This window comes from Theropithecus gelada, chromosome 9 (genome assembly GCF_003255815.1).
Source record: "Theropithecus gelada isolate Dixy chromosome 9, Tgel_1.0, whole genome shotgun sequence".
NCBI classification, from domain to species: domain Eukaryota; kingdom Metazoa; phylum Chordata; class Mammalia; order Primates; family Cercopithecidae; genus Theropithecus; species Theropithecus gelada.
In genome coordinates, this window is record NC_037677.1 from 96,287,261 (window position 1) to 96,431,140 (window position 143,880).

General features: G+C 42.8%; 4 protein-coding genes across 9 annotated transcripts in view; 2 read left to right on the forward strand and 2 right to left on the reverse strand.

The window, feature by feature from the left end:
* The window catches only part of LOC112631238 (cytochrome c oxidase assembly protein COX15 homolog), a 39,375-nt gene extending 36,298 nt beyond the window's left edge, over positions 1-3,077 (reverse strand). For 2 of the 4 annotated variants that reach the window (XM_025396016.1, XM_025396015.1), the window contains exon 1: positions 2,157-3,077. In XM_025396016.1, the coding sequence (XP_025251801.1) occupies positions 2,157-2,546 (390 nt within the window). In that variant the 5' untranslated portion in view covers positions 2,547-3,077. The remainder of the gene's footprint in view (positions 1-2,156) is intronic. The other 2 variants (XM_025396014.1, XM_025396017.1) reach the window with 2 other exon arrangements.
* On the forward strand, positions 2,398-24,957 carry CUTC (cutC copper transporter). The gene is made up of 9 exons (XM_025396018.1): positions 2,398-2,605; positions 6,728-6,799; positions 7,922-7,981; positions 11,455-11,664; positions 12,334-12,369; positions 16,128-16,261; positions 19,228-19,255; positions 23,347-23,452; positions 24,445-24,957. The coding sequence occupies exons 1-9, from the start codon at positions 2,545-2,547 to the stop codon at positions 24,557-24,559; spliced, it is 822 nt and encodes a 273-aa protein (XP_025251803.1). The 5' UTR covers positions 2,398-2,544; the 3' UTR covers positions 24,560-24,957.
* A 24,983-nt stretch (positions 24,958-49,940) lies between these two features.
* Positions 49,941-111,218, forward strand: ABCC2 (ATP binding cassette subfamily C member 2). Its single transcript, XM_025396839.1, has 32 exons — positions 49,941-50,112; positions 51,855-52,028; positions 59,842-59,967; positions 61,166-61,300; positions 61,503-61,610; positions 62,007-62,062; positions 64,603-64,837; positions 66,706-66,869; positions 67,876-68,053; positions 73,582-73,836; positions 74,942-75,007; positions 76,933-77,070; positions 77,632-77,778; positions 79,660-79,744; positions 81,075-81,141; positions 82,656-82,782; positions 86,542-86,718; positions 87,895-88,062; positions 88,195-88,375; positions 92,575-92,701; positions 92,986-93,121; positions 93,876-94,095; positions 94,242-94,396; positions 97,137-97,292; positions 98,834-99,033; positions 101,180-101,306; positions 102,842-102,943; positions 103,363-103,506; positions 104,669-104,827; positions 106,033-106,199; positions 110,008-110,202; positions 110,907-111,218. The coding sequence occupies exons 1-32, from the start codon at positions 50,080-50,082 to the stop codon at positions 111,034-111,036; spliced, it is 4,638 nt and encodes a 1,545-aa protein (XP_025252624.1). The 5' UTR covers positions 49,941-50,079; the 3' UTR covers positions 111,037-111,218.
* Positions 111,219-137,040: 25,822 nt separating this feature from the next.
* The window catches only part of DNMBP (dynamin binding protein), a 124,964-nt gene continuing 118,124 nt past the window's right edge, over positions 137,041-143,880 (reverse strand). For 2 of the 3 annotated variants that reach the window (XM_025397447.1, XM_025397448.1), the window contains 2 exons: positions 141,249-141,799; positions 137,041-138,780 (listed from right to left, as the gene is read on the reverse strand). In XM_025397447.1, the coding sequence (XP_025253232.1) occupies positions 138,595-138,780; positions 141,249-141,799 (737 nt within the window). In that variant the 3' untranslated portion in view covers positions 137,041-138,594. The remainder of the gene's footprint in view (positions 138,781-141,248; positions 141,800-143,880) is intronic. The other variant, XM_025397449.1, reaches the window with a different exon arrangement.

The following is a 143,880-nucleotide window of genomic DNA, read 5'->3' on the forward strand; positions in this document are numbered from 1 at the left end:
CATTCTGATTAGGGTGAAGTACCGTAGCATCCCCACAGCTATGTCTTGGTAAGTCATCATCTCTTATCTGGATTACTGCATCAACCTTCCAGCTGGTTTTCCAATTGGTTTCAAATCTAGCCTCACTCAAACCTATCCCCAACTACATGAATTTTCTCATCTCTGAATACTTCCCTCAGACTTCACTCTACTTACAGATATGGAATATTTTCTTTCACCTCTAGGTCTTTAAACATTTCTTCCTGGCTTGTACATTTCCTTTCGCCTGATTAATAATACCTACTGCAGATCTCTGCTTACATGTCACCTCCTCTGGGATTGTTCCCAGGCTCTTTAAGGTCTGCAATAGGTCACTCCCACAGCACACTGGACAGCCCTTAATACACTGTAATGTATAGTCAAGCATCACTTAACAACAGGGGCACATGTTCTGCCAAATGCGTTCTTAAGCAATTTCATCATTGTGTGAACCTCACAGAATGTACTTACACAAATCTAAAGGCTGGGTGTGGTGACTCACACTTGTAATCTCAGCACTTTGGGAGGCCGAGGCAGGGAGATCACTTGGGTCAGGAGTTTAAGACCAGCCTGGCCAAAATGGTGATACCCCATCTCTACCAAAAATACAAAAATTAGCTGGGCGTGGTAGCGTACGCTTGTAATCCCAGCTACTTGAGAGGCTGAAATGGCAGAATCACTTGAACCTGGGAGGCGGAGGTTGCAGTGAGCCAGTCTCACCACTGCACTCCAGCCTATGCGTTGATGCGAGACTCCACCTCTCAAAAAAAAAAAAAAAAAAGAAGTACTTAGTGAAATCTAGATGATACAGCCTACTACACCCCTGAGGTATATGGTATGACTTATTGCTCTTAGGCTATAAATCTGTATGGCATGTTACGTACCAAATACTGTAATACAATGGTATTTGTTTATCTAAACATAGAACAATTACAGTAAAAATATGGTATAAAATATTTAAAAATGGGGCCACGTGCAAAGGCTCATGCCTACAATTCCAAGGCTTTGGGAGGCCAAGGTGAGAGGATCACTTGAGGCCAGTAGTTCAAGACCAGCCTGGGCAATATAGCAAGACCCCCCATCTCTATTTTTTTAAAAATTAGGCACAGTGTCACACACTTGTAGTCTTAGCTACTTAAGTGACTGAGGCAAGAGAATGCTTGAGCCCAGGATTTCCAAGTTGGAGGCTGCAGTGAGTTATAATCATGCTACTGCACTCCAGCCTAGGTGACAAAGTAAAACCCTGTCTCTAAAAAAGAAATTTAGAGAAAAAGATTTTTTTTTTAAAGGTACACTTGGAAAGGCAGCTCTGTTATAATCTTACGGAACCATGACTGTATCTGTGGCCTATTGTTGACCAAAATGTTGTTATGCAGCACATCGCTGTCCCTTCAGTTTCATCTGTTTGTATCTCCACTTGAGCTTTGGGGTAGCAGCGTCTGGTCAGTCTTGCTCTCTCCCTTCTGCTACCTTTGTTTCTAACACTGTTCCTTTATATAACGAAACCATGATAAAGATTTCACAAATGAATAAACTGACTTCCTCCAGGGCAGGACTCTTATAATATTTACCTTTCTTTTTCCAGTTCCTAATATATAATAATCACTCAATAATTACTAGTTAAGCAAATGCATGCCCTCTTCTGACTATACCCCTATGAGTCCAAAGATTCATGCTCAGTTTCCTACTTCTGATTAACTGAATCACTTTTAGAAAAGTAACTTTAAGCCTCAATTTCCTTCTCTGTAGAATGCAGTTATACTTCCTCACCTGACTACTTGGAACTTTTTAAGCAAAAATAAACTATAAGGGTAAAAATTACTAAGCTTTTACCATGTGCTAAAGGCCTGATGTATATTAAAGAATGTAATCCTCATAACAAACCTTAAAGTAGGTATTGTTATCCCCATTTTACAGATAAGGAAATCGATGAACAGAAAGTTTAATTAACTTGGCCAATACCACACAGCAGGTCAATGGTCCAGATCTGAACCTAGGGGCTCTGAACACAAGGAAATGCGTTGTGAGTAAACTGTAAGGAGCTCCGGAAACGTGATGTGGGGCTCTCCATCATCTTTATCCCGGCCCTTTCACTCCATCCCCGCTCACGCGACTCGGAGTCCGCTGCAGTGCGGTACCTGTACTCTAGGCGCTGCCCTAGGAGCCAGGAGCTGCAGACACTGCCTCCCCTTCAAGGCCCTAAAGGGCGGAAAGAGCAATCGCTGCATACTGATGACACTGCACGGCCACCTCTTCCACAACCCAGAGGTCTGAGGTCTCCTTTCTCCGCCACGGAAAAGAGAAGCACTTCCGGGTCGGGCAGCGGGAACCCCGCCTTCTCTGGGGACCGGAGTGAACAGAAGTGCGCCTGCGTTGCGACTTCGCTTTCGCGGGGGCTGCTGGGGCGTAGGCGTCGGGGATGCGCGCAGGGGCGCGCGCAGCTGTTGACTAGCTTGTTTGCTCGTGCGCGCAGGATCCCAAACTCCAAGTGGAAACTGCAGGCGCAAGAGGAAGAACGCGTGGAGCATGAAGAGGCAGGGGGCTTCCTCTGAGCGGAAACGGGCGCGGATACCGTCCGGGAAGGCCGGTGCGGAAGGTGGCGGGGGAGGGGACGGTCGGCCGACTCGGCTCCCCGGGGCGGGCCGGCGGGAGTCGTGGTCAGTGGTGATTTCTTCTGGAGTCGTTTCCTCAGCTCCTTCCAGCCACTTGGGCGGCACCTTCTATTTTTGAAGCGTTAAAGGTGTGGAAACGGAGGGCGTGACGAGGGGCAGGTAGCGAGATTGGCTCGACTGTGGAGCCAAAGTTCGAGTCCCGGGCTCCCCACATAACGGCCGGGCGACCCTGTGCAAGTTGGTTAACTTCAGCTTCACGTTTTATCCGTCGCCACACGAGGATGCCAGTACCCCCCGCACCAGCATCCAGTACTCCGCTGGGTTAGTTAATTGTCGAGCGCGGAGCCCGGTTCCTAACCTACAGTTACCTGTAGCTGCCACGGCGGGGACGGGGCATGGTCCCTAAAGCCACGCAGCTACGAAGTGGCCGAGCTTGTGGCTGCTCCAAGTCCCGAGTTCTTCCTGAGTGCCAGGGTAGGATGGCATGGCAGGTGTCAGAGAATTTGGCAAGTCCCTCTTCCTCTTCCTCCGTGAACTCTTGGTTCCTCCAAACGATGACCTCAGGACTCCTTTACCTTCCTAAAAGTTATCGAGATCCTCAAAGATCTTTATGTGGATTACATCTATCGATTTTGACTGTATTAGAAATTAAAACAAATTTTTCTTTGGGAGGCCAAGGCAGACAGATCACCTGAGGTCAGGAGTTCGAGACCAGCCTGGCCAACATGGCGAAACGCCATCTCTACTAAAAATACAAAAATTAGCCAGACGTGTTGGCAGGCGCCTGTAATCCCAGCTACTCGGGAGGCTGAGGCAGGAGAATCACTTGAACCCAGGAGGCGGAGGTTGCTGTGAGGTGAGATCACGCCATTGCACTCCAGCCTGGGCGACACAGCGAGACTCCGTCTCAAAAAATAAAAATAAATTAAAACAAAAATTTAAAATATTGATCGATTGATAGATTAGAAAATAACCATAGTAAGCCCATTACACGTTGACATATTTTGTGAAAAAGAAATGTTCCTAAACAAAAAAATCAAAAAAGAGTGGGAATATTTTATATTTTTGCAAGTTTCTTCAATATGTCTTAATGGAAGACAGCTGGATTCTCATACCCGCTGCTTCATTCAGTCTAACATGTCAAGTAGCCTCTTGCAGTGAGCCGAGATTGCGCCAATGCACTCCATCTTGGGTGACAGAGTAAGACTCTGTCTCAAAAAAGAAAATGCCTCTCACTTGTGAGAGAATTAAAGTGAAAAAGGCGAATAAAGTCTTAGTATTATGAAAATGGTTGTCACCCTACAGACGCTGAAAAGTCTCAGAGGCCCCCAAAGCTACCTGAAGTGTACTACACTTTGAGAGCTGCTGCTGCTTCTCCTTTGATCTCTATAACTTTGTTGCTTGGGAGAACTGCCTTGCTCTGCCTTCTGTCATAGCCTTTTTTAAACATCTCTTCATCTTCTCCTGCCTAGGGTCCTTTCTTATGTAAGGCAAATAGTTGCCCGGCAGCATCAGCATCGGCCAGTGCCACTGATCTGACAGCTGGTCTGGGAGCTATCAGGAAACTCATGGAGTTAATGCAGAGCTGTTGGTTAAGAGCATAGGTTGACACTTAACCCTTTTTGAGTTTGAGACCGATCATCTTTTTTGTTCTTGTTTTGTTTTGTTTTTTGAGACAGAGTCGCTCTTGTCGCCCAGGCTGGCGTGCAGTGGCCTGATCTCGGCTCACTGCAACCTCCGCCTCCCAGGTTCAAGCAGTTTTCCTGCCTCAGTCTCCTGAGTATCTGGGATTACAGGCGCCTGCCACCACGCCCAGCTAATTTGTGTACTTTTAGTAGAGATGGGGTTTTGCCATGTTGTCCAGGCTGGTCTCAAAATCCTGACCTCAGGTGGTCCGCCTGCCTCGGCCTCCCAAAGTACTGGGATTATGGGCGTGAGCCCCCGCGTCCGGCAGGGACTTAAGTAAGGCATAAGGCAGTTGCAGTCTGATGTTAGCAGATGATAGGTTTTTGTTTTATTTCTTTTTCAAAGTAAAAATTGCTTTTTTAAATTATAAAAGCAATATTGGGTAGAAAAAATAAAGCAATAAAGAAAAGTAAAAAGAAAATAAAAATAATTTCAAATCACGCCCCACCAGAAGTGGCCATTACCAGTATGTGAAGAACATTTATTAAATGTCATTGCGTGAAGTGTGCATTGTTTTGTTCATTTTTTAAAATTATGTGCTCCTGGAAAAAAACTCAAAACTCTGTTTACATCACACTTTGTAATATAAGTACATTAATTTTGTTGTAATTATTCAGCTTTTAGTAAATATTTGATTATTGTGTACCGTGGTAGATACTGTGCTTGGTGTGGGTGATGATAAAGATTTCTCACATGAAGACCTTACTTAGGCCAGACGTGGTGGCTCGTGCCTGTAATCCCAGCACTTTGGGAGGCCGAGGCTGGCAGATCGCTTGAGTGTAGGAGGTTGAGACCAGCATGGGCAACATGGCGAAACCCTGTCTCTACAAAAAATACAAAATTAACCGAGTATTGTGGCACATACTTGTAGTCCTAGCTACTGAGGAGGCTGAGGCACAAGAATTGCTTGAGCCCAGGAGGTGGAAGTTGCAGTGAGCCGAGATCATGCCACTGCACTCTAACTTGGGCGACAGAGCAAGACTATTAAAAAAAAAACAAAACAACAACTTAGGAACTCTAAGTCGAGTAAAAGTGATCAGATATTTATCTCCATAAATAATAAAAGGTAGAAAGTAATTCATATTTTAAGAAGGAACAATTAGGGTTTCATAACTCATGAAGAGTTAAATGAGTTCAAAAGAGAGACATAAAATTTTCTACTTTGGGAGAGAGAAAAAAATCATGGAAATGTTCCTTGGAAAATTTTATTCAAAGATGGAGCCAGAAGGAACTCTGGGTTGCGGAGAAGGCATTGAGGAGCCAGCGGTAGGGACTGGAGAGGTCTGAAAGCATAAGAAGGAATGAGACAGTATCGCTCTGTCACCCAGGCTGGAGTGCAGTGGCACAATCTTGGCTCACTGCAACCTCCACCTCCCGGATTCAAGCGATTCTCATGCTTCAGCCTCCCAAGTAGCCGGGATTACAGGCGGATGCCACAATGCCTGGCTAATTTTTCTATTTTTAGTAGAGATGGGGTTTTACCACGTTGGCCAGGCTGGTCTCCAATTCCTGACCTCATGTGATCCACCCGCCTTGGCCTCCCAAAATGCTGGGATTACAGGCATGAGCCACCACACCCAGCCAGATAAGTAATACTTTTTGATTCTTTTTTTTTGAGACAGAGTCTCGCTCTGTTGCCCAGGTTGGAATGCAGTGGTGCGATCTCGGCTCACTACAAGCTCCACCTCCCGGGTTCACGCCATTCTGCTGCCTCAGCCTCTGGAGTATGTGGGACTACAGGCACCCGCCACCGTGCCTGGCTAATTTTTTGTATTTTCTGTAGAGACGGGGTTTCACCATGTTAGCCAGGATGGTCTTGATCTTCTGACCTCGTGATCCACTGTCCTAGGCCTCCCAAAGTGCTGGGATTACAGGCGTGAGCCACCGTGCTTGGCTTACTTTTTGATTCTTGAGACTGCATACTTTACATGAATTATCTCATTTAATCCTCACTACTCTGAGGTAGGTTGTTTTATAGGAAACTTAAGTAACTTATCTAGGATCTCACAATAAATAGTTGGTGGGACGTGGATTTGAAGTCTGTCCTGCTTTTAAACCTATATTCCTTATAAAGAAGTTTAAATATATTTTGCAGACATTGAGAAACATTGTAAGAATCTTAGCTGGAATGTGATGATGAGGTCTATGTTTTAGGAAGATTAATTTGGTATTCAATATACATTTTCCTCAGTATAATTTTTTATACATCTGTCAGTGAGCCTATTTCAGTCTACAGGCATCAATTCAATAATTAATGTGATATTTTATTGCATTCATGGGCCCTAGTGTACTTACCTATTTGCCTATTATTGGACATTTGCATTTTGGCAGCAAAATGTAAACCCTTTGTGGTCAATTGGTCTGGATGGATAGAGCGTTTATGAACTCTTACCGTTCTCCATCTATTTTAGGAGCAGCAAATGGATTTCTCATGGAAGTTTGTGTTGATTCAGTGGAGTCAGCTGTGAATGCAGAAAGAGGAGGTAAGAGAAATTAGAGAATGAATGACAGTTGGCTACCTTTTTAAGAATCCTTATTTTTTAGAGACACACACTGAAATATTTAAAATGAAATAACATGATGTCTGGGATTTGCTTCAAAGTAATCTGAGGTTGAGAGAGGAAGGTAAGACTATAAAAAAATAGTTGCATCACATCAGGAGGACATAACGTGTTGGTTTTTTCTGTTTTTGTGATATTAAAGGGAGTTCAGGTATTGCCAGCCTAATCTATCCTTAAGGTTTTCTGTCAGCTTTTCACTAATAAATTTAGCAACCCATATTTTAGTAGTGGTTGCAAAATGGTGACATTATTTTTCACTTATGAACTAGAATACTTCTGTAAAGAACTTTCCCCTCATCATCTGTTTGGTTATGCTGAAGTATAGTTTGTATAAGAAAGGCAGAATAAATGCTTGCTTCTTTTCCCTTATTTATTATAATAATTCTTAGAATAATGAATTTGTTCTCTATCTTCCCTTGAATTGTTTTGTCATTATGCATCTAGATTTAAATATGTTTTATGTATTTTAATCCATTGTAGTTATTCTGCTTATTGATGAACAAAATGTTCTATCTGTGGCTAGTGAGAGCTTCTTCAAGCTGGTTCCTGAGATCTTTTGATGTGACCTTGGTAGCCTAATAATTCTTTTGGTTTCAGCATTTTCTTATTCTTGAAATTGTCTTGGTTTTGGCTACTCAAAAGTAGCTTTGTGTTTTTTAAAGCGTACAATAATAAAGACCCTTTTGGGAAAGATTATGTTATTTTCTTATCAACAAAGACTCAGTATTCCTCTGTAGTCAGTTTTAAGAAACATCTTTATTTTATGTTAGTTTCCTGTACCTAGAGAGGCAACCCTATAATACAAAATTTTAAGAGAACTAGCTTAATTGTAGTTAACTCTTCAGTTTGAGTATGAGTAACACAATGTGGCTGCAGAGTATAACTGAGTTAAAAACAGAGTTTTACTCTAGTTTTATAATCTGATTTCTCTAAGGTGATTTCTAAGACTGTTCTGTATTTGGGAAAAAAATGCATATCAACAGCTTGCTGTTTAATAAGAGCTTATTTTTTTTAAATGTGCTGAGCAATGCGTTTATATTACAGGTGCTGATCGGATTGAATTATGTTCTGGTTTATCAGAGGGGGGAACTACACCCAGCATGGGTAAGTGTCCATTTTTCCCAGATTTTCTGGTTGGAGTTCGTGGAACCTGGAAGCAACTGGTAATTAGTTTCGTTGGGTCCTCTACTAATGTCATGTAAACTATGCTATGGATGTTGTATCAGAAATGTTTATGGTAGTAAAAAACAAAATCAAAGATTTGATCACACATATTTCTTTCTCACATCAGAAAGTTGAAAAGTAGGTCAGTAATTGTTAATACCGGTTCAGCTGCTCTGCAGTAACATCAAGGATTAGGCTTTTATAAAATCTTTACATGCTGGCATCCTCAGTATATTGAAATCCCCTCCTGGTCTTTGTACTATTGTTGTCATACATTTTACTCATACACATATCAAAAACTCCATGCTATGTTGTAATTTTTGTTTGAAGAGTCAGTTATATTTTATTAAATAAGAGATGTAAATAATAAGAAAACAATCATATATTTACCCATATGAAATTACCATTTCTGGTATTCTTCATTCCTTTATGTAGATCCCGTATTTCTATCTGGTTTCTTTTTCTTTCTGCCTGAAGTACTTTCTTTAACTTTTTTTGTTAAAAAGTATGCTAGTAATGCATTCTTTCAACGTTTATATGTCTAAAATAGCTTTTTCCTTTATTTTTGAAAGGTATTTTTGCTGGGTATAGAATTCTAGATTGACAGTTTTTGTCTTTGAAGATGCTTTTCCATTGTTGTCTTGCTTGTATTGTTTCTGACAAAAAATCTATCATCCATATCTTTATTTTTCTCTATGTAATATGTCTCTTTTTAATACCTACTTTTCAGATTTTTTTTTTATTACTGGTTTTGAACAATTTTCTTATGATGTACCTGAGTATAGTTTTTTTCATGTTTCTTCAACCTGTGCATTTATACTTTTCATTACATTTGCAAAATTTTCAGCTTGCAGCTTTCAGCTTGTTCTCCACTGCCTCCTTCATAGACTTCAGCTATGCTTACATTAGACTACTTGAAATTGTCCCAAAAGTCACTGATGAACTTCTCTATTTTAAAAGGTCTTTCTGTGTCTCATTTTGCATGGTTCCTGTTGTTTTGTCCTTGAGCTTACTGACCTTTTCTTCTGCACTATCTAATCTGGTATCAGGCTTGCCTAGTATGTTTTCATCTCATACATTGTAGTTTTCATCTCTAGAAATTTGAGTCTTTTTATGTCTCTGATGTCTCTTAACTTTTTTGAACATGTGGAATAAAGTTACAATAGCTGTTATGATGACCTTGTCTGCCAGTTCTAACATCTGTATCAGTTTTGGGTTTGTTTCATTTGATTTATCATCTAATAATATATCTTATTTTCCTGCCTGGTAATTTTTTATTGGATGCAAGACATTGTGAATTTTACTTTATTGGTTACTAGACATTTTTGAATTCGCACAAATGTTCCAAAACAGTTTGGTCCTTTTGGGTCTTGCTTTTAAGATTTGCTGGGCAAGTCTGGAGCAGTGTTAATACAGAGCTAATTATTCCTTACTACCAAGTCAGGATTCTTCTGTGAATTCTACCCAGTACCTATGAATTTTGAAATTTTCCTCTGGCTGGTGGAATAGGCATTATTCACAGCTTGATATGAATGACAGGCACATCATCTCTAATCCTTTTTATTGGTTCTGTCCCAGGCCTTGAGTAGTTTCTTTGCATGCATGCACCAGTCAGTACTCAGCTGAATGTTAAAGGAGGTTCTCTGCAGACCTCCAGAGTTATCTATCTGTCTTCCTCCTTTCTTCTTTCATTCCTTCCTTTCTTTTCTTTCCTTCTCTCTTTCTCTTTTCTTTCCTTCTCTCTTTCTCTTTTCTTTCTTTGCTTCCTTTTGTTTTTTTCTTTCTTTTGACAGGGTCTCACCTGTTCTCCAGGCTTGACTGAAGTGGGGTGACCATAACTCCCTACAGCTTCAAACTCCTGGGCTCAAGCAATCATCCTGCCTCAGCCTCTCAAGTAGCTAGTATTACAGGCATGTGCCACCATGTCCAGCTAAATTTGTTTGTTTGTTTGTTTGGTAGAGATGGAGTCTCACCATTTTACCCAGACTGGTCTTCAACTCCTTACCTCAGGCAATCCTCCTGTCTCAGCCTCCCAAAGCACTGGGATTACAGGCATGAGCCACCATGCCAAGCCCATCTTTTTCTTAAAAAGTCCTTTTTTTAAATCACTGTGGTAGTCTTTGCTACTCCAATGTTATCTTTCTGTCCTCCTGGTACTTTCTCCTATAAACTCTAGCTACTTCAGTCTTCCTGAACTCTCAGCTTTGTCTCCTTAACTCAGGGAATTGTTTTGGCTCTGTGTGGGTCCCCCATCCCTGTGCTTTGTCCTAGAAACTCTCAAGGCAGTAAATTGGGTCAATCAGAATTGACTTACTAACTTCATAATTTACCATTTTCAAGGATCATTGCCCTTCACTGCTTAATGTCCATTGTCTTGCAAACCATTGTTTCATATATTCCATCTAGTTTTTTCTTTATTATTATTATAGGTGGGAGGGTAAAATCCAGTCACTGTTACCCTGTCTTGGCCAAAAGCAGAAGTCCCTATATGAATTGTGGTCTCCTAAGTTATGCTACTCTGAGGTTGATAATAGCATTATTTAATGTAAAAGATTTGTATATGCAACAGCCCTTTGGAATCTTCACACTAAAAGAGGGCATTCCTGGCCATTCTAAAATCCCTAGAGCATGTCTGTAAATTTGAGTACAGTCTGTTTTTGTAACACCAATTATGATTCCTTGCTTTGTATTGGACAACTGCTATCCTATGCAAAATTTGGGTTCTTCTAGCAAGAAGAAAGAAGGAAATTCATACTGGGTAAACAACTCATGGAGCCTGTCACAGCCGTATACTATTGATGGTTTATGAGCTAGCCACATATTATGGCATATTTAGGTACTTTTATGCATAGATCTCTGCATAAAATCACAAATAAGTAGAACTTTGCTCCCTTTCACATATCTCGTTTAAAAAAAAAAAAAAAAAGTTTTCTAAATGTCTTTGCCCATTAAAGGAATATGAACTTTGAAGCTGTTTAACCATCTCCCTAGTAGGTTTTAAATAGAGCTATAATGAATTAGAAAGAAGAAATTGGATCTTGGGGAATTGCGTACTGGCAGAACATTGAGCCTGGTAGTTATTACACTTTCAAATGTCACATACCAATAAAAGGGTTCTGAGTCATAAGGATTTTTGTTGAGTCAACTGATAAGTGTTTTTAAATTGTAGCATCTTCTGTTTTCTAAATTGGTCTGTTTAACCCGTTGCTATTACTTACCTTCTACCACATATACATTTTTGTTCTCAGTGTCCTCCTTCCTTTTAGAGCCGTCTTTCTCTGGTTTCCTTAAACTCCACCTTTTTCTTTTGGATGTAATATACAAGAGCAGATGTAAATGACCAATAATATATCATTGGCTTCCTTGAGCTTTTAGCTCACATTTAAATTTTAGTCTGCTTTCTTTTCTTGTAGGTGTCCTTCAAGTAGTGAAGCAGAGTGTTCAGATCCCAGTTTTTGTGATGATTCGGCCACGTGGAGGTGATTTTTTGTATTCAGATCGTGAAATTGAGGTGATGAAGGCTGACATTCGTCTTGCCAAGCTTTATGGTGCTGATGGTTTGGTATTTGGGGCATTGACTGAAGATGGACACATTGACGAAGAGCTGTGTATGTCCCTTATGGGTAAGAATTTGTATCTAAGACCTAAAAGCCTCTAATGATAATTGTATTTTTGCTCACAATATAAAAAAACATCCACAAAACCAACTTTGCAGTCATAGCTGCAGGCACTTATACTAACCTAAGTATTTCAAATAGTAGTTCCTTAGATGTTTGGGGTGGGATGTATGTGTGGCAAAGCCTTCTTAACTCTCCTCAATTGCTATAGATTAGGTTCTGCTACTGTTCCCATAGAATAGAAATTGAAGGGAAATTTACCATGGTTCCTTTAATCACTGCACCAAGAACTTCAAAAGCTATTATAGTTGGTGAGGATGGACCACCAAGTTGGAAAATGTGAAGAGGACAGAAGCAAACTACCTGTATTACTAGACCAAAGTATTTATCGAATGACCTCAGAGAGGCAAGTGATAGATGTAATGCTGCTCTTACAGTTGTCAGATTAAATGATTTCCATTTGGTGCTAAGGCATGACCATTTTTTATATAAAAATCAGAGGTTTGTGGAAAGATATGACTTTTGAATTTGTAAGGCTGACATTTTATTATGTTTGTTTACTGTTTTGTTAGGCGAAGAAAGTATTAAAAAGTTTCAGCTAACATGAAGAATTCTATATATAGTAATCAGTGATGACATCTTCATTCATGTTGTTGTATGACTCTCTTTTTATAGCGATTTGCCGCCCTCTGCCAGTCACTTTCCACCGAGGTGAGTCATTTTCATTTTAGAAGTTCTGTTGAACAGTGTTAGTTTTCTAATTTCAACAACTGCCACAACCTTTTTATGGAACACAATTCTGTGGTGTTCCAAGGTTACCAATTGTTTTTTAGATTCTGAGACTAAAAGTTATAAAAGTAGAGATGTGCAATTTCTAGAAAATTTGAAGCCTTAGTTATGAAAAGTTGTTAAAAGTGGGTGGTGGTGGGATATAATAGAGAGAAGGAGAGAGTAAGTATTGCCTTCAAGTGTGTATACCTATTACAGCATTCCAAGCAAGAATCCTGAGACTCATTTTAACTAAGATTGTATTAGGTCATGTGCAACCCCAAAAGAATAAATCGTTGTGGCTGGTGAAATGAAAAGTACTGTCTATCTTAAGCCGGGCAAAACCATCTCTGGGGCTAGCAGTGAGGTGAGGTTTCACAGATACAGACTTCCTAAGGGGAGAGAAAGTTGGGTATCTGGAGAAGAATTGGATCTTATTAGGAAGGGAGAAAGGAGAACAGATGCTGTCTAGTGTTGACTATCTAGTCAATGAACAGATGTCCACTATAGTGGACAAAATTATTTTTCATTATAGCTTGTCTGCACCACAATGATTTTTTAATGTGATGGTTTCTTATAAAGAAATATTTCCGGCCGGGCGCGGTGGCTCAAGCCTGTAATCCCAGCACTTTGGGAGGCTGAGAGGGGCGGATCACAAGGTCAGGAGATAGAGACCATGCTGGCTAACACGGTGAAACCCCGTCTCTACTAAAAAATACAGAAAAGTAGCTGGGCGAGGTGGCGGGCGCCTGTAGTCCCAGCTACTCGGGAGGCTGAGGCATGAGAATGGCATAAACCCGGGAGGCAGAGCTTGCAGTGAGCCGAGATCCAGCCCCTGCACTCCAGCCTGGGTGACAGAACGAGACTCTGTCTCAAAAAAAAAAAAAATCCTATAAAAAAATCAGGTAGTTTTTTTTTTTTGAGATGGAGTCTCGCTCTGTCGCCCAGGCTGGAGTGCAGTGGCCCCATCTGGGCTCACTGCAACCTCTGCCTCCCGGGTTCATGCAGTCTGCCTCGGCCTCCCAAGTTGCTGGGATTACAGGCATCTGCCACCGTGCCCAGCTAACTTTTGTATTTTTAGTAGAGACAGGGTTTCACCATCTTGGCCAGGCCACTCTTAAACTCCTGACCTTGTGATCCACCTGCCTTGGCCTCCCAAAGTGCTGGGGTTACAGGCATGAGCCACCACTCCTAGCCAAAAAATCAGGTAGTTATGCCGGGCGCGGTGGCTCACGCCTGTAATCCCAGCACTTTGGGAGGCCGAGGCGGGTGGATCACAAGGTCAGGAGATCAAGACCACGGTGAAACCCTGTCTCTACTAAAAATACAAAACACTAGCCAGGCGCGGTGGCGGGTGCCTGTAGTCCCAGCTACTCGGGAGGCTGAGGCAGGAGAATGGCGGGAACCCGGGAGGCGGAGCTTGCAGTGAGCCGAGATCGCGCCACTGCACTCCAGCCTGGGCGACAGAGCGAGACTCCGTCTCAAAAAAAAAAAAAAAAAAAATCAGGTAGTTATAATTTCTATACCCTTTGGCTACACCTTGGTAAAATGGAAGAACAAGTGTCTGTTTTGCCTTCAGAGAGCACTGCCATTGCACGTGAAAAGAAGTCTACAGTCATAAACAATTTTTTTACTTCAAATTTCTGTTCTTTTATTTATTCCAAAAGGTTTAACAAAAATATTTTCATATTTTCAAAGTTTGTAGAGTTTTGGGATTCCACATTTTTCTACTAATGTATTTAATGAGATAGCATAATATTATTATAGTGGTGAGAAGGTGCTGCCACCAAAACAAGGAAATCCTCTGTGGTAGATTTAGTTGCCTACATACACTAAAGGGTGAAATGAAGGGGCCTGTCCCAGAGGACCACTACCACCTAATCCACTGCAGGAGAACTTCAATATCATGTAACAGTGTGAGAACCAAAGCAGAAGGAGGTTTTCTGTTTTCAGTTTCCCGATACCACTTTACTCTTTGAGGGCTCTGAGGAGGGGAGAAGTTTCTTAGAAAGTAGGATGGGGCCAGGCACAGTGGCTCACCCCTATAATCCCAGCACTTTGGGAGGCTGGGGCGGGCAGATCACAAGGTTAGGAGATTGAGACCATCCCAGCCAACATGGTGAAACCCCATCTCTACTAAAAATACAAAAATTAGCTGGGCGTGGTGGTGTGTGCCTGTAATCCCAGCTACTCGGGAGGCTGAGGCAGGAGAATCACTTGAACCAGGGAGTCGGAGGTTGCAGTGAACTGAGACCACGCCACTGCAGTCCAGCCTGGGCAACAGAGCAAGACTCCATCTTAAAAAAAAAAAGTAGGATGGAAGTGAAACTTCATATAGTCTGTTGAAAACAACTATCCTTATGCTATGAACCTTGAGTATGTGGGGTTAATAGATTAGTCTAAAATATTACTCAGTAATGAGAATGTGAGCCAAAGCCTTTTCTAGAACTGGTGAGTATAGTGTTTCATTCTACCTAGTCCAATTTTTCTGACGCCTTAGAACAGTTTCCCAAATCTGACTCACCTGCCTATCACATTTAAAATTTTACCATATGTGAGTGCTACCTGTGCACATTTATTTAATGATTTTCTTTAAATAAAATCTTAAGTATGTACCCATAAAAAAGAACAAGATCATGTCCTTTGCAGAGCCTTGGATGGAGCTGGAGACCATTATCCTTAGCAAACTAACACAAGAACAGAAAACCAAATACCACGTGTTCTCACTTATACGTGGGAGCTAAATGATGAGAACACATAGACACATAGAGGGGAACAACACACACTGGGACCTTTTGGAGGGTGGGGGTGGGAGGACGGAGAGGATCAGGAAAAATAACTAATGAGTACTAGGCTTAATACCTTGGTGATGAAATCATCTGCACAACAAACTCCCAAGACACAGGTTTACCTGTATAACAAACCTGCACTTGTACCCCTGAACTTAAAAAAAAGTTTAAAAAAACTTAAGTAAATTTATTTTAAATAGAAACTTATAACTACTATAAATGGAAAATGTTTCATTTCTTATCTGCATTTAAGTAAATACACTATTTAAATGTGTACTATTATTAAAATGATTATGCACAGTGGTGGTATGTAGACTATGGTGTGCTGATGAACTGGCTCTTAGAAAAAACAGCTGATTTGTAACATTTTTAAATTTCTGTGGTTTAAATACTCTACCTTCACTAATTTTTTTTATTATCATTAATTAAATTTTTATTTTTCTTTTGAGACAAGGTCTTGGTCTGTCGTCCAGGCTGGGGCACAATGGTGCAATCAGCTCACTGCAACCTCGACCCCTTAGGCTCAGGTGATCCTCCCATCTCAGCCTTTCGAGTAGCTAGGACTGTAGGTGGACACCGCCATGCCCAGCTAATTTTTGTATTGTGCATATGGGGTCTTGCCCTGTTGCCCAGGCTGGTCTCAAACTCCTGGGCTCAAGTGATCTCCCCACCTCGGCCTCTCAAAATGCCAAGATTATAAGCATGAGCCATTGTACCTGGCCCTACCTTCACTGATTTCAGGCTGCCACTGGATTAACAATCTGACTTGCAGAGTTCTTGAGTATTTAATAATTGACCTTTGTAAGCCAGTATAAGCTAGGTCCAGCACGCCACTGCATGTATACTACATTTTGGGAAACGCTGCATTAAGAGATACCTGTTCAAAATTCACATCAATTTTATTTATTTCAGCCTTTGACATGGTTCATGATCCAATGGCAGCTCTGGAGACCCTCTTAACCTTGGGATTTGAACGAGTGTTGACCAGTGGATGTGACAGTTCAGCATTAGAAGGGCTACCCCTAATAAAGCGACTCATAGAGCAGGTATATGGACGTTATCTTTTTTTCGCCTAAGACTCTGTTGTGGTTACTCCTGACATTCTGCTGTGTAGCCAATTTGTGAGACTATATATTACTGACTTTGTGGTTACTCTGTAGGAAAGAGCAAGCAGGCAATAATGTATATAATTCTTATTTCTTTCACACAAGTCTTTTTAATAACCAAGGCTTTCAAGATCAAATTATATATAGATAGTGCCTAAAGATCTGATCTAACTTGGATAAACACAGCAAATTTTACCTTTTCTTTGCCATTGGCATTGCAGTTTTTTTTATTTTTTATTTTTATTTTTTAGTTTAGATACAAGGTCTTGCTTGTTGTCCAGGCTGGTCTCGAACTCTTGGGCTCAAGCCATCTGCCCTCCTTGCCCTCCCAGAGTGCTGGGATTACAGGCATGAGCCACTGCGCCCAGCCAGCATTGCAGTTTTAAGCCATATCTTTTCATTGTCAGCCCGTGTATATTCAGGGGATCCCATGTAAAATTATCATCTGGAGGTAAATTCCAAAACTAAAATTATAATCTTACTTCTTCTCATCTGCCAATATAGGAGGAAATATATTTTTCTAGTTTACGAGTTTTCCTGGCGAGCTAGCATCATTTGTAGAGCACTCAGAAGGTGACTTTGTAATTATAGTGTGTCTGTGTTTTTCTGACACCAGTCCAGAGGCATTATAAGTTACTGAGTACAGACTTTGGGATGAGAGAGTTGAGCATTTGAGAGTCAGGTTTGATACTTGCTATGTGATGTTGAGTAGGTTATTAGTCTTTAAGCCTCTCTTTCCCCCTGTGTGAAACTGAGATGAGTTTAATACTAATTTTAGAGTTTCTCAGAAGATTGCTAAAGATGAGATGTGTAAGAGGCTTAGTACAGTGGTTGGCATACAGTAGGTCTTAATAATGTTAGGTTCTATTATTACTGCTATTAATAATATTAATGTTCCTGTATAGACATCTGGTTATTTTCACTTTTCTATAGCCATGAAAATAATTTTCAGAAATTTCTCCTAAAGATCTGATGTGACTTTGCTGTTCTGGGATGTAATGGTTTAACAAACATTTATTAAATATATATTAGATGCAGGACATTTGTACTGTGGGTGTAACCAAAAGCTCAGTGTCTGTGTGTAGTCACTATCCTTACAATTTAGTGCAGAACAGGCACTTCTAATAGAGCAGGAAATTTTAATAGCACTCTGTTTTTAAAAGGTACTATAGGAGTACATTGGAGAGGAATTAACCCCAAATCTGGGGAAATGAAGGTTGGCAATAATTAGAGGAAGCTTCCCAAAAGAAGAGACATCCAGACTGCAGTGTTTTACTCATTTGAAGGATGTTTGGGAGTTATCTGTGTAAAAGTTGGGGGCAGTGGGAGTGAGGGTGAAGGGAGTGTTGGCGGAATTGTTCCATGCAAAAGAAATAGTGTAAGCAAGGGCTATAAACAAAAGCAAGCATAACTTAAAACACTGAGGAATGACCAGAATATTGAATGTGGACAGAATGATATCCAGAGCCTTGAAAACCTTATTAAAGTTTTTATTTTTATGGTACAGCGGGGAGGCCTGAAGTGTTTTAAAACAGAAGAGTTGATGAATCGGATTTCCAGTTTTAAAAGGTTACTCACTAAGGAGTAGAAAATAAGATATAATCGCCATAGTAATGTATTGCATTTCAAAGTGTGTGTGTGTGTGTGTGTGTGTGTGTGTGTGTGTGTGTATGTCTGTCATTTGTATGTTAATCATTGGTTGGTAGGAAGAGCTACTCAAATATTCTCATACATAAACTTTACTGAAGTAACTACCTAGTAGTGTAACATACTAGTTAAAGCATAGGCTTTGTGATTAGACAAGTCTGTGTTTAAACCCTGGCTTCGATGCTTGTTAATTGTGACCATGGATACATTACCTAGCCATCCTAAACCTCAGCTTGCTCTTCTGCAAAGTTAGGATAATAATAGCACCTACCTCCTAGAATAGTTGTAAGGGATTTCTTCAGGTTTTAGCACTTAGTAATTATTCTATGTTATTAAATCTGACACTCAGTGATTGCTCTGTATTATTAAACCACTTTGATAGCCTTAGATAAGCATATACTTCTAAATAATCATGTGGGGAAGGCAAAAAGAAGTGGTAGAATTCATTTCTTTAAAAATATTATTTCTCTATGTTTTGGAAAGCCTTGATTTGGAAGAAACAGGCAACTGTGACCTCCATTCTGAAGTGATTTCAGCTTTTTAGATAATCAATGTTTTGTCTTATGGATGCTTTATTCAGACCATTTGAGAATATGAAACATTCTTGTTCCATTTATTTCTCTAACAATTTTTAAATTATATGAAATAGCCACTCCCCTCTTTCAGTCTTTTTTGTTACCTTGCTTTATTTTTTCTTTGTTGTACTTATTGTTACCTGGAATTTTATTGTATAAATATCCCTGTGCATTGTCTCGTCTTCCTTGAATGTGTAAGCTCCATGAGAGCGGAACTTTCTCTTACTCACCATGTCAGGGAGGAAAAACTTTCCTTCTGTCCTCAGGGTTTGTTATTTGGGGGCCTGCAAATTAAACTGACTAAAGACAGATTAGCAGGAGTAAAAACAGATTTTATCACATACATAAGTACATATATATGTAAGTACATACAGAAGTTCACAAAGAAATACGACTCAGAATTGGGGGCTTATATACCATCTTAATAGGTGAAGGGGAGGGAGAAAATGGCACTTATTGGGGGGAAAAATGACTTTTTGGAAAGATAACTTTCTAGAGACAAATTTACTATGCTGGACATCTTATCCAAGATCCCGAAGAAATAGAGAAGATCTAGTAAAAATTAAACATTAATAGTAATTTTTAAAATTTAATATATTCTGACTTATGTTTCTATTCTCACTGCCTTATTATCCCATTCAAGAGAAAGATATTAAAATTTACTTTTTTTTTTTCTTTTTTCAGGCAAAAGGCAGGATTGTGGTAATGCCAGGTATTTATTTATCTATCAATTCACTAGCATAACACTGAACTGTAGTGGAGGAAGAGCAAAGGAGGCAGGAAAATGTGAGAGAGAGTATTAGTACATTGCATATTAGTATATGATCTTCAAAGAGAAGAATATATAGTTTGATTAAAATGTTTAAGACTGGGAGATCTGTGCTAGAATTTAAAAGTTTAGATAAGAAGGAAAATATTCTAATAGGGATTAGCTCAAAGAGGAGCGAATAAGGAAGTAGGTAGAGATTGAGGTTTCTCCATATTTGCTCTCTCATTATATAGAGTTTTATGAATTTGGATGTTCATCTCTGGTGAGGCACATCAAATTTGATGCTAATCAAATTTTGTTTAGGACAAATGTCCTAATGAACAGGGTTTAAGCAAAGGTTTAGGCAACATCCTTAGGTAAAATATAATACTCTCTCAGTTCCTGAAAATCTCTGATTGCCAAATTATTTCTTGTAACCAGAATTTAATCATATGATCCTGATGATAACCATGAGATCAGTTAAGTTCATAATGGCTAACTAGAAATGAACAGTTGGAGCAGTTTTTAAAGAATTAGATGTACAACCTAGAAGAGTAAGACAAATGTGAAAACAATCTTAATTTTTTTATTAAGTTTCTCAAACATATAAAAAAAAGTAGAAAATAGCATAATGAATACTCATATGCTCAGTCCCTAGATTTAACAGTTTGCCAAATTTGTCTCATCTTTCTTCTATCCTGAGGTATTTTATTAAAGTTAAATTGAAAGCATCATGACATTTAATCTTTACATATCTCTTAAAAGGGTGGGATGTTACCATAATGACAATTCCATTGTCACACCTATCACAATAAAGATTTAATACTCAACTTTCTCCAATTGTCCCCGCAATGGTTTTTATAGCTGATATGTTCAAACTAGGATCTAGTCAAGGAACAAGCATTACATTTTTGGTTATCTTTTGTTTGTTTGTTTGTTTTTAGAGATGAGGTCTTGCTATATTGGCCAGGCTGCACTTGAACTCTTAGCCTCAAGCGATCCTCCTGCCTCAGCCACCCAAGTAGCTGGAACTACAGTTGCACACTGCCATTCCCAGTTCTATTATCTTTTAAAATATCTTTAATATAGATGTTTTTCCTTTTACTTTTCTTGCTTTAAAAACTTTACAGAGTTTGGGCTGGGCCCGGTGGCTCACACCTATAATCTCAGCACTTTGGGAGTCTGAGGCAGTCAGATCACCTGAGGTCAAGAGTTTGAGACCAGCCTGGCCAACATGGTGAAATCCTGTCTCTACTAAAAATACAAAAATTAGCTGGGCATGGTGGCATGTGCCTGTAATCCCAGCTACTTGGGAGGCTGAGGCATGAGCATCACTTGAACCAAGGAGGCGGAGGTTGCAGTGAGCTGAGATTGTACCACTGCACTCCAGCCTGGGTGACACAGCAAGACTCCATCTCAAAATATAATAAAAAGTTAGGATCATTTACCCTGTAAAATGTACTACTTTCTGGATTTATCAGATTATTTCCTGTTGATATTGTTTAACTTGTTCCTCATGCCTTTGTATATCCTATAAACTAATAGTTAAATCATAAGGCTCGAATAGACTGCTTAAACATTTTTGGTAAGAATACTTTATGAGTGATTCTGCGTATTACATCATATGACATCACATCAGAAGGTATTCAGTCTCTCGTCATCTCGCTACTAGTGATATCAAGACTGACCTAGATAAAGAGTAACTTTTAAAAAGAGGCTGTGAACCTGGGCAATATAGTGAGACACCATCTTTACCAAAATGTAAAAAAATTAGTTGGGCATGGTGGCATGCTCCTGAAGTCCCAGCTAGTCTGGAGGCTGAGGTGGGAGGATTTCTTGAGCCCTGAGGTCAAGGCTGCAGTGAGCTATGATCGCACCACTGCACTCCAGCCTGGGTAACAGAGTGAGACTCTGTGTCCAAAAAAAAAAAAAAAAAAAAGGGCCATATAAGGGGTATTGTCAAATATTTAGGAAGGCTTTTGACCTGTAACAAGTCCTTGAAACATGAGCAAAGAGAAAGTATATATTATCTGTCAAATTGTGGTCCTTTTTGGTTAATCAAGGAATGTTAAAGAGACTTTCTGAGTGTGATGCTTTTCCATTTAGCACTAAATATATATAGTCTTGACAACTAATACTTAGACAATTGTTGACATTAAGAGTACCTTTGTTTAATATGCAATTGTTATCGGCTATGTGCAAGGCATTACTTGGGATGCAAAGCTACACAAGAAACCACTTTCTCAAGAAGCTGACTCAGGTCAAAAGATATTAAATACAAAAATATTTGTGATTTCTTTAACAAACCTTATCAGGCAAATGTTAATTATATGACAGTTATATATATTATATGCTAATTGTGTGATAGATATGAAAACAAAGTAATCCTACTTGAGGAGCTCACAGAATAGACTTATAAACAAATGTATTACAATTTCATGTGAATAAGTACCAGCAAGTAAAAACTCCTAGGTAAGTCATTCTGAATGCCTAATAAGTATTCATCATTGAGAAATACAAAGAGGTAGTTGCCCTCTAGGAACTTTCATAATGAAGCCTACAACATATTTAGACCCTGGTTTCTTCATCTATAAAGAGAAGAATATTAAACTAGTTCTGTGGGATCCTTTTTAACCATAGAGCTGTGTTAGTTTGAGTCTGGAAAGATGTATTACTTATGTACTCAAGTTGCTGATAACTGAGCAACATGTGTTTCAGTAGCCAAATGTTTTGTTATTTGTTAGAAGGAATAGAAGGAAATAATATATTTGTCTCTTAATCCTTACAATAAGCTTGTGAGGTAGGCAGTATTATCCCTCTTTTATTGGCGAAAAAGTTGAGGTCAGTGGATTTAAATAATTTGTCTAAGATCACGTAGCTGTGAAAACTACAGTGATAAAGCCAGTCTAAATCTACTCAGCCTGTATTTTTTCTATTTCTTTCTTTTTTTCTGAGACAAAGTCTCACTGTGTCACCCAGGCTGTGGTGCAGTGGTGCAGTCTCAGCTTACTGCAGCCTCCGCCTCCCAGGTTCAAGCGATCCTCCTACCTCAGCCTCTTGAATAGCGGGGTCTACAGGCACCTGCCACCATATCCAGCTAATTTTTGTATGTTTTTGTAGAGACGGGATTTCACCATGTTGCCCAGGCTGGTCTCAAACTCTTGAACTCAAGTGATCCTCCTGCCTCGGGCTCCCAAAGTGTTGGGATTACGGGTGTGAGCCACTACACCTAGCCTTTTCTCTGTTTCTTAAGGCTCAGTGATATTACTGTACCACTAAGGAAAAAAAGACAAGTTAATGAGTCTGAAAGAGTGTGTAAAGATAGGTTATTTCAGCATCTTTAATGGCTTGAGATACAAAGTACATAGTTTTAAAATTTGAGTACATCCTATAGGGAGATAAGGATATAAAGATGAATAAACTAATTTCATATTTATGATATACTGGTATCAATTCAGAATGTGATTCTTTATAAAGATTTAAAAGATTGTTCATCAAAACAAATGTCATAAAACATTTGGTGGTACAGTTTTAATAAAGTAGAATCAGATTCTTCTGTGATATGAAGTATAAAGCTGATATCATAACTAATAACCTGTATAATACTTTGCATTATTCCTGTTTCCGATGAAGTCAATGTAGTCTTTACATCCGGGGCTAGAGACAGAACCTTAGAGGTTCTCATTCAGGCACATCTCTGAGGTTGTGCTTTTGTAGATTTTTTTTCCTCAAACCTATCCTTACCTTTCTTTTTAATTTGATTTTGCTTTAATTGAGGGGCAAGCAGGGATAGGGATAGCATTGTTGTATTAGCCAATGGACAGATAAGATTCTATCATACATGTTCTATAACCTTAATGGTACTTCCCCAGAGTCTGTAGCCTATATATCTTTTATCACTTTTCTAATCTCATTCTAACTTGGTAGGGAGAGACTAATTTTTGAATCAATGAGAAATTTAGTTTGATGATTCCAAGTAAAGTAAGCAGTCATTATTCCTTAAATTTTATGCAAAATTCTATTTTACTTAATGTGTTACTTATTCTTTCCAACAGGAGGTGGTATAACAGACAGAAATCTACAAAGGATCCTTGAGGGTTCAGGTGCTACAGAATTCCACTGTTCTGCTCGGTCTACTAGAGACTCAGGGATGAAGTTTCGGTAAAAATGTTTTCTACGATTCAAATAAGAAGGATGAGATTAATTTTTACTTTCTCCCAAACAGAAAAACTTTAGATGGGGGCATGATTAACCAATGGAATGTTGTGACTACTACATAAGTATTATAGTTGTTTTTATAGTTGAAAAACATTTCTAAAATGGTTCGTGTCCTGTCTTAAATAAACAGGCTCTTTGAACATAGGTGAACCTTGCCTTGTGAAGGCATTGCTGAACTTTGACCAGTTAATAGCAAACAAATTCCACGGTTGAGCTTCAAATGAGTCAGATATGGACATGTGCCCACTCGCCTAGGATTTCCTGTAGCAAAGTTAATAACTATGGTGTAAGGATGGAAGAGTCATAGTCATTTTTCTACCTCCTGCTTTTAGTGCTTAGTCTTCCGTCACATTTATTCTCTGTTTTCAGTTATTTTGAAATTATATTACCATTAAGAAATTGTGACTATTATATGGGGTTTTTTAAATACTTAAGAGGACTCTTACAATTTAATAGTAGTTGAATGTTTCTGTTTATAAATTGGGAAAAACACAATGTAAAAGAAATAAGATGGCTGGGCAAGGTGGCTTAGGCCTGTAATCTCAGCACTTTGGGAGGCCAAGGCGGGCGGATCACTTGAGGTCAGGAGTTCGAGACCAGCCTGGCCAGCATGGCGAAACCCCATCTCTACTAAAAATACAAAAAAATTAGCTGGGCTTGGTGATACGCGCCTGTAATTAAAAAAAAAAAAAAAAAGAAGAAGAAGAAGCAAGAGCCTTAGAACTTAACAATTCCTGATATAAAATCAAGTATACTGTCTGGTGGATTCAGCTGCTGGATATTTCAAGTAATTAATTGATGAAAATTATGGAATATAGTAGTCTAGCATACTTGACTTACCCTTGTATCATGAAGTAGTCTATAAAATGAAGCGGCAGTAGGAGGGCTCATTTAATAACATATCATTATCTGTTCCTTTATTATTTCTATCACAGAAATTCATCTGTTGCCATGGGAGCCTCACTTTCTTGCTCGGAATATTCCCTAAAGGTAACGGATGTGACCAAAGTAAGGACTTTGAATGCTATTGCAAAGAATATCCTGGTTTAGCCAGACCTCTCTGAGAGACATGGATATCACAGGATGAAGGTAGAAGTATAATCTGCAATTCTCTGTGACACAGCTTTAACCACCTTCTCTGGCCAGGACAGTTGCAATCTTTGTTTTAAGTTTCACATGGCCATGGAGAACGTGCCCAAGAAGAAAAAGAATTTGAAACAGAGATACAGTCACTTCCTTTGCTTAGTCTTACCAGCAATTGTCATCGTGGTTAAAGCTGGTCTATGCTTCTTCCACAGACAGAAGCTTAGTCTTGTTTTCAGTGGAATTAATTGATGAACTGGAAAAATTTAACTGCATTGTATGAATTCAGAGTGTGACTTAAGAGTCAATTCAAAGCAGTATTTTGCTTTTTCATTTGTAAAATAAAAATGTCCACTCTTACAGTATAGTCTCTTATTCTTTCACTAAATACAGTTGGTAGCCTGCAAGTATGAAAGGAAAAATGTTGTCTCATTTTTTTCTTCACTTTCTCTTTTTATTATGTGCTGATTGGATATGCTGCTTTGGGCAAGATGTTAAGGGTACAGAGTAAAATGGTGCAGTGTGAAAATTCCCAGACTTGGGAAGCAGGATATCAAAGTTCCTAGACTTACAAAGACAGACGTGAACCCTGACATTCAACAGGTTACTTCTTCTGTAAACAGAGAGAAATGGCTTAATTCTAAGATCCATCTGACAATTTTCAAAGACCTATAGTAAAAACTAGAGTGGAGTTAGGAAAGTTATCAAAGCAGCAGTTTCTTTCTGCTGAAGTCACAGATGGGAGAGACAGATTCTAGTGATGAAATATTTTTCCTATGACCAGGTCCCAAATGGTGAAGTTCATCAGTACCTGTATCTGTCACTTTCATATTTATAATGTCATTTTACACAAACAACACACTGGTAATAGTACTGTTGTTCCTATCTTAGGAGAGTAACTGAAGCATAAAGAGCTTCCCCTTGGTCAGGAAGCCTTTGAATAACATGCACAGATTGTGTACTAATGAATGTTTATATGAAGAGTCTTGCCTTTATTTATTATTTATTTATTTTTGAGACAGAGTCTCACTCTGTCATCCAGGTTGGAGTGCACTGGCCCAATCTTGGCTCCCTGCAACCTCTGCCTCCCGGATTCAAGTGATTCTCCTACCTCAGCCTCCTGAGTAACTGGGATTACAGGTGTGCGCCACCACTCCCTACTAATTTTTTATATTTTTAGTAGAGATGGGGTTTCACCGTGTTGGCCAGGTTGGTCTGGAACTCCTGGCCTCGTGATCTACCTGGCTCAGCCTCCCAAAGTGCTGGGATTACAGGCTTGAACCACCACACCCAGCCTAGATTTTAGGGACTTTGATCTTTCAGGATTTCAACATTTAGGATTATGGCATTCAGGATTGTGTCTTTGGGGATTATGATCCAAACCCCTCTTTATGTGTAAAGCACAGATGTACATAGAGTCCGTAACAAATATATAGTGTATCTATGGTATTAAAATTTCAGGAGAGAGGAGTGTTTAGGGAAAAGGGGTGACCAAAAAATCTCCTTAGACATAATAGTCAAGAAACACTGAATTAGGATAAGGTACTGACAGGAGAGAAAGTCATGGTTAAAGGCATAGTCATAGTTAAAGCGAAAGCAGTAAAAATGTGATATAAAATGGATTTAATGTGAACTTATTTTGCTTAAAATGTGTCATATTAAGGAATACATCATATGAACATTATCCAGAAGTACAAAAATAATACAGGTGTTTTAAGAAATCCAAATATTGAAATAGGATGGTATTTACATATTTTCCTGCCTTACAAATATTTATGTTAAATGTATACTAATCTTTGGACGTTTTTTGGTATAATGAGGACAGTGGCTGGAGAGAGGAAAATGTGGAAGAAGCCTAGAGAGGAAATATATTCTTCTGTCTTTGGAGAAATACCAGTTAAGATTACAACATAGCACTGGCAAGTACAGCTAATCCCCAAAAAACAAAGGCATTAGGAGTATTGACCCCCCCATACAGTCTAAAACTTATATACAACTTTTGACTCCCCCAAAACTTAAGTTAAATCTTGTGAAGTCATGCACAACATCTGGACAGTTTTCTCTAGCAGGAATTTGTTTTGAGCCTGATGACTTTCATGGGTTTTTCTGTTAACAATAGTGTCGTCGTCAGTAATGTAATACCTTCGGATTTTCATGATGTTCTATCAGGGTTCTCTTCCATAGTGTTGACAGTCCTTTTCATAGAGGACCATATGTAAGGATCCTTAAAGGTCCTTATGACCCCTTGATCTCAAGGCTAAATTAGAGACATTGTGTTTGACGCTTTCAGGGTTGAACTCTTGTGGTTCTGCATGGCCAGGGGCATTGTTCAATATCAAAAGAACTTTAAAAGATAGTCCCTTATTGGCAAGGTACTTCTGACTTAAGGGACAAAGTGTCTCTCTTAGTCCATTTGTGTTGCTATAAAGGAATACCTGTGGCTGGGTAATTTATAAAGAAAAGAGGTTTTATTTGGTTCACAGTTCTGCAAGCTGCATGTTCGATGAAAGGGCCATATATTCAAAGCCAGAAGGAGTTGAGAAAACAAGGTAGACAAATCCAATTTGTCAGTATTGTGTGGTTTATTGAGGGAATTTACAGACGGAAGCATGGTCTTGGGTGGCTGCAAGACAGGTAGATCTCTGCCCCATAACCCCCCAGACCCAGGGATTATATCTTAGGAAAAAGTATAGGTGGTCTGATAAGAATGTATAGGTGGCTACAGGAATCACAGTGTACGATTTCTGCAGCAACAAGGATTGTTCTGGAGGAAATTTGTAACGAATAGGTGTTTCTACATAAAGAGTAATACATCAACTAAACATTTTGGAGGCATTCCTTGACTCAAGGTTAGCCAGGTGGATTAGCATTTAAAATAAAGTCACTTCTGTCTCCATACTGTACAAGACGCATGGCACCAGCATCTGCTTCTGATGAGGGCCTCAGGAAGCTTCCATTCATGGCAGAAAGCAAAGGGGAGCCAGAATGTACAGATTACATGGCATGAACACAAGCAAGAGAAGGGGGAAGAGGTGCCCCTTGATTGCTCTTTTTAGCAATCAGTCTGGGGAAACTAATAGGGTGAAAACTCGCTCAGTAGCAAGGACAGCACCAAGACATGCATGAAGAATATGCTGCCTTGACCCAAATATCTCCCATTAAGCCCCTACCTCTAACATTAGGGATCAGATTTCAACATGAGACTTGGTAGGGGTCGAGCAAACCATATCCAAACCATAGTATTCTGCCCCTGACCCCCAATCTCATGTCCTTCTCACATTGCAAAATATAATCATCCCATCCCCAAAGTCTGAACTTGTTCTAGCATCAATTCAAAAGTCCAAAGCCTCATCTGAGACTCAAGGTAAGTTCCTTACAGCTGTGAGTCCATGAAATCAAACCTTCTAAACTCTTCCAACTTTTGCCCATTACCCAGTTCCAAAGCCACTTCCACATTTTCAAGTATCTTTATAGCAACCACCCTCTCCTTGGTACCAGTTGTCTTTCTTAGTTCATTCATGTTGCTATAAAGAAATGCCTGAGGCCGGGTAACTTGAAAATAAATTTTTATTTGGCTCACATTTCTGCAGCCTGTACAAGAAGCCTGGTGCCAGTATATCCTAACCACAACATCATTGGTTGGACCAATCCAGAAAAAGGGTTCTGATTGTTCAGGCGCTCTTGTACAGTCGAAAGACTGGCAGCTGGTATTTATCTTTTCCCTTCAAGGCTCAGGGGTTAGCTGCTATATAGATAAGGGCTGTCCTGATAATAAACCTGACTGCATTTGCACAAAACAGTAGAGTTAGCTTTTCCCTTTCTGCCTTAAATCTTGATGCACGATTCTCTTCCTGACTAATAAATGTATTTTGTGGCATTTTTTTCCTTACTAATAAATGTGTTTTGTGGCTTTTTTTTTTTTTTTTTTTTTTTTTTTTGGTGGCAGACTGATGCAGACACAGAAAACCAAATACCACATGTTCTCACTTATAAGTGGGAGTGAAACTTTGGCTACATGTGGACATAAAGATGGGAGCAATAGACACTGAGGACTACTAGAGTGAGTAGAGAAGGAAAAAGGGAAGGGCTGAAAAACTACCTATTGGGTACTATGCTAACTACCTAGCTGATGTGTTTAGTCATACCCCAAACCTCAGCATCTTGCAATATACCTTTGTAACAAACCTGCACATATATCCCGTGATTCTAAAATAAAAGTTGAAAAGGAAAAAAAAAAAGCCCCTTGTAGGCTGGGCACAGTAGCTTATGCCTGTAATCCCAGCACTTTCGGAGGCCGAGGCGGGTGGATCACTTGAGGTCAGGAGTTCAATACCAGCCTGGCTAATATGGCAAAACCCCATCTCTAGTAAAAATGCAAAAAAAAAAAAAAAAAAATTAGCCAAGCATGGTGTTGCACACCTATAATCACAGCCACTCAGGAGGCTGAGGCAGGAGAATAGTTTGAACCTGGGAAGTGGAGGTTGCAGAAGGCTGAGATCACGCCACTGCACTCCAGCCTGGGTAACGGAGTGACTCTGTCTCCAAAAAAAAAAAAAAAAAAAAAAAAAAGCTATAATAAACGTTTATTATATTAAACATGTTTCCCTGAGTTCTGTTAGCTACTTCAGCAAATCAATCAAACCTGAGGGGGGAGTTGTGGGAATTAATATTTATAGTTGGTCGGTGAGAAGCATAGGCAAAATAATTTGGGGCTTGCAATTGATGTTGGAAGTTGGCTGGTGGGGGAGTAGAAAGTGTGGGGACAGTCTTGGGGACTGAGCCCTCAACCTGTGGGATCTGATGCTATCTTCAGGTAGATAATGTTGAGATTGAATTAGAGTACACTGAGCTGGTGTCTGCTGCAGAAGTGATTGCTTGCTTGGTGTGTGTCGGGGAGACCCCTCACTCCCCACATTTGGTTATAAAAGTGCTCTGTGTTGATTGTTGTGAGAACAGAAAAAACACTTTTGAGTTTTCCTACTCACAGATCAGTATACGAAACCAATTGTAATGCATTACACTAACAACAAACAATCCTAAAATGCAGTTAATAAAAATTCAGTTTATAATGGCATCAAAAAGAATAAAATGCTTGGGAATAAATTTAATCAAAGAAGTTTAAGACAGACCAGATGCAGTGGCTCACACCTGTAACCCGAGCATTTTGGGAGGCTGAGGCAGGTGGATCATGTGAGGTCAGGAGTTCCAGACCAGCCTGGTCAACATGGTGAAACCCTATCTCTATTAAAAATAGAAAAATTAGCCAGGTGTGGTGGTGGGCACCTGTAATCCCAGCTACTTGGGAGGCTAAGACAGGAGAATCACTTGAACCTGGGAGGCGGAGGTTGCAGTGAGCCAAGATCACACCACTGCATTGCAGCCCAGGCAACAGAGCGAGGCTCAGTCTCAAAAAAAAAAAAAAAAAACCATGTAAGACAGTATACTGAAAATTACAAAGCATTGTTGAAAGAAATTTTAAAAGACTTAACAATGAAGAAATAAATGGAAAGATATCCCATGTTCATAGATTGGTAAACTTACTACTTTTAAGATTCCAGCACTCTTCAATTGATCTACAGAGTCTAGCAGAACTGCCTTTTTGTGTAAAAGTTGACAAATTCATCCTAAAATCCATCTGGAAATGCAAATGCCCCAGGATAGCCAAACAATTTTGAAAAAGAAGAACAAAATTGGATGACATACTTCCTGATTTCAAAACTTAGCACAAAGCTACGGTAATCAAGGCAATGTGGTACTAGCATCAGGATAATTATATAGCTCAATAGAATACAATTGAGAGTCCAGAAATAAGCACTTACGTATAGTCCATTGATTTTTGACTAGGATTACAAGACAATTCAGTGGGGGGAAGAAGGGTCTTTTTAACAAATGGTGTTAGGACAACTGGATATCCACATACAAAGAATAAAGTTGGACCCTTACCTTATACCAAATGCAAAAATTAACTCAAAGGATCATAACCTAAATTTAAGAACTAAAAAACCTTTTAGAAGAAAACAAGTAAATCTTTGTGACCTTTGGGTCAGGCAAAGCCATCTTAGACATAACATCAAAAGCATGAGTGACAAAAGAAAAAATTGGATAAATTGGATTTTATCAAAGTTGGAAACTCTTATGCTTCAAAGTGGCATCAATAAAGTGAAAAGACAACCCTCAGAATGGAAGAAAATCTGCGAATCATATATACAATAGGGGTCTTGTATCTAGAATATATAAAGAAGTCTTAAAATTCAACATTAAAAGATAACCATTTCTCCAAAGAAGGTGTACTATTAACCAACAAGCACATGAAAAAATGCACATCATTAGTCATTAGGAAAATGCAAATCAAAACCACAATGAGTTACCACTTCATACCCACTAGGATTACTGTAATCCAAAAGTCTGACCATATCAAGTGTTGGATAGAACCTGAAGGAACTGTAACCTTCATATGCCACTGATGGGAATGTAAAATGGTGCCACTCCTTGGTAAAACAGTCTGGGAATTACTCAAAATGTTAAACACAGAGTTGCCATATGACCCAACAATTCCATTCCTAGGTATATACTCCCAGAGAATTGAAAACATATGTCCTCACAAAAAGTTGGTACATGAATGTTCACAGCAACATTTTTTATCTCTTAGAATTAGAAAATAACAATTTTGTAATTAGCTCCAAGTGAAATAAATCAGTCAAAGATTACCAATGCTAAAACCATTTGATAAAATGTTGAATGGCAGCTGAATATCCACAGTGCCAAAATATCACCCTATAGATTACTTGCTAGTCAAAAAAGTAGAAAATGTCATAATTGACTATCTGGTTGTTTTCACCTTAACCCAGTAATCAAACTTAACATTACTAGTAGTGGGAAATTATACTGCTGAAGGACAGAATTCAGGTTGGACCACTTGGAAAGCAGCTGAAACACTGAAAACTTTTTTTTTTTTTTTTTTCCCTCCTCCAAGACGGAGTCTTGCTCTGTCACCCAGGCTGGAGTGCAGTGGCACAATCTCGGCTCACTGTAACCTCCGCCTCCTGGGTTTAAATTATTCTCCTGCCTCAGCCTCCAGAGTAGCTGGGATTACAGGTGCACACCACCATGCCCAGCTAATTTTTGTATTTTTAGTAGAGACAGGGTTTCACCATGTTGGCCAGGCTGGTCTCAAACTCCTACCTGGTGATCCTCCTGCCTCAGCCTCCCAAAATGCTGGGATTACAGGTGTGAGCCACCGCGCCCGGCCCATTGAAAACTTTTATGGTTAGCCTTTGATCAAGCAAGAGTGAATTACAAACAGCACCAGTTCGTAAGTGGCCAGCCATCCTCATTTGCTTGGAACTTTTCCAGATTTTGCATTCAAAGTCCCACATACTGAAAAATTCATCAGTGGTCCCTGAGCCAGCAAAATTACTTTTGTACCCCTTCTCCAGGTTCTCACCTCCCTGCTCGAATCCTGGAATTGGGGAAGGAGGAATTGAGTAACAAGGAAAAATGATAAAAGGAATGACACTTTGTTCCCTAGAAATAACTGGACCCTGAGCCAATAAAGGAGAGAAGCTTTAAGTTGGATGTTGTTGTTGTTGTTATTGTTGTTGTTGATGTTTTTGGTGTGTGATAAAAATGTTCCCAAATTTGTTGTGGCAGTGGTTGCAAAACTCTGTGAATATGCTAAAAACCATCCTGAATTGAACACTTCAAGTGGTTGAATTGTATGTAATTTCATCTTAATAAAGCTGTTTAGAAAATGGATGTGAGAAAGAAGTTTCAGATTAGATTAGCCTGGACCTTTTCATACTTGAAAGAGACCAAAAAGCTGTAGGATCTGCCTTGAGATGTGGTCAAGACAAGGGAAGGGGCCGGCCGCGGTGGCTCACTCCTGTAACCCCAGCACTTTGGGAGGCTGAAGCTGGTGCCTGAGGTCAGGAGTTCAAGACCAGCCTGGCCAACATGGTAAAACCCCATCTCTACTAAAAATACAAAAATTAGCCATGTGGCCCATGCCTGTAATCCCAGCAGTTTGGGAGGCTGAGGCAGGCGGATCACAAGGTCGGGAGATAGAGACCATCCTAGCTAACATGGTGAAACCCCGTCTTTATTAAAAGCACAAAAAATTAGCCGGGCGTGGTGGCACATGCCTGTAGTCGCAGCTACTGGGGAGGCTGAGGCAGGAGAGTGGCTTGAACCTGGGAAGTGGAGGTTGCAGTGAGCCGAGATCACGCCACTGCACTCCAGCCTGGATGACAGAGCGAGGCTCCATCTCAAAAAAAAAAAAAAATTATCTGGTGTGGTGGCATGTGCCTGTAATCCCAGCTCCTCGGGAGACTGAGGCAGGAGAATTGCTTGAACCCAGGAGGCAGAGGTTGCCGTGAGCCGAGATTGCACCACTGCACTCCAGCTTGGGTGACAGAGCGAGACTCCATCTCAAAAAAAAAAAAAAAAAGGAAAAAAAAAGACAAGGGAAGGGAGTGTCACATGGCACTGTTGAAGATACTGGTGGAAGCAAAATATTATTTCTTATTTGTTCTCTAGTTTACATCTTTCAGTAAACTGGCTACACTGGTTTGATTGGATATTTTTTCCCCTACAACCAAGAGTTGTGATGAAAATATTCAATCCACCCATTCCTGTGCAGATGAAAAATTTTATCCTTTAAAATCACAATGTTGTGTATTTGGATTGTATTGCTTTGGTTCCTCACAGAACTAAAAAAAAAAAAAAAATCAGACCACATTGGCATTATGCCACTAGTCTATACTGAAAACGTATTCGAGGCTAGGCACAGTGGCTCATGCCTGTAATCCCAGCTTCTTGGGAGGCTGAGGCAGGCAGATCGCTTGAGCCCAGCAGTTTGAGACAAGCCTGGGGAACGTGGCAAAACCTCATCTCTACAAAAAATACAAAAATTAGCCGGTCATGGTGGTGCGCACTTGTAGTTCCAGCGACTGGGGAGGCTGAGGTGGGAGCATTGCTTAAGCCTGAGAGACGGAGGTTGCAGTGAGCTGGAGGTTGCAGTGAGCTGAGATCACACCACTGCACTCCAGCCTGGACAACAGAGCAAGACTGTCTCAAAAAAAAAAAAAAAAAAGAAAACAGCTGTATAAAATATTTATATAATGTGTCATTGGAACCCTAGAAGAGAATGTTTTTCTTAAGTGTTAGCCTGAGGAGTAGCTGGGCTTCTGAACAATTGGTTTGTATATGGAATTATATCATTATAAAGACATTATTATTATTATTATTATTATTGTTATTATTACTATTGTCTGCCTAGCTCTTTTCCTTTCTGAAGCTGCCCCTGAATAATGATGCTTTCCTGGTGCAATTATTAATCACATAGCTTCAATTCCCCTGCCCGTGGGAGGGGAATTGGCTAGCCAGTCAGAATGCCTCATTCCTTTGTTCATCTTCATTGGTCCAGAGCTAGGAACACAACACAAACAGAGCTGTTCAGAATCCTGCGAAAGACTTTTCCTGGAGCTGTCGGGAAAGAGACACTCCTTTTGCTAGGATTACTGGTCATAAGGACCATATAAGTCTAGAATTTTTGTGGCCATTTTTACCACCAACTGGGAAGAGCCTACTTGAAAACGAAACCAACACAGCTGCAAACATCCTGAGGATGTTGTTTGAGACTCTGGACCCATCTGCGCCTAAAGCTAGATCCATTCATGGACTTTTCTATTAAATTAGCCAATACATTTGCTTTTTCATTTTTTGTTTGTACCAGTTTGATTTCGATCTCTGTCCCCTGCAACCAAAAGAAGCCTCACTGACATAGTCTCTGATTAAGTTTCACTCCTTTCATTGGTAGATAGGAAGGAAGCTCAGAGTCAAAATTGTAGCCCACATGTAGCAAGTGGACAGGATCATATTGAATGAATTTTGTATAATGGGCTTGTCCCTCGTTTTATCTTCTTTTTTCTATTCTTTTTTTCTTCACATTGTATCTTGCTATATTTTACATGTTTTTGTAGGCCACTACAAATCCTTTTTACAATATGATGGTAAATAGTAGAGATTGTTTCTCACATTGTCCTGAATCTGGACTAGAAGAAAACTAGGGGTTTATTTCTAATGGACATCATTGGCTGCCTGTCCAGACTTCATCTCTCCCTTCTGTTCCAACCCTGGTTTTGTCCTAGAAATCACTCTTCTTCCATGTAGCCCATGTGCTTTAGGGAAGGCTGACCTCACCACAGCTTCAGGATGGGCCCAATTAATCCAAGAGTAACCTCATCCTTGTAAGGAATTGATTCAGGAATTTACACCACTGAGATGCCAGGAGAAGTTTGCTGGCGGTTTCTTCTGGGAGACCTACAGTAAATGACCCTTTCTCATTTTACTATGTGTTATGGTATGTGGACATGAGTCCTGAAACTTGCAGCCATCTCACCCACCTGTTTGAGGATTACACTGATGGCAAAAGAGAACAAAACAATGAGAGGGAGATGGAGCAGAGCCACTGGAGTAAGTCAAGCCTGAGAACTGGTCTAGCTGTGGGTTCTGGTTATTTGAACCAATAAGTATTTTCATTCAAGCCATTTTGAGTTGGGTATACCCTTTTATTTTTTATTTTTCGAGACAAAGCCTTGCTCTGTCACCCAAGCTGGAGTACAGTGGCATGACCTCAGCTCACTGCAGTCTTCACCTCCCGGGTTCAAATGATTCTTCTTCCTCAGACTCCCGAGTAGCTGAGATTACAGGCATGTGCCACCACGCCCAGCTAATTTTTGTTGTTTTTTTTTTTTTTTTTTTTTTAGTAGAGCTGGAGTTTCACCATGTTGGCCAGGCTGGTCTCAAACTCCTAACCTCTAGTGGTCCGCCTGCCTCAGCCTCCCAAAGTGCTGGGATTACAGGCATGAACCACCACACCCAGCCAAAGTTGGGTATGCCCTTCAGAAGAATTTTAATATAATTGGAGAATGAGTTCATTTTCCTTCTAGCAATTGCTAGCAACCTTTGTTAGTAGGGTTAAGAACCTTCCAAAGCTCTGTTACAGTATGACAGTCATTTGCAAGAGATATCCTATCTTTAGGAAAACTATCTTTTTAGAAAAACTGTGTTACTAGTTAAGTCACTTGGCTTGACTGAGTTCAGTGACTTTTAAACCACCATACGGCTTACTTAAGCCAATCAGAGTAAGGCCGGGCGCAGTGGCTCACGCCTGTAATCCCAGCACTTTGGGAGACCGAGGCGGGCGGATCACGAGGTCAGGAGATCGAGACCATCCTGGCTAACACGGTGAAACCCCGTCTCTACTAAAAATACAAAAAATTAGCCGGCGTGGTGGCGGGCGCCTGTAGTCCCAGCTACTCGGGAGACTGAGACAGGAGAATGGCGTGAACCTGGGAGGTGGAGCTTGCAGTGAGCCGAGATCGTGCCACTGCACTCCAGCCTGGGCGATGAGCAAGACTCCATCTCAAAAAATAAAAATAAAATAAAACAGAGTTCACTCGAGTTAATAAAGTACTTTGTACCTTGAAATTGTTTAGAAGTCAATTATAATTTCTGTGAAGATAAGGCACCTGTAAATAAGTGAACCTATTTGGAGATCTTTCAACTTATTCACAAGAGTACACTTACAAGATACCAAAGTAATGGCCCTTCCCTTCTTTATAGGTCAAAAGGAATCTCCTTCTCCTGGATGCATGATACAACACAGGTGTCTCTCATGTCAGAAGTTATGATTATGAGAATAGCACACTTTAGCCCATATCCTTGTACCCAGCTCTGTACTTGATGCTCTGTGGATGCAACCTCAATGGTAAAATAATTTAAGCTCAAAGTAAGATATCCTTTAAATAAGATATAGGCCTCTTACTGCAAACTCCTTTTGCAACTTACCACTTGGTAATCTCTCTCAAATATGTCCCAAAACAACAAGTTAAAAAAAAACAAACTAGCTAAAAAGCTAAGTGCTAATAAAAGCACTCTCAAAATTTCTACTTATATGTCTGAACATATGTAAACACACAGAGAAATACATATTTTACAGTGCTAATATTTTAAGTGCTAATAAAAGTACTCTCAAAATTTCTGCTTATATGTCTGAACATACATAAACACACAGAGAAATACATATTTTACAGTCTTGGCAGTAGGCTTAAAGATATTTGTTCAGCAAATTTTCTTGGGCCCACTAATTTGACCATTCTCATGTTCTCAATTCACAAAACTATAATAATAGTCTAAGTATAAATTATAAGAATGAATTTGTTACTATGCATTTAAACAAGTTCATAGTAAAAAGACCGACGTATGTCAAGGTAGTGTTTTTCCTTACCATGATAAAAATAAACACAGCTTTGTGTTATCAACAGATTGTTTTGATCAACAGGTTGTCTTGGTGATGCTCTCAGGGAACTATTATGCTAATATCCTACAACATTCAACATCTTATATTTCTCCTTCCTTCCTTCCTTCCTTCCTTCCTTCCTTCCTTCCTTCCTTCCTTCCTTCCTTCCTTCCTTCCTTCCTTCTCTCTCTCTCTCTCTCTCTCTCTCTCTTTCTTTCTTTCTTTCTTTCTTTCTTTCTTTCTTTCTTTCTTTCTTTCTTTTCTTTTGAGAGAGGGAGAGAGAGAAGGTGTCTTGTAAGGTCTGGGCTTTCTGAAAAGAAAAAAAATAAAACAGAGACAGGATCTCGCTTTCTCACCCAGGCTGCAGTGCAGTGGCACAATCAGCTCACTGCCACCTTAAACTCCTGGGCTCAAGCAGTCCTCCCCCATTAGCCTACCAAGTAGCTGAGACTACCAGAATGCACCACCACAACCGGCTAATTTTTTTTTTTTTTTTTTTGTAGAGTTGGGGTCTTGCTATGTTGCCAAGGCTGGTCTCAAGTGATCCTCCTACTTTGGCCTCCCGAAGTGTTGAGATTACATAAGCATGAGACACTGCATCCAACTGTTATATGTGGTGGTTTTTTTTAGCTTGTTTTCTTCAGTCTTCTAGCTCTCCTGCAATTAACCACTATTAACAGTTTCTTTCAGAAATGTTTGATAATTTACTTGTATTTAATTACTTGTAAAGCTATATGTTTTTCCATGTGATAATTTACTGTTTATATTGCCCCCCATGCTATTTATATCAGATATACTTTCAGTTTGACTGCTTTCAATATTAATATTTGTTTTATAACATTCTCTTTAAAAATTATGTATACATATTTCTCTTTTATAATATCATCCTTTTTTTTTTTTTTTTTCAGTACTCAAAAGAGTATTTTTTTGTCTAGTGTATCTTTTTATGTTAGTTCATTTTTTTCTGGTGTTTTATGACCTATCAAGGATATACTTTTTGGGATGATATGAAGTAAAGACCTAAATTAATCATTTTCCTTCCTTCCTTCGTTCTTTCCTTCCTTTCTTCCTTCCTTCCTTCCTTCCTTCCTTCCTTCCTTCCTGTCTTTCTTTCTTTACTTCTTTTTTTTTTGACAGAGTCTCTTTTTGTCACCCGGCTGGGGTGCAGTGGCACGATTTCAGCTCACTGCAACCTCTGCCTCCTAGGTTCAAGCGATTCTCCTGCCTCAGCCTCGTGAGTAACTGGGATTACGGGAGCGCCCCACCATGCCCAGCTAATTTTTGTATTTTTTAGTAGAGAGGGGTTTTGCCATATTGTCCAGGCTGGTCTGGAACTCCTGACCTCAAGTGATCCCCCCGCCTCAGCCTCCCAAAGTGCTGAGTTTATAGGCGAGAGCCACCATGCTCTGCCTAATCATTTATTTTCTATGTTGATATCCTGCTGCCGGAAAAATACTGAACAATCCAGCCCATTTGCGGTAGTTTGTCAAAAGTTAAAAGTTTATCCTTTGAATATACAAGGAACATTATTCTGTACCATTGATAACTTTCATTATTTGTAAAAGTATATACTCTTTATAAAAATTAATCTAAAACCTTTAATAGTTAACTCTTTTTTATAGAATCTAAGTCTAATTCAATGAGTTCATTCATTATTTATATATTCTTTGCAATTTATTCAAAAGAATTTCACAGTATTTCAAATTTTAATAATTACAGGAAGAATAGTTTTACAATAGAAGCAAGTTTTTTTTTGTTTTTTTGTTTTTAGTTTTTTGTTTTAGAATTCATGTTAATTCAATTATCTGTATGTCATTTTTGGTCCCTGGATATTCTAAAAAGATTTTTTTTTCTTGAGACAGAGTTTCGCTCTTGTTGCCCAGGCTGGAGTGCAATGGCATGATCTCGGCTCACCGCAACCTCCACCTCCCAGGTTCAAACAATTCTCCTGCCTCAGCCTCCCAAGGAGCTGGGATTGCAGGCATGCACCACCATGCCTGGCTAATTTTGTATTTTTAGTAGAAACGGGGTTTCTCCATGTTGGTCAGGCTGGTCTCGAACTCCCAACCTCAGGTGATCCATCTACCACAGTCTCTGAAAGGGCTGGGATTACAGGCATGAGCCACTGTGCCTGGCCTCTAAAAATATTTTTGTTTGTTTGTTTTGGAAGTATGAAAATGTTAATATTATTCTTGGGGGGAGAATTTGGGAGTAATTATTTTGTTATTTCCTAGTTACAGTTTTTAATTTTTTATAGGAACATTAATTACTAGGCTCAATTTAAAAAATGCGAAGGGAAAACAATGTTTTTACTGTTCCCACTTAAATTTAGATATGTATTCCAAAATATTACACAAGAATGAAAATCCTTATTAAATCTATCTCTAATGATTAACCAAAGGTGTACCACTCTGTGCTTATCATGAACATTGAACTTTTGTAGATTTTCCAAAGTTATTTAAGTGCAAAACTTAATTAGTTAACATTTGCTTGCTAAGTAGAAATGATACAGCATATTTTCTCCTGAATCATGTAGATGAGTCATTCTTCTCTATTGAATTATCTCCGTGCAATCAATGATTTACACTGCAGCACACCCACACTGAGTTATTAAGAAGAGATGTTTTGAGACCATTAAGAGGAGATTTGGGATCAATATTTTACATAGGACCAGCAGAGCTAAGTCTAGAATTCAGGTTTCCTGACTCCTTTGTTTATGTTTTACAGTGTTTCATTGTACAGCCTTTCTATCCCTATTAAAAATATCAAGGCATTCATCCCATCTTTTGATACTTTTATGATTCTCAGTGATTCCAGAAGATTACAGATCATGGTTCTGCAATGCTTCTGTCAGTTCTTTTAGAACCATTTTGGGCTGCAGGAACTTTCATATTCATTCATTTCATTGTTCACATTCATTAATGTAAGAAAGAAAGGCTCAGAAGCCCCTGCCTTCCCCCACCCCAAGAATAACCACTATGAACAGTTCATTTGAATCAACGTTTATATTGTTTGAATCTGTTAAGTGTAAATACGTAATTTTAAAAATCAAAATAGAATCACACTATTCTACCACTTGCTTTTTTAAAATAGACTTTAGTTTTTAGAGCAGTTTTAGGTTCACAGCAAAATTGAACAGAAAGTATAGAGACTTCACATAATGTCCTGCCCCCATTATGTATAACGTCTCTCATCATCAATTTATCAGCAGCCCCCACCAGAGTGGTACATTTGTGTCGACTGATGGATCTACATTGACATAACACTATTACACAAAGCCCATAGTTTACACTAAGGTTCACTATTGGTTTTGTATATTCTATGAGTTTGGACAAATTTATAATGACATCTATTCACCATTATAGCATAATACAGAATAATTTCACTGCCCTAAAAATGCTCTGTGCTCCACCTATTCATTCCTCCCTCCCTGCTAACCCCTGGCAACGTCTGACCTTTTTACCATCTCCCTAGTTTTGGCTTTTCCAGAATGCCGTCTAGTTGGAATCATACAGTATGCAGCCTTTTCAGGTTGACTTCTTTCACTTAGTAATATGCATGTAAGTTTCCTACGCATCTTTTCATGGCTTAATAGTTCATTTCTTTTTAGCACTGAATAATATTCCATTGTCTGGTATATTATGACCATTGATGTTTAATATGATGATGGATACAGTTGGATTAGTATCTACCATGTTTGTGGTGACTATTTCTCTTTGTTGTCTTTGTTCTCTGTTCCTATTTTTTCTTCCACTCTTTTTTTCCTTTTTGTAGTTTAGTTGACTATTTTATATGATTACATTTTCTCTTCTTTCTTAGCATATCAGTTATACTTCTTCTTTTTCTTTTTTACATTTTTAGCAGTTGCCCTAGAGGTTTTGTTTGTTTGTTTGCTTTTGGTTTTTTTTGAGACGGAGTCTAGCTCTGTTGCCAGGCTGGAGTCAGTGGCACCATCTCAGCTCACTGCAACCTCCACCTCCCAGGTTCAAGTGATTCTCCTGCCTCTACACAGCAGGTGGTGAGCAGCAGCCTCCCGAGTAGCTGGGATTATAGGCATGTGCCACCACGCCCGGGTGATTTTTGTATTTTTAGTAGAGATGGGGTTCCACCATGTTGGCCAGGATGGTCTCCAACTCCTGACCTCATGATTTGCCCACCTCAGCCTCCCAAAGTGCCTGGGATCCCAGCCATAGAGTTTTAAATACACATTTACAATGAATCCAAGTCCACTTTCAAAGAATGCTATGCTGCTTTACAGGTAGTGCGAGTACCTTATAATAACAAAATAATCCTAATTCTCCCTCCCATCCCTTGTGTCTTTGCTGTCATTTATTTCTGTTATACATAAGCATTTAAAAATATACACAGAAATATGCATGATTGAATGCATTGTTTCTATTATTATTTTGAGTGAACTGCTATTTTTTAGGTCAATTAGAATTAAATAATATATTTTACCTTATTTCATCTCCAGTGCTCTTCCTTTCTTTATGTAAATCCAAATTTCTGACCTATATCATTTTACTTCTCTCTTAAGCAGGGGTCCCCAGCCCCTGGGCCGCAAACCGGTACTGATACAAGGCCTGTTAGGGCTACACAGCAGGTGGTGAGCAGCAGGCTTCTGAGCTCCACCTCCTGTCAGATCAGCAGAGGCATTTGATTCTCATAGGAGTGTGAGCCCTATTGTGAAGTGTGCATGTGAGGGATCTAGGTTGCAGACTCCTTATGAGATCTAATGCCTGATGATCTGAGGTGGAACAGTTTCATCCTGAAACCATTCCTCACAAAATTGGTCTCTGGTACCAAAAAGGTTGGGGACCACTACTCTATAGGAATTCTTTTAACATTTCTTGCAAGGCAGGTCTACTGGCAACAAATTCCCTCAGTCTTTCTTTGTCTGATAATGTATTTATTTCTCCCTTTTAAATATACTATATAATTAAATATATCAGAGAGAGAGAGAGAGAGAGAGAGAGTCTCACTATGCTACCCAGGCTGGACTCAAACTCCTGGGCTCAAGCAATCCCTCCACCTTAGCCTCCTGAATAGCTGGGACTATGGGCATGCACCACTGTGCCTGGCTTCTCTTTACTTTTAAAGTATCATTTTGTGGGTACAGAATGCTGTTGGTGGCTTTTTTCTCTCACCACTGTAAATATTTCACTCCGTTCTCTTCTTGCTTGCATGCTTTCTGAGGAAAAGTTGGGTATAATTTTCATCTTTTCTCCTCTACAAGTAAGGTCTTTTTCCCCGGGCTTCATTCAGAATTTATCTTTGATTTCCTGCAACTTGTATATGTATGCCTGGTTGTAGGGCTTTTGTTTGTTTGTTTGGCATTTGTCCTACTTGGTGTTCTCTCAACTTCTGTGATCTGTGATTTGGTGTCTGACATTAATATGAGGGAAATTCTCTTTCATTATTGCTTCAAATATTTATTCTGTTCCTTTCTCTGGTTATTCTCTTCCTGCTATTTCCATTACACATATGTTATACCCTTTGTAGTTGTCCCATAGTTCTTGGAGATTCTATTTATATAGTCTTACTTATTTTTGCAGTTTTGGCAGTTATTTCCAAGCTCAAAGATTCTGTTTTCAGCCTTGTTCAGTCTACCAAAAAGCCCATCAAAGGCATTCTTTATTTCTATTACAGTGTTTTTGATCTCTAGTATTTATTTCTTTTTAGTTCTTTCTTAGAATTTAAACTCTCTGCTTACATTGACCCATTTGTTGTTGTATGCTGTCTATCCATTAGAGCCCTTGGCATTGTGATCATAGTTGTTTTAAATTTCTGGTCTGATAATTCCAACATCCCAGTCATATCTGAATTTGGTTCTGATGCTTGCTCCCTGTCTCTTTAAAGCCTTTTTTTTTTTTTTTTTCTTTTTTTGGTCTTTTAGTATGCCTGGCAATGTTTTCTTCATAGCTGGACAGGATATACGTACGGGGTAAAAGGAAGTGCTGTAACTAGACCTTTAGTAACCTGATATACAGTGGGGGAGGGGGAGAGGAAGAGTTCTATAGTTCTATGAAGAGGTCTCAATCTTTTAGTAAACCTGTGTCTCTAAACTGAATTTCACAAGTGCTTCTCAGTTCCTCCTATCTACCCCGATCCTGTTAGGTGGGACATAATGGCTAGAGCGGGCTGCAGCTGGGTATTTTCAGTTTTCGTGTGGAAGGCTAGAGGAGACTGGAGTTGTTATTTCCCTTCTCCTGCATCATTTAGGCTCCTATTAATCACCAGCATTAGGCTCTATTTAAACAGTTTTTCCCAAGGGCAGACTTTGTTTAGAAGAGAAGAATAGAGTTTTTTTGTTGGTTTGTTTTGGGTTTTTTTTGAGACAGAGTCTTGCTGTGTCACCCAGGCTGGAGTGCAGGGGCGGGATCTCGGCTCACTGCAAGCTCCGCCTCCCGGGTTCAAGTGATTCTCCTGCCTCAGCCTCTGGAGTAGCTGGGATTATAGGCACACGCCACCACGCCTGGGTAATTTTGTATTTTTAATAGAGACGGGGTTTCACCATGTTGGCCAGGATGACCTCCAACTCCTGACCTCGTGATTTGCCCACCTCAGCCTCCCAAAGTGCCCAGGATCCCAACCATAGAGTTTTAAATACACATTTACAATGAATCCAAGTCCACTTTCAAAGAACACTGTGCTGCTTTACAGGTAGTGCGAGTACCTTATAATAACAAAATAATCCTACTCTTAAAAGTTGTCTAAACAGGTGCTTCTCAAACTTTGATATGCACACAAGTCACCTGAGGATCTTGTTAAAATAGACTTTCACCCAGGCTGGAGTGCAGTGGTGCCATCTCGGCTCACTGCAAGCTCCGCTTCCGGGTTTACGCCATTCTCCTGCCTCAGCCTCCCGAGTAGCTGGGACTACAGGCGCCCGCCACCATGCCCGGCTAATTTTTTTTTTTTTTTTTTTGTATTTTTAGTAGAGACGTGGTTTCACCATGTTAGCCAGGATGGTCTCGATCTCCTGACCTTGTGATCTGCCCGCCTTGGCCTCCTAAAGTGCTGGGCTTACAGATGTGACCCACCGAGTCCCGCCGTGTCCAGGTATATTTCAAATGGTTACTTTTCCTATCCCCTCTGCCAGGGGCATAGAAAGAGGAGGAGATTTTTCTCTAATAAAAAGAAAACAATATTTGAGAACCTCTTTGAATTCCTATAGGTAGACTCATGAAAGTGTGGAGATCATCCCCTCCTTATGGCTGAGTCACTCTGGAATTTTTCTCTCTCAAACTTGTGTACACTGAGCCTCTGGCAATTCAATTACAGTTCAGGTTTTCCTGCCCTCGCACTGGTTCCTGCTGAAAGTTCTGCGCCAGTAAATTGTGATTTTTTATATTCACTTGTTTATCTCTTCAGTTTGCCCGGTAACCTCACCTCTCTACAGATCTAAGAAAAGTTATTGATTTCTCTATTTGTTCAGATTTTTACTTATTGTTAGGAAAGATTCGTGACTTCGTGGCTCCTTACTTGCTTTTCTCATTCAATATTCCATATGAGTACATATTTTATAATTTAAGCAACTTGTTTTGATGAACATTTAGATTCTCCACCCTCTCTTTTTTTGATTACTTAGAATGTTTAGGCCAGACATTGTGGCTCACGCCTGTAATCCCAGCACTTTGGGAGGCTGAGGCGAATGGATCGCTTGAGCCCAGGAGTTTGAGGCTCTACAAAAAAATTTAAAAAAGAAAATTAGGTGGGCATAGTGGTGTGTGCCTATAGTCCCAGATACTTAGGAGGCTGAAGTGGGAGAATCTCTTGAGCCCAGGAGAGTGAGGCTGCAGTGAGCTGTGATTGCACCACTGCACTCCATCCAGCCTGGGCAACAGAGAGAGAGATTCTGTCTCAAAATAAATAAATACATCAATAGAAAAATAAAAAGAATGTTTTAAGCACAAAAAGTAAAAATCTTGCTTGTTTTAAAATGATTTTAATTTGTTTTTTATTTGAATACATTTAAGGGTTACATTAAATGATTTAAATTTCTAATACAGATTTTAATTCACTTTATTAACTTCCTCCTGAGATAGATGCTCAGAAAACATTACATATTCACAAAATGAAAAAAGTGTTAAAGTAAATAACAATTAAAAAAACTTCTCAAACTATAATTTTATATCCAGTGAAAATACCCTTCAAAAATAAAAGTGAAATAAAGATATTCTCATGCAGAGAAAACCTAAAAGAATGTGTCTCCAGTAGACCCTCACTATAAGAAATTCTTTTTTTTTTATTTTTTGAGACGGAGTCTCACCCTGTCGCCCAGGCTGGAGGCAATGGCGCGATCTCAGGTTTCTGCAACCTCCACCTCCTGGGTTCAAACAATTCTCCTGCCTCAGCCTCCCAAGTAGCTGGGACTACAGGTGCCCATCAGCACACTCAGTTTATTTTTGTATTTTTAGTAGAGAAGGGGTTTCACCATGTTGGCCAGGCTGGTCTTGAACTCCTGACCTCGTGATCTGCCTGCCTCAGCCTCCCAAAGTGCTGGGGTTACAGGCATCAGCCACTGTGCCCGGCCCCAAGAAATTCTTAAACAAGTTGTTCAGGCCAAAGGCAGGAAGAAATGAAGAGTACCAGAAAGGGTAAATATCTGGTATATATAAAAGACCTATTTTAAGTACTTTTGTTATATACATTCTATATTTAATAAATTATGTTTGTGTGCATATATAGGTCTTTTAAATATAATTAGCCATTTAAAGCAAAAATAATAACAATGTTGTGTAGGATTTATGATACATGTAGAAGTAAAACCTAAGAAAACAAAAGTACAAAAGTTAGCAGGAATAAATGAAATTATACTATTTACTGTTGGTTGAGATTATTATTATATATTCTTACATTGTTCCTGAAATAGTTTGATCTCTCTTGCTTGGGATACAATTTGCTTGAGTATATACAATTGTCAAAACTCTTTGAGTAGAACATCTAAGATCTGTGCATTTGTTTGTATGTTAATTATACCTCCAACATTGTTCTTAAACAGTGTGATTGAGATTGAATTTACAGGGATGTAGACTGTATCATATTTCAGGAATCAATGCTGTTTTGAACAGATAATCTCATGGGTTACCTTTCTAAGGAATTAGTTCCACAAGACTCTCACTGAAAACAGGAGAGCTGGAAAACAGGTATTCAGTATTCCTGGAGTAAATTCTTCAAATTTAGATTCCTATAAAAACTCTTCAAGAAAGAATATTGGGAATCCTAAGTTTTATTTTATCTGTCTTTCAACAAAGATTATATAAGATCACAATGGTTTTTAAAATGTAGTTGAAAAGATTTTTCTACTACACATTACTTTCTTACTATCTGTTGTGATCACCCTGCAGAGGTGGGATGGTCCCTACCATCCAAAATTTGGTTCAGATGTCAAGACTGATGATGCACACACAACAGAAGAGTATGAAAAGACTTATTATCTGTAGAATGAAGATTTCGGGAGGCCGAGTGTGGTGGCTCATGCCTGTAATCCCAGCACTTTGGGAGGCCGAGGTAGGAGGATCACTTGAGGTTAGAAGTTTGAGACTAGCCTGGCCAATGTGGCAAAACCCCGTCTCTACTAAAAATACAAAGATTAGACGGGCGTGGTGGTGCGTGCCTGTAATCCCAGCTACTTGGGAGGCTGAGGCAGAAGAATCACTTGAACTAGGGAGGTGGAGGTTGCAGTGAGCTGAGATTGCGCCACCACACTCCAACCTGGGTGACAGAGCAAGACTCCATCTAAAAAAAAAAGCAAAAAAAGGAAAAGAAGAGAAAAGATTTCCGGAAAGAGCAGGGCAGGCTCCCAAGCAGAGCTTAAAATGACTTGGGGGAACAGGAAGGGTGACAGGCTTGGGTCTTTATGGTGGTTAGGGGGTGGGCTGGAGTGCAGTGTCCTCCATGTGCAGGCAGGATGCGTGGTTTGAACTTCCCACTGGTGCTAAAGAAGGGAGCACCCATGCTGTCTTGTCAGCTTGTCTGGATGTGGGACAGAGTGGGGAAGAGGTGTGGTGAGGCTAGAGGGCTGTCAGTCTTGCCTCATCAAAACTCAGAGAACTATACTCCTAAAAAGGATGAATCTATACTCTATATAAATTATACCTCAGCCAGGTGGGGTGGCTCATGCCTCTTAATCTCAGCACTTTGGGAGGGCTGAGGCAGGCAGATTGCTTGAGCTCAGGAGTTTGAGACCAGCTTATGCAATAAGGCAAAACCCCGTCTCTACAAAAAGTACAAAAAAAATTAGCCGAGCATGGCGGCACACGCCTGTGGTCCCAGCTACTCAGGCAGCGGAAGTGGGAGGATCGCTTGAGCTCAGGAGTTCGAGGCTGCAGTGAGCTGTGACCATGCCACTGTACTCTAGCCCTTTTCTTTTGAGCCATATACCCTGTCTCAAAAGAAAAGCAATTTTACCTCAGTAAACCCAACTTTAAAAGGAGAGAGAGAGAGAGATTGTTTGTAAAGAACTTATGATAGTGCCTGGCACATAGTGAATGCTCAGTGTTTACTGCTGTCATTTAAACTATTATTGTTACTACTGCTACCACTTCTACTGCTCCTTCTCTGACCTTTGAATTGAGAATAGTACTGTGAAGAGAAATAGGACACATTGTGTCCACCCAGTCTCATGATACAATGTGTGATGTAAACCTGCAGTCTTCTTCATTTATATATAAGGAAACTGAGGCCCAAAGACTGATCCCATTTCACCCCTTCCCCTTCAGACTTGTGCCTCTTCCCACCCTTCTTACTCCACCCCAACCCTGCCTACACTGATCAAGGGAAATAACGCAGTTCACTAAGGTGCATGGACCAATGGAAAGACGCTGGAGGACATTACACAAAGACAACCTTTCTGCACGCTCTACAGCTCAAACCTCAAGGCCTTTTAGGGTCCACAAATAACACATTTTTTCCCCTGATGACCCAGCTAGGCTTCAAGAGCAGATATCTCAGACTGGCTTCTGTGATGGCCTTCAGTTGATCATTCTACCCAGGAAAAGAAATTTAAAACTCACTGTTCCAAGATGGATTTTGCATTTTTCCTTCTCCCTCTCCTCTCTTTACAAACCCTGTTTTGATTCTTATTCATGTAAGTCAATCTGATGATTGTCTTCCTCGTATACAAGTAAATTTACTTGCAGATACCTAACTAGAAATTTCAGAGTTAATCCTTGACCTTATACTTCTCAAAGTTTTACCAAGAGTTCCCCCCGTACCCCGAGTCCTACCACCGTGCCAAGAGAAGTATGCAGCCTAAAGGTGCACCCTACCCCAACTGAGATCTCTTTAGTTCCACAGCACGTCTCCTGGCTCTTCTGGTGAGTGGTATGGAAAATGATGGAGAAACTGCCATATGTTTTCATAATGGTCAGACCAATTTACATTTCCATCAACAGTATACTAGGTTTCCCTTTTCTCCACACCCTTGCCAGCACTTATCTTGTTTTTTCCATAATAGCCATCCTAATAGGTATGAGGTGGTACTCACTGTGGTTTTGATTTGCATTTTCCAGATGACTTGTAAAGTTGATTCATTTGTCATATACCTGCTGGCCATTTATATGTCTTCTTTGGAGAAGTGTCTGTTCAAGTCCTTTGCCCATTTTAAAAATTTGTTTGCGTATGTTTGCTATTGAGTTGTTTGAGTTCCTTATAGTATATCATGGATATTAACTCTTCGTCAGTTATATGGTCTGCAAATATTTTCTCCCACTCTGAATGCTGCCTTTTCATTTTTTGTGTGTGTATACTTGACTTTTAAAATCAGTAACAAGGTCCATACAGTCCACATTTGGCTGATATGCCTCTTGATTCTCTTTTAATTTGTAAGTTCCTTCGACTCCTTTCCTTCTTTTATTTGTTAAGAAATGGAGTCATTTGCACCATAGAATCTCCCACATTCTGGATTTTGACAATTGCATTCCCGTGGAGTCCTTTAGCATGTTCCTGTGTTTCTTATAATCTGGTAGTTAGATCTAGAATTTGACCAGATTCAGGGCCAGTTTTTTTAGTTAGGATACTGCATGGGTGGTTATGTGTACTTTTTTCATGATATCATGGTCACATACTGCTTGGTTCTTAAAGCAATTTAAGTGACAGTACAAAAGGTTGGGTCAGGTGGGGCATGGTAGCTCATGCCTGTAACCCCAGCACTTTGGGAGGCCAAGGCAGGAGGATTGTTGAAGCCTGGGGTTCGAGACCAGCCTGGACAACATAGCAAGACTCCGTCCCTACAGAATTTTTTTTTTAATTAGCTGGGCTTGTTGGCATGTGTCTGTAGTCCCAGCTACTCAGGAAGCTGAGGTAGGAAGATCGCTTGAACCCATGAGGTCAAGGCTGCAATGAGTCATGATGGCACCACTGCACACTAGTCCAGGCAACAGAGCAAAACCCTGTCTCGAAAAAAAATAAAAATAAAAAGTAAAAGGTTGGGTCGATGACAGTTTCTGGCGACTGATGCCACCACTCTGTTTGCAGAATCACCCCCTCCTCTGGCCCTGATGTTTTATCATGACATCATATTTACAGTGTCTGGCAAAGGCTTCATTCCCATTTGGCATACTACCTCTCAGGCAAATAGACCTTTTGAAAGCCTATATTATGTATATAACATATAGGCTCACACTGGATAAGCTATTTTATAACCTGACTTCTTCACACAAAGTTTATATCATGTTTAAACCATGTTTTAGGTTCTCTATTTTTAATTAAAAATCGAAGGAAGAAGGATATTTCACATTTCTGTAAACTCTAAGATCTTACAACAGAAGCGAAACTGCACATTTAGGGGTGCCTGCCCCTCCACTGATGCTGCCCTTTGTGGGTCATATGTCCTTAGGAAAATGAAAGACTGTGCACTCCTGACTTGTTGGCCAGCTCTTTTGACATCTTTCAGTGGTTCCTTTCATATACGGCCACTCCTCCAGAGGCCTCTTGTACTTTGGGAACTGGTGAGTCTCCCTGTCCCTAGGGCTTTTTAGTCACATGTCCATCCACTGTTTCAACGTAACATGCATCTAGGCAAGGTTAACGATTAAATGGTTCGGATGAAAGGTCATCCTTTACACAGAACATCAGAATGGCAGATAATTCCTGTTCCACCTTCTCTGAGGAAACAAGTAAAGAAAAAACAACACAGTCATATTAATAGAAGAGTCTTCGTTCCAGACGCAGTCCAGGAATCATGCTGGAGGACTTCTGCAACTCTACTTTTTGGGTGAGAAATTACATTTGTCTTCATATTGACTCTTCTCAGACTCAGAACAAGTGGTAGTTAGTTAACTTAGGGTGGCCACCAACAAGATCCAGAAATGTTAGAGGTGCAGTTGGTCTAAAGCTCAGGCTTTTTAGAAAGCATAATTCATAATATCGCCAGAGAATATAAGGGATGTAAGATCTGGGAAAGGTAATGCAATTTATTCTGTCATATGTTTATTTTATCTCAGACTCTTGTACTAGCTAGTTGCAAAATTGCCTTCTCTAAAAAGAAACAGGTAAAAACCTTCCAATTTTATCAGTGTGAGGAAGGAGAATTGTTGTTGCATACTTTGCTAGTAGAAGGAAGAGAAGGTCGTGACTGAGTCTTGCTGAGACATGTTGATGTTGAAATGATAATGATAAGTTCTAGAAGAACTGGCAACTAATGATATGGACTAGAAGTTGAGTCTAGGGATGCAACTTTGGGCATCATGAGTACTGAAATAATTTTTGAACAACTGGAGTCGGGTAACACTGTTTTTCAGGAAAAGAAGAGACACCACTTAGAGGGTGAACAAGAACAGTGTAACATTATGGAGTCATAGATAGCAAAAAATGTCAAGATAAAGGCCAGTCAACAGTATCAAAGGTCTAGTGGAATAGAAAACAAAAAAAGACCTTAGATTTAGTGATTTTGGTAAGGGTTTAGTGAGACAGTGTCATCTGCAAACTTCTAGCCTCAGCATCAGAATAACCTGGGGCAATTAATAGTTTAAGTATCTTAAGTGATTCTTCTGAATTATAGCATTTGATAACCTTATGTAGAGGTGAGAGGGGCAAGGATGAGATAGCAGAGCACCTGGGCAGCACCTCGTGTGTTAGAAAGGACCTGGGTCCCAAGGCCCTCAAGGTCAGGAGTGTATACCACGGCAAGGTGGGTCTTCATGGGCTGCAGTATCTAGACAGGCCATCTCTTGAGAATTCTTTCTGAGCACTAACTACCTGACCAACTTTCTTGGTCATGGCATCGCAACCATTTCTTTGAAGAGTCTGTACAAATAACCGTATAAAACAAATTTTAACTATTTATGGGAAGAGAAAAATCTACACTCATGTGACTCAGAGACAAGAATTGGTGCCCACCTCCCACCCCCCAACTTCCACTTCACAAGACACTTCCATTTATCGCAGAATGCAAAGACTGCACAAAACTTGCTGGTAGTAAGCCTTCTGTCTAACAATGCTGTTGTCCCTGCTGTGCTGAAACTGGACAGGTTTTTAATGTAAGCGCTCTGGGCCATCAGAGGGTAAATGCTACAGTGTGACTAAGCATTCTCCCTGCATGGCGCCTGCATGTTTGAATATCTGCCACTGAGTTCAGTTAATGCTAGAAACTTGAATAATTTTTTATATCCCAGAGAACTATTCTCTCCTTTAAACTGGGAAACAGCCCTTCTTCATCCTATAATTTGGCAAATGCAGTGTGAGGTTTACTCAGGATAGCTGGTACAGAAATTCACTGAGAATCACAAGAAGACAGGTGTTTAGAGGGTGGGTTGGCCAGAAAGTAACTACATTTGTCATTAAATGGTGAATTTGTATCAATGTGCACAAATAGGAAAATATGGATAGTTAAAGGGTAAGGCTGGATATGGATATGGAGTTGAGTTTAAATTGTCTGGAAGCAGTGAGATGTGCTGCAGGATGGTTTTCTGTCTTCACAATGCATGTATACAACAATCCTTCCCCTTTGGTCTCCAGAATTCCTCATTCCTGGACAGTCCAGAAGCAGACCTGCCACTTTGTTTTGAGCAAACTGTTCTGGTGTGGATTCCCTTGGGCTTCCTATGGCTCCTGGCCCCCTGGCAGCTTCTCCACGTGTATAAATCCAGGACCAAGAGATCCTCTATCACCAAACTCTACCTTGCTAAACAGGTAAAATAACACCACTGTTTCTGAACTCTAATTCCTTGGTGTAGAGTAGAGATATTTTCTTGGTGTTTAGCGTCCTGTTCCTTGTCTTTAAGCAGCTGTCCCAGGTGCCATTATCTCAGGTAGAGCCAGGTTCTGGGTTTCCCTCTCTCCATCTACCCTAATTCTCATGGGTCCCTTGCCGCATTTCTTAAATCAAAGTAGCTTTGACTTTTGCATAAGAATGGTGACTCTTAATTCTTGTGGATATCGGGTTCCCTAAACACAAAGGGCATATAATCAATCAAATTATCTTTATAGCATTTGAGAAATGAACACGGGATCACCTGTCTTTAAACAGCTCTAATAAATCGGTGGACTGTAATTCAGTTGGCACTTACCTCATGAAAATGAACTAGATAATGGATCTCCAGCCCCACTGAGGCAATCCAACTATCACTCATCTTCAAAAACTTGGATCTGAAATAAGATTTCCATTTTCCCCACGTATTCGATGAGTCAGGATGGTCACTCACAGTAGAGGGAGGAAGAGTGAGTGTGCACAGTGACAAGCACGAGTACAGAAATAACAGAAAGGACAGGTCCGTGGGAGAGGCCCAGGAGGGGCCAGGAGGGGAGGAGCCCTCAGCCAGCTGCACCAACTCACTCAGGGAGGGGTCTTGTGGGAACCCAAGACCCCCATTTGAGGTAGTAAAATTATCTCAGAAAATCTTCCATCTGCTTCCTTTCACTAGTTTTTTTTTTTTTTTTTTTTTTTTTCTATCTGTCTTTATTATCATTATTACTACTATTTTAAATGGAGTCTCACTCTTGCCCAGGCTGGAGTGCAGTGGCATGATCTCAGCTCACTGCAACCTCTGCCTCCTGGGTTCAAACAATTCTTATGCCTCAATCCCTCCCAAGTAGCTGGGATTACAGGTGCACGCCACCATGCCCAGCTAATTTTTGTATTTTCAGTAGAGATGGGATTTTGCCATATTGGCCAGGCTGGTCTCAAACTCGTGACCTCAAGTGATCCCTCCTGCCTCGGCCTCCCAAAGTGCCAGGATTACAAGCGTGAGCCACCGCACCCAGCCTCTGTCAGTCCTTATCTTTCAACAGGTTTTTAGAAAGGCAAACTAGATCCCATTGTTCTACGAACATACCTAACAATGACTCAGGTTATCTGGAACCTTAAAAGGAGGAAAGAGCTTGGCCAAAGGAAGTGGACTTCACCTTGACACTTTGAGGTCGGGGTTGGTCGTGGGTTTTGTTGGATTCTGATTAGAAAAAGAACAGTCTCAGAGCTTGGGGCAGGGTCACTGTCTCCTTTGTTGACCTGAGTGCCCATCATAGGACCTAGCATGTTTGAAACACTCAGATGGAATTCAACATTTGTTGAATGTTGGTGTTAAATGCATTCTAGGAATAGTGGTAGATTTAAGAGTATGTTAGAGCTGAACTCAGCGGTGCACACCTGTAATCCCAGCTCCTCTGGAAGCTGGAAGTGGTAGGATCACTAGAGGCCAGCCTGGCAACATAGTGAGTCCCCATCTCTTAAAAAAAAAAAAAAAAAAAAAAAGGAAAGAAACGTATGTTAGACTTTGAATATTCTGAACATTGAACAACTCTGCACATTTAACAACATTCTCGGTACCGTTGGATTTGAGTCATTGTTTGAGGTTAGAAGCAATCAAGTTAGGAGGCTTCTTCCACTTTCTGGAGCTTCCAAGAAGAAGCTGGTTAATGAGCAAACCAATATCCCATCCTAATAAAAGCTATTAGTTAACTCTTTTACAAAATACTTTATTGAGATATAATTTACATATCATACAGCTCTCCCATTTAATACAATTCAGGCTGGACGCCGTGGCTCACGCCTGTAATCCCAACATTTTGAGAGGCTGAGGTGGGTGGATCACTTGAGGTCAGGAGTTTGAGACCAGCCTGGCCAACACAGTGAAACCCCATCTCTACTAAAAATACAAACAAATTCAGCTGGGCGTGGTGGCGCATGCCTGTAATCCCAGCACTTTGGGAGGCCAAGGCAGGTGGATCACAAGGTCAGGAGTTCAAGACCAGCGTGGCCAACATGGTGAAACCCCGTCTCTACTAAAAATACAAAAATTAGCCGGGCATGGTGGTGGATGCCTGTAATCCCAGCTACTTGGGAGGCTGAGGCAGAGAATTGCTTGAACCTGGGAGGCAGAGGTTGCAGTGAGCCAAGATCATGCCACTGCACTCCAGCATGGGTGACAAAGCAAGACTTCATCTCAAAAAAAAAACATTAGGCTGGTGCGGTGGCACACACCTGTAACCCCAGCTACTCAGGTGGCTGAGGCATGAGGATCACTTGAACCTGGGAGGTGGAGGTTGCAGTGAGCCGAGATCACGCCACTGCACTCCAGCTTCAGACTCTGTCTCAAAAAAAAAAAAAAAAATTCCGTTTTTTTCAGTATATTAACACATATGTGCAAACTTCACCACAGTCAATTTTAGAACATTTCATTCTCTTTAACCCCGTCTCCTCATTCCCGTTATCCTTAGCAACCGCTAAATCTCTTTTCTTTCTTTATAGATTTCCCTGTTCTGGACATTTCATATGAATGGAATTATATAATATGTGGTCTTTTTTTACTGGCTTTTTTCCCTTGGCACAATGTTTTCAAGGTTATCTGTGCTGTACCATTGCTGTACCATGTATCGATATTTCACTCCTTTTTTTTTTTTTTTTTTTTTTTGAGACAGAGTCTCACTCTGTCGCCCAGGCAGACTGCCAACGTAGATTCTTGCCAACAATGTGTTAAAGTGCATGTGCCTGCACCATTGTCAGCACTGAGTTATTTTAAACTTTTATGTGCAAACATGACATCTCATTGAGTTACTTTGCATTTTTATGAATACTAATGCAGTTGATTTTTTAATCTGTTAAGTCTATTTCATTTGTGAATTGTCTGTTCATATCACTTCCTTATTTTTTTAATGGGGGTGTGAGTGTATTTAACTTATCTTTTGAACAGATAATTCTCAGAGGGTCACAAAATTCAAAAAGTACAAAAGGGGCTGGGCATAGTAGCTCATGCCTGTAATCCCAACACTTTGGGAAGCTGAGGTGGGAGAATTGCTTGAGCCCAGGAGTTTGAGACCAGCCTGGCCAACTTGGTGAAACCTATCTCTACAAAAAATATTTTTTAAAAATTAGCCAGGCATGGTGGCATGTGCCTGTGGTCCCAGCTACTCGGGAGGCTAAGGTGGGAAGATCACTTGAGTTTAAGGAGGTCAAGGCTGCGGTGAGCCATGTTCACACCACTGCACTTCAGCCTGGGCAACAAAGCTAGACCCTGTCTCAAAAATAAAATAAAACAAAATAGAAAAGGACAGAAGGGTACACAGTACTCTAGTCACTCATTCCTGTCTTAGTTGATAACCATTGATACCAGTTCCTTGTATCTCCTTCCAGAAATAGCCTGCGCTTTTACAAACAGCTACGTACATATATTTTTTTCACACAAATGCTAGTGTCCCATATGTGCTTTTCTGTGACTTAGAGCTCCTTCCATTTTAGTGCATAAAAATCTGCGTGTTTCTCTTTTTTGATGGATATGTTATTCATTTGTACCTAAGCAGCCAAACTCGTACTGATACCACCATGATGCGACAAAATACAAAACATCATTCCATTAATGTTAGAGTAACGAACAAATTAGGGAGTCATGGTAAAACAGAGCTAAAAGGGGCTGAGGAAATCAGTGAAGTGCATTATAGTGTAACCATTCACCTGAACAATTGAGTTTTTTTAAATCAGTAAAAGCCCCCCAATCCCACAAAGTAGGAATAATCCTTCATCTTTATACTTTTTACTTCCTATTCTTAAAGTTAGATTCTAAATCCTAAAGATACACCAACGAGATTGTATCTACTTATCTATAGCCAGAGGCATCTATTGTGTCATATACAGCAGCCAAGGTTACTGAAACCTCTTTGATTAGACTTCAGTCATATCCCACCCCCAAAATCAACCCAATAGGTACAATGAGAACCTATCAAGGCATAATACAGGGCTGTAAAACAAGAAAAATCCTGTGAGGGAGGGAGGGAAAAAGGAAGGATTCTGCCACTACCCAGACTGAAATTGAGTTAATATATTCATCTCAACACATGTTCAGGCTGCATGTTCAGGGAGTAATTTAAGAATAAATCTATGATTTGTGAAGCACTGAAATACTTAGTGGTTTGCTGTGTTACATCATAGCTTTCCCCAGCAGTTTCCAAGACAGCCTTCAAAAACTGGCAGGAGAATTTTGCTGGAGCTGCATGCAGGACTACCAAGATTCCTCCCCATATTTATGAAACCGATTGTTCCGGGACTGGTTGTTCTAGTCTTCTGTGTGTCAGGTCTGACTTTTCCAGGAATGGTTGATCCACACTGGAAGGCTTCCAGATGTGTTCCCCAGGCATCCCAGGCGGTAGGAAGAGTAGAGGCCTGGGTATTCTGTAGATGCTGAGCCCTGAGTCATACTGTTACATATTCTTTGGTCAGTTGGTTTTCTACCACCTCTTAGATTTCATTCTCTGTAACTAGCTCATATGCTGTTTGTAGCTAAGGTTCAGGGTATTGTAAAGTTCTTGCAGCTGCTAGAGGCTGCAGTGTTTCTATCTCTGAAATCCATCATTAATTACACACAACTGGGCTGGAGAGAACATGAATCTGGTCTGCTGTTTCTTCTCCTAGACCTTATCTTCATTCTTCACTGTGCTCTTCTCTGCAGAAGTGGGTAGTTTTACTTTGAGACTAGTGGAAGAATTAGGGCTTTCCTGAATAAATAGATCCACAGAGGAAGGAAGAGGAGAGAGCCTCTGAGTGGGACACCTCCTCAGATGTCATTTGCAAGGATGGATAACTTTCATCAGGGCCACAAGTCACAGGCATTGATGAAAGAGTCCCTAGAACTGGATGCTTTGGAATAAGGCAGGCTTTGGAGACAGGATGGGCTCACACTCGTGTTATTGAAAAGGAGTGGGGAAGGGCAGGTGCAGTGGCTCACACCTGTAATCCCAGCACTTTGGAAGGCTGAGGTGGGTGGATCACCTGAGGCCAGAAGTTCAAGACCAGCCTGGACAACATGGTGAAACCCCGTCTCTACTAAAAATACAAAAATTAGCTGGGCATGATGGTTCACACCTGTAATCCCAGCTACTTGGGTGGCTGAGGCAGGAGAATCGCTTGAACGCGGGAGGTGGAGGTTGCAGTGAGCTGAAATCGCACCACTACACTCCAGCCTGGGTGACAGAGCAAAATTCCATATCAAAAAAAAAAAAAAGAAAGAAAGAAAAAGAAAAAGATGAAGAAAAAGAAAGAAAAGGTGGGGGAAAATTAAAGAGCTGGACTGTAAAAATGGCTAAGGCTTTAAGATTTAAGTATCTAGGTAGAAGATCTTAGAGAAATATGTAAAATTTCTCCAAATGTAGAAGTATCAAAAAGCCAGGATGAAGTCAGTCCCCTCCACATTAACAGGAGACAACCAGCTCAATCCCACAAAAGGTCTGCTTCTTTCTTTGTAATGATTCCTTGAGATGCTGTTATTTGAATGTACCATAATTTATGTGCCCTATATGCCATGAGTGTCATTGGTTTCTAATATTTTGCATCATAAGCAATGCTGCAATCCACAGCTTTGTATATACTTGTGTATTCAAGTGCATCTATAGGATAAATTCAAAAAAATGAAATGACTGAGTTAAGGATACGTGAACTCATAATTTTTATAGACAGTGCAAACTGCCCTCCAAAGAGGCTCTCCTCGGTCTCACCAACTTTGTATTACATTTTTTGATGTTTGCTAATTGGTTAGGCAAAAGTGGTATGTCATTATACTTTCAAATTGTATTCTCATATTAATGAGGTTAAGCATATTCTCATACGTTTTAAAGCCTTTTGTGTTTTTTAAAAAATCCATTTATATTATATACTCTTCTTTTGCATTGAGTTATTAGAGTATTTTTTTAAATTACTTTGTAGAAGTTCTTTATAAAGTTAACCGGTCTTTTTTGATATAAATTGCTCAGTGTATTTCAAATCCATTGTATGAGTTTAATATATATAAGTCTGTGGCAAGGCCCCCTCCTTTTCCCTAGCCTGGGGAGTAGGCTGCTGGTTAGCATCCTCTAGTCATCTCCAATGGCAGGTGCCTTAGCTCTAGCTTGCTCTATTTTACCTCCTAGTTTACCTAAAGGCAACCATAACGTACCACCTATAAAGCTATTTGTTTTTCCAAAACCGCATAGTCTCTTGTGGGGAAGACACCCTGTAGCGTATTATATACTTGAAAAAATGCATTCCAGTTATTAACATGTCTCTGACTCTACTCCTTACTAAATAATAGCACTGATCCTGTTAGTTAAAGTAAAGGTGCATTCATCTCCTTCCTTGGCTGGTTTTCATTACAAAGGGCCCATTATCTCTGCCTGAGACATTCCAGATAAATGAGACTTAAAAGAATGAATAAGGGTAGATGGGTAGGAGCATAAAAGGATGAGGGGAGGGAAGATGGTGCCACATAAATATCTTTGTTTTGATGGCTAAGATGCTGGTATATTTCCTCAGTGGAGGCAGTAATTTTCCCTCCTGATAGGTGGGGATGTGGGCCTTTAAAACAGTATAATGTGTATCATCATGTCTTCTGAGCTCATAGGACAAATATTGACTGGCATTATCTGGGATCAAGACTGGGGCTGGGTGTGGTGGCTCATGCTTGTAATCCCAGCACTTTGGGAGGCCGAGGCAGGCAGATCTCCTAAGGTCAGGAGCTTGAGACCAGCCTGGCGAACGTGGTGACATCCCATCTCTACTAAAAATACAAAAATTAGCCAGGTGTGGTGGCGCACACTTGTAATCCCAGCTACTTGGGAGGCTGAGGCAGGCGAATCACTTGAACTCAGGAGGTGGAGGTGGCAGTGAGCTGAGATTGTGCCTCTGCACTCCAGCCTGGGCCACAGAGTAAGACTCTGTCTCAAAACAAAAACAAAAAACCTATGGCCTAAGAAAGGGAATAGTGCCTTTAAAACCTAGTACTTTCTATTGCTGTGCAACAAAATACCCCAAAACTTAGCAGCTAAAAAAGAATTCTTTAAATCTTAACAGTTTCTGTGGGTCAAGAATTTGGAAGCAGCTTACCCAGGTTCTGCTTCAAGGTCTCTCATGAGGTTGAAGTTAGTATGTGCTGTCTGGGGCTACTGGCATGTGAAGGCTTGACTAGGGCTCAAAGACCTGCTTCTAAGATGACTCTCACGTGGCTGGTGGCAGGAAGCCTCAGTTTCTCACTGGCTGTTGGCAGAAGGTCTCAGTTCCTTACCAGGTGGACCTCTCCAAAGAGCTACTGGAGTGTTCTCATGACCCAACTGGTAGCTTCCTCCAGAGTAAGCAATCGGAGACGGAGAACAAGGAAAAAGAATCCACACTGCTTTTCATGCCCTAGCCTTGGAAGTCACACACTGTCACTTCTGCCATTTTCTGTTCACCAGAAGTACATCCCTAAGTCCCCAGCCCACACTCAAGGGAGGGGGAATTAAGCTCTGCTCTTTGAAGAAAGGAATATCAAAAAGTCTGCAGACATATTTTAAAACTTCACACTCAGCATTCCTCAAAAACAATGATCATGGCATACTTTGAACATTATTCTATCACTTGAACTGTAGGTATCCATTCATTCCAGAAATATTTATTGTGTTATCTGAATCACTGTATACCATTTTTCTTATCCATCACTGGAAACCATTATGTTCTAAGAGCCTTATAAAGAATGATATCCTCCTAACAGTGGTCTTTTTCCCTTCTCAGGTATTTGTTGGTTTTCTTCTTATTCTAGCAGCCATAGAGCTGGCCCTTGTACTCACAGAAGACTCTGGACAAGCCACAGTCCCTGCTGTTCGATATACCAATCCAAGCCTCTACCTAGGCACATGGGTAAGACCTATCACCGCTTCTGCCCTGTGTTTCCCTTTTCATTACCCACAGGCATCTAGCTGAAATGTACTCTTTGGGGATGAAATTAATTCCAAGGTCATCTGTCTTTTTCACGGGATCCATAGTGAGGCAAAGCTTGGTTGGAATGGGGTGAAACTAATTTTAGCTTTTCATCTTCATTTGAGCATTAATGTATAGAGCCTTCTCCCTAGGTTAAGTATTAGCTTTCATGACTAAGATGTATATCTTATGTCCACATATCTTGCCATCTAAGGGTCTCAGAGGAGAGCTAAGATTCTTGATGTAAAAGAATATTTTAAATGCTGTAAATAGTATTTTTAAATTGATTGATGACTCTAAACAATGGATCAGTGAGCTTAGAGTTTCTATAAACTTGATATCAGAAAACTAATGTCTCTCCTGCAGGCATTTTTTCAGGGGGTGGGCCTAGACAGTGTTTAAATAACACTTTAATTAATTGCCATCAATTCAGTGGCAACTAATGATGCATAATTATTTGAACTTTCAAACTTTATTGAAAAATCAGAATGTCTGGCAATTGCAAACCTACGTTCAGGCAGAGCAGTGTCAGCTGGGTCTCAGTAGCAGTGGTCCCTTTAGACCGTGTGCTCGGCACAATCCTCGCTGGGCAAATGTTATAAATCATGGCTCTTTCCCCACCAGAATGCTGTTTTAGGAGCACAGCATTAGGTCTAGGAAATCAACATTTAATTTATTATATCTAAAGTAGATGATATAGGGCAATTTTTTTTAATTAATTGCTTAATCTTATATTAGAAAATCAAGCTACGGACGCCTTGCACCTAATTAATGAGAACCTGTCTTCCGACCTTACTACCGTAACGTCTGAAATTAATTTTCGTGCATCTTGGAAAGGTTTTTCTAGCTCCCAAAGTAACTCCACTAAAATGCAGATAGTGACCTTCTACATTCTTGGCAAGCATCCCACTCAAGTGTGGTCCATAGAGAGAGATGAGGCACTGAAAGAAGAAGCTGGATGTCATGGGGGGGAAATGTTCAACCTAGCATCTGTGTGCTCTCTACCTGGCCAGATTAGTCACGGCAGTCTCCTCCCTCAGCCCTCCTTTCTTTCTTCCCATGTTCTCTGACATCCTTCTCCCCTGAGTCCTCGGTTAGTGGCAGTATTCTTCAGAACATCATGTGAATTTCTCTCCAGCTCCTGGTTTTGCTGATCCAATACAGCAGACAATGGTGTATACAGAAAAACTCCTGGTTCCTGTCCGTATTCTGGGTTCTCTCAATAGTCTGTGGCACTTTCCAATTTCAGACTCTGATCCGGACACTCTTGCAGGTAAGGAAGAAAGAGTGGATGACACGAGGAGGTACCACGGGGCATCTTTTAAGAGTAAATTACATCAAACTGAGCTCCGGGATCGAATTGTACTACAGGGATTTGATCATAGGCTTTAATCACAAGCATTGATACATACGGGCCATGTAGACTTCATTTGGACAAAAGGCTCATTTTTTCCTCTTTGTTTTTTTCTTCATAGGGTGACAATTCTAATCTGGCCTACTCCTGCCTGTTCTTCATCTCCTATGGATTCCAGATCCTGATGCTGATCTTTTCAGCATTTTCAGAAAATAATGAGTCATCAAATGTGAGATTCTAAATATGCCCATCTCATATGTTACTTAATTGGATGATATCTTAATGAATATAACTTTAAGAAGTCTGAGTCTCATGGAGGCCCCACAAGACCATTTTATGACAAGGAAACAGATAGTGATGAGAGTATTAAAATGCTGACTTTTGCTTTCACCTGCCAATTGTCAGCATAGTTAACTCATTCATATATCTATGCCAGAAAATCTGATTATCATTCTACTAGTGGCTTTAGGGTCTCCAAATAAACACATGTTGATAAGCTGACTTTAACATCATATCTAGTTTCTAGCACAACATTATATCATTAAAAAATCAGTTTCAGATTTCAGAGTCCCATGCAGTTCCTGTCTCCAATTGGTTTACTTTTCAATTTTTTTGTGTCTTTCAGAATCCATCATCCACAGCTTCGTTTCTGAGTAGCATTACCTACAGTTGGTATGACAGGTAGGAAAGCCTGGAGTATGGGTTGTCTGTATCCTTACTCTCTCACTCCTCTGAAAGTGACAGAAAGATTTTTTATTTTATTTATTTATTATTTTTTGAGATGGAGTTTCACTCTTGTCGCCCAGGCTGGAGTGCAATGGTGTGATCTTGGCTCACTGCAACCTCCACCTCCTGGGTTCAAGCGATTCTCCTGCCTCAGCCTCCCAAGTAGCTGGGGTTGCAGGTATGAGCCGCCATGCCCAGCTAATTTTTGTATTTTTAGTAGAGATGGGGTTTCACCATGTTGGCCAAGCTGGTCTAGAACTTGAGCTCATAATCTGCCTGCCTTGGCCTCCCTAAGTGCTGGGATTACAGGCATGAGCCACCACGCCCAACCAAAAGATTAATTTTTAAATTAATCCTGTGACCTCCATTTCTCTTCTACTTAGAGTCAGAGAGTGTTAAAACTTACAGACCAACTTAATCCAAGCCCTCCAGTGGGCAGATTGGGATGCTGAGGAGAAGAAGAAGGGGGATTTGTTTTCGGTAGCCTGGGAGTCCCACAGGAGAAGAGGAAGGAGGCAGTAGGACAGGAAAAGCAAAAGTTGGAGGCAGGTTTGGAGGGTAAGGGGTGAAATAGCTGGCCTGGGCTACCAGAGGATCTGGAGCAGACACCCTTGGCCTTTATAGTTGCAGGGACCCATTTGGCAGGCTGGTGAAGTCTATGAATCCCTTCTCAGGAAGTGTTTTAAATGCATAAAATAAAATGAAAGACATTGGATTCTAAACAAAACCAAATATATTGAAATATAGTTACCAAAATATTTAAAAAACAAATGCATAATTTAGTAATACACAGACTTAGTTATTAATGCATTAAATAACAAGATCTAGTGATGAGTCTAACAATGACCATAATTTCAAAGTAGTGATAAGCATAAGTGAGCTATGAGAACATGTGGGATTTCTCAGCCTGACGCAGTGGCTCATGCCTGTAATCCCCGCACTTTGGGAGGCTGAGGGGGGTGGATCACCTGAGGTCAGGAGTTTGAGACCAGCCTGGTCAACATGGTGAAACCCTGTCTCCACTAAAAATACAAAAATTACCTAGCATGGTGGCACATGCCTGTAATCCCAGCTCCTTGGGAGGCTGAGGCAGGAGAATCGCTTGAACCTGGGAGGCAGAGGTTGCTGTGAGCCGAGATCGCAGCATTGCACTCCAGTCTTGGTGACAAGAACGAAATTCCATCCACCCCCAACAAAAAAAAAAGGAAAGAAAGGAAAGAAAACATGGGATTTCCAAATGCTAGATTTCAGTTAGATGCTATTACAAATAACAATATAATATATAATTTAGGCCAAGTGTGGTGGTTTACAACTGTAATCCTAGCACTTTGGGAAGCCAAGGCAGGAAAATCACTTGAGCCCAGAAGTTTGAGGCTGCAGTCAGCTATGGTTGTGTCACTGCACTCCAGCCTAGGCAGAGAAAGACCATTTCTCTAAACATATATATAATTTATTTTCCATCTATATTCTCAAACTCCTGGCTAAGAGCCCTGATCAAGAGAGACGGCACAGTGGCTGGACATAGTGGCTCACACCTGTAATCCCAGCACCTTGGGAGGCTGAGTTGGGCGGATCACTTGAGGTCAGGAGTTCTAGAACAGCCTGGCTAACATGGTGAAACCCCGTCTCTACTAAAAATACAAAAATTAGCCAGGGGCCAGGTGCAGTGGTTCACGCCTGTAATCTCAGCACTTTGGGAGGCAGAGGCGGGTGGATCACCTGTCAGAAGTTCGAGACCAGCCTGGCCAACATGGTGAAACCCTGTCTCTACTAAAAATAAAAAATTAGCCAGGCGTGGTGGTGTGTGCCTGTAATTCCAGCTACTTGCGAGGCTGAGGCAGGAGAAGCACTTGAACCTGGGATGTGGATCTTACAATAAGCCGAGGTCGCACCACTGCACTCCAGCCTAGGGACAATATTGAAACTCCGTCTCAACAGAAAAAAAGAAGAAGTCATGTGGAGTGTTGCACACCTGTAATCCCAGCTACTTGGGAGGCTAAGGCAGGAGAATCACTTTGAACCCGGGAGGCAGAGGCTGCAGTGAGCCAAGATTGCGCTACTGCACTCCAGCCTGGGCAACAGAGTGAGACTCCTGTCTTGGAAAAACACACACACACACACACACACACACACAAAACCAAAGATGCCACAGGGGCTGCTTTATTTCTTGAGGGCATCAAGGAGGCCCCCAAGGAGATACCAGAGTGGCAGAGAGGCAGCCAGTGTTTGAGGAGGAAGGAGCAAGAGTAGGGTAAGGTGATGCTCTTTTAGCTCTCTTTCCCTTCTCTTGTCTTCTAACACATTCTGTTGACCCTGTCCGTTCCTTTTTCTGCTCTCCCCACTCCTCTGTCAAGTTCAAAGGGCCAGGAGATGGGGCTAGTCCCATTCTTCTGTCCCTCTATCCCAGAACCTGGAGGTAGGTTCTGAGAGAAGTGGTGGAGATAGCCTCTGACCCAGCCTGGAGGGTCTCATCCTGTGGTTCGCTCTTGTTCCAGCATCATTCTGAAAGGCTACAAGCATCCTCTGACACTCGAAGATGTCTGGGAAGTTGATGAAGAGATGAAAACCAAGATACTAGTGAGCAAGTTTGAAACGCACATGAAGACAGAGCTGCAGAAAGCCAGGCGGGCACTCCAGAAACGGCAGCAGAAGAGCTCCCAGCAGAACTCTGGAGCCAGGCTGCCTGGCTTGAACAAGAATCAGAGTCAAAGCCAAGATGTCCTTGTCCTGGTAACTTTCCCTTGAGTGTCTGTGTGAGCGCGCTGCATGTTTCAGGCAAGAGTACATCAGCATCATGGCGATTCTGTCCTTAACATTTTTACAGCACTTCATACTTCTCAGTGCACTGCATATTATTAATGGTATTCACAATACTAATACTACCTTAGTGATGGATACATGGGGTGTAATGTACTGTTCTCTCTCCTTTGAGGTACTTCTGAAATTTTCCATGATGAAATACGGTTTTCAAAAAAATAATACCTTAGCATTTCTAGATTTTGCACCTTGGTACAAATTAGCATGAGCAGCCAATTTGTTGATTCATTCACTTGAAAATATTTATTGAACACAACTGTGTGTCAGTGACCATTCCAGGCACTAAAAGAGTGCTCATCTTTTGAGAGCTAGAAAATATATATTAAGCCCATATATAGGTTACTCTTTGAAAGTAATAATAGCTATTAAGAAAATAAAGCAGTAGTGTATTTGGAGTGAAGTGCGACTTTAGACAGGGTAACAGGGGAAGCTTCTCAGAGGAGATGATGTCTGAACAGACACTCAAATGATGAGATCAGGCCCTCCGAGGGACAGTCAGAGGGAAGTGTGTTCCAGTCAGAAGGAGCAGGCATGCGAGGCTGAGAGGGGAACACGTTTGACTTACTCAGGGAATGGCAAGAAGATCCAGGAGAGGGTACGCATGGGGTGAGATGGGCTCAAGGAAGTGGACAGGGATTAAGCTGTGTGGACCCTTGTGGGCCACAATAAGGAATCTGGACTTTATCTGAAGTCTGATTGCCAGTGGAAGGTTTTGAGCAGAGAGTAATGAGATTGGATTCATGTTGTAAAGAGCTTACTTGGGCAACTCCCCAGAGGATGGATCGTTGGGGGCAAGAGTAGAAGCTGGAAGGGAAGCCAGGGCAGTTGTCCCAGCAAGGGAGACCCATCAGATGGGACCTCAGTGGAAGACATTGTGAGAGAGTGTCACTGGTAGGCTGAGAAGCTGGAATTTGGGGCAAGATGAGACTCAGGAGGATGTAAGGAGGAGGCCAAAGCATAGACAAAGAGGCTGGTGACTGAGTTGTAATGCCCTATGTGTTAGTTTCCCAGGGCTGCCATGATAGAGTACCACACTGGATAGCTTAAAACAGAAATGTACTGTGCCCAGCTCAGGAGGCCAGGAGGCTGAAATCAAGATAGCAGACTTGCTCCCACTGAAACCTGGAGGGGAGAATCCTCTCTTCCACCTTCTAGTGTTTGCCAGTAACCCTTGGTGTTCCTTCACTTCTGGATGCATCACTCTGATCTCTGCCTCCACCATCACAGGACCATCTTCTCCCTGTGTCTGTCTCTTCTATTCTTGTAAAAATACCAGTTATACCACATTAGGGCCCCTGTGACCTCATCTTAATTTGGTTACATCTGCAAAGACCCTATTTCCAAATAAGGGCACATTTTAAGGTACTGGGGGTTAGGGCTTCAACATAGCTTTTGGGGGTAGGGCTACAGTTCAACCCATAACATCTCACAGCAACCACAAGCATGAAAAGAACTGAAAGGGCCTCTCAGCACCATGCCCAGGCCCTTCGCTCTCAGGACTGCCCCTCAGGCCCTCACGCAGATGGGTCTCTGTTTTTACATGGTACTCTTACCAGGTTAGTTGCCTGGTTTTCTAACCCAAAATAGATTACAAGTATCAATTAGCAGTGGGAGAGTGGATCAGTGCAGGCAGCTAGAAAGGCAGAAGCAACTAGACCAGGGAGAGACGATCAAAACCTGTACATAGAAGGCCACGGGGCTCACAGGCTGACCATCCTGAAGCTGCTCAGGCCAGGAACAGACATAACTCTGTGGACACTGTTGTTTGGTTTTGTACCTAGGATGACATTAAAAAGAAAAAAAAGAAGTCTGGGACCAAAAAAGATGTTCCAAAATCCTGGTTGATCAAGGCTCTGTTCAAAACGTTCTACACAGTGCTCCTGAAATCGTTCCTACTGAAGCTAGTGAATGACATCTTCACGTTTGTGAGTCCTCAGCTGCTGAAGTGAGTCCTCAGGCCTTAGATGGTCCTTTCAGGGCCTCCTCTGCCACCCTCCTTTTTGCCCCGTGTATGCAAGCAGGAGCTTTTCTTCAATTCCCATTTTGTAAAAATGCTCATCATTTTCTTCCACCTTAGCCTTGTGTTCATGAAGACTGCAGGCAGTTTTCAAGATGTATGATGATGTGTACTTTAGCCTCTGTCTTTTCCATGTCTCTCTCCTCACAGGGGGCCGGGTAATCGTTAGGGGCTCTTTCTTGTTAAACTGCTAAGGGCTGAGCCAGGCCCAAGGGGTGGGCAGCATGCCCCTGGAGAGTAACTGACTTCATCTCTCTGTCACAGCCTTCCATGGGCGGTTCGGGTTAATCTTGACAAGACTTCAAAATCTGCCACGATCTATGGAATGAACCACCTGCAGGGAAAAACAGGGACAAAGCATTGCAGTGGCAGCTATGTGGAGCATTTCTTTCGTTATCCATTCTCACAGCCATGGGTTATAAACCCTACACTCTTGCTGCTTATCTCCAAGTAAAAGCAAGAACGCCAGGCTAGGCATGGTGGCTCATGACTGTATCTCAGCAGTTTGGGAGATTGAGGCAGGAGGATTGTTTGAGGCCAGGAGTTTGAAACCAGGCTGGTCAACATAACAAGACCCCATCTCTACAAAAGAAAAGAATTAGCTGGATGTGATGGCACATGCTTGAAGACCCAGCTATTCAGGAGGCTGAGGTGGGAGGATCACCTAAGCCCAGGAGCTCGAGGCTTAATGAACTATGATCCTGCTACTGCACTCCAGCCTGGACAACAGAGCAAGACCCTGTATCAAAAAGAAAACAAAACAAAAAGGACACTGGTGAAACTGTGGAGCTTAGGTCTTCCAAAGGCTTTGGACAATTCTGGTCACTTTTGTTACCTACAGTATACAGGTAGCATAGTCTAGCTGGCTGTGCATGAGGAGAGAGGTGTCCTTGGAGGCCTTATGGATATAACTAACTTGGCTTTTCTCTGGCAGATTGCTGATCTCCTTTGCAAGTGACCGTGACACATATTTGTGGATTGGTTATCTCTGTGCAATCCTCTTATTCGCTGCGGCTCTCATTCAGTCTTTCTGCCTTCAGTGTTATTTCCAGCTGTGCTTCATGCTGGGTGTAAAAGTACGGACAGCTATCATGGCTTCTGTATATAAGAAGGTAAGCAGAATATGGCAGGTATCACCAAAGAAAATCCCCTCAGTAAATATGAATATTGATTCCAAGGTTGAGGAAAATGTGATGGAAATGATAACTCATCTCAACACTTAATTTTGACCATACAGCCTCCATTAGATGTTTCTTTGGAAATTAGATTATGAGAAGTGTGTTCACAAACAATGGGTGGAGAGGCCAGGAGGGAAAAGGTACTCCCCAGGGAGAAGCTTGCAAGCTGTTCTGGTGCTCAGGATCCACCTTGCAGCCCTGAAGGCTTGGCTACCCATCCACCTCTTCCTGCGTCTCTTGACAAGGTAAAATGCCTTGGAAAAGAATATAAGGTCAGAAAAGAAGCTGGTGAAGGGTCAAACTCTTAAAACCACCAACATTCAACTCAAATACTTAATGAAACCCAGCTCAGAGACCTGTTGTATCCATCTCAAATTGCAATCTTGCCAGAGCTCCATCTCCCCAGACCAAATTTCACCTAGCAACTTCTTTTTCTAACCTTTAGCGCTAACCCAACCCTCCTCTGCCTGACTTCTTTTTTCAATTTGTAAATACATTCATGCTGATTACTGAGTTCTGCAGACCTGGAAGCTTTTTCTTTTCCTTAGGATGATTTTGTTCATCTTCCCTCTGATACATTGGTTTTTTTTTTTGTTGGTGGTGGTGGTTTGTTGTTGTTTCTGTTGTTGTTGTTATTGTTGTTTTTGAGACGGAGTCTTGCTCTGTTGCCCAGGCTAGAGTGCAGTTGTGCAATCTTGGCTCACTGCAACCTCCGCCTCCTGGGTTCAAGTGATTCTCCTGCCTCAGCCTCCTGAGTAGCTGGGACTACAGGCGCATGCCACCATGCCCAGCTCATTTTTTGTATTTTTAGTAGAGGCAGGATTTTACCGTGTTAGCCAGGATTGTCTCCATCTCCTGACGTCATGATCCGCCCACCTCTGGGATTACAGGCATGAGCCACAGCGCCTGGCCGATACATTGTTTTTGAGGGTTAACTTTCTCAAGGCAACTGTATGTTCCTCATGTCCTCCATACCAAGATGAAGTCCCATTTTGTTCCTTAAGAAATGAAAATACAGTAGTTATGATCAGTGACTACAGACTTGAGGAGAAAATTCATCCCTGAGGAGATAGGTTCCAATTTTTTTATAGGTTGGAACACTAGTTGACTCTCTTCCTTTTTTTATTCCATCATGGCAAAGTTCCATCATGGTGACTTCTCTATTACAGTTCCTACTTTTCTCCTTTGCTTTCCTCTCTAGAAACAACACTTTGTCTTTGTCTTCCCTGAGTAGATGTTGGCTCGTTGAGAGACAGTGGCCGATAATCCAAGTGTCTTTAGATCAGAAGTCTGGTCACGTCCTTTGAACTCCCAGATACCCCCCTACTGGAATTTGTCTTCCTCCAGTTGATTTTTACAATCTCCGTATTCCTTCTGGAGATACTGAGTTTCTGCTGGTTTACAGGTTATGAGGTCACTAACCAGCCTATTTCAGCCATTGCTAGTAAAGTACACTTCTACAATTTTTTCATAATTGTGATTATTCATTCACACTATTTTGATTCTTAATATTCCAGGTTTTGCAACTGTTACAATCAACAAAGAGATTTATAAAGTAGAACCCTCAATGATACTTTTATTCAAATAAATATCACTATTAGAAGAGTGGAAGAAAATTACTAATTTATATGTTTAGACAATGCTTCACTACTTATGAAACATTTTTTACATTTGCTATCAATTCACAGGGCTATTGCCCTGTGAAATAAGTACATTATCCCTATTTTATGGAGAAAAATAAGGCTTAGATAATTTCAATGCCTACAATCACAAAGCCAGGAGTTGTCCCCAGACAAGGGCTACTGGGACTAAATTTATTTATTGATTGATTTTTTAAATTATTATACTTTAAGTTCTAGGGTACATGTGCACCATGTGCAGGTTTGTTACATATGTATACATGTGCCATGTTGGTGTGCTGCACCCATTAACCCGTCATTTACGTTAGGTATATCTTCTAATGCTATCCCTTCCCTCTCCCCAACCCCACAACAGGCCCAGGTGTGTGATGTTCCCCATCCTGTGTCCAAGTGTTCTCATTGTTCAATTCCCACCTATGAATGAGAACATGCAGTGTTTAGTTTTCTGTTCTTGCAATAGTTTGCTCAGAATGATGGTTTCCAGCTTCATCCATGTCCCTACAAAGGACATGAACTCATCCTTTTTTATGGCTGCATAGTATTCCATGGTGTATATGTGCTACATTTTCTTAATCCAGTCTATCATTGATGGACATTTGGGTTGGTTCCAAGTCTTTGCTATTGTGAATAGTGCCTCAATAAACATACGTGTGCATGTGTCTTTATAGCAGCATGATTTATAATCCTTTGGATATATACCCAGTAATGGGATGGCTGGATCAAATGGTGTTTCTAGTTCTAGATTCTTGAGGAATTGCCACACTGTCTTCCACAATAGTTGAACTAGTTTACAGTCCCACCAACAGTGTAAAAGTGTTCCTATTTCTCCACATCCTCTCTAGTACCTGTTGTTTCCTGACTTTTTAATGATCACTATTCTAACTGGCATGAGATGGTATCTCATTGTGGTTTTGATTTGCATTTCTTTAATGGCCAGTGACAATGAGCATTTTTTCATGTGTCTGTTGGCTGCATAAATGTCTTCTTTTGAGAAGTGTCTGTTCATATCCTTTGCCCACTTTTTGGTGGGGTTGTTTGATTTTTTTCTTGTAAATTTGTTTAAATTCTTTGTAGATGCTGGATATTAGCCCTTTGTCAGATGGGTAGATTGCAAAAATTTTCTCCCATTCTGTAGGTTACCTGTTCACTCTGATGGTGGTTTCTTTTGCTGTGCAGAAGCTCTTCAATTTGATTAGATCCCATTTGTCTATTTTGGCTTTCGTTGCCTTTGCTTTTGGTGTTTTAGACATGAAGTCCTTGCCCATGCCTATGTCCTGAATGGTATTGCCTAGGTTTCTTCTAGGATTTTTATGGTTTTAAGTCTAACATTTAAGTCTTTAATCCATTTTGAATTAATTTTTGTTCTTGTTTTTGTCAGGTTTGTCAAAGATCAGATGGTTGTAGATGTGTGGTATTATTTCTGAGGGCTCTGTTCTGTTCCATTGATCTATATCTCTGTTTTGGTACCACTACCATGCTGTTTTGGTTACTGTAGCCTTGTAGTATAGTTTGAAGTTAGGTAGCATGATGCCTTCAGCTTTGTTCTTTTGGCTTAGGATTGTCTTGGCAATGTGGGCTCTTTTTTGGTTCCATATGAACTTTAAAGTAATTTTTTCCAATTCTGTGAAGAAAGTCATCAGTAGCTTGATGGGGATGGCATTGAATCTATAAATTACCTTGGGCAGTATGGCCATTTTCATGATATTGATTCTTCCTATGCATGAGCATGGAATGTTCTTCCGTTTGTGTCCTCTTTTATTTCGTTGAGCAGTGGTTTGTAGTTCTCCTTGAAGAGGTCCTTCACATCCCTTGTAAGTTGGATTCCTGGGTATTTTATTCTCTTTGAAGGAATTGTGAATGGGAGTTCACTCATGATTTGATTCTCTATTTGTCTGTTATGGGTGTATAGGAATGCTTATGATTTTTGCATATTGATTTTTGTATCCTGAGACTTTGCTGAAGTTGCTTATCAACTTAAGGCGATTTTGGGCTGAGACGATGGGGTTTTCTAAATATACAATCGTGTCATCTGCAAACAGGGACAATTTGACTCCCTCTTTTCCTAATCGAATACCCTTTATTTCTTTCTCCTGCCTGATTGCCCCGGCCAGAACTTCCAACACTATGTTGAATAGGAGTGGTGAGAGAGGGCATCCCTGTCTTGTGCCAGTTTTCAAAGGGAATGCTTCCAGTTTTTGCCCATTCAGTATGATATTGGCTGTGGGTTTGTCGTAAATAGCTCTTATTATTTTGAGATATGTACTGGGACTAAATTTACTGAAAATAGAAATGTATAGTGATTACCTTGAAGGGCAATTAGATGTTGTTAGTTGTTTTTTGTTTTTCCCTCTTCCATACCAAAAGGAAGGCGTAGCAGTGGGCTGATTCCTCTAGAACCTTGGTGGTCCAACATTTTAGAAAACTTTCCTCTTTTTACTGTATAGCCAAGAATCCTGATATGTTCCAAAGAATGTATTAGTGGATTAAGATGGCAGTAGTGCTTCTAGGAGGAGATGGAAGTAGTATGGGCCACTTGTAGCCCGCACACTGTCTTTCTGGGAATTACAAGGTGGCTCTCCTTCTTATAGAAAGATGCAGCCTACTCCAGATGGTGCCTTGGTGGCATAGTGCAAGTTGGTTTCAGTACTCTGATACATTTGTGCAAGGCATTGTTGCAAGTGACAGACTTGTGGCTATCAACCTCCTGACCTCTCTAACATGAGAACAGGAAGCCCATATTATAAGACCAGGCATCTAGACAGTGCCTGAAAAATCCTGACAATACAAAAGTCTTTTATTTTACTTTATTTTTTGAGACAGAGTCTCGCTCTGTAGCCCAGTCTGGAGTGCAGTGGCACAATCTCAGCTCGCTGCAACCTCCGCCTCCCAGGTTCCAGCAATTCTCCTGCCTTAGCCTCCCAAGCAGCTGGGATTACAGGCGCCCACCACCATGCCCAGCTAATTTTTGTATTTTTGATAGAGATGGGGTTTCGCCGTGTTGGCCAGGCTGGTCTTGAACTCCCGACCTCAGGTGATCTGTCTGCCTCGTCCTCCCAAAGTGCTAGGATTACAGGTGTGAGCCACTGTGCCCGGCCTACAAAAGTCATTTTACTTCAAAGTATGAAGTCTGAAGTTTTTCTCTTCATTCTAAATTCTCTGTCCTTCTTGGGAATTGTTGCAACCTCTTCATAAGAGTATGACTCCAAATAACGTTGCCATATCAAAAGCTTCTGAGGTCAAAATCAATACATGCTGGTTCCCTCCTTCCTTTCCTCCCTCTCTCCTTCCATCCATCCATCCCTCCTTTTCTTCTATCCTTCAGTATTTGATTCTCTACTATGTGCCACATAATATAGTATTGAAATAGATAGATGCCCTCATCCTCACAGAGTTTACATCTAGTGGAGACACAGAAAAAAACAAGGTAATTATGGTTCATTGTGATGAATGTAATGACAACGGTAAGCTCAGGATATTATGAGAGTACACAGGACGAGTATCTAATCCCAACTTTGTAGTCAGGGTGGTTTTCTCACAAGAAGTTACATCTCGGCTGACACCAAAGGATAAATAGGAGTTTTTTGGGCAAAGAAGTGTGTGGATGTGTAGGGTTGGAGGAAGGTGGGAATAGGAAGAAAGAGTGGTCAAGAATGAGAGAACACCATGTATAAGATTTGGAGGCAAGAAGTCACAGTGCCTTGGAGAAGCTATGTCCATATGGAGCACATCCTTCCATTGTAATCTCACTTCCTGAGCTGCTGCTTCTACTCCCTAGTATCCCTGGCTTTGTCATTGGGTCCCAATTTCAATCTTTATCTTTAGGCATTGACCCTATCCAACTTGGCCAGGAAGGAGTACACCGTCGGAGAAACAGTGAACCTGATGTCTGTGGATGCCCAGAAGCTCATGGATGTGACCAACTTCATACACTTGCTGTGGTCAAGTGTTCTACAGATTGTCTTATCCATCTTCTTCCTATGGAGAGAGTTGGGACCCTCAGTCCTAGCAGGTGTTGGGGTGATGGTGCTTGTAATCCCAATTAATGCGATACTGTCCACCAAGAGTAGGACCATTCAGGTAAAGAAAGAGTCACCCGGAAAAATACATGCTTTCTTTAAAGTGTAAACCCTTTTTCTTACTCTACTCTAATTCTTAATGGGAGTTTGGGCAAGTCAAAGCTGGTGGAAGACTTTCTACCATCTCAAGTGTACTTGGCTTTCTCTGAGTTCCCTTTTCATCTTCTGATGACTCTTAGGGTTTATATACACTCCCCTGCATTCATGTTAGAGGGAAGAGCCTGACTGGAGAAGGAAGGGCTGCCCCGGAGATGCTGCACATAATTCTTCCCTCTTGCTCTGCTGGGCTGCCCTAGTAACAGTGATTTGGGGCCCTGCTTCTCCGTTACAGCAATCTAAATCAACCACAGAGAACAGTCGCCTGAGTGATCCAAATTTCAGCCTGAGCCTTGGCAATCATCCCGCTACCACCAGGTGGGAGGGTTCCATGTGGACAGTGTCCTCAGTCCTGCCAGAATTCACAGGTTGGGTGGGTGGACTTGACAATGTATATGATTTATTCACTTATTTGTTTTGCATTCAAGTTACAAATAATTGTTTTGAAAATATTTCTTGCATATCTTACTTCTCTGAGAACACAGTAGTGAGTTAGGGCTCCTGTTCTCATGGATCTTACATTCTACCTGGTGGGATGGTGGAGAGACAGGCACTATACAAAGAAGAAAAATATCAGATCATGATAAGTGTTATACAGAGAATTCAACAGGGTGATGAGATAGTGAGTGAATGGGTGGCTATTTTCAATGAGTTCAGGGAAGACCTCTTGGGGAGTGGACATTTAAGCTGAACTCTGAATGACACAAGCCTGATTGTAAAGGAGAAAGCCTTGGGAAGGGCAGGGGAAGAACAGCCTGGGAGCTGGGTACAGTCAGGCAAGGGCTATGGGGCAGAAACAAGCTTGGCACAAGCAAGGATCAGAAAGAAGATGGGTGTAGCAGGAACGGAGTGGGCAAAGAGAGTGGAGGGTGGTGAATCCCATCACTGGGCACCTCAAGTTCTTACTAAGTGACAGTCACAAAGTAGCAGTGAGGCCTGACGTCTGCAGCAAACCTGAGCCCTCTCTCATGGAAGCGTATATTGTTTTTCTTTTGCTTTTTTCCTGGCAGGTCAAAAATATGAAGAATAAAGACAAACGTTTAAAGATCATGAATGAGATTCTTAGTGGAATCAAGGTGAGAATCTGAGCGTAGGTGGCTCTCTGTGGGTAAGGACAGAAGCAGCGGCTCTCTTGACCTTCGCAAACCCTGGTAGAGGTGATGGATTCCTGCTTCTCGGCCAGTTGTGTCACATGACTTTTGTTTCATGTCCTCCTGTCCCTCTCAGGTCCTCTGTTGAACCTCTATTTCTATTTATTCACCCTAAATAGCTTGTTTTGTTTTTGACACTTTACTGTAGAAGTTTTTAAACATATAGAAAAATAGAGACTATCATGAACCCCTACGAACTTTTCACCCAGCTCCAGGAATTATCAGCATGCCCTAACTAGTTTCATCTATAAACCCACTCCCCTCACACTTGCTTGATTATTTTAAAGCAAATCTCAGAGATCTTGTCCTTTCATTCATAAATACTGTGTATGTATCTCTAAAAGAAGGACTTATTTTTAAAATATAGACACAATACCATTATCATACCTACAAAAAAAAAATTAACATTCTTTGATACCATCAAAATTCTCCATTTGCCTCATACGTGCCTTTTGTTTGTTTGTTTTGCTGTTGGTTAGGTTGAATAAGGACCCAAAAAATGTCCATGCATGGTATGGCATTTAATTGATAGTGATTTTAATCTACAACAGTTTCTCTCTCTCTCTCTCTCTGTGTGTGTGTGTGTGTCTTGGTCATTCCAAAAAAACTAAGTTATTTGTCTTATTTCCTGTAAATTGATAGTTAGATCTAAAGGTTTGATTGATTTAGAGTTCATTTGGGGGTAGGAGTACCAGGTTGCTTTCAAGTGGTGCTGTGTGCTTCCAAACTGCAGCGATGATGTCTTGAGTGGGCCCAGGCAGTGTCAGCCTGATCCATCCTTTACAAGGTTTCCTGCTAGTCTTTCACTAGAGCGGTAGTTTGTGATGCTGGCAGCACATTAGAATCACCTGAGAAATTTGAAGTTTGTAAAACCCACTGAGGCTGGGGGCCTACTTCAAACCATTTCAATTGGACTCTTTGGGAGCGAGGCCCAGACATGTATATTTTTTTAAGTTCCCTAGGTGATTCTAATATGCCACCAAGGTGAAAAACACTATTGTAAGAATTTTATGATCATGGCCTAGGTCTGTTATTTCATTAGGAACTGCAAAAGAGTGAAATGTTTTAATTCTGTTATTCCCTTGACATTGATTAGCTGGAATTTTATGAAGAAGAATTATCTTTCATCAACTTGTTGTTTACCCTAAAATGAAGTTAGTATGGGATAGGCAGAATAAATTTTTGCTTCTTCCCCTCCATTTATCAGCTTTCATGATAATGCATTTCATCCTCCAGAGGTGACCAATGATTTCTTTTAACTGAATATTGTTTTGAATTAATGCAGCTTAACATTATCCTAAACTTCTTAAAAATAAAACAGAGCCCCCTTTTAACTCCTTGTTAATTCTCCACACAGAGCTCTGATATGTCCTTCTGTTAATGTGGCAAAACTAAAAGGAGAGCTGGTTTTGAATCTCAACTCTACCACTGGGTAGTTTAACTTGCCAAAAGTTTGGGAAGGTTCCCTTGCTTCTCTCAGCTTGTTTCCTTATCATTTAAATGAAGATAATAACTCTACAAATGTAATGTGACTAACTCACCTCAATTTGCCCAGAACTTTTAAAGTCTTAGTACTGGAAGGCCTGTATCCTGGGCAGCCCTTTAGTCCCCAGCAAACTAGAACAGTTAGTCATACTAAGGTTGTTATAAAGTGAGATAATGTATTTAAAATGCTTTGTACATAGTAGATTGTCAATAAATACAAGCTACCTTTCTGTAATCATACTTTATAATCTGGATTTCTATTCCCCACATTTTGGGGACTATATCCTGAAACATGGGTAGATCAGATATACCTGGTGCCCTTTCGGGGACAGTCATGTGAGCTGTATTTTTTTTCAACTTATTAGATCCTGAAATATTTTGCCTGGGAACCTTCATTCAGAGACCAAGTCCAAAACCTCCGAAAGAAAGAGCTCAAGAACCTGCTGGCCTTTAGTCAACTACAGTGTGTAGTAATGTTTATCTTCCAGTTAACTCCAGTCCTGGTGAGTAGCAGAGGGGTCCATGGACATTCGCCTGGGTGTTCACCTGGACCTGCATCAGCTTCCTGAAAAGGAAGTTCACTTTTGATAGACTAGCTGGCACCTCTAGGCCTGACCGCGAGATCCAGGGGACTTGTCCCTCTCACTGCCCCATGCTGCTTTTCCTCCTTTGTCCCACACCCCCAGCTCTAGTTTCACCTTCATGTACTGTACGGTGGTCTGGCAGCCCAGAGCAACTTTTCAAGATGCACAGCAAGCATGTGGTATCAGGAAGGATTGGCTTAGGAGGCTTTCTTGTCTTTTTTGGAAGGTGGTGTAGGTCTATAGTGGATGGAACACTGATAAAGGATCCAGGAGACCTGAACTCTGGTCCTAGTAATCCATTAATTGACTTTGTGACCTTGGGGAAGATATTTCCTCCTCTCCTGGGCTCAGTTTTCTCATCTATACATGAAGATCATCCTTAAGGCGCCTTCAGCTCTGATATACAGTGCTCCTGAAACCTAGCACAATGCTGCTTTGTCCCTTTTAGGAATAAATTGCTTATGACCTTGCCCTTTCCAGGTATCTGTGGTCACATTTTCTGTTTATGTCCTGGTGGATAGCAACAATATTTTGGATGCACAAAAGGCCTTCACCTCCATCACTCTCTTCAACATCCTGCGCTTTCCCCTGAGCATGCTTCCCATGATGATCTCCTCCATGCTCCAGGTAGGTCGGCACTCTCGCTGATGACTGCCTATCTCTGGTTAAGAGCCTTGGATGACTGGCTATCCCATCCCATGTCTAACTTACGCTGGTAAACTTTCAAGAGAGAGAGATCTGTTTGATTTCTGGAGACCAGTGGTTTGACCTTAATAAAATCATGAGTTTTCTGAGCCCCAGTTTATCTAACTATAAAATGAGGATAATTATACCAGTCTCATCTACCTCACAGGGAGACAATCTCTGAAAGCCTTTAGTGAGATTATTATGTTTAGTCCTAGTACTGGGAACATTTCCCAGCCTAGTTTCTCTCATATTTTTCCAAGGCGCTTGAGGTGTTGAGATAGCGTTAGGCAAATACGGCACAAAGGGAGAAGAAAGACCCTCCCTTTGCATAAACCCATGTGTTGGTCAAACCAAATGCAAATTGAGAGCCTTGCGCTATCAGAAAATGAGTCTGGAGTTCAGGAAACCTTGGATGGACCAGAGGAAATGCCTGGGTTCTGAAAACTGAGCATAGCCACTGATATGCGACAAGTACCAGAGCTGCAGAGGAAGGTCACCAGACAGATGAGAAGGCCTGAATGACAGGAGTGTGGTGACTTGATTTATCCCAGAAGAGGCTGGCTTCAGAGAGCTCAGACCATGGGAAAGAGAAGGCCTCCCTGTCCTGGAGGGTGTGAAGAAAAGCTGGCAGATTTGGCAGGTAAAGAAGCAACAGGATCTTTTTAGATGCAATTTATTGCATAAATAGCAAAAGCAAGATCAGCAAAGGTATCAGCTCCCTGCACTCCTGGTCCTCAGGATGACACTGAATCAGAAAGGGTCAGATGGTGGCTGGGCTCATACCTGTAATCTCAACACTTTGGAAGGCTGAGGCAGGCAGATCACCTGAGGTCAGGAGTTTGAGACCAGCCTGGCCAACATGGTGAAACCCCATCTCTACCAAAAAAAACAAAAATTAGCCAGGCATGGTGGCACATGCCTGTAGTCCTAGCTGCTCAAGAGGCTGAGGCACAAGAATCACTTGAACCTGGGAGGTGGAGGTTGCAGTGAGCCAAGATCGCACCCTTGCACTCCAGCCTGGGCGACAGAGTGAGACTTCATCTCAAAACAAAACAAAACGAAACAAAACAAAAGGGTCAGACGGCAATGCAATGTGAGCAGTCGGGTACTTTGTTTTTGAGGAACTGATCCATGCGCAGTTAAATGGTTCTATAGCCTGCTTCTGTACCCTAAGGAGGGAGCAGGCAGAAAGCCTAAGACTTCGTCAGAGCCTGGGTGGCAATGAAAAACCATCTCGTGACAGCCTCCTTGGAAGAAAGGGAAGTAGGTGAGAAACATCCTTGTAGAAGTGCCTCGAAATCTTCCCAAGTTCTCAAGTTCCGGGGGACTGCAGGGTATTCTGCCAACACTTACCTCACCTGCAATTTAAGCTTTGGTTATCTGGCCTGTGTGGAAGTGTGCAGGGTCCCCCTGATGCCATATTCAGTTCCTCTACAGAGGCTCCCAGGAGTGGCTTAGTTAGGATGCTGGATGTGCATCAGGGCATAGACTCAGTTAAAGAAGAGAAAGCCAGGGGCCTAGTTACCAGAACCAGATAGAAGTTAAGTTTTTGTCTTAGAAGGCAGGAGGTAGTTTCTGGAATTAGGGCCAACGACTGGAGAGAGCAGAGGAGTTGAACTCCATGAGTTTGCTTAAGGACTGAAATAGAGCACCCACTTCCATCTGTCTATGGTGGAATAGCTTCCAGGACTGAGTTTGGTGGAGCTTAGGAGATGCCAGCTGTGGCAAATAGAAAATCATGGGCTAATGACAAAGTCAAAATCTCTCTGCTTGTGCTTGTTACTGACTTTAATTCTTGAGATCCTTTGTGTCCCTCTCTAGGCTGGTGTTTCCACAGAGCGGCTGGAGAAGTACTTGGGAGGGGATGACTTGGACACATCTGCCATTCGACATGACTGCAATTTTGGTAAATAAATTTGGAAGTTGCTTCCCAAACTTATTTGCAGTGCTGGTGCCAGAATTTTGATAATGCAAGAACTTAGCAGCAGCAAACTGAAAGAGAGAGCTTGGAGATTTGTCTTGAGCCTATGCTTGCATAAGATACATACTGTTCTTACTTGAATTATGTTTACACTTAGAGCAGATTGCTCAACTAGATTGCTAAATAAAGCTGAGCCAGCTCTTCTGAGGATAAGCAGGGAATCCTGCAAAGGATCCAGAAAGCAGAAGTCAGGATGGAGCCAAGTGTGTGGGATTGGGAAGGTAGCCTAGAGTGAAAGAATACTCCGATTCTGAAGGTTTAAAGGTTGGGGGCCAACCATGGCCAGAGTAGGCAGTAGGACTGGAATCCATGGTGGGGAGGATTTATATATGGAGGTGGAATTCATACAAGGCGACTGGGCAACAGAGGGCCTGAGAGTATACCCAGAGTATGCGTAGGTCAGGAATCTGGCCTTCCAGTAGGCTTGGGAGTTCTGAATCAAAAAAACTTTAGCCAGGCACGGTGGCTCACGCCTGTAATCCCAGCACTTTGGGAGGCTGAGGCGGGCGGATCACCTGAGGTCAGGAGCTGGACACACCAGCATGACCAATATGGAGAAATCCCGTCTCTACTAAAAATACAAAATTAGCTGAGTGTGGTGGCACGTGCCTGTAATCCTGGCTACTCGGGAGGCTGAGGCAGGAGAATCGCTTGAACCTGGGAGGTGGAGGTTGTGGTGAGCTGAGATTGCACCATTGCACTCCAGCCTGGGTGACAGGAGTGAAACTGCATCTCAAAAAAACAAAATGAAACAAACAAACAAAAAAAGGACTTTAAGCTGGACACAGTGGCCTGTAATCCCAGGCCTTTGGGAGGCTGAGCCGGGCAGATTGCTTGAGTCCATGAGTTGGAGACTAGCCTGGGTGACATGATGAAACTCTGTCTCTACTGAAAATACAAAAATTAGCGGGGCATGGTGGTGCATGCCTATAGTCCCGTCTACCTGGAGGCTGAAGCAGGAGAATCTCTTGAGCCTGGAAAGTCAAGGTGGCAGTCAGCCGAGATTGCACCACTGCACTCCAGTCTGGGTGACAAAGTGAGACCATGACTCAAAAAAAAAAGGACTTCATATGCAGGCCACTTCTGATCTCATTCTAGGAGATTTCATTTGCCTCCTGTTAGCATAGGAGCGAGCACTTAGCAGAAAGTGCTGATGGAGTGCTGATGGAGAAAGCGGAGACACATGAGGGCTGAGAAAGGGCAGACAGTCACATGGGGACGTACATTTGACCAAAAGAGGACTTTTTCTCAACAGACAAAGCCGTGCAGTTTTCTGAGGCCTCCTTTACCTGGGAACGTGATATGGAAGCCACAATCCGAGAGTGAGTTGCCTTCTTTCCATCCTAATGTTCTTTAGCATTCTCACTGCCTGGCCTATTCTCAGAAAATTCCGTGTAGTAGAATACATGGGGAAATGAGCTATGTGCGTGTCTTCAATTAGATACCAGTGCAGGACAAACCCCTGGAGAGATGAGCTGAAAGCAAAGGTTCTCAGCCCCTTCCCCCGATAACTGTATTTGCCACCCTGCTTTCCTACTATGGGACCATGAATATCCAGCTGTGATCCCATGAAGACATTTGTGTGTGCAGATTGTGGATGGAGGTGGTGCAGTGTTGGCAGGTGGCCGCGTCTCTGGGTATGGTAGAAGATAAACACAAGAACCTGAATTCAGTATAAGTTCATTCATCCAAGAATAGCAATCAGGAACATTGGAATCTGGCTTCTTAGTGTGAATCTTCTGCACGTAGTGTGTCTCTTAAGCACCATGTGTAATAGCACACCCAATTCATCCACTGAGCACAGCACATAGAGTACACCAGGGGCCTGAATAGGCCATATCTGTCTTTCTTCACAACTGAGCACATCTTTTTTTTTTTTTTTTTTTTTTTTTTTTGAGAGGGAGTCTTGCTCTGTCACCCAGGCTAGAGTGCAGTGGCGCGATCTCGGACAACTGAGCATGTCTTATTATCTCCTTACTATACCCCTGACTTCCCACTCCTCTATCTTGTTCCTATAGTCTTTAACATGGACTCCAGAGCTAGCCCCACGATGAGCTAGGGGCAGGAGCATCTGCTCTGAACCCTCCTAACCCAGCAGGTTCCCTTTCCAGAGAGGAAACTGGGCAGGACTTCCACCATACTGTTATAGGTCTGGAAGAAATTCAGCTCAATGGGCAGATTCAGAAAGACTGTGAACAAGTTCTTAATGTTCCTAGTGTTCTAGAAACTCAAATAACAGGGCTGGCACACAGAGTTTCCAGGAACCTGTTCCAGTGTGGGCCCCTACCCAGCCAGATACAGTCAAATATTCAGGAGAAAGGCCAGGGAATCTACTTTCAGCAAATGTTCCAGGTGACACATTTAGCAGCTAAATTTGGGAAATGTTAATCTAGTCCAATCCCATTAGTAAGAAAGGAGGGGTCCTTAGTCCAAAGGAAGTGACCTTCCAAGATGACATAGCCCAGCAGCGTCAGGGTTGGGACTTGAACCAAGCCAGGTCTCCAGGCCCCCAATAGGGTCTTGTTCAATGGGTAACCATGTTCGTTCTAGGAGAATGTTATCATTGGAAATGCACATTTGGCACAAACAGCTTACAGATGAGTTGGATAAATTAGGGTTCATTGGGGCTCATTCTCTAGCCTTTTAGAGCTAAGAAAAAACAAAAAGAAAAAGTATTAAAGAAGCACTTTGGGGTCTTGTATATCCAAGGCAAATTTTCCAATCTTGAGGGGAAATCTCCTAATACCAGACTTCGTGGAGACTCAGAGAAGTAACTTGAGCTACTCTTTAATACCCAACCCCTGCTATCTCCTTCAAAGACATTCCTCTCTTTCAGTGTGAACCTGGACATTATGCCAGGCCAACTTGTGGCTGTGATGGGGCCTGTCGGCTCTGGGAAGTCCTCCTTGATATCAGCCATGCTGGGAGAGATGGAAAATGTCCACGGGCACATCACCATCAAGGTGAGAGGGAATGCCGTTGCAAACGCCTCTGACTCCCGAATGTCAGCGAGGAGCCTCCCTCTGACTCCCTTCGTGCTTTTGCCTCACTGGGGAGAAGGCACTGAGGGCTAGTAGGTGAGGCCTTGGAGACATCTGGTAGATTTGTGGACTGTGATTTTCTGTCCCATTTCAACTTTATATAATCAGTTGCTGGGGCTAAGATTTGGGAATCTGCATTTTTAAGGAGCTCTAAAGGTGATTCTCATATGCATACTACAGTGTGAAAACTGTTGATTAGAGATGTCTTCCTTCAAAATATAGGCGTTTCTGGCCAGGCGCGGTGACTCACACCTGTAATCCCAGCACTTTGAGAGGCTGAGGCAGGTGGATCACCTGAGGTCAGGAGTTCGAGACTAATCTGGTCAACATGGTGAAACCCCGTCTCTACTAAAAATACAAAATTAGCCAGGCATGGTGGCACGCGCCTATAATCCCAGCTACTTGGGAGGCTGAGGCATGAGAATCACTTGAGCCCAGGAGGGCTGCAGTGAGCCAAGATCATGCCACTGCACTCCAGCCTGAGCAACAGAAAGAGACTCTGTCTCAAAAACAAAAACAACAAAAAAAAGTATAGGCATTTCTGCTTTATCTACGTATTTGTTTCTGAAAAATCACACATTCTGCAAAACTGTACAATAAAAATAACAGGACCTAGGGGAAAAGAATTGTAATAGATCACTAAAAACTTATGTAACTTTGCAATCGAACTACCAACAAAAACAATACCAACCATAGCAATAACATCGAGAGCAATAAAAACAGTAACCTTGTAAAATCAACACCGGCATTTGCACCCAACATTACAGTTAGTCTTGGGCCTCTCTCTCCCTCCTTTGAGAGCTAAATCTTTGATGGCATTTGCTTCCAAAATAAAAATCTGGTGTAAGGTGTTGTCTTCATCAATTATATATACATTTTTTGGGACAGAGTCTCGCTGTGTCATTCAGGCTGGAGTGCAATAGTGCAATCTCAGCTCACTGCAACCTCCATCTCCTGGGTTCAAGCGATTCTCCTGCCTCAGTCTCCCAAATAGCTGGGATTACAGGTGTGTGCCACCATGCCCCACTAACTTTTTTTTTTTAATTTTTTAAAATTTTTTTACTTTAAGTTCCAGGATACATGTGCAGAACGTGTAGGTTTGTTACATAGGTATACGTGTGCCATGGTGGTTTGCTGCACCTATTGACCTGTCATCTAGGTTCCCTCCCCTCGCCCCTCAGCCCCCAATAAGCCCCGGTGTGTGATGCTCCCCTCCCTGTATCCATGTGTTTTCACTGTTCAACTCCCACTTATGAGTAAGAACATGCAGTGTTTGGTTTTCTGTTCCTGTGTTAGTTTGCTGAGGATGATGCTTCTAGCTTCATCCATGTCCCTACAAAGGACATGATCTCATTCCTTTTTATGGCTGCATAGTGTTCCATGGTATATATGTGCCACATTTTCTTTATCCGGTCTATCATTGATGATGCCCAGCTAATTTTTGTACTTTTAGTAGAGGCAGGGTTTCGCCATGTTGTCCAGGCTGGTCTCAAACTCCTGGCCTCAAGTGATCCATCTGCCTCAGCCTCCCAAAGTGCTGGGATTATATGGGTAAGCCACTGCGCCTGGCTAATTATGATTTTTTTTAACACAGAGGAAAATGTTTTCATGGCATCTTCATCAGTACTCTGAACTTTTCCAGAGAGCTAAATTTAGGGAAAATTTTAGCCATTTTTGAATTGTTACCACTATTTGTACCAAAGAGAGGTGTATTTATAGATTTTCAGCTTTTTTTCTTAAGATCTTCATATATTGCTAAGAGTTTCTTTTTAAGTTTGAGAATGCTTCCTCCGATTGATTTATATTGACCTGCTTGGAAAAAAAATTTAAGAACCAGCTGTTCTTCTACAATATACTGACATCATTTCCTGATTTAGCAATCACTAATGAACTAATTTGCAATTTTTTTTTTTTTTTTGAGATGGAGTCTTGCTCTGTCACCCAGGCTGGAGTGCAGTGGCCTGATCTCAGCTCACTGCAAGCTCCACCTCCCGGGTTTACACCATTCTCCTGCCTCAGCCTCCCGAATAGCTGGGACTACAGGCGCCCGCCACATCGCCTGGCTAGTTTTTTGTATTTTTTAGTAGAGATGGGGTTTCACCGTGTTAGCCAGGATGGTCTCAATCTCCTGACCTCGTGATCCGCCTGTCTCGGCCTCCCAAAGTGCTGGGATTACAGGCTTGAGCCACTGCGCCCGGCCTACTAATTTGCAATTTTAAAAACATGCACTATAGCAGAGCAGACTACAGATTTAAGTCTGTCTTCTAACCCCTTTGGGGAAGCTTTTTTTCTTGCTAACTCATAACTGGGTTCTTCCTCAAACACAGGCATTTGTTGGTCTCCATTTCTGGTTGTTCTTTTTTTTTTTTTTTTTTTGAGACGGAGTCTCAGTCTGTCACCCAGGCTGGAGTGCAGTAGTGCACGATCTCGGCTTACTGCAACCTCTGCCTCCTAGGTTCAAGCAATTCTCTGCCTCAGCCTCCTGAGTAGCTGGGATTACAGGCACAAGTCACCACGCCCGGCTAATTTTGTATTCTTAGTAGAGACAGGGTTTCACCATCTTGGCCAGGCTGGTCTTGAACTCCTGACCTTGTGATCCACCTGCCTCAGCCTCCCAAAGTACTGGAATTACAGGCGTGAGCCACCGCGCCCGGCCTCCATCTCTGTTTTTTGTTTGTTTGTTTGAGATGGAGCCTCACTCTGTATCCCAGGCTGGAGTGCAGTGGCCCAATCTGAGCTCACTGCGGCCTCTGCCTCCTGGGTTCAAGGGATTCTCCTGCCTCAGATTCCCGAGTAGCTGGGATTACAGACTCGTGCCACCATATCCAGCTACTTTTTGTGTTTTTAGTAGAGATGGAGTTTCACCATGTTGGCCAGGCTGGTCACTCCTGACCTCAGGTGATTCGCCTACTTTGACCTCCCAAAGTGCTGGGATTACAAGCGTGAGCCACCGCACCCAGGCTCCATCTCTCTTTGGATATAATCTTGCTTCCTAAGATGTCATCTATGCCAGGGGTCCCCAACCCCTGGGCCTCAGACTGGTACTGTTCCATGGCCTGTTGGGAACCAGGCTACACAGGAGAAGGTGAGTGGCGAGCGAGCATTACCACCTGAGCTCCACCTCCTGTCAGATCAGCAGCAGCATTAGATTCTCATAGGACCACGAACCCTTTTGTGAACTGCACATGCCAGGGATCTAGGCTGCATCTACTGCCTGATGATCTGAGGTGGAACAGTTTCATCCTGAAACCATCTCCCACCACCACCCCATCCATGGAAAAATTGTCTTCCACAAAACTGGTCCCTGGTGCCAAAAAAGGTTGGGGACCGCTGATCTATACCATTCCCTCGTCAGTGTTAGCCCTTTGTTGCTCCTAGTAAATTCAATTGGGTTTGACCAAAACCCTCTTCTAGAAGCAACACACACATTTATCATCTAATTTTCAGGATCATGGCTGGAAAACATAGTAAAAGGGGGGCTTTTGATGGTGAAGAGGATATTGAGTCCTGAGAGTGGAATAACTACAAGCACATGAATAAATATCAGATCCTCAGTCATCCTGATGCACAGTTCTTCAAATTTAAACTCCATTTGTTTCTTCCCCCTCTCCAGCCACCTCATCCTTCAACCCTGCATTTCTGGAGGTGCAGATGTAAATGGTCTGATCCTTTTTCATCTAGGGCACCACTGCCTATATCCCACAGCAGTCCTGGATTCAGAATGGCACCATCAAGGAAAACATCCTTTTTGGAGCTGAGTTGAATGAAAAGAGGTACCAGCAAGTCCTGGAGGCCTGTGCTCTCCTCCCAGACTTGGAAATGCTGCCTGGAGGAGATTTGGCTGAGATTGGAGAGAAGGTACTTGGGATAACAAGGGATCTTCAAGGGTGAAGGCATATTGAAGAGAAAAAGTGAGGATGGTGGTGAAGAACTACACAGGGTCACAATATTCCACGTAATAACTCAGAATTTTAAAACTTTTTGCTTGGAAGCAGATACAGGAATTATGTAATTTAAATCAAAGATGATGAGGCAAAGGCCATAAGAAGTTAACAGTGACTGGCCCAAGGTTGATCTCACAGGAGGTTGGACAGAAGTGGGACCAGAGCCTAGGTGTCCTGATTCTACTTCTGTATCAGCAAGGCCAGGGGAAGATTCTACTAATCTGCTTTGAACACTTAGACGTTTACTGTGAATTATCTTCTGATGTTATTAAAGGCCTTTCCTAAAAATAGATTTTTAGGTCTGGGCACAGGAGTTTGAGACCAACCTGACCAACAAGGTGAAACCCCATCTCTACTAAAAATACAAAAATTAGCCTTGCGTGGTAGCAGGCGCCTTTAGTCCCAGCTACTCAGGAGGCTGAGACAGGAGAATTGCTTGAACCAAGGAGGCAGAGGTTGCAGTGAACTGAGATTGTGCCACTGCACTCCAGCCTGGGCAATGGAGCAAGACTCCATCTCAAAAAAAGAAAAAGATTTTTAATGACTATATTGTATTTATTATATAGATCTAGCATAATTTATTTTGAAATCTCTAAATAAAAACCTGCATATTTAGGATGTTTTCATCCTCCCTCCCCAGTACTAGAAATAAATGTAGCAATCTTTGGGAACAAAAAATATCAAGATGTTAGAAGATTAGTGAAGATACAGCTCTAGAGTAATTTTGTTCATTAATTAGCATACACTTATTGAGCACCTACTATATGCCAAATACTGTTTTAAGTGCTGGGGTTACATCCATGAACGAAACAGAAAAAACCTCTGTTCTACATTCTCATGGGGTGACAAGCAACAAAACCATTAAATAAGTAAATTATCTGATAAAAAGTGATAAGTTGGCCATATCTTTAATTGTTGGGCCTAAAGTTATTTATTTGAATCAGTTCTTTATTTGTATAAAGGAACTTGTTAGATTTTTAACCCCTTGACACCTTATTGAGATAAATTTCTTCCTTTTACCCCTCCCTATTAGATTCTGTGAAGGTGGGTCTAGGGAGTAGTGCTTAATATAAATTATTTTCTTCTTCAGGGTATAAATCTCAGTGGGGGTCAGAAGCAGCGGATCAGCCTGGCCAGAGCTACCTACCAAAATTTAGACATCTATCTTCTAGATGACCCTTTGTCTGCTGTGGATGCTCATGTAGGAAAACATATTTTTAATAAGGTCTTGGGCCCCAATGGCCTGTTGAAAGGCAAGGTGAGAAATCATTGAACATGATGAAGATACAAAGGTTGGGGTGGGAGGGAGAGGGGAGGACATGTCTGGCAAGTAAGACAGGGAAGATGGTGGACATACGGTAATTAACACAACTTCATATTATTTTTATAGACTCGACTCTTGGTTACACATAGCATGCACTTTCTTCCTCAAGTGGATGAGATAGTAGTTCTGGGGAATGGCACAATTATAGAGAAAGGATCCTACAGTGCTCTCCTGGCCCAAAAAGGAGAGTTTGCTAAGAATCTGAAGACATTTCTAAGACATACAGGCCCTGAAGAGGAAACCACAGGTATGTAAGGAGGATTGGGACAAGATAGAATTTGGGCCATGGAGGGAATGGTAAACCAGTATCTACTTCCTGAACTGTACAGTATCCAGTGAACTAGATTTGGAAGCGAACTACCCAGAGATTCAAACTCTGCTTTCTGGGTTTTGAGTCTCTTTGAGGAAACATAGAAATTGAAACTCTATGCCTGGGCCAAACTGGTGGCTTATCCTGCTCATCTGATGTCTGACACGCAATCAAAGGACACTCTTTAGAAGGGCACAACTGAAAGTCTGAATGAGTAACCCTTGTGGAAGAAACACCAGTGGCACAACAGTCCCTCTTTTAGGGATGCTATGTTCCTATTGACTCTAGTCACACATGTTACCCCATCTACCCCAAATCCATTAAACAACTTCCTCAACAGCTTCCTGGGCTGGCACTATTAGTGTACTGCTAAATTCTTGGTAAATCCTAACAAAGGGATTTTGATTAATATACCAAAACCACTGGGTGTTTGAACCAGAAAAAAAAAATTATGGCAGTTGCATAGTCTCAGAGTATACCATAGCAATAGCCTCTAATATCACCACCATTGGGTTCACCAGTTAGCCCTAGTCAGCAGTGGAGCTCTGTTTACTGTGACCCTTCCCAAGGACCTGCCAACAGCAGTCCTGTGCATAGGTCTGGTTATCACCCTCAGGTGGTCACCAGCAGGAGTTCAGGTCTGAGAAAGCCAGGGCAGAAGGGTGTAGGAGCATTCCAGAAATCAGTCAGATGAGGGAGTAGCTACACAGCCTACAAGTGGTAGCATGTTCTGACCATGAAGTGAGGACAAGTAATGGTTTAAAACTACCCTGGGAGGGCCGGGCTCGATGGCTCATGCTTGTAATCCCAGCACTTTGGGAGGTTGAGGCGGGTGGATCGCCTGAGGTCAGGAGTTCGAGACCAGCCTGACCAACATAGAGAAACCTTGTGTCTACTAAAAACACAAAATCAGCCAGGCATGGTGGCACATGCCTGTAATCCCAGCTGCTTGGGAGGCTGAGGCAGGAGAATTGTTTGAACCTGGGAAGCAGAGATTGCGGTGAGCTGAGATCCCTCCATTGCACTCTAGCCTGGGCAACAAGAGTGAAACTCCATCTCAAAAAAAAATAAAAAATAAAAATAAATAAAAAAAAAAAAACCACCCTGGGAAGCCCAAGAGTTTGAAAGAAAAATCTAAGCCAGGGCTGGATGCGGTGGCTCACACCTGTAATCCCAGCACTTTGGGAGGCCAAGGCAGAAGAATCACTTGAGCCCAGGAGTTTGAGACCACCCTGGGCTATATAGTGAAACCCCATCTCTGCTCAAAAAAAAAAAAACAGAAGAAAAATCTAAACCAGGAAGTTTGTAAGCTTTGGAGGAAGAAGGCAGGAACAAAGAACAGGATGGTGTAGGTGACAGAAATTGGGAGCCTGGCCAGGAGAGTGGGGCAGGAGTATCAGGGAACAGCAGAAAGGAGCGATTGAAAGCTTTGTATCAACCTTTATGTGCTCCAGATAGTAGCCTGGAGAAAACAAAAAGCACCTGCCTGGAGTGGGGAGTGAATGTCCCAAGGAAAGAACAGTGTCTACCGCTAGAGTTCCCTGAGTTATTGCTCAACCACATCACCATGGTTACTGTAAGAAAATTGGGCAGTTGTCCTATGCTAATGGTAAACATTTTTTTCTGATTAGCCTGGATCTGAGTTTCTGGATTCTGTTATAAACCCCTTTTCCTTTGAAGAATCCTGTCTTTAATGTACAAAGAACAGTTTGCAAAACACTCCTGTAAGCCCTTTTTCTGGTGAACACTGAGAGAACATTTCTGAGCAGTTTTGTAAGCTCCAGAGCCTAGGATGCTGCTGCGTTGGCCCTGGGATCTGGGACTTGGTGGAATGAAGAGAAGGGCAGGAGGGCAAGCTGAGCTGCACTGAGATTGGTTCTGTGTATGAGTTTCCTAATTAGCTGCCTTAACAACACATCACAAACTGAATGGCCACACATTTCTGGAGGCTGGAAGGGCAAGATCAAGGTGTCAGCAGGATTAGTTCTTTCTTAAGGTGCTAGGCAATAATCTGTTCAAGGCCTCTCACCTAGTTTCCAGTGGTTTGGCAATCTTTGTTATTGCTGTTTGTTGTCGTTGTTCTTCCTATTTGTTTCATTTCCTGGACTAATTCTGTTAAGTCTGTATTCTTTGTCATTGTCATGTGTGACCACTGAGGTCTCTGTTTGGTTGGCTTAGTGGTCAGCTAGTGATTAGACAGAGACTTCCTTAAATGCTTGGAAACAATAAATGTCTCAGCCTTTGCTGAGAGGCTCTGTGTGTGTGTTGTGGGTGATGGGGAGCATGTCTTCAGCGCTCCAGCAATTTACATCTCTGCCTTAGCCTTCACTTCCTGCTTATACAGAGCCACATGGTCAGCCAGAAGTGAGAGATTAGAGCCCTCTTCCATCTTTCCTGGACATGTGCACAGCTCTGCATGTGTACGTGGCATTCTAGATTGCTGGGAATATATCAGAGAGATCAAAGCCCCTGTGAGCATCTTATTTCCCAGCTTTTCCTTTTAAGTTTTTGGTCAGCTTCTTATATGCCCCAAGTGTTATCACCACCTCAGGCAGCTGCTGTGATGTTAAATAATTGCTGCTGATTGTTTGAGCTAGCTCAGCATTAGGTCAAATAGGCCCTGTAAATGGGGGTTTTCAGGGAATTCCAGATAGGTGAGATAATGTCAGTTCTCCAGGGATGGGGCTTTTGGGAGCATTCTGAACCCACTCTGCCCCCTCCAGTGGCTGCTAGGCTGCTGGTTTTCATGGCTACTAGGATTGTATGGCTGTTAGTTTTCTAGGCTGTAGCAGCCAAGGAGAGGGGGACAGAAATAGGATAAGTTAAACTGCCACCAAGCTTACTGTTATTACTGAGTGTCAGCTCTTCAAAAAAACAAGTGCTCCTGGGATTGTTGCAAGCCTTTGGTTAATTTCAGAGCTCTGAAAAAGTTGACTTTGACCATTTTTTGGTCATTATTCTTATTGCTTTTATGGAGGAGTAGATATCTGGAGGTTCCTATTCTACCATCCCCACTGATGCCCACACTATGTCTTATATTTTATTTTATTTTCAGGGTATGTCTTTTAAGTGCTTTAAATTAATATAAGTTTGTTAAACTATTTGAATTTCAAGATGAACATTTTCTTTTCTTTTATTTTCTTTTTTGAGAGAGTCTCAGTCTGTTGCCCAGGCTGGAGTACATTGGCACAATCATGGCTCACCTTCAACCTCCTATGTTCAAGTGATCCTCCCACCTCAGCCTCCCAAGTAGCTGGGACCACAGGCATGCACCACCACACCCTGCTAATTTTTAAATTTTTTTGTAGACATAGAGTTTCCCTGTGGTGTCCAAGGTGGTCTCAAACTCCTGGGCTGAAGTGATCCTCCCACCTTGGCCTCCCAAAGGGCTGGGATTACAGGTGTGAGCCACCATGCTCTGCCAAGATGAGCATTTTCTTTTTTTTTTTTTTTTTTTTTTTTTTTGAGACGGAGTCTCGCTCTGTCGCACAGGCTGGGGTGCAGTGGCCGGATCTCAGCTCACTGCAAGCTCCGCCTCCTGGGTTCACGCCATTCTCCCGCCTCAGCCTCCCGAGTAGCTGGGACCACAGGCGCCCGCCACCTCGCCCGGCTAATTTTTTTTTTTTTTGTATTTTTTAGTAGAGACGGGGTTTCACCGTGTTAGCCAGCATGGTCTCGATCTCCTGACCTCGTGATCCGCCCATCTCGGCCTCCCAAAGTGCTGGGATTACAGGCTTGAGCCACCGCGCCCGGCCTAAGATGAGCATTTTCAATTTACAATCACTTCTTTAGTCAATTCTGAGAATGTGACTCTTCTATATGTCTACCATAATCCTTAAAACTCTTTCCTCCTCCAAAGGAACCTGGGCATTTCTAGGAATTTTCTTCTCCATTTTGACCATTTTCTCTTCCAGTGGAATATTAATTCATCTCTCCTTTATCCTGATATTTCTTAATAACAAGATGTAGTAATAACTATTTATGGAGGATTTATGGAGTAAAGTATTCCGTCCTGTATGTACATCTGGGATCCCTTGCTGAAACCAGCAAGATCAGAGAAGGCTTCTCTCTCCTTGTTCATAGGACTGACAGGGCTCTATGCAGCTCTTTCCCTAACCTCTAGTGTGTCTCCCTAGTCCATGATGGCAGTGAAGAAGAAGACGATGACTCTGGGCTGATATCCAGTATGGAAGAGATCCCTGAAGATGCAGCCTCCATAACCATGAGAAGAGAGAACAGCTTTCGTCGAACGCTTAGCCGCAGGTTGGCCATCTATTCAGCTGGCAGCCCTCGTCAGCTCCATATTTCCACTTGATCTTTTTCTTTTTCTTCCTGGGCTTTTCCTGTGAGGGTTAACACCATGGACACTCCAAGCTCTTCCTTTGTTTCTTGTATGAGCGGGGATGGGGAAAAACCGGGATTGTGTCAGTTTCCCCTGGTCATCTGCCCTGAAATGTGCTTTGATGCCAGCTGAGCGACTATGACATCTGCTTGCAAGAAGACCCTTGGGAATCGCCTGCATGCTCAGGGAAGCTTCTCTCTCTCAGTTCTAGGTCCAGCGGCAGGCATCTGAAGTCCCTGAAAAACTCCTTGAAAACTCGGAATGTGAAAAGCCTGAAGGAAGATGAAGAACTAGTGAAAGGACAAAAACTAATTAAGAAGGAATTCGTAGAAACTGGAAAGGTGAACACCACACAAAAAAGTAGCATTTGAGGTGTTATAAGGTTCAGAACCCAAAATTTTTAATGTTAAGTGAAAATTGAACGCATACTTACAGGAGCAATATGTCCTCTGTCCTTTGCAAATTTTCAGATTCATTATTAACATGTTAGCAGAGGCTGTGGGCTTTCTACCAAGTCATATTTCCATAAAGAATGCCATGTTTCCTGTGAATGTCCTCATCCCACACTTCATGAGTGTTTGATTCCATTCTGATGTGTGGAGGAACAGGAAAACTCAGACCTAGAGCACATAATTCAAATTAATGAAATTTAACCACAAATTTCAAGGTCAGCAGTAGAACCCCATCATGTGTTCTACTCTGATTTTTTGTTTGTGTGTTTATTTTAGAGACAGGTCTCACTATGTTGCCCAGGCTGTACTGAAACCCCTGGGCTCAAGAGATCCTCCCGCGCCAGCCTTCTGAGTAGCTGGGACTACAGGGGCATGCTACCATGTCTTGCTTGTCCCAATCTATTTTATATCTTCTTCTCTTAAATGCCTTTAGCTTTTATGATTATTTACCCTGCATTGTATTTCAGCATTGTTCTATTCTTCCTGGCACAGTGCAGAAATGGTGACCACAGACTACCAAATTTTGCTACCTGCTACCTATGCTCCCAGGGGCCTCCACTTCTCCTTGTGGTTGGCATTCTAGGTGATTCCTTATCAAAAACCATTAGGGAGTTCTACTAATATTGAGGTGGGGACTTTGCAGGTGAAGTTCTCCATCTACCTGGAGTACCTACAAGCAGTAGGATTTTTTTCAATATTCTTCATCATCCTTGCGTTTGTGATGAATTCTGTGGCTTTTATTGGATCCAACCTCTGGCTCAGTGCTTGGACCAGTGACTCTAAAATCTTCAATAGCACCGACTATCCAAAATCTCAGAGGGACATGAGACTTGGAGTCTACGGAGCTCTGGGATTAGCGCAAGGTATGTCTGATGGCTACGGCATCTTACAGAATCTGTCTGGACCCTGTACTTTTCCTGGACTCAGGAATGCATTTGCTGTTATGTCCTGGGCACAAGTCATCAGGGATTCCTGTGCATGGTGCTGACAAAACTGCTTCCATTTCTAGGTATATTTGTGTTCATAGCACATTTCTGGAGTGCCTTTGGTTTCGTCCATGCATCAAATATCTTGCACAAGCAACTGCTCAACAATATCCTTCGAGCACCCATGAGATTTTTTGACACAACACCCACAGGCCGGATTGTGAACAGGTTTGCCGGTGTAAGTATCTCAAGGACTGTCAGGTGGTATGTTTATATACTGAGGATCTTTCTGACAGGGAGGAATTATCATGTCCCCCCAGACAACACTGTTCAGTTCCAGTTCTTTTGTCCACTCAACATGCAGGTGTTTCTTGAGTACTTGCTGTGAGCTCCCAAGGATCCTGGAGATTCAGGGATGAACATCTCTGACCCTTCAAGTAACTCAGCATCTAGTGAAGAAGACAACCAAGGAAGTGAAGGATTATAATAGAATATAGTAAAACCAGTAACAACAGTGTGTAGAAAAGTGGTCTGGGAGTACAAAGGAAAAAAGGCACTACCCCAGCCTGAGTGATAAAGGTAGGAAATGTCAGAAAAGGTGAAACTTAAGTCATAGAAGCAAGCCAGGGAGATGGTGAGGGTTGGGGGCAGGGATGGCAGTAGAGCAGGGTGAGAAGGATTATTCTGCAGAGGAAAGAACATAAATAAAAGCACTGTCACTGCCTGGGACAGGAAATACAATAGTAGGATAACCCTTTGCTTGGCCTCTGCCTCCATTCCTGAAATTTCTATCTTGAATGCTTTAAGAATGAGTAAATTTGGTCTGGACTACGAAATAGAGCCATCGGTGATTTTAAGAAGTTCTCAGATATTGTTTCTATCTACCCCAGATCCTGGAACCCTTGGCATTCATTCACTCATTCATTCAACAACCTTGATTGAGCACTTTCTATGAGCCAAGTACTGTACTGGGCACCGGGGCACTCAATGAATATGAAGATTATAGATGTCTCTCTGCCATGGGTCAGACCCAACTCATTGATTTTTTAGTGTATCTGAGATGGGAATTCAGGAACAGAGGCAGAGAGCAGGCAATTCTGAATGACAAGTAACTATCACCAGCACAGTTTTTAGCCCTCTGCTTATGGAGCAGCTCTGGACTCTTGTTTGTTGGCCTTGGGGCAGACAGAAAGTGTAGCTCGCAGTCCACAGCCAGATTCTGGGGACACAGTAAACACTTCAAAAGTGGGTCGTTAACTGGTCCCCCTGTGTCACCTTCCTCTGGGGCAGAAACAGTGGGCATGATGTCACTAGAGACAACTTCAATGGCCTTTCTGCTCTTTACTAGAACCTAAAAGAACACTCCATTTGGGGTGAGAAATTTCTCGTAGTAATTTTACAAAGATCACAGTTTTCCCCATGTTGTAACATATATAATCTTCTGGGAAAGAGAACACAGGGGTTTTCTGTGAGTTACTTAGGCAACAGTCATAGTTTGAAGACTACGTTTGCATGAAAAAGGAAACTGTCATTAATTATATAGTAAGTTTTGTTGGGGAGGTGGCTCAGACCCATTAAGAGGAGTCTGATCAAGGGGCCTCTGGGATCGATGGCTGAATTAAGAGGAGATGGAGTGGAGGAAGGAAAGATGGAGACTCTGTGCCAGGTAAGGGTCAAAAGTAATCTGCATAGAACTGATAACTGGTAAGGATTTCTTTTCTCTGCCAACTGTGGGTATAGTTATTTGCATTCTGATAGGACTTTGGGAAAGGTAGGTTAGACTCAGGAGTCATCCTGATTCAGAGCTTTCTTGGAAGACCGTTATCCCTGATCCAGTTTGAGAAATTCCAGCGATAACTTAAACTCACTTTGGTACTCACATATTACTAATCATAGAATCAATATAATCCTCAGAAATGTAGGCAAGGGCAACCCAAAATATAAACCAAGCTTCTTGAGTGTTCTCCAAACCATCCATCCATTGATTCGTTTTCTTATTTGTTCATTTATTCTACATGACTCGAAGGCAACATGGCAGTAAGACACGTCTGTTCCCACTGGGTTCCTTGGTTAGAACATTGTCCAGGCAGGTTCACGTTCAACCCTAGCTCCCTTCCCCTTGGTCCTCTATGCTTGGCAGAGGAAACAACTTCCTGAGTATCAGTCAAGAGTGAGTGGCAGGGCCTGATGACCAGAGCCTCCAAGCAAATGTTTATCAAATGCCTGTTATGTGCCAGGCTCTGTTCTAGGTACTCAATGGAATTAGGACCTGTGTAAAGTTAGAATAATTGAATTGGCTTGGTTACGGGAGAAGAATTTACCTGTAAGGCTCTATTAGCTTACAATGATTATGAATGGTTTAGTAAATCTGAGAAGTGGGAATTTCACTGAGAAGCATGAAAACTTTTACCAAATCTGTTGAAAAAGGTAAAGGATGACTGCCATCATCTGTTTGGAGGGATTTTTATAAATGAATAATTTTTTTTTTTTTTTTTTTGATACGAAGTCTCACTCTGTCACCCAGGCTGGAGTGCAGTGGCATGATCTTGGCTCACTGCAACCTCCACCTCCCAGGTTCAAGTGATTTTCCTGCCTCAGCTTCCTGAGTAACTGGGATTACAGGCACATGCCACCATGCCCAGCTAATTTTTGTATTTTTAGTAGAGACGGAGTTTCACCATGTTGGTCAGGCTGGTCTTGAACTCCCAATCTCAGGTGATCCACCTGCCTTGGCCTCGCAAAGTGCTGGGATTACAGGTGTGAGCCACCGTGCCCAGCCTAAATGAAGAAATTATGGAAATGAAATTGGTTATTGGGGTGAGCAGTGCAGCCTAGTGCAAATGGACACAATGAAATGATTACATGAAGGAGTACTGGGAACAAACAGAATCCAGCAGATCCCTTGCTAGGACACGGAAGATGTAAACTATCTTAGGAAGACCTCGATGATGGTGTAGCTCTCCTAATTGTTTTCCTAGGATATTTCCACGGTGGATGACACCCTGCCTCAGTCCATGCGCAGCTGGGTTACATGCTTCTTGGGGATAATCAGCACCCTTGTCATGATCTGCATGGCCACGCCTGTCTTCACCATCATCGTCATTCCTCTTGGCATTATTTATGTATCTGTTCAGGTAGGTTTGGAAATTTGGCTAAGTCATCCTTCCTCTCTATTTACAAAAGCCCAGCCTCTTTCCTGAGAATCTTCTTTGGTTCATTGCTAGTCCTTCATTCCTCCCCTCAGCATCTTTGCCATTTAGTCATACATTGGCATACCCAGGAGCCCACAGGCCACTGTCTGAAGCTGAAGTGAGAGCATCAGTGGGTGCACCATTCATGGCAAATGTCACCCTAACTGCTGCCCGCCTCCCACTCCCTGGAAGCTTAGGTGGGACAGATTTATGTTTGGATCCAAGACTACTTTGAGATTGGCTCTGGATACAGTCTTGCAGCTCCATAAGATCCCCCATGACGATTAGGTCGGTTCCAGAAGAGCCATGCTGTGGTGCTTCCTTGGTTGACTTTGGACAGGGATAGCTGCTTGGAGATGTCACTCAGCAGCAGCTGGGTCTCTCTTTTTACTTCGGCAAAGTTCTAGTTTCACTGGGGTGTCTGTGGGTAGTTTAGGCTCAATTCCGGCGTATTCTTCGAGGGAATATGCACCTTGAAAGCAAAACAGGGAAACTGGAATGAGTGGAAGGAACCCTATTCCCACAATAAAATGGATGAGGGAGGGGGAGTCTGTGGGGGAACTCTGGTCCCACCAGCTGCTTTTGTGGTGAACTGTTTGCCTGGGGAAACAATTCTGAAGACATTGTGGTCAGGGGCCTGTGGCCTTGTGGCCTGCGATTGGCGGCTCCCGCCGTGTCCACGTGCAGTTCCTCAGGCACACTGTCACTATAGTGGCCTTTTAACTGTTAATAACAAACCAACAAACAAGAAGCAGGGTTATTGGAGGGGACGTCTGTACATCCCTGTATAACATTTTGCATCCCGACTCTCCAATGCCCCACTCTTCCCAGGTTTCAACAAATCCTCACAGAATCTAGTAGCAGCACGGACTCATTCCACTCCCCCTGGCCCTCAGGCCACAGGGTTCTTCCTGCGTTGGACTCCACCCTGTTCCAGTTCTTACCCCCTCAGCACACTGCATACCTCCAGAATTCTCTGTACCTTCACACACCACTGAGGCACAGTTTTGGTCACTTACCTGAACAGATTCTTCCATTTTTACCCAAACCTAGGCATGCCTTTTTCTGGCCATTTCCTGCCCATCCCCATGGGCCCCGCTGCCTTTACAAAATCCTTTTGAGGACGTTTTCTCTAATGAGTACAGAAACTGTCACATGGACGAGATCCATAGATCTGGGGGATATGGGTTAGGCAGACGGAACTCCTCGGGAGGTTTGGAGACTCAAAGCTCTGAGGCTGTGGTGTGGTCTCCTCATGTTCACCCGCCTCTGTTCCCCGCCAACCCCAGTCTTCTCATTGGTCTCCTCCTCGGAGCCTCTCTCATCATATTCTGCTCCCAGACATGGCACGGCAGGCTTTTGTCTTGCTCAGACGTAAGCTGTGGCCGTCAAGGGGAAGAACGCTGGGTTGTGGCCAGAAAGAAGGAAGATGGTGGATGCCCCATGACTGCAGGACTGGCTGATTCTTTACTTTTTGTGTCCAGATATTTTATGTGTCTACCTCCCGCCAGCTGAGGCGTCTGGACTCTGTCACCAGGTCGCCAATCTACTCTCACTTCAGCGAGACTGTGTCAGGTTTGCCGGTTATCCGTGCCTTTGAGCACCAGCAGCGATTTCTGAAACAAAATGAGGTGAGGATTGACACCAACCAGAAATGTGTCTTTTCCTGGATCATCTCCAACAGGTGAGGCTTCCCCTGGGTATTTACCCATGTGTGTGCTTTGGGGTTCTACATGTTTGACATTAGCTGTGGGAGGGCAGGCATGGCTAGTGGTGTGAAATTCACTCTGGCTACACACACTGTCGTGCTGTGTAAGTGGAGAGAAGAAAGCATGAGCTTTGGAGTCAGAGACTGGGTCCCCATGCCAGCTCTGCTGTTTACCAAGCTGGGTGAATTGCCTTGGCCTCTCTAAGGAAAATCTCCATTTCTTTGTTTTTGTAATGGCCAGAACACACCCTATCTCACAGGGTTCCACCTGTCTCATGGTGGAAGTCAAATGACACTTGTGAGCGTTTTGTAACCCAGTACCAAACAAGTTCTGGGTGAACTGAACATCCTCTGTTTACTTTTCTGAGAACGGATGTGAGATTCTCCATAGTCATGACACTCTTTCTGGATAGTGAAGGCCGTGGAGGTTGGAGAGAGAAGAGTTGGAAATTTTTAGGTAAGACCATTGATGACAGAAAGAGAAAATTCCACCCTGTGAACAGGGTGAGCGGTATTCTCCAGTATCCTTAAGCCCTGGCAAGCGGTATGTCCTGGAAAGAGGAAGATCTTTTTCAGAAAGAAAAATTCTTGAGTGGCTTCCAAAGTGTCTTGAGGCACTAAAGATGCTCAGTATTATTTGGAATGTGGAAAGGTCAGAAGTTTGATTGTAAAGATATTTTATTTCTTAGAGACTTTCCAAGAAGGAAAAGGCATATAAGTAAATCTTATTAGACCTTCACTGTAAAGTACATATCATATTTATTCATACACATGCTGTGCTGGAATTATTGGTGCGGACATTTAAATACATTTTCTTTGGGAAAGTCCTTTTTTTTTTTTTTTTTTTTTTGGAGTTTCCCTCTTGTTGCCCAGGCTGGAGTACAGTTGCAATCTCAGCTCACCACAACCTCTGCCTCCTGGGTTCAAGCAATTCTCCTGCCTCAGCCTCCCAAGTAGCTGGGATTACAGGCATGCACCACCACGCCCAGTTAATTTTTTTTTATTTTTAGTAGAGACGGGGTTTCTCCATGTTGGTCAGGCTGGTCTTGAACTCTCTACCTCAGGTGATCTGCCTGTCTCAGCCTCCCACAGTGCTGGGATTACAGGCGTGAGCCACCGCGCCCGGCCTGGGAAAGTCCGTTTTTATAAACTGTGTCTATACGCACGTTCTCTTCAGTTCTCTATGAAATCCAAGTGTATATACCTGTGGCCAACTCGCACCTAATTTCCTTTCACCCTCAGCTTCTTCTTCCCCTTTTACAAATGCTGAAATCAAACGGGGCACGTTGACCCTTCCTGTGGTGCTTACTTTTTAATCTTACACATGGATTCACTACAGCATTGCTTCCCCAGCCTGATCAAAAGAAGTCATTTGGAGCGTTCATTTAAAATGCAGATTCTTGGCCGGGAGCAATGGCTCATACCTGTAATTCCAGCACTTTGGGAGACTGAGACAAGCAGATCACGTGAGCCCAGGAGTTCAAGACCAGCCTGGACAACATGATGAAATCCAGGCTCTACAGAAAACATACACACACACACACACACACACACACAAGTAGCTGGGTTCGGTGGTGTGCACCTATAGTTCCAGCTACTTGGGAGGTTGAGGTGGGGAGGATGGCTTGAGCCCCGGAGGTCGAGGCTGCAGTGAGCCATGATCACGCCACTGCACTCTAGCCTTGGTGACAGAGCAAGACCTTGTCTCATAAAACAAAAACAAACAGAAAAAATGCATATTCTTGAATCCCATCCTAGGCCCCCTGAAATCAGAATCTTAAAGGAAGGGGTCCGGGAATTTTCCACATGAATTTGTAACATTGTATACTAACAGTTGCCCTAGGTGATTCTTATGATTTGGTGAGTTTGGTGGACATTGCACTGTAGGATTCCCTTAGTTCAGCAAAGCCCTCTAGGATCTTTAAAATGCAATTTATTTTCTTAAAAATAATATCAATAGGCTTTTAGGAAAACATGTTGTTTCTAAGTCAAATTGAAGCATCGCCTAAGAGTGCAGCCTGATCGAGTCAAACCCTCTGAGAATGTTCTGTGAACACCAAGTTTGCTGGTTAAGATGAGGATGTGATCAGTGACACCCACTCTCTTGTTCTGTTGCCCACAGGTGGCTAGCAATTCGCCTGGAGCTGGTTGGGAACCTGATCGTCTTCTTTTCAGCCTTGATGATGGTTATCTACAGAGATACCCTAAGTGGGGACACTGTTGGCTTTGTTCTGTCCAATGCACTCAATGTGAGTTTGAAGGTTGAGAGTTTGGTTTTGTTAGTGCACTTATTCTTAAATTAAGCCTGATGTATACTGTGGAGTCTGTGCTCTTGATTCCTTCTTAAACCCAGAGGGACTAAGGGAGGCTGAGGTTCAAACCCTGGCTCCATCTTTTACCCATGGACATGCTCCTTACTCTTCCTAAGTAGACATGAATGCCATCTAGAAAACTGGACATAAATGTTGACCTTAGGGCTTAAGAAGGCAATTTCATGTGTTTCAATCTAATTGTTCCGTCTGCCTCTTTGCTTGGTTCTAGTTAAAAGAGAGAATACATAACTTTCTTCTCTAGAATGCAGCAGTAATCAGAAAGCCTTTTTGAACAAGTAATTCCTCCTGTGTTTATTTTTCTTAGATGGTAGAATAATTGGAGGTAATTCTAATAAAGAACATAGAGTCTGATAAAACCATAGAATGTGTCTCACTGCAGCATCCCCAGCATGACTAGGGGATACATGGCAGGCATGATTCTTTTCTAGCACCTAAGACAGTGGCTGGCACTACCGTAATTATTCAGCCAATATTTGTTATAAATGAGTCATTTGACCATCTTTTTGAACTAATTTTTTTTAGTTCAAAGAGATTTGCATAGTTATATGTGGGCTTTATATAATAGTGGTGTCTTCATTAGAAGTTAATAAGGCTAGAGGAGCACAGTGGCTCACACCTGCAATCCCAGCACTTTGGGAGGCCGAGGCGGGTGGATCACCTGAGGTCAGGAGTTTGAGACCAGCCTGGCCAACATGGTGAAACCCCATCTCTATTAAAAATACAAAAATTAGCCAGGCGTGGTGGCAGGTGCCTGTAATCCCAGCTACTAGGGAGGCAAGAGACTGCAGTCACTTCGTTCCTTGTGTCACTGCCCTTTCATCCCCCTATTTCTAGGCTTTTTAGCCCAGGACAGGTAAGGCAAATAGTCAGGAAACTATTGTATTGAACCAAAACAAAATGACTCAAATACCAGCAATTACATATGCTTCAATCTACACAAAGTGGATACTCCGATTCCCCATGATTCTGTCCTCTGCTGTCTCTGGCTCCCTTTCTCTAACCACCATTTGCTCAACAAAAAACTCCCTGTGCATATATGCAAACTCCTGAGTCTTTTCCTGAGAGAAGTTTGCATCTGAGTAATCTACAGATTCCCTGGCCTGGATCATGCCTTTCTCTGATTCACAAAGAACACTAGGCATACAGGCAGGAGGCCTGACCTCTGCTCCCACTCCGCCCATTGCCAGACTCTCCAATTCCAGCTTTAGCCCCAAACCACTAGACACTCACATTGCGCTTTGTGTGAGCACCTAATTGTTCTGCAGCCATTCAATGCACTGCTCTTAATTCCTTCCCCAAGGAGGCAAGGATTGTCTTTCTTACGCTTTTCCTTCCTCCCTTGCAGAGCCCAGCACAGTGCTGGGTACAAAGTCAGCACTGGATTGTCCTTGTGGTTTGAGTGGTTGAGTTTTGTGCCTATGATGATTTTCAGTCTTCTGGTTTTTCTGTAGATCACACAAACCCTGAACTGGCTGGTGAGGATGACATCAGAAATAGAGACCAACATTGTGGCGGCTGAGCGAATAACTGAGTACACAAAAGTGGAAAATGAGGTAAGGAGGAACTGGAAAAATCCAGGGACAAGGCAAAAACAACATGCACCTTCTTCGAGGGTGCATCTGTAGAATTTCTCCATATTTCACATGGGCCCGTAATGGTCCCTAAAGTTTCCTTTCCTCGAACTCAAAGGACCTCATTTCTTCAAACTTAGAATAGGAAATGGTTTAGGGGATGTCAAGTCTTGGAACATACCATGGAGATCTACAGCACAAGCTTGTGGTGTATTTTTCTTTAACTGAATAAGGTAGGAACTTTCCAAAGTACAAGTCCAGTTCATTCTATTAAATGCAGAGGCCATTAGGTAGCTGGGACACTGCTACCCTTCTCCTGTTCTATGACACGAGTCATGGGTAGACTGTTCGGCTGAGTTGTCACCTTATAAAACTTACTTCTCATCTTGTCTCCTTGCCAGGCACCCTGGGTGACTGATAAGAGGCCTCCGCCAGATTGGCCCAGCAAAGGCAGGATCCAGTTTAACAACTACCAAGTGCGGTACCGACCTGAGCTGGATCTGGTCCTCAGAGGGATCACTTGTGACATCGGTAGCATGGAGAAGGTAGGTGGAGTGAAGCAAGGCCTGGATGGGAGGCCTTGTGATCAAACAGCAATTGGACAGAGTGGAGAGCAGCTGGGCCCTAAGCCTTCATCATCTGGATCTGGGAGAGGGTCAGGGCACTTCCTCTGCTCTGGGGAGGTGTGGGGACACAGTATCAGAGGGAAGGATAGCAGCCAGGAATCACACAGACTTACTGCAGCTGTGGGGGCCTTCTGCTCAGCTCCTCCCTGCCTCCTAGCCAGCTGACCAGGGCCCCTTTCCTATAAGGTCCACAGTATGCAGAGAGGAAGTCAGGAAAGAAACAAGGGGGCATCCAGGCCTGGTGAAGGAACTGTTGAGAATAGCAGTGTGGAGGGTTGTCCCTGAAGGAAGAATGGCCCAGTTCTCCTCCCAGTCTTCAAAGTCAGGCACCCTCCTTAGGTGCTGTTGTTCTCCGAGGACTTGGGGTCTGATGAGCAAGGGCGCTGAAGTCCAGATCAGAGTCTGGCTCTGAGCTGGTGGCAGACCTAATCTTTCCCTTCTTCACAAGGATTTTTCTTCTTTCTTTATTTTTACTTTTATTTATTTATTTATTCGTTTATTTTTTGAGATGGAGTCTCACTCTATTACCCAGGCTGGAGTGCAGTGGTGCAATCTTGGCTCACTGCAACCTCTGCTTCCCGGGCTCAAGTGATTTTCCTACTCAGACTCCCAAGTAGCTGGGACTACAGGTGCACGCCACCATGCCTGGCTAATTTTTTTTTGTATTTTTAGTAGAGACGGGGTTTCTCCATGTTGACCAGGCTGGTCTTGAACTCCTGGCCTCAGGTGATCTGCCCGCCTTGGCCTCCCAAAGTGCTGGGATTACAGGCATGAGCAACCGCACCTGGCCTAAACAAGGATTTTGTTTTTATCTATAAGTTCCAATAATAATTGTAACAACAGCTGCCAAGAGAGTCCATTTCAAACAGTGACTATAGTTCTCAGCAAACAATGATTTTTGACATCTTTTTCTGACATCCGGGTACTTTTTTCCTTACCAAAACCAATATCAGTTTAGTATCTTAGAGATGGAGCAGCCAATCACTGCCTCTTACCTCCTGTGACTGTGAACGCCCTGGCTAAATAACTTCTCCCCAAGAATTGCATGTGGAACTAATGTGTAAGGGAACTATATTCACAGATTGGTGTGGTGGGCAGGACAGGAGCTGGAAAGTCATCCCTCACAAACTGCCTCTTCAGAATCTTAGAGGCTGCCGGTGGTCAGATCATCATTGATGGAGTAGATATTGCTTCCATTGGGCTCCACGACCTCCGAGAGAAGCTGACCATCATCCCCCAGGTGAGCTCTAGAACTTACTCGGGCACATGCCGTGGGGAGCAGCTTGTTTTACAGGAAACATATGCAGCTTCTTCTTGATGTCTATTCAGTCAGCACTGTCAATTCCGCAGTCTACTCCGGATACCTGAGCTAGTTCCCTGGGATGGACACGTCGTTTCCAGGTTTCCAGAACTTAAGTTTTGAAATGTTTGGTAATATGCATTTGTGGCTGCCTGTATCTGACCACTAGGTGGCAGCAACACAACAGAAGTCAAGCAGAGCGGATGATTATTTAGCGTTGCTATAGCCCATGACGGTTTGCAAGACTTCTGCAATCAGCATTAGCAGTTTTGCCGCTGAAGCTTGAAGCCATTAAGCTTTATACTTCCCATTTGCTATGGTTAAAAGGTAGAGGAGGGAATTTGCTGCAGGTTTCTGCCAGCAAGCGGAATGCTTCGTGCATCAGCAAGAAAGATTTCCCCTCGGCTTCCTCTCCGGATCCTGCCAGATAAGGATTGCCGCGGGGCCTCTGGGCTCCCCAGCAGCGCGCGGCTCCTCAGAAGAACCTTTCGCCCTCCGCCCACTGCAGCCCAGTTCCTCTAGGGGTAGCTTTGGTCTGTGTGGTGTTTGCTCAGTTCGATAGTCCTTTCTCCAGCCTCTTCAAAAGGGTGACACCTTCTTCTCATGCGGCTGTACTATTCTTTCCTCTACCCTCTTCTGATCCCTCCACCTTGAAACCACGAGTTTGGGTTTGGGAGGCCGAGGCAGGTAAATCACTGGAGCCCAGGAGTTCAAGATCAGCCTAGGCAACATGGCAAGAAACCATCTCTACAAAAAATTGAAAAAATCAGCCAGGCATGGTGGTGCGTGCCTGTGGTCCCAGCTACTCGGGAGGCTGAGGTGGGAGGATCACCTGAGCTAAGGACGTCAAGGCTGTAGTGAGTGGTGTTCGTGCCACTGCACTCCAGCGTGGGCAACAGAGTGAAACTCGGTCTCAAAAGCAAAAAATAAACCGAGGACTTCTCTTAACCCTGTGCCTAGCCCCTGGCTGGTAGCCACTCCGAGCCTGAGGAGGGAAAACATTGTGGAAGCTGAACCACAAACCAGCTTCCTGCCTCAGGAATCCACCTCAGGCCCAGTCCTATCCACCATCTCCCAGTCCCGAGGAACTCCGAGGTCCTTTTCTGGCGTGAGCCCCAACAGCCCGCTTGTCCCCTCACTTGCAGGACCCCATCCTGTTCTCTGGAAGCCTGAGGATGAATCTCGACCCTTTCAACAACTACTCAGATGAGGAGATTTGGAAGGCCCTGGAGCTGGCTCACCTCAAGTCTTTTGTGGCCAACCTGCAACTTGGGTTATCCCACGAAGTGACAGAGGCCGGTGGCAACCTGAGGTAATGTTCCATAGCCTGCTGCCCTGCAGGCAGTGAGAGGATGTGAGGGGGCCACTCCTCGTGTTCCTCGTGTTAGGTGATGCCTGGCATAGAATTTTCGCCGGGCTCAGTGGCTCAAGCCTGTAATCCCAGCACTTTGGGAGGCTGAGACAGGCGGATCACGAGGTCAGGAGATCGAGACCATCCTGGCTAATACAGTGAAACCCCGTCTCTACTAAAAAATACAAAAAAAAAAAAAAAACTAGCCGGGCGAGGTGGCGGGCGCCTGTAGTCCCAGCTACTCGGGAGGCTGAGGCAGGAGAATGGCATGAACCCAGGAGGCGGAGCTTGCAGTTAGCTGAGATCCGGCCACTGCACTCCAGCCTGGGCAAGAGAGCCAGACTCCACCTCAAAAAAAAAAAAAAAAAAAAAAAAAAAAAAAAGAATTTTCATCCGGGTCTGATTCCTAAAGTGTAAAATGAACCTGTTGTAAACTTCACAAGATAAAATAGATGTGAAAATGCTTCAAAACTCTTGAAAACTGGCCAGGCACAATGGCTGACGCCTGTAGTCCCAGCACTCTGGGAGGCTGAGGCAGGTAGATCACCTGACATCAGGAGTTGGAGACCAGCCTGGTCAACATGGTGAAACCCTGTCTCTACTAAAAATACAAAAAGTAGCCGAGCATGGTGGTGGGCACCTGTAGTCCCAAGCTACTCAGGAGGCTGAGGCAGGAGAATCGCTTAAACCCAGGAAGTGGAGGTTGCAGTGAGCCAAGATTGTGCCACTACACTCCAGCCTGGGTGACAGAGCAAGACTCTGTCTAAAATAATAATAATAATAATAAAATAACTCTTGAAAACCTTTGTTATTGGCCGGGCGCAGTGGCTCATGCCTGTAATCTCAGCACTTTGGGAGGCTGAGGCCGGTGGATCGTGAGGTCAGGAGTTCAAGACCAGCCTGGCCAAGATAGTGAAAGCCCATCTCTACTAAAAATACAAAAAATTAACTGGGCGTGGTGGCGGGCGCCTGTAATCTCAGCTACTCAGGAGGCTGAGGCAGAGAATTGCTTGAACTTGGGAGGCAGAGGCTGCAGTGAGCCGAGATCGCACCACTGCACTCCAGCCTGGGAGACAGAGCGAGACTCCATCTCAAAAAAAAAAAAGAAAAAGAAAACCTTTGTTATTAAATGTAATCCTCATATGATATTACACAATGTGAGCTTACATATCCCACGGTTGTGGAGAACCACAGAAAGCAGAGGCTCCCAGCTGCGCACAATCAGGATGAAAATAGTCTGGCTGCCTGGTCCAACCCTAGAGTCTGATTTAATTGTATGAGGTTAGACTGGACTTGGGGAGTTTTAAAGGATTCCCACAAGGCTGTTAAGCGCATCCCAGTTTAAAAACCACTGATCTAAAGAGCATGCGGATGACAGGGAACGTGACATCTGTAAAGTCCTTAGGCACTGCTGAAACACCTGAAATCAACAAAAGACTGTCTTGGCTTTCAGTTATTTTTACGTTTCCAAAACATTTTTACGTAGCTGACAGTTCACTTCTGGCCTTCACTGTATGTTTGTCCATTAATAAGTTGACCTGGCATTTTTCCTGTAACATTTTTGTTTTTCCTTCCATACACTTAAGTTCTGCCCTCAGCCAAAGCCCACTACTCGTGGACAGGTCTTGCTCCTGTCCCAGGTGCCTCAGTGGTGTTGGCAGGGAATAGGCCATTTGCAAGTTGAAGCTCAGGAAGGAAGGGACAGCTCAGTAACTGATTTATGGACCAGCCGCTCTGGCTTCACCTGGGAGCTTGTTGCACATGCAGAATCTCAGGGTGTAGACCTACTCACCAGAATCTGCATTTTAGCAAGATTCCCAGGTGATTTGTGTGCACATTACACTTGAGAAGCACTGCCTAGAGTTTTGTGATTAACTAGGCTGCAAGCTAAAATCACCCAGGAAGCTTTAAAACTCCCAATGCCTAAACCAATGCCCAGACCAATCGAATCGGGGACCCAGGTGATTTCAATGTGTAGCCCCAGGGAACAAGCCCTGGTAGAGAGCATCGCAGGTAACTTTCCCTCCACAACAGGTCTAGCAACTAGCAGGACTCAAGTAGGTCTTTAGGCCAGTGTAAAAGATCATTCAAACATTCAGTCAGCAAAAATGTAGTAACACCGGCCAGGCGCGTGGCTCATGCCTGTAATCCCAGCACTTTGGGAGGCCAACGCAGGCGAATCACCTGATGTCGGGAGTTTGAGACCAGCCTGACCAACATGGAGACACCCCATCTCTACTAAAAATACAAAATTAGCTGGGCAAGGTGGCGCATGCCTGTAATCCCTTGGGAGGCTGAGGCAGGAGAATTGCTTGAACCCGGGAGGCAGAGGTTGCAGTGAGCTGAGATTGCGCCATTGCCCTCCAGCCTGGGTGACAAGAGCAAAACTCCGTCTCAAAACAAAACAAAACAGTAATAACACCTACTATGTGCCAGGTACTGAAAATACAGAGGCAAAGAGAGACACAACCCTGACTTCCTAGCACTTAACAGCATAATGAAGACAGACGTGTGACAGTAAATGCCAGTACAGTCTGTGCTACAGAGGGGACATGTGGGATGCTATGATAGGGTGCAATGGGAGGCCTTGACATTTCTGGTTTGTAAAAACAAAAATCATGCCATCTTTCTCCTGTCCAAGCTGAGAGATGCTTAAATGGTATTACCAATGCCTTGATTTCAGACCTGAGTTTCAAACCTGGACCGGGGGACTAAAACTTACATTTCTCTGTTGAATGACAGGCAAGTTCAGCTGGGTGAGAGCAGCTGAAAGCCAAAGTGGCGCCCCAGCAACAGAGTCTGTTACTCTGAAGTCCAAAGTATACATGACACTTGGGGCCAGGCAGGAGTTTGGTACAAGCTAAGTAAATAGTTTTTCAGTGTCTCTGATCTTACATTACCGGGGGGGGGGGGGGGACTGGAAGTTCATCTCCTGCAGAAATTTTCTTACAGAGAATTACAGAACTTTAGCCACCCCCTGTTTAATATGTTCCCTAATGGCCACAGCAGGAAAGAGCAATTAGCAAATTCCTGAATATTTCCTTCACATCATTTCCCAAAGCTTCTTTATGTAAGTAAGAGGTCCAGCCTTCATTACAGGCTTTTAGCAAATTAAAGCCATTTGCATTTTACAAGCATATTTGAATTCCACATACATTGCATCTCACACCAAGACATCACGTTCATTAGACAGCTTCATCTCTAATCAAGGCAGAAGGCTTTGAACAAATAATTAGCCTTGAGATTAGAATTACACATTAAAATAATAAATGGATTTGCTAAGGCCACAAAGAAATGCCACTGGGGCATTCTAGTGTAGTTCCTCCCTATATTAATGGTTTCAGGTCAAATACTGCTAAAGTAAACTTGGTGACATTCATGTTGTTTTGGAAATGTTGATATCACGGCAACCAAATGCAAAGCATTGTTCCTGGGCCAGTGTTATCCAAACTTGTTTAAGCATAAAAATGGCCTGGGGTGCTTAGTAAAAAGGCACGTTCCTAGGCTCCTCCCCATTCTGATTGAGTAAAGCAGAGGCCCAGAAATATGACTTTTTAATTAAGTACTTGGGGTGGGTCTTCAATCGGGGAAGTTTGAAAAACGATGCTCACAATAGCAACGTACTGCTTGTTGAAGAGGCCCAAACATTCCAGGGCAATTTTGGAGTGGGGGTTTTGAAAGTCTCATCTGGAACATGAAAATGGTCCCCTGCCCTGCGTCTTTCCTTGGTCCTTAGGAGCTAACGCATAGCTGCTTCTATTGGCTGCAGCATAGGCCAGAGGCAGCTGCTGTGCCTGGGCAGGGCTCTGCTTCGGAAATCCAAGATCCTGGTCCTGGATGAGGCCACTGCTGCGGTGGATCTGGAGACAGACAACCTCATTCAGACGACCATCCAAAACGAGTTCGCCCACTGCACAGTGATCACCATCGCCCACAGGCTGCACACCATCATGGACAGTGACAAGTGAGCGTGGGGGGACAGGGCTTGACACAGATGGCTTAACCCTTGCTCTACAGTAACAGTGTCTGCCGGGAAACACCTAATGGCAGAAGGTTTAACCACCACCATATTACTGATGAGGAAACTGAGACTTAGAGATGTCAAGTAATCTGGCCAAAATTTTACATCAAGCGAGTGAAAGCGAACAACGTTAAGGGAACTATTCATATCTTGAGGGTAAAATAGGAAACTGTGTGTTGTAACAATTAACTGGGTATGGGGAGGTGGCAGCTCAAGCGGTGAGAGGCAGATGTTGACCGTAGACCTTCCCAACTGTCCTGAGCCTCAGCTGCTGCTCTGTGAAATAGCTAGACGCTGTCTATTCCTTCCAGCTGTGTCATATTACAATCAAAGTCAGTAATCTTAGAAAGCTGTTTGGAGATGATAGGCACCCTTTGTAAACCAATCTATCCTTACACAATGTGTACTTTTTAAAAAAACTCATGTAAATGGACTCATACTGCCTGTATTCTTATATTACTTGATTCTTTTGTTCAGTATTATTTGCAGAATTAATCCATGTTGATGTGCGTAGCTGTGGCTCATTGATTTTCAGGGCTTTGTAACCTTGTCTGACTATACCACAACTTAGTCCTGGTTATTCTTATAAATGCCTAGACTTGAGATGCTGCTTTCTAAGACTTTTCTTTCTTTCTTCCTTGTTTCAGGGTAATGGTCCTAGACAATGGGAAGATTGTAGAGTACGGCAGCCCTGAAGAACTGCTACAAACCCCTGGACCCTTTTACTTTATGGCTAAGGAAGCTGGCATTGAGAATGTGAACAGCACAGAATTCTAGCAGAAGGCTCCACGGGTTAGAAAAGGACTATAAGAATAATTTCTTATTTAATTTTATTTTTTGTAAAATACAGAATACATACAAAAGTATGTATAAAATGTACATTTTATAAAAGGATAAGTGAACATCCATGAACCTACTACCCAGGTTAAGAAAATAAATATCACCAGGTAGTTGAGAAACCCCTCGATTGTCTACCTCGATCGTACTTCCTTGCTACCCACCTCTCCCAGGGACAAGCACTGTCCTGAATTTCATGATGATTATTCCCTTGCCTTTCATTTCCGTTTTATCACCTTGGTATGTGTCTTTAAACAACGTATACCCTTTTTTACTTATGTAAGTGGACTGGCTCACACTGCATACATCTTCTGTGACTTCTTTTTTTTTTTTTTTTTTTTTTTTTTGAGACGGAGTCTGGCGCTGTGTCACCCAGGCTGGAGTGCAGTGGCGCGATCTCGGCTCACTGCAAGCTCCGCCTCCCAGGTTCAGGCCATTCTCCTGCCTCAGCCTCCGAGTAGCTGGGACTACAGGCGCCCGCCACCACGCCCGGCTAGTTTTTTGTATTTTTAGTAGAGACGGGGTTTCACCATGTTAGCCAGGATGGTCTCGATCTCCTGACCTCGTGATCCGCCCGCCTCGGCCTCCCAAAGTGCTGGGATTACAGGCTTGAGCCACCGCGCCCGGCCGACTTGATTCTTTTGTTCAATATTGTATTTGAGATTCATCCATGGTGATGCAAATAGGTGCGTTATTTTTTTTTTTTTTCACTGCTCTATAAGCTGGCATTGTATGAATACAGCACAATGTATCAGTTTTAACATTGGGGATCATTAGCATTATTCTCAGGTTTTTAAAAATTATAAACAATTCTACTATGGACATTCTGGTCTACATCTCCTGGCACATATGTAAGAGTTTCTCTAGGGTATACCCTAGGAATGGAGGGTATGCACATGTTTACATGCACTAACTAGCTGGTGCCAAACTGGTAATGCCAACTGAAAACATTGCTGTCAATCTGATGAATATGAATTGATGTATCACTGAGAATTTCATTTGCATTTCCCTGGTATCTATTGGGGATGAATATATTTTCATGTTTCTGATTTGCATTTCCAATCATTTTTTAAATATTGTGTCTGATAATTCCAATGTCTGGATTCTTTATCTGTTGTTTCTGTTGGTTTTTACTCATGGTATTTTATTTCCTTGTATGTCTTGTGCATTTTTATTATAAGCTTGTTCTCCTTAAAACTTTGTGGACATTCTTTGGGGCCTAAGTTGACCGTGAGTTCTTCCTGAGGGAATTGGGAATGCATTAGCCTGTTGCCTGGGGCATTACCCAGAACCTCTTTGAATGAAATTCTTCACTAAGGGGTTTCAAACCACCGTGCAACTTCAGACCACAATCCTGTACAAGAGCCAGCTTGTGATTTACAAATTCTCGAGGGAGAGTGACAGGTTGGAGATAGGTGTGGGTTTTGTTGTTGATTTTGACTCCTGCATTCTGCATGGCAGGATCTAGGCCTCTTTACCTGTACGTTGCAGGTATAACCCTTTCATGACACAGGTTCATCAGAAGGTTTTAGTCTGCACTGTAGCAGACCTTGACTTTACCTCTTGCCTTGGCATCCTACATTATCCACAAAGTGAGAGTTTTTCTGGGCAGGAGATTTCCGAAGCCAGCCTAAGTTTGGGGCCTTCCTCACCTCCTAGGGCCTTTGTGTCAGATTCCTCTGGGTTCTTCATATTCCTTACCTCCATTTCAGTGATGTAGTGATAAAGATTTTGATTTATTCAGCATTTCACTGTCTGTTTAGTGAGGTGCTTAGCATTAAACTTCTGAAATGCAGGGCAAATAGCTAGTGTAAGCATACCTCTGGCTTGCCCTGAATAGTTAGGGGTTACATCTGTTTTCCCAAAACAGCAATAGCCCCCCCGTTCACACACACACAAAAATTGTCTCATTTGTATGAAAAACTTGTGTGCCTCCTACACATAGCCCTGTGAATTAGATTTTGAATCACAGCATGGATGGTGATCAACAAAGTTGTATAAATATTGAAGTGTTGGCTGGGGGTGGGGGCACTATTCATGGAGAATCCCCTCCTTAATTCTGCAAACTAGATATAGTACATTGTGAATATTCTATAATCATTGGCTATTTTTTACAGCTAGCTTTTCAGATCTATACTTGCTTATGTACATGAAATGTAGCTCCTGTAAATTGCAGATTAGTATATATTAATTTAAGATGCCATTGATTATAAAATACCTATTATTTTCTTATTTATTTATTTTTTTTTTTTGAGACGGAGTCTCGCTCTGTCGCCCAGGCTGGAGTGCAGTGGCCGGATCTCAGCTCACTGCAAGCTCCGCCTCCCGGGTTCCCGCCATTCTCCTGCCTCAGCCTCCCAAGTAGCTGGGACTACAGGCGCCCACAACCGCGCCCGGCTAATTTTTTGTATTTTTAGTAGAGACGAGGTTTCACCGTGGTCTCGATCTCCTGACCTTGTGATCCGCCCGCCTCGGCCTCCCAAAGTGCTGGGATTACAGGCGTGAGCCACCGCGCCCGGCAAAATACCTATTATTTTCTATACCGCGAAGAAAGGATACTGCCAATTAAACTTTGGCATGCATTGTTGGTAAAATGCATCCTATTTGTGGAAAAAAAATAGCATTTTAAGATTAATACACTACAATACCTGTAAAGCTCTGTAAGAGCTAAGTCATGTCCTTTATTTCTGCTAGTGACCTTTGTTCTTTTTTCCTGATTGTTCCAGTCTCTATTGCTCTTTTAATCCAATATCATCATCATCATCATCACTTCCCTTATCTCTTTTTCTCAACTATTTCACTGCTAGAGAGCTAACTACTGTTTTCACCATCTATTCTTTCTAATCATTAGAATTTCAAAAAACTACTTTTTTCTTTTTTTTTAGTGGTGTTTTAAAAATTTTTTATTTTTTATTTTTTTTTTAGTGTTTATTTTGAAAGCACATACCATACACGCAAACTTTCCAACTTGTTTCTTAAATGAGTTTTTAGATATAGAGCATTTAGAGGAGCAGGAGGAACTTTGGAAAACAAAGGAACTATTTATGCTGACTCTAGAAGCCAGAGAAATGCAAGCTTGGTAAAGCACCAACGATAAAAGTGAAACTAAAGGAGAAACTTGATACTTTCTCAATTTGTTTCTCAAACAAAATGGTCCAGTTGATGTCGGTATAGTTATAACCAGAGAACTTTGAAGATTACCAACCATCACTTATTTACTTAGCTTCCAGTAAATGTCTGACACTGTGCCAAAAATTTTTTAAAAGCTATCTAGGACAGGCGCTGTGGCTCATACCTGTAACCCCAGCACTTTGGGACGCTGCAGTGGGTGGATCACCTGAGGTCAGGAGTTCGAGACCAGCCTGGCCAACATGGTGAAACCCCGTCTATACTAAAAATACAAAAATTAGCCAAGCATGGTGGCACATGCCTGTAAGCACAGCTGCTCGGGAGGCTGAGGCAGGAGAATCGCTTGAACCCAGGAGGCGGAGGTTGTAGTGAGCCAGGATCGCGTCATTGTACTCTAGCCTGAGGGACAGAGCAAGACTCCATCTCAAAAAAAAAAAAAAGTTATCTAATATAAACTAAATAAAGATTACTTTCCATTGTGGCCTAATTAATATCCCCTTCACAAGCTTTATTTCACTTACCAATTTCAGGGACAATTTTAGATAACTACCTAAAACTATACATTCCCAAATTCCACCATATCTTCACCATTTTTCACTGATCTTTCGGGCGCTTTCTGTGCCCTTCCCAATTCTTCTGGGTGCATGGAATCATAGTGTTTCAGAAGTAAAGGGGCCTATGCCATTGTTAAGCTACTGTCTTTCAGTTTCAAACCTACCCTTTTAGATTTTGCTCTGTGACGCTGGGACTTAGAAATCTCATTTCTGCTTTGCCAACTATTCCTATTAAGTTCTGACAATAGGAGGTGCTGGAGGGACACTGGACGCAGGCCGGATGAGGAAGAACACGAGCTCCTTCCCGTTGGCTCTGTTGCTATCAGCACCACTCTAATAGTTTCTCTGCAGCAGCAGTTCTTTCTCACAAGCAGCCACATTGATTTTAGTTTGTAGTTTTTCAACATTCACAGAAACAGTGTCGTCAAGCCCAACACCAACACCAGCTGAGCAGCGTCCCCTTTTTCAGAAGCAATAAACAGACTGAAAGAAAACAAACTAACTTTAGATTGATACATTGGCACAAACAGGAAGAATAAGTCTATAAAAATATAAAGAATAAACCTGTAAGAATAAACCATCAGGCCTACATTTCTGGCAGAATAATTTTGCATAAGCACTTTTGGAAACATCCTCAGAATAAATCTGTTTATATAATAGAATGAGAATACATTTAACCACAAATGCATACTGATCATGAATTTATTTTAGAATTAGCAAACAATATTGTACAAACCTTGATATTTAAATCTCTAAGCTCCTGCAACTTGGATTTAGTTAGCAAATATTATATTCTACTCTGAGTTTGGTCTTCCACATGGACTAGACACTAGACTGGTTTTTTGAAAGGTTTCATATTGTTCGAAAATACCATAAGTAGGCCAGGCACAGTGACTCACACCTGCAATTCCAGCACACTTTGCGAGACCTAGGCAGGCCAGAACACTTGAGCCCAGGAGTTCGAGACCAGCCTGAGCAATAAGGTAAGACCCCCCCGCCGTCTCTACAAAAAAAAAAAAAAAAAAATACAGAAAGTTAACTAGGTGTAGTGGTGCGTGCCTGTAGTCCCAGCTACTCAGGAGGCTGAGGTGGAAGGATCCCTTGAGCCCAGGAGGTTGAGGCTACAGTGAGCTGAGATCACACCACTCCATTCCAGCCTGGGTGACAGAGTGGGACTCTGTCTCCAAAAAAAAAAAGAAAGAAAGAAAGGAAATATCATACGTAAAAGATTGTACAAATGTATAAAACAATTGGCTGTAAAAAGCATTCCATTGTCATAGTCCTTTTAATTTCAAATGCAAGTAGTTATGCTATAGAATTTAACTGTTACAATATAAAAAGCAACTATTTGTGGAAAAGGTAGAAAAAAGGAGAAAATGGCCAGGTGCAGGGGCTCACACCTGTAAACCCAACACTTTGGGAGGCCTAGGCAGGAGGACCATTTGAGCTCAGGAGTTCAAGACCGAACTGGGAATGTATGTATGGCAGTGTTTCTTTAAGGTAAATGAACATAAAAATAGAGTTTTTGGAAGAGAAGAAAAGCTAGGCTAGTTCGGTTCTTACTGAATTTTGAAAATGGACTAGAATAGAGCTCCTTCTTCAATTCTAACAATCAAGGCCTTGGTCACCATATTGGTAATCTCTTGGTTAATCCTCTTGGTTCTCACATGATTTCCATCTGGCGATTATGCCTGACAAACACTATCACGGATTTCAGATCCATCTGCCCTGTTCCTTGACAGCCATCTTTGGGGCAATTACTTGCTGCTCAAGCCTGTAGACCAGGGCTGTCCAATCTTTTGACCTCCCTGGGCCACATGGGAAGAAGAATTGTCTTGGGCCACATATAAAATACACTAACACTAATGATAGCTGATAAGCTTTAAAAAAAAAAAAAAGATCGCAAAAAAAATCTGATTATGTTTTAAGAAAGTTTAGAAATTTGTAGTGGGCCACATTGAAAGCCATGGGCCACAGGCGGCCCACAGGCCATGGGTTGGACAAGCTTGCTATAGACATTCCTTCTTCTCTGGAAAACAACTTGGTTGTCAGGAGATTGTGGATAGCACTGGTTGTTCTATTAGCTCTGGTCACAGGTATTGCTCCTGACACCTGGTGCTAAACAGTATCTTTGCCTGGCTGGCTTCTTTTGTAGTGCTTATCTGCAGGTAACTTGTGGTCTGGTTTGTCAGGGTTTGCATTCTGGTAACACAAAGGTAGCTTCTAGTATAATAAATATTTGCCTGGTTGACATGATTATTAGGTCCAATCTGTAAACCAATTACTCTTTGGCCATTGTCTTTTCATTGTCCTTAATCCAACAGTCTAAGTTCTCTGCATACTTGACTCCAATGTTAAGGTTGAACAGAATTCTTTTATTTTAGTTGGACCTAGAGTAGGGGTATGACTCTAGGGCCAAATTTGCCCTGCTACCTGTTTTTGCAAATAAAGTTTTACTGGAACACATCCATGCTCCTTTGTTTCTTTGTCATCTATGCCTGCTTTCATGTTACAATACAGAGTTGAGGATTTGGCCCACAAAGCTTAAAATATTTACTATCTAGCCCTTTAAGAACAGGTTTGCTGACCACTGCTCTACAGCCACCAGTGTAGCCTGGACTGGGTCATGATTCCATGCTCAAAAAGACTATTTGCCGGCTGGGCGCGGTGGCTCACGCCTGTAATCCCAACACTTTGGGAGGCTGAGGTGGGCGGATCCCCTAAGGCTGGGAGTTTGAGATCAGCCTGACCAATGCAGAAACCCCGTCTCTACTAAAAATACAAAAAATTAGCCAGGCATGGTGGTGCATGCCTATAATTCCAGCTACTCGGGAGGCTGAGGCAGGAGACTCACTCGAACCTAGGAGGCGGAGGTTGTGGTGAGCCAAGATTGTGCCATTGCACTCCAGCCTGGGCAACAAGAGCACAACTCCATCTCAAAAAAAAAAAAAAAAAGACTATTTGCCTTTAAAATGTCATGTGGCTTCATACCTGTGATAGAATAATGGTCCTCAAAGATGTCCACATCCTAATCCTCAAAGCCTGTGAATATCCCACCTTCCCTGGAAAAAAGGACTTTAACTGATGTGATTAAGTTAAGGATCTTCAGATGGGGAGAGCACCGTGGACTGGCCAGGTGGGCTCAATGTAAACACAGCATTCTTATAAAGGAGGCAGGACAGCTGGCGTGAGGGCGTGCTGTGATGACGATGGAGAGAGACAGTCGAAGGTGCCACGCTGCTGGCTTTGAGGACGGAGGGAGTGGCCACAAGCCAGGGTATGTAGACCCTAGGAGTCGGAAAAGGTAAGGAAAGGAATCCTGCCCTGGAGACTCCGTGAGGGACCAGCCCTGCCAACACCTTGACTTTAGCCTGGTGAGACTAATTTTGAACTTCTGACCTCCAGAATGCTGAGATAAATTTGTTTTAAGGCACTAAATTTGTGGGAACTTGTTATAGCGATAGGAACTAATAAAAGTAAGCCCAAGTAGCTCTGATAAAACTGCCACAGTTCTTCAACTAAAGTCAGTTTAATGACAATTCATGGATCTTCTTCATTAAATCCCACCGTAGTTTGAATATGTAGAGGGTCATGCTGCCTTTTAAGCCCAGCTAAAAGTTGGTTGCAATACTCATGCCTGGCATCCCTTCTATCAAATTGCAAAAATCTTAATCAGTTTGAACAGAGTTGCAGGTATTTTCTTGATCTCAACTGAAAGCTGTATGAGGACTGTTGTCAAAGTGAGTCCTGTTGATTTTGAGGACGGCGAATTGAGAATTTCTCACTCTCAGCTTCCCTAATTCTGAACCTCTGGGGTGGTTGCTGTGGGAAATGCTTGGGTTAGACGCCGAGGTGTGGCGGTCCACAGGCATTGCTCTGTGCCGTAGTCCTGCTCCGTCTACAGGCCTGTCAGGGTGGCGGCAGGGTCTCACCCACCTGCCTGCTCCCCGGAAATGTTTCCTGAACGAATACATTGCTGAGACTCTAACCAGAGGCTTGCTCCCTTCCACCACCACCCCACAGCCTATCGCTGGGAAGGCACCCATTCTGCCCCTCCCTCCTTGAGGGTCATCTCTTGAGTGTTAAGGCATAGGTATCCCTATGTAGCTTGCAAAATCTGCGACTTGTGGAAAACTCCCTTCTTGACATATGTAAAATACTAATGCTGATCTGCACTAACAATTGCCGCGAAGCTCTAGCCGGCTGTGGGGAATGAGCCAGGGGCTCAGCCAGATCGGAGTCCGCTGCCCTGCTCTGCAGCACTGGCTGTTCTGCCACACACGGCAAAGGCCAACTGTGAAGACTTCAGCAGCATCACGTACCAACAGGCGGGAGTTTAACGCCCCGTGAGTTATGTGGTGACCAGAGAGGGCATTTAGCATGAAGTACTTAAAGCTGGAGGTTTCTCGGTCCTCAGGCATAAGGTTCTGCAAATGAAACAGTTCAGAGTGCAACTGTTTTCTTCTAAGGCCCGTTTGTACTTCTGAGCCTGAACTAACACCCTCATCAACAGAATCCAAGCTTCACAATTAACTAAAACGGGGTGACACAAAATTCAATCCTTATTGAAACTGAGCTCCTCTGGAGCTCACATTTCATGAAAGTTTGTGAACATCATCTCATTGGATTCTCACAGTAACCTGAGAGGAACAGGTATCTACACACAATAATCAGAGGAGGCCCCATATCTATGTTTACACGTGATAGGTTCCCACCATCAGTCCCTGTCGTGGGACTCGTGGATGAAAGCACAACTGAACTACTTCCAGACAGAAGGGGAGGAACATCGGGAGGTAAGCCAGCAAGCTGGATTTGAGAATTTTCTTTGCCTTTTCCTCCTAGAGTGTCTGAAACATCTGACACCCTCTCCCTCCTTGGTTTTTGTAAATCCTGCTTTTCTGACAGTAAAAAGTTCCACTTTAAAAACTTGTCTAACAACAGGTGCTTCTCAAACCTTAATGTGCACACAAGTCACCTGAGGATCTTGTTCAACTAGACTGATTCAGTAACGCTGCGGAGGTGGCCCCTGCAGGCCCAGCGGGCTCACAGGTGGTGGCAATGGCAATGCTGCTGGCCTGGAGACCACTTTTTTTTTTTTTAAGTGGGGGGGGAGGGGGCTTGGGTAGGGTCGGGCGTGGTGGCTCACACCTGTAATCCCAGCATTTTGGGAGGCCGAGGCAGGCGGATCACCTGAGGTTGGGAGTTCGAGACCAGCCTGACCAACACGGAGAAACCCCGTCTCTACTAAAAATACAAAATTAGCCGGGCATGGTGGCGCATGCCTGTAATCTCAGCTACTTGGGAGGCTGAGGCAGGAGAATCGCTTGAACCAGGGAGGCAGAGGTTGCAGCAAGCGGAGATTACACCATTGCACTCCAGCCTGGGCACCAAGAGTGAAAGTCTGTCTCAAAAAAAAAAAAAAAAAAAATGGTGGGTTCTTGCTGTTGCCCAGGCTGGGATGCAGTAGTGCCATCATAGCTCACTGCAGCCTCAAACTCCTGGGCTGAAGGGGATACTCCTGCCTCAGCCTCCCAAGCAGCTGGGATTAAGGGCTTGAGCCACCGTGGCTGGCTCTGCAGGTCACATTTTAAGAAGGAAGAGCCTAGAAGTCATCTGGTATTTAAAACAAAACTCATCTTTTTTTTTTAATTATCAAAAATGATTTGAGATGAAGTAACTACATAGATTTTGCAGTACTGTGGAATCCTTATATTTAAAGTTACACAAAGACTCATCTTACAAACTTGCTCCCATCCCAGTTATCTCCCTTTTGACCGTGATTCCATTATTCAATTTCATATTTTTGATAGATGCTGATTTTTTTCCATTCTCAATCTAATGCCCGAATCAGTTGGTTTATTTTCCCCATTCATTGGCTTTTCCTGCCTTTGGTCTGTTCTCCCTCCACAGCAGCCTGTTGCTATTTAGCTCACTGCAAGTTCCGCCGCCACCACACCCAGCTAATTTTTTGTATTTTTAGTAGAGACAGGGTTTCACCGTGTTAGCCAGGCTGGTCTTGATCTCCTGCCTCCGTGATCTGCCCACCTCGGCCTCTCAAAGTGCTGGGATTACAGACGTGAGCCACCGCACCTGGCCGCTCTTTAGCTTTCTTAAAACAGGCCATCCCCTTAAAAACCTACAGGAGTTTATTACCTGACTCCTCAAATTGAAATTCCTTGATTTGGACCTCAAACCTCTCCAATGTATTGTTTGTGTCAGACAATGTTGTAGCCTTCTTTTTTAATTGACCAAAAAAATGTACATATTTGTGTATGTGTTTTAAAATATGTATGTTGTAAAACGGCTAAATTGAGCTAATTAACATAAGCACACCCCATATGCTTCCCATTTTTTTGTAATGAGAACACTTAAAAATCCCATAGCAATTTTTAGGCCAGGCGTGGTGGCTCACACCTGTAATCCCAGCACTTCGGGAGGCCGAGGCAGGTGGATCACTTGAAGTCGGAGTTCAACATCACCCTGGTTAATGTGGCAAAACCCCGCCTCTACTAAAAATGCAAAAAAATTAGCCAGGCATGGTGGTGCATGCCTGTAGTCCCAGCTATTTGGGATGCCGAGGCAGGAGAATCCCTTGAACCTGGAGGGCAGAGGTTGCAGTGAGCTGAGATTGCACTATTGCACTCCAGCCTGGGTCACAGAGCGAAACTATGTCTTTAAAACAAAACAAAAAAAACTCATGATTATTCAATATGATACATTAACTGTAGTTGCCATATTGTTTGATAAGTGTCTTGAACTTACTCCTAACTGAAATTTTAAATTCTCTGACCAGCATTTACCAACCCCTACCTCACTCCCCCAATGCATTGTAACCACCATTCTATTCTGCTTCTGTTAGATCGTTTTTAGATTACACATACGTGATGTCACATGATTTGTCTTTCTGTGCCTGGCTTTTTTTTTTTTTTTTTTTTTTTTTTGAGATAGGGTCTCTCTAACCCAAGACTAGAGTGCAGTGGCGCAATCATGGTTCCCTGCAGCCTCCGCCCCTGGGGCTTAGGCGATCCTCCCACCTCAGCTTCCCAAGCTAATTCTTGTGGGGTTTTTTTTTTGTAAAGGCGGAGTTTCACCATATTGCCCAGTCTTGTCGAACTTCTGGGCTCAAGCCATCCCAAAGTGCTAGGATTACAGGCATAAGCCGCCCTGCCTGGCTTATTTTAATTAACAAGATGTCCTCCAGGTTCATCTAAGTTGTTGCAAATGATAAGACTTCTTCCTTTTTAAGTCTGAAGAGTATCCCATTGCGTATATGAACCACAATTTCTTTGTCCATTCATCTGTTGAAGGACACAGGTTGATTCCGTATCTTGGCTCTTGCAAATAATGTTGCTATGGACATAGGCGCGCAGATACCTCAACACAGAGCTCATTTCCTCTGGAATCCCAGCAGTGGGATTGCTGGATCATGTGGTCTTATTTTTAATTTTTTGAGGAACCCACATATTGTGTTTTCTATAGTGGCTTCACTAATTTACATTCTCACCAACAGAGTGTACAAGGCTTCCCTTTTCTCCACATTCTTTGAGCTATTTTGAAATATAGAATAGACTGTTGGAAACTATAGTCACCCTCCCGATCTATCAAACCTTAGAGCTTATTTCTATCAAACTGTATATTTGTACCTAGGAATCAAGCTGTCATCTCCCTTTCCCCTACCCCTCCAAGCCTCTGGTAACCATTAGTCTACTCTCTATCTTCATGAGATCTGCTGTCTCGGCTCCCACATATCAGTGAGAACACGCAATATTTGTCTTTCTGTACTTGCCTCGTTTCACTTAATGATTCTAGTGCCATCATGTGGCTGCAAATGAGTGCCATACATTTTATGGCTGAATATTCCGTTGTGTATATATCTCCCCAATTTTTTTTGAGACAGTCTTGCTCTGTTGCCTAGGCTGCAGTACGGTGGCACGATCATGGCTCACTGAAGCCTCTGCTTCCCAGTTTCAAGCAATTCTCCTGCCTCACCCTCCCAAGAAGCTGGGACTACAAGTGCATACTACCATGACTGGCTAATTTTTTATTTTTAGTAGAGATGGGGTTTCACTATATTGCCCAGGCTGGTGTTGAGCTCCTGACCTTAGGTGATCTGTCTGCCTCGGCCTCCCAAAGTGCTGGGATTACAGGTGCGAGCCACTGTGCCTGGCCTGTACCACATATTTTGTATCTCTTCATCCATTTATGGGCACTTAGGTTGATTCCATATTTCAGCTGTTGTGAATAGTGCTGCAATAAACATGGAAGTGCAGGTATCTCCTCGATGTATTGATTTCCTTTCTGTTGGATATATACCTAGTAGTGGAACCGCTAGATAATATGGTACTTCTATTATTTTTTGAGGAATTTCCGTATAGTTTTCTTTTTCTTTTTTTTATTTTTTTGAGACGGAGTCTCGCTCTGTCACCCAGGCTGGAGTGCAGTGGCCGGATCTCAGCTCACTGCAAGCTCCGCCTCCTGGGTTCACGCCATTCTCCTGTCTCAGCCTCCCGAGTAGCTGGGACTACAGGCGCCCGCCACCTCGCCTGGCTAGTTTTTTGTATTTTTTTTTTTTAGTAGAGACGGGGTTTTACCGTGTTAGCCAGGATGGTCTCGATCTCCTGACCTCGTGATCCGCCCATCTCGGCCTCCCAAAGTGCTGGGATTACAGGCTTGAGCCACCGCGCCCAGCCTTCACTATAGTTTTCTATAGTGGCTGTGCTAATTTACGTTCTCAGCTGTGTGCAAGGGATTCCCTTTCTCCACAGCCTTGCCAGCATCTGTTATTTCTCGTCTGTGTGTGTTTTTTTTTTTTGTTTTTGAAGTTTTACTTTAAGTTCTGGGATACATGTGCAGCGTGCAGGTTTGTTACATAGGTATACAGGTGCATGGTTGTCGGCTGTACCTACCAACCTGTCATCTAGGTTTTAAGCCCCACATGCGTTGGGCGTTTGTCCTGATGCTGTCCCTCTGCTTGTTCCCAACCCCCTGACAGACCCCAGAGTGTGATGTTCCCCTCCCTATGTCCATGTGTTCTCACTGTTCAACTCCCACCTATGAGTGAGAACATGTGGTGTTTGGTTTTCTGTTCCTGTGTTTGCTGAGAATGATGGTTTCCAGCTTCCATCCATGTCCCTGCAAAGGACATGAACTCATCTTTTTTTATGGCTGCCTGGTATTCCACAGTGGATATGTGCCACATTTTCTTTAGTCTGTCATTGGTGGGCATTTGGGTTGCTTCCAAGTCTTTTCTATGGTAAATAGTGCTGCAATAAACATATGTGTGCATGTGTCTTTATCGAATGATTTATAATCCTTTGGGTATATACCCAGTCATGGGATTGCTGAGTCAAATGGTATTTCTGGTTCTAGATCCTGGAGGAATTGCCACACTGTCTTCCACAATGGTTGAACTAATTTACACTCCCACCAACAGTGTAAAAGCATTCCTATTTCTCCACAGCCTCGCCAGCATCTGTTTCCTGACTTTTTAATAATGGCCATTCTAACTGGTGTGAGATGGTATCTCATTGTGGTTTTGATTTGCATTTCTCTAATGACCAGTGAGGATGTGCTTTTTTTCATGTTTGTTGGATGTATAAATGACTTCTGAGAAGTGTCTGTTCGTATTCTTTGCCCTCTTTTTGATGTGGTTTTTTTTTTCTTGTAAATTAATTGAAGTTCCTTGTAGATTCTGGATATTAGACCTTTGTCAGATGGGTAGATTGCAAAAATTTTCTCCCATTCTGTAGGCTGCCTGTTCACTCTGATAGTAGTTTCTTTTGCCATGCAGAAGTTCTTTAGTTTGAATAGATCCCATTTGTCAATTTTGGCTTTTGTTGCCATTGCTTTTGGTGTTTTCGTCATGAAGTCTATGCCCATACCTATGTCCTGAATGGTATTGCCTAGGTTTTCTTCTAGGGTTTTCATGGTTTTGGGTTTTACATTTAAGTCTTTAATCCATCTTTAGTTAATTTTTGTATAAGGTGTAAGTAAGGGGTCCAGTTTTTGTTTTCTGCATATGGCTAGCCAGTTTTCCCAACAGCATTTATTAAATAGGGAATCCTTTTCCCATTGCTTGTTTCTGTCAGGTTTGTTGAAGAGCAGATGGTTGTAGAAGTGTGGTGTTATCTTTAAGGTCTCTGTTCTGTTCCATTGGTCTATATATCTGTTTTGGTACCAGTACCATGCTGTTTAGGGTACTGTAGCCTTGTAGTGTAGTTTGAAGTCAGATAGTATGATGCCTCCAGCTTGGTTATTTTTGCTTAGGATTGTCTTGGCTATACAGACGCTTTTTTGGTTCCATGAGAAATTTAAAGTAGTTTTTTCTAATTATGTGAAGAAAGTCAATGATAGCTTGATGGGAATAGCATTGAATCTATAAATTACTTTGGGCAGTATGGCCATTTTCATGATATTGATTCTTCCTATCCATGAACATGGAATGTTTTTCCATTTGTTTGTGTCCTCTCATTTCCTTGAGCAGTTCTTTGTAGTTCTTGAAGAGGTCCTTCACATCCCTTATAAGTAGGATTCCTAGTATTGTATTCTCTTTGGAGCAATTGTGAATGGGAGTTCACTCATCATTTGACTGTGTTTGTCTGTTATTGGTATATAAGAATGCTTGTGATTTTTGCACATTGATTTTGTATCCTGAGACAGCTGAAGTTGCTTATCAGTTTAAGGAGTTTTGGGGTTGAGACGACGGTGTTTTCTAAATATACAATCATGTCATCTGCAAACAGACAATTTGACTTCCTCTCTTCCTGTCTGAATACCCTTTTTCTTTCTCTTGCCTGATTGCCCTGGCCAGAACTTCCAATCCTATGTTGAATAGGAGTGGTAAGAGAAGCCATCCTTGTCTTGTGCTGGTTTTCAAAGGGAATGTGTCCAGCTTTTGTCCATTTAGTAAGACATTGGCTATGGGTTTGTCATAAATAGCTCTTATTATTTTGAGATGTTCCATCAATACCTAGCTTGAGAGTTTTTAGCATGAAGGGATGTTGAATTTTATCGAAGTCCTTTTCTGCCTCTATTGAGATAATCATGTACTTTTTGTCATTGGTTCTGTTTATGTGATAGATTATGTTTATTGATTTGTGTATCTTGAACCAGCTTTGCATCCCAGGAATGAAGCCGACTTGGTCGTGGTAGATAAGCTTTTTGATGTGCTGCTGGATTCAGTTTGCCAGTATTTTATTGAGGAGTTTTGCATCAATGTTCACCAGAGATATTGGCCTGAAATTTTCTTTTTTTTTTTTTTGAGACGGAGTCTCGCTCTGTCACCCAGGCTGGAGTGCAGTGGCCAGATCTCAGCTCACTGCAAGCTCCACCTCCCGGGTTTACGCCATTCTCCTGCCTCAGCCTCCGGAGTAGCTGGGACTACAGGCGCCCGCCACCTGGCCCGGCTAGTTTTTTGTATTTTTTTTAGTAGAGACGGGGTTTCACCATGTTAGCCAGGATGGTCTCGATCTCCTGACCTCGTGATCCGCCCGTCTCTGCCTCCCATAGTGCTGGGATTACAGGCTTCAGCCACTGTGCCCGGCCCGAAATTTTCTTTTCTTGTTGTGTCTCTGCCAGGTTTTGGCATCAGGATGATGTTGGGCTCATAAAATGAGTTAGGGAGGATTCCCTCTTTTTCTCTTGTTTGGAATAGTTTCAGAAGGAAGGGTACCAGCTCCTCTTTGTACCTCTGGTAGAATTTGACTGGGAATCCGTCTGGTCCTGGGCTTTTTTTGGTTAGTAGGCTATTAATTTCTGCCTCAATTTCAGAGTTTGTTATTGGTCTATTCAGGGATTCGGCTTCTTCCTGGTTTAGTCTTGTGAGGGTGTATGTGTCTAGGAATATATCCATTTCTTCTAGATTTTCTAGTTTATTTGCATAGAGGTGTTAATAGTATTCTGATGGTAGTTTGTATTTGTGGGATCAGTGGTGATATCCCCTTTATCATTTTTTATTGTATCTATTTGATTCATCTTGATTAGTCTAGTGGTCTATTTTGTTAATATTTTCAAAAACACAGCTCGTAGATTCTTTTATTTTTAAGAGTTTTTCGTGTCTCTATCTCCTTCACTTCTGCTCTGATCTTAGTTATTTCTTGTCTTCTGCTAGCTTTTGAATTTGTTTGCTCTTGCTTCTCTAGTTCTTCTAATTGTGAAGTTAGGGTGTCGATTTTAGGTCTTTCCTGCTTTTTCCTGAGGGCATGTAGTGCTATAAATTTCCCTCTTAACACTGCTTTAAATGTGTCCCAGAAATTCTGGTATGTTGTCTCTTTGTTTCATTGGTTTCAAATAACTACCTTTTTTTTTTTTTTTGAGATGGAGTCTTGCTCTGTTGCCCAGGCTGGAGTGCAGTGGCACAATCTCAGCTCACTGCAACGTCTGCCTCCTGGGTTCAAGCAATTCTCCCGCCTCAGCCTCCTGAGTAGCTGGGATTACAGGTGCGCACTACCAGGCCCAGCTAATTTTTTTATTTTTAGTAGAGACAGTGTTTCACCATGTTGGTCAGGCTGGTCTTGAACTCTTGACCTCATGATCCACCCAACTTGGCCTCCCAAAGTGCTGGGATTACAAGCGTGAGCCACTGTGCCCGGCCTCAAATAACTTCTTTATTTCTGCCATAATTTTGTTGTTTACCCAGTAGTTATTCAGGAGCAAGTTGTTCAGTTTCCGTGTAGTTGTGCGGTTTTGAGTGAGTTTCTTAATCCTGACTTATAATTTGATTGTACTGTGGTTTGAGAGTTTATTATAATCTGTTCTTCTGCATTTGCTGAGGAGTGTTTTACTTCCAATTATGTGGTTGATTTTAGAATAAGTGCTATGTGGTGCTGAGAAGAATGTATATTCTGTTGATCTGGGGTGGAGAGTTCTGTAGATGTCTATTAGGTCCACTTGGTGCAGAGCTGAGTTCAAGTCCTGGATATCGTTGCTAATTTTCTGTCTCATCTGTCTAATATAGACATTAGACAGCATATGGCTAGCCAGTTTTCCCAACAGCATTTATTAAATAGGGAATCCTTTTCCCATTGCTTGTTTCTGTCAGGTTTGTTGAAGAGCAGATGGTTGAGATGTGTGGTATTATCTATCTCTAAGGTCTCTGTTCTGTTCCATTGGTCTATATATCTGTTTTGGTACCAGTACCATGTTGTTTTGGGTACTGTAGCCTTGTAGTATAGTTTGAAGTCAGGCTTCAATAGTTAAAATCTCCCACTATTGTGTGAGAGTCTAGTCTCTTTGTAGGTCTCTAAGAACTTGTTTTATGAATCTGGGTGCTCCTGTATTGGGTGCATATATATTTAGGATAGTTAGCTCTTCCTGTTACATTGATCCCTTTACCATTATGTAATGCCCTTCTTTGTCTTTTTTGATCTTTGTTGGTTTAAAGTCTGTTTTATTAGACTAGGATTGCAACCCCTGCTTTTTTGTTGTTTGTTTTTTTGCCTTCCATTTGCTTGGTAAATAGTCCCTCCATCCCTTTATTTTGAGCCTATATGTGTCTTTGCACACAAGATGGGTCTCCTGAATACAGCACACTGATAGGTCTTGACTCTTCATCCAATTTGCCAGTCTGTGTTTTTTAATTGGGGCATTCAGCCCATTTACATGTAAGGTTAATATTATTATGTGTGAATTTGATCCTGACATCACGATGCTAACTGGTTATTTTGCACATTAGTTAATGCAGTTTCTTCATAGTGTTGTTGGTCTTTATATTGTTGTGTTTTTGCAGTGGCTGGTACTGGTTTTTCCTTTCCATATTTAGTGCTTCCTTCAGGAGTTCTTGTAAGGCAGGCCTGGTGGTGACAAAATTCCTGAGCATTTGCTTGTCTGTAAAGGATTTTATTTCTCTTTAGCTTATGAAGCTAAGTTTGGCTGATTATGACATTCTTTGTTGAAAATTCTTTAAGAATGTTGAGGGTGGGGGGAGGGGGGAGGGATTGCATTGGGGGTTATACCTGATGTAAATGACGAGTTGATGGGTGCTGACGAGTTGATGGGTGCAGCACAGCAACATGGCACAAGTATACATATGTAACAAACCTGCACGTTATGCACATGTACCCTAGAACTTAAAGTATAATTTTAAAAAAAAAAAAAAATGTTGAGGCTGAGCACAGTAGCTCATGCCTGTAATTCCAGCACTTTGGGAGGCTGAGGTGGGTGGATCACCTGAGATCAGGAACTTGAGACCAGCCTTGCCAACATGGTGAAACTCCATCTTTACCAAAAACACAAAATTAGCTAGGTGTGGTGGCGCACACCTGTAATCCCAGCTACTTAGGAGGCTGAGGCAGGAAAATTGCTTGAACCCAGGAGGCGGAGGTTGCAGTGTGCCGAGATCACGCCACTGAACTTCAGCCTGGGCAGCAAGAGCAAAACTATCTCAAAAAAAAAAAAAAAAAAAAAAAAATGTTGAATACTGGCCTTCATTCTCTTTTGGCTTGTAGAGTTCCTGCAGAGAGATCCACTGTTGGTCTGAGAGAGTTCCCTTTGTAGGTAACCTGACCTTTCTCTCCAGCTGCCCTTAACATTTTTTCCTTTGTTTCAACCTTGGAGAATCTGATGATTATGTGTCTTGGGGTTTGTTCTTCTGGAGGAGTATCTTAGTGGTCTCTGTATTTCCTGAATTTGAATGTTGGTCTGTTTTGTTGGGTTAGGGAAGTTCTCCTGGATAATATCCTGAAGTATGTTTTACAACTTGGTTCCATTCTCCCCATCACTTTCAGGTACACCAATCAAACATAGGTTTGGTCTTTTCACATAGTCCCACATTTCTTGGAGGCTTTGTTCATTCCTTTTCATTCTTTTTTCTCTAATCTTGTCTTCATGCCTTATTTCAGTAAGTTGATCCTCAATCTCTGATATCCTTTCTTCTGCTTGATCGATTTGGTTATCAATGCTTGTGTGTGCTTCACGAAGTTCTCCTGCTGTGTTTTTCAGCTCATCAGGTAATGTATGTTCCTCTCGAAACTGGTTATTCTAGTTAGCAGTTCCTATAATCTATTATCAAAGTTCTTAGCTTCTTTGCATTGGGTTAGAACATGTTCCTTTAGCTCAGAGGAGTTTGCTATTACCCACCTTCTGAAGCCTACTTCTGTCAATTCATCAATTTCATTCTCCATCCAGTTTTGTGCCCTTGCTGGAGAGGAGTTGCAATCATTTGGAGGATAAGAGGCGTTCTGGTTTTGGGAATTTTCAGCATTTTTGTGCTGGTTTTTCCTCATCTTCATGGATTTACCTACCTTTGATCTTTGAAGCTGATGACCTTTGGATGGGGATTTTATGTGGGGGTCCTTTTTGTTGATGGTGGTGGTGTTGCTTTCTGTTTGTTTTTTTCTAACAGTCAGGCCTGTCTTCTGCAGGTCTGCTGCAGTTTGCTAGAGGTTCGCTCCAGACCCTGTTCACCTGGGTATCACCAGTGGGGGCTACAGAACAGCAAAAATTGCTGCCTGCTCCTTCCTCTGGAAGCTTCCTCACAGAGGGGCACCGGCCTGATGCCAGCCGGAGCTGTCCCGTATGAGGTGTCTGTTGACCCCTGCTGGGAGATGTCTCCCAGTCAGGAGGCAAAGGGATCAGGGACTCACTTGATAAGGCAGTTTGTCCCTTAGCAGAGCTGGTGGGCTGTGGGAGAATCTCTCTTGTCAGGATCAGCTGCTCTCTTCAGAGCTGGCAGGCAGGAACAATTATATCAGCTGAAGCTGCGTTCACAGCCGCCCCTTCCCCCAGGTGCTCTGTCCCAGGGAGGTGGGAATTTTATCTGTCTGTCCTTGACTGGGGCTGTTACCTTTCCTTCAGAGTATGCCCTGCCCACTGAGGAGGAATCTAGAGAAGCAGTCTGGCCACAGCTGCTTAGCCATGCCATGGTGAATTCCCACCCACTCTAAACCTCCTATCTCCTTAGCACTGTTGGGAAAACTGGCTACTAAAGCCTCAGTAATGGTGGATGCCCCTCCCCACACCAAGCTTGGTCATCCCAGGTTGACTTGAGACTGTTGTGCTGGCAGTGAGAATTTCAAGCCAGTGGATCTTAGCTTGCTGGGCTCCGTCGGAGTGGGACCTGTTGAGCGAGACCACTTGGCTCTCTGGCTTCAGCCCCCTTTCCATTTCCAGAGGAGTGAACGGTTCTGTCTCACTGGGGTTCCAGGTACCACTGGGGTATGAAAAAAAACTCTTGCAGCTAGTTCAATGTCTGCCCAAACAGCCACCCAGTTTTGTGCTTGAAACCCAGGGCCCTGATGGTGTAGGCACGTGAGGGAATCTCCTGATCTGCAGATTACAAAAACCGAGGGAAAAGCGTAGTATCCAGGCTAGGTAGCAAAGTCCCTCACGGCTTCCCTTGGCTGGGGGAGGGAGGTCCCCTGACTCCTTGTGCTTCTTGGGTGAAGCGACGCCCTTCTCTGCTTCTGCTCACCCTCCATGGGCTGTACCCACAGCCTAACCCCCATGAGATGAACTGGGTACCTCAGTTGGAAATGCAGAAATTGCCCACCTTCTGCATTGGTCTCACTGGGAGCTGCAGACCGGAGCTTTTCCTATTCTCTCGTCCCCTCCCCTCTTTATTGTCTTTTTTTTTTTTTTTTTTTTAATAAAAGCCATTTTAACTGTGGTGAGATGATATCTCATTGTAGTTTCAATTTGCATGTATCTGGTTAGTGATGCTGAGCTCTTTTTTTTTCTTTCTTTCGAGACAAGGTCTCACTCTGTTACCTGGACTGGAGTACAGTAGCTCAGTTATAGCTCACTGCAGCCTCAGCCTCCCGAGCTCAAGCCAGAAGCCTCCCACCTCGGCCTCCCAAGTAGCCGGGACCACAGGCAGGTACTACCACACCCAGCTAACTATTATTATTATTATTATTTATTATTATTATTTTTTGGCAGAGGTGGAGTCTCTCTATGTTGCCCAGGCTGGTCTTGAACTCCTGGGCTCAAGCAGTCCTCCCACCTCAGCTTCACGTGGTGCTGGGATTATAGGTGTGAGCCAACAGGCCTGGTCCTTTTGCCCAATTTTAAACTGGGTGTTTATTTTCTTATCAATGAGTTATAAAACTTCTTTATATATTCTAGACACAATTCCCTTATCAGATGTATGAGTTGCAATATATTCTTCCCACTCTGTGGGTTGTCTTTTCACTTTGATAGTGTGTTTTGTTTTGTTGTTTTTAGATGGGGTCTTGTTCTGTCATGCAGGCTGCAGTGCAGTGGCACAATCACAGCTCACTGCAGTTGCTACATCCTGGGCTCAAGCAATCCTCCCACCTCAGCCTCCCAAGTAGCTGGGACTACACCACAATGCCTGGCTAATTTAAAAATATTTTTTTGTAGAGATGAGTTCTCCCTGTGTTGCCCAGGCTGGTCTCAGATTCCTGGGCTCAAGAAATCCTCCTGCATTGGCCTTCCAAAGTGCTGTGCTTACAGGTGTGAGCCACCATGCCTGGCCAATGGCGTAATAAGCACAAAAGTTTTCCATTTTTATGAGATCTAACTTACCTGTTTTTTGGTGTTTTTTTGGTCACTTTTGTTGTCATTTAAAGAAACTAAAGCCTAACCCAAGGTTGTGAGAACTTATTCCCGTTTTAAGAATCGTGTAGTTCTAACTCTTACATTTAGGTCTATGCTCCATTTGGAGTGAATTTTTGTGTGGTTTAGGAAGCGGTCTAACATTCTCCTGCATGTGGATATCCAGTAGTCCTGGCACCATCTGTGCAAAAGATGGTTGTTTCCCCATTAAGTTGTCCTGACACCTTTGTCAAATATGAATTGACCATACATATAAAGGTTTGTTTTTTGAGACAAGGTCTCACGCTGTCACCAGGCTGGAGTGCAGCAGCATGCTCACTGCTCACTGCAGCCCCGACCTCCCAGGCTCAAATGATCTTCCTACTTAGCTTCTCAAGTAGCTAGAATTACAGGCATGCACCACCATGCCCAACTAAGTTTTGTATTTTTTTGTAGAGATGGAATTTCACCATGTTGCCTAGGTTGGTCTCAAACTCCTGGGCTCAAGTGATCCTCCTACCTCAGCCTCATAAAGTGTTGGGGTTACAGGTGTGACCCACTGTGCCCGGCCACAGTTTATTTTTAGACCCTCAATCTATGTGTATCTTAGGTCAGTCTCACATAGTCTTATTGTAGTTTTATATCTTGTTCCTTCTTTCAAGATTGTTTTGGCTACTCTGGGTCCCTTGCATTTCCATATGAATTGGATCAGTGTGTGAATCTTCTTAAGTGCGAGCAGATGCTATAGAAGACTCCCAATAGTGAACTGAGGACCAAAATTACCCAGAAGCCTCTACATGGTGAAGGAAAGATTAGGGAACCAGGCAGGTCATTTACTCTGGTACTAGGTGTATTTTGGAAATTTCCTAAAGAGTTCTTACCTCTGGGGGTGAGGGTACTCCTTACTGGCATGCAGGCCTCAATTTCCAAATAGTTCAGTCAAAAGATTGGATTTAGAGGATTAGAATTCCAAGAAAACCAAAGGTTCAGGGGCAAGGCTCCAGACAGCTCTATGTAGACCAGGCCCTGGAGGAGAGCTGAAGGTCGTGTTGCTTCCACATTGACCTAAAGCAATGGAGACTGGCCGAGACTCTTACTGCTCTTCAATCTTTCCAAGATTTTAAAGGACCAGTGTCCCCTTTTGATTAAGGCTCCCACAGAACTGACTCAGGAGGGGCCTTCAATGGCTTAAGGCCAAAGTCCTTTTGGTTGTACACACGAGCTGGTGTGCTCTCAAGTGGGTATAGCAAAGGGTTAAATACATGAGCTTTGCTGTCAGGGCTCAGACTGAAATCTGAGTCTTACTATTTCTATCTGGGTAAACCTGGTTGTGTTTCGTATCCTCTGAGCATCAGTCTTGTTGTTTTTGAGACGGGGTCTCACTCTGCTGTCCAGGCTGGAGTGCAGTGGTGCGATCACAGCTTCCTGCAGCCTCGACCTGCTGGGCTCTGAGCATCAGTTTTGTTACTTCTACACACCTCGTAGTGTTCTTTTGTTGGGGGTGGGAGGTGACATAGGATAATGCAGGGTAAGCCCTGGCACAGTGGCTGGCTCCAGTGAGTGGAAGATGCTGTTTTGGACAGACCCCTGAGCTTCCCAGAAAGCTTTCAGACTCTCTTGAGGACACTGTGTGCCATGGGATATTCCTTGGAACCAAGACACTCATATTAGTATCATATATAATACAAAATAAGTAGAAATGTCTGGCCATCCCCTCATATTCCAAGAGTCTTCTGTTTGTTTGCACTGTGGCCATGAGGCCTTTGTTCTGGGGTGATGATGTTAGTACTTGGGGTGTAGATGCCAGTGCAAGAAACTCGCCGTTTGACCTAAAACGGGGAGCAGGGGACAGGGAGGAAGAGAGAAAAGCTCGGCAGTGGGAAAGTGGGTGGAGAGGAGTATTGAGGGTGAGGTGGACTGATGCTGGAAGAAGTAGGGAGTCTTGTGTCGATGTTGAAAAGGAGTATTTCCAGGAAGTTCTGTCTCATCATAGGTGGAGTTGTCGTCTTTCATAACCACAAGAAATCTTCAGTCTGTTCTACTCTTCATGGCTTTAAAGTAGATTTTGTGCTCTAAGAAAGTGTTCTGGGCCGGGCGCGGTGGTTCACGCCTGTAATCTCAGCACTATGGGAGGCCGAGGCAGGTGGATCACGAGGTCAGGAGATCGAAACCATCCTGGCTAACATAGTAAAACCCCGTCTCTACTAAAAATACAAAAAAAAAAATTAGCCAGGTGTGGTAGTGGGCACCTGTCCCAGCTACTTGGGAAGCTGAGGCAGGAGAATGGCATGAACCCGGGAGGCGGAGCTTGCAATGAGCTGAGATCACGCCACTGCACTCCAGCCTGGGCGACTGAGCAAGACTCCGTCTCAAAAAAAAGTGTTCTGGATGCAGAGAGATGTTGATAGGACAGTAAGGCAAGAGGAGAGTAGCTGAATCTTTTTCTTACCTGTATCTGATGTGATTCCTTCACACTAACCTCCTGCCGGATCTGCAGAGCTGGAAGAGGAATTTGATGGTAGGTGCTTTGGGTGGAGAGGGTGCTGTGGGAGCAGTAGGTACAAGCTGGTAACAACCAGCTTCTACAAGACACAAACTCCATCCAGGACTGTATTTCCAGGTTCCTCTTCCTCATGGCTTGAATCAAGAGGGGAACATAAGGACAGGGGCCAACGATTTGACCCACAGTGAACTCAGTAGTAAGCACCAAGCCTGTTGAAACGCTTTGCATGTACTTTCCCCTTTCCAGCTGGATGGTCCATGGGCACCTATCACTTCTCTGCTGTCTCCTAAGCTAGAAACCTCGGATCCATATATCCTAGATACATAGATAGGATATCTAGAATATTAAGGGCTTGTTATCCTAGGCCCTTACTACTCTTCTAGCAAGAACGGGCAGGTGTGTGGTCTTGAGCAAACGTCAGTCACGAGTGTCCATGGTGGTCTCAGGCATTCCCCTGTGAAGCTTCTATGCTGCAGGCAGGCCTGGGGGCTCAGTGTGCAGCTACCAGCCTGGAGTCTGGGGCTGTGAGGGCCTGCTGGGCACTGGGTTTTACTGGGGGAGTGCTGAGGTCCGACGGTGAATCTGGGACGCGCTTCCCTCTCTTCCCCTCGTGCAGAGGGTGTTTCAATGCGTGCTACACTGCCTGCGGCTGAGGGAGAGGTCGGCACAGGTCCTGTGAACATGTCCTCGCTGCCCTTTCCAAAGCATCTTAATAGTTGCATGTGACACCCAGGTGCTGTTATCTCTCACATGATTTTCTTAGTGCTTAGAGTATTTTCATGCATGGATAGTTTAAGATGTTTCCATTGGCGGGGGACAAGCACTATTCCAGTATCTTGCAGCTGTCCTGTTCCAGCACGCTGCATATATTAACTCACAGAATCCCATCAACTCTACAAGGTGGATGCTATATTACTATCTCTACCTCAACTAGGGAACTGAGGCAGAGGTCGGGTAAGCTGCCAAGGTCACAAAGCTGTTAAGTGTCGGAAGCCAGACAGTCTGACTCCAGAACAAGGTGCAGAGACTCAACCTGAGCCTGCAGGCCTGAGTTTTGTTCTGTTTTTGAGACAGAGTTTCGCTCTTGTTGCCCAGGCTGGAGTGCAATGGCGTGATCTCGGCTCATTGCAACCTCTGCCTCGTGGGTTCAAGCGATTCTTCTGCCTCAGCCTCCGCCTCCGCCTCCTGAGTAGCTGGGATTACAGGCATGTGCCACTATGCCTGGCTAATTTTTTGTATTTTTAGTAGAGATGGGGTTTCTCCATGTTAGTCAGGCTGGTCTTGAACTCCAGACCTCAGGTGATCCGCCCGCCTCGGCCTCCCAAAGTGCTGAGATTACAGGTGTGAGCCGTGGCCAGCCCCGAGGCCTGAGTTGCAATTCACAACCCCTCAAAAACTTGATGTATGACTTGGGTGAGTACGAATGTCTCTGGGCCCCATTTTCCTAGTCTTATCATGTAAGAGTGGCGTAGGTGACTTGTCAGCTGCTTTCCATAGCCTACCCATTCAACTGTGATTTCTATTCCTTAACAATACTGGGTGATTGCTTTACTGTCACCCACTATACCATCCTCAATTCCACCTCTGCCACTAGCCCTAACACTCCCTTCCCTGCCCCCAACTGCCTGAGCGGCTGCTTGGTGACCTTGTTAAATAATCTTGTGTATCAGTGTCCACATCTGCAAATCAGGGAAATGCTTCTCCCCTAAAGATCCCAGCTCTTCTGTTCTGCTAGAATTTCATAGGACAAGATGGCTGAAAATACAGGCAATCGCCTGCAGCATGGACATCTTCTGAGGAATTAGATTTTTGTTTTGTTTTTGAGACAGGGTCTTGCTGTCGCCCAGACTGGAGTACAGTGGTGTGATCTTGGCTCACTGCAACCTCTGCCACCCAGGTTCAAGCAATTCTGAGCCACTTGATTAGCCAGGACTATTGGTGTGCAGCACCACGCCCAGCTAATTTTTGTATTTTCAGTTGAAATGGGGTTTCACCATGTTGGCCAGGCTGGTCTCAAACTCTTGGCCTCAAGTGATCTGCCCACCTTGGCCTCCCAAAGTGCTGGGATTATAGGTGTGAGCCACCACACTCGGCCTGAGTATATAGAGATTCTGTTGGAATCTGACAAAATGACTTTGGGCTGGCATTTTTTCAGTTAGTCTCTTCCATTCTCCCAGATCTGGGCATCAGTCATTGTCAAGGCATCCCCAGAAGCCCAGGAAAAACGCTCAGCTTAAACACAGAGGGAAATCAAGAAAACATCCATGGCCATTACAAATGCTTTTATTTATAAAAGAACTACTTAAATATAAACATCTCTACATAGAAACACTCTCCACAACAGGACTGTTGCATGACTGCCTTCTGCCCGCGACCAGCAGAGACACTGGATGGAAGGGCTCCATGGTGTCTCCCCAGACTCCCAGGATTTTAAGGCTTAAATGTGTACTTGGAGGAACAGGGGCTGTAAGGCTATTTCTTCCCTTTTAAAAGATAAATCTCATGGTTTCCCATTCCAAGATAGGCTTCATAGCTGGGAAAATCTTTAAGATTCTTGCTCTAAGGGTTAAGTAAATATCTTCCTGAGACTGGGAGGTATGATCAGGCACTTGGGCTTTGAATGTCATCTCTGAAGCATGGAAGTTAGTGGTGAAAAAATCTTATTTCCAAGTCTAGGATACGCTACTTCTGGAAAGGCTTATCCCAATTCAAGTAAGTCCCATGTGTTATGTTGTCTGCATCTATGCATGTAACTAAACAGTCGTCAGGGTGCTTGGATGAAGAAGACAGACATCCAGTCTTCCACTAGGCTCAACTGGTTCAGCTCAAAGCAGAATTAATACTTTTAATGGAATGGCTGGAGCTCTCATACTGTTATTGTAGCAAAATCAATCATTGAGTCCAGGGCAGGGGGCCACCAGACATTAGACTGTGAAGACCATCAGAAAGGTGTCATTGAAGTTGGGGTATGGTGGCTCACGCCTGTAACCCCAGCAGGGAGGCAGGAGGGTTGTTTAAGCCCAGGTGTTTGAGACCAGCATGGGTAACATAGCAAGACCCCATCTCAAAAGAAAAAAATGTGTCAGTGATTGTACCTAACAAGGGAAGAGAATCTTTCAGATGAAGGCTCAACAGAAAATAAAGGCCCTAAACACTTCTAAAAGTAGAAAGCAGTTGAATTTTGCATAACCAATCTGGGAATAGAGTGAAAGAAACAAGGTTACAGAAGGTAGTGTTTTAGGGACTTTAGAAATTCGGGGCAGTATGTATGAGAATGTGTGCTGGACACTGGAGGTGTCCCAGGAGCTTTGAAGCACTAGGTTTGGTTCAATCCCGACAAACTCCTGGCCACGTGCAAGCACTGCTTCATGGGGTGCCCAGAGCCATTAATTCTCTTCATCTGAGTTGGCATCCGGTCAGCTGAGCATGGAACATGGGGCCACCCCAAACACAGTACAGCACAACCAATACCAACACTGTCTATTGCTAGAGCACAGCTTCCTGCATACCTAGGACACTGGGCTTCTGACTGGAAGTTTCTCCTTTCCAAAGGCCAGCTCCAACACTTGTCTCTCTTCTCATGGTCACTAAGTCATTTGCAAAGCCCCAGGGTCCATTCAGATTCTAGAGATTCTAGTGAGCATCAAGGTTTACAACCCAATCAAGGAGAACAAGATCTGTGGTGGGCTCCACCATGCCATGGTTAAGCAACGCAGACAGGGCCTGTGTCTCAGGAGCAGGCGCCCTCTCGGTGGGCCGCCAGAACCCTCGGCGGACTGAAAGCAAAGGCAGCAAGGCTGGGTGGCGGGCAGCATGGGCTCAGGTGTACTCGGTTTTGCGGATATAATTGGAGGGAACGTAGCCCTTCTTCCCGTTAACCTCAGCCAACCACCACTCTGTATTTCCTGTAACATCTTTAAACTCGAGGATCTTGAGTTTCTGATTGGCTGACACACTCAGCTCATTTGGGTTTCGTGCCTTGAAGGTGTAGACAGCAAAATAGACCTGTATGAGGGAGAGAGAGAAAATGGGAAGTTGCTGGGAGCAATGCCATCCAACAGCTTCGTGTGGTGATGGGGAGGGTTCCACATTCACTTGCCCACATGTGGCTACTGAGCCCCTGAAATATGGCTAGTGAGACAGAGGAACTGAATTTTTCATTTTAATTTTAACAAAAATAAATTTAAATAGGTACATATGGATGATGGCTATCATAATAGAGGGATGATTCAAAGGAAACACCAATTTGGCCAGGCGTGGTGGCTCGTGCCTGTAATCCCAGCACTCTGGGAGGCTGAGATGGGTGGATCACTGGAAGTTGGGAGTTTAAAACCAGCCTGGCCAACACGGTGAAACCCCGCCTCTACTAAAAATACAAAAATTAGCTGGGCGTGGTGGTGCACACTTGTAATCCCAGCTACTCAGCAGGCTGAGGCAGGAGAATTGCTCCAACACAGGATGCAGAGGTTGCAGTGAGCCAAGATCGTGCCACTGGACTCCAGACCCTGGGCAACAGAGTGAGACTCCATCTCAAAACAAAAAAACACCAATTTGGGAGGCTGAGGCGGGTGGATCACTAGGGGTCAGGAGTTCCAGACCAGCTGGCCAACATGGTAAAACCCTATTTCTACCAAAAATGTAAAAAATAGCCAGGCATGATGGTGAACGCCTGTGATCCCAGCTACTCCGGAGATTGAGGCAGGAGAATTGTCTGAACCCAGGAGACAGAGGTTGTACCACTGTACTCCAGCCCGGGCAACAGCAAGACTCCATTAAAAAATAAAAAAAAAAAATCTACCTTTTCAGTCTTTCAGAGTTGCTTTGAAGGGTGGAAGACAAGCATATTCTTCCATACCTCAAACATAAACTCTCAATTAAAAACCAGAAAACCACAACCAACTTCAAAGAAAGAAAAGTTGATCTTTAGGCGCCACAAAGATCTAATGATCTAATGCCCATGGAAGGGAGGGGCTCAGGGAGTAGGAGGAGAAGCCATGAGGCCCATGGGAGCCCAAGGAAGGGATACACGGCCAGGGCTTTAGGACCTGGTCAGGGACAGGAGCTGAGACTACAACTACATTCCCTGTTCCAACTCAATTTAAGAAAGGTCCTTTTTCCCCCCCCCTTGATGCGTCTACAATAACTGTCTGCTTGGTAGGCCCAGAATGGGGTGTTTGACCCAGGCAGTGGGTAGTAAGAAATCACCAGAAAAATGAGCATGCACAAAGCTTGGCTGTGGCACTGAGCAATGTGCTGTGGGAAGCCTGAACTGAGAAAGTGGGTAAAAATTGGACTTTTAGAATCCAGACAGTGGCAGCACCTCTACAACCCAGGATGCAACTGGGCCTTCCCCTGAGGGCAAATCCTGCCAGAGATGAGCTCACAGACAAACCTGACAGTCAACACAGGAAGATGTTCCGCTGAAGAGCGAGCAAAGGCAACAGAGGGTGAAGCAGGGACTCTGCAGCTGTGAATCTGAAAATGGCTTTAAAGCATGCAGGTGAGTTCAAGATATGGCCAGGTGCGGTGGCTCACACCTGTAATCCTAACAAGTTGGGAGGCCAAGGCGAGCAGAGAGGTCAGGAGATCGAAACCATCCTGGCCAACATAGTGAAACCCTGTCTCTAATAAAGTAGTTCCAGCTACTTGGGAAGCCGAGGCAGGAGAATAGCTTGAACCTGGGAGGTGGCGGTTGCAGTGAGCTGAGATTGTACCATTGCATTCCAGCCTGGGCGATAGGCAAAACTCTGTCTCAAAAACCCCACAATCAAATTCATAAACGGGAACAGGCCATTACAAAGAATAGAAAAAACTGGGGCCGGGCATGGTGGCTCACGCCTGTAATTCCAGCACTTTGGGAGGCCGAGGTGGGTGGAGCACTTGATTTCAGAAGTTTGAGACCAGCCTGGCCAACATGGTGAAGCCCTGTCTCTACTGAAAATATAAAAATTAGCTGGGTGTGTTGGTGTACACTTGTAATCCCAGCTACTCAGGAAGCTGAGGCATGAGAATTGCTTGAACTTGGGAGGCGGAGGTTGCAGTGAGCTGAGATTGTGCTACTGCGTTCCAGCCTGGGTGACAAACACAAAAACAAAAAAAAACTGGGCAGAATTTCATTTCTAAATTCCAGAAATAACAGTACAGTTACTTGGATCAAAAACCAAACAAGTGGATTAAATGGATGTTATACAACTGAAGAATCAGTGAACTGGAAGAGTAATGAAATTTTCATTGTGGCATCGCTTAAACACCCAGTGGCACAGGGGTCCAGGAACAGCCTGGGAAGTGTCAGCAAGGAAGGTGCTCGAAGGCTCTGAGGGCAGAGATTCCTCGTGTGCTTCGAGGATGTGTCTGTGAGCTCATCTCAGATCACCCCTAGGCCTCAGGCAAGCCGCTTCTGCCTTACCCCCACCTGTACCCACAACACATCTGCTGCCGCCTGTGCCACACTGGCCAGACAGTTACGCACTCACCTGGTTGCCTTCTGCCTCACTGCTTTCTGGCTCTGCGCTTCTGTCTTCAGGAGCCTGGGCTGTTCTTGCACATCCTTTTACGAGGTCTTGACCTTGCCCATTTCGTCCTGGTACAGAGTAGCCAACCATTTCTGGATGCCTGAAGTTCCGGTAGCTCCTCGGGGTGGCAGTGGGTTGGTTTACATCTCTAGCTACATCTGCAGCGTCCCCTGACCTTGGCTGGGAGGTAGAGTCTGGCTCTGAAGGGCATCCGGAAGGACCACTCTCTGAACTACCCGGATTTAGGGATGCACTGAGAGTTCCTTGGTCACCTTCCTTCAACGCAGAAGATACATCTTGAGGCTGCTTCTGGCAAGACCCCGAGGTAAAGGATACAGCCATGCTGCTGGGGTTGAAGGTCAGGGTGCTGCCGCTGTTCTGGCGTGGGAACCTGGGGGAGGAGCTGCCGTGCTCAGACTCTGTGGAGGAGTGGCTGCCCACGGAGGCATCGGAGTGGCTGCGGCGAGGATTGTAGGGCTTTAGGAAGGAGCTGTACACGAAGCCTTTGGTGACTACAAAGGAAACAGGAAATATAAACAACTCTTAGCAGAAGGATAGACAGATGGAGGGAGCATCGAGAGAAAAACTGTAAAAGCTAGGTTATTCATCTGTAAAATGAAGAGTAAAACAAAAACCAGGACAATAGTGAGACACAAAATAAAATGCCTAGTGACAAAGCGGCTTGGAACACGGTCCCAGGATGTGATGTGTGTAGGTAGAGACGAAGAGCCGCAGCTGCCTGCCGATTCATGTCACAACCTCCCAACAGATGCGTGCCAGGAGGCCTGTGGCCAACCAAGAAGACGGCAATGAAAACAATCCTATGTCTGGGAATCATCATGGGAAGAGAATGTCATAGAACACAGATCACGCCTAAGAGGAAGGCTTGACTAAGCCTGTGTTCAAATACAGCAAGTGTGGAAAGGACCAAGTTAAGAACTAGCCTCGGCCGCACACGGGGGCTCACGCCTGTAATCCCAGCTCTTTGGGAAGCTGAGATGGGAGGATTGCTTGAGCCCAGTTCTCTGGTCAACATAGTGAGACTCCATCTCTTTAAAAAAAAAAAAAAAAAAAAAAAAGGCTGGGTACAGTGGCTCATACCTGTAATCCAGGCACTTTGGGTGGCTGAGGCAGGCAGATCACCACAGGACAGGAGTTCACGACCAGCCTGGCCAACATGGTGAAGCCCCATCTGTACTAAAAAATTAAACAGGCATGGTGGTGCATGCCTGTGATCCCAGCTACTCAGGAGGCTGAGGCATGAGAATCGCTTGAACCCAGGAGCCAGACGTTGCAGTGAGCCAAGACCACGCCATTGCACTCCAACCTGGGCAACAAGAACGAAACTCCGTCTCAAAAAAAAAAAAAAAAAGCTTAGTTCAAGAAGCCCCTCCATAGGTCTCCCTGTGCTCTTTCCCTCCAGGACACTCGAATCCTTTGCTCTGGGAGTCTGGATATACTGGGAGGATGTTCTAATGTAGGAAACTATTTGTTAGAATGTACATGTAACATGTACTATACATGTTCACTTTAATTGCCCAAGATGACCAAGGGGGATTTCAGCTAAAACTTAAGTATAAATTAGGGATTCTATAAGTATCCACATGACAATTTTTCGTAATAACACCGTCAAGGCACAGACCCAGAATATGTAGCCTCCACGAGAACAATGACCATCACTCTCTTGATCTCTGATGCATTTCCTGTACCTGACAGCTGATCTGAATACTGTGGCTGCTTGCTACCACTTCTCAAGTTTGAGTAGATAAAAACCAAAGGATAAAGCAGCTTCTTAAACAGCTTGGAACTTTACAGGGGGTCCATCTGTCTCTGACCCCAGTAGTAGCTGTCACCTTGTGTCACCCTAACAAGCTCCATCCTCTGTCCTTCCTTTCTCACTTCTAAAGGTAAGGAGAAGTGGGGAGGAAAAAAAATCCACAAGATGCTTTTAAAGAAACCAAGAAATGTAACATTTTTCAGTTCTGGGTGGTGAATACATAGATGCCTATTGGATGGGACCACAATCTCTCTCTAAAATGCTTAGGGCCAGACATGTTTTGGAATTCAGATTCTTTTAATTCTGGAAAGGTAGTCAAGTAGCTATATTACATATTTTGTAAATCTCCCCCAGCAGGGTCAGCACCCCATAATCAATTCTGTTAATGAATATTCAGAATGAGATCCTGTCATTTGTGGCCACATGGTTGAACCTGGAGGACATGTTAAGTGAAATGAGCCAGGCACAGAAAGACAAATACCATATAATCTCATTCACGTAGAATCTAGACAAGTTGATCTCATAGAGGTTGAGAGTAGAATGCTAGTTACTAGAGACTGGGGGTGGTGGAGGGGGAGGTGTGGCTATCATGGGAGGTGAGTCTGGGGAGAGGTTACTTAACAGGTACAAAGTTAGGAGAAATAAGCTCTGGTGTTCTATTGGCACAGTAAGGTAACTGTAGCTAATGATGTGTATCTCAAGACAGAAGCCAAGGATTCTGATATCTCTGCAAAGAAATGACAAGTTTATAGCCTGGGCAACACAGGGAGACTGTCTCTACTAAAAACAAAAAATTAACTGGGCATGGTCGTGCAC

What these genes read in the sequence shown, in the direction of transcription:
- CUTC (XM_025396018.1), top strand. Translation starts at nt 2,545, where the DNA reads ATGAAGAGGCAGGGGGCTTCCTCTGAGCGGAAACGGGCGCGGATACCG. An exon ending in TGTGAATGCAGAAAGAGGAG is followed by an intron (nt 6,800 to 7,921) that starts GTAAGAGAAATT and finishes TTTATATTACAG; the next exon opens with GTGCTGATCGGATTGAATTA. An exon ending in GCTGTGTATGTCCCTTATGG is followed by an intron (nt 11,665 to 12,333) that starts GTAAGAATTTGT and finishes CTCTTTTTATAG; the next exon opens with CGATTTGCCGCCCTCTGCCA.
- ABCC2 (XM_025396839.1), top strand. Translation starts at nt 50,080, where the DNA reads ATGCTGGAGGACTTCTGCAACTCTACTTTTTGG. An exon ending in TGGCTGAGATTGGAGAGAAG is followed by an intron (nt 86,719 to 87,894) that starts GTACTTGGGATA and finishes TTTCTTCTTCAG; the next exon opens with GGTATAAATCTCAGTGGGGG. An exon ending in ACATCGGTAGCATGGAGAAG is followed by an intron (nt 103,507 to 104,668) that starts GTAGGTGGAGTG and finishes CTATATTCACAG; the next exon opens with ATTGGTGTGGTGGGCAGGAC.